General features: G+C 31.1%; 6 protein-coding genes across 17 annotated transcripts; 3 read left to right on the top strand and 3 right to left on the bottom strand.

Moving 5' to 3' along the window:
• Positions 1-50878: 50878 nt before the first annotated feature.
• LOC131841882 (chitin deacetylase 1) lies at positions 50879-77670 on the bottom strand. Its single transcript, XM_059190242.1, has 12 exons — positions 77536-77670; positions 73678-73781; positions 71436-71547; positions 69019-69146; positions 67899-68041; positions 67256-67298; positions 66174-66350; positions 63408-63546; positions 62173-62276; positions 55922-56064; positions 52805-53026; positions 50879-52229 (listed from the first exon to the last, which is right to left on the bottom strand). The coding sequence occupies exons 1-12, from the start codon at positions 77624-77626 to the stop codon at positions 52148-52150; spliced, it is 1488 nt and encodes a 495-aa protein (XP_059046225.1). The 5' UTR covers positions 77627-77670; the 3' UTR covers positions 50879-52147.
• A 3343-nt stretch (positions 77671-81013) lies between these two features.
• LOC131841906 (protein sly1 homolog) lies at positions 81014-87527 on the top strand. The gene is made up of 11 exons (XM_059190279.1): positions 81014-81166; positions 81289-81448; positions 82011-82312; positions 82683-82772; positions 82922-83180; positions 84031-84189; positions 84332-84507; positions 84970-85240; positions 85520-85649; positions 86164-86370; positions 87296-87527. The coding sequence occupies exons 1-11, from the start codon at positions 81139-81141 to the stop codon at positions 87404-87406; spliced, it is 1893 nt and encodes a 630-aa protein (XP_059046262.1). The 5' UTR covers positions 81014-81138; the 3' UTR covers positions 87407-87527.
• Positions 87528-90856: 3329 nt separating this feature from the next.
• Positions 90857-94676, bottom strand: LOC131841909 (calcium/calmodulin-dependent protein kinase type 1-like). The gene is made up of 2 exons (XM_059190282.1): positions 93652-94676; positions 90857-92899 (listed from the first exon to the last, which is right to left on the bottom strand). Exons 1-2 carry the CDS (start codon positions 94521-94523, stop codon positions 92695-92697), a joined length of 1077 nt encoding a protein of 358 aa, XP_059046265.1. The 5' UTR covers positions 94524-94676; the 3' UTR covers positions 90857-92694.
• A 1741-nt stretch (positions 94677-96417) lies between these two features.
• LOC131842107 (disks large 1 tumor suppressor protein) lies at positions 96418-127411 on the top strand. Of its 12 annotated transcripts, none has more exons than XM_059190615.1 (22): positions 96418-96655; positions 98229-98360; positions 107163-107281; positions 108470-108571; positions 109188-109244; positions 112424-112453; positions 113183-113407; positions 114021-114101; positions 114225-114473; positions 115887-116028; positions 116503-116795; positions 117046-117179; positions 117865-117984; positions 118567-118690; positions 119153-119261; positions 119527-119568; positions 121252-121320; positions 122931-123080; positions 123579-123751; positions 124615-124724; positions 124809-124900; positions 125132-127411. In XM_059190615.1, the coding sequence occupies exons 1-22, from the start codon at positions 96637-96639 to the stop codon at positions 125236-125238; spliced, it is 2679 nt and encodes an 892-aa protein (XP_059046598.1). In that variant the 5' UTR covers positions 96418-96636; the 3' UTR covers positions 125239-127411. The 12 variants fall into 12 exon arrangements, with proteins under 12 accessions (XP_059046598.1, XP_059046597.1, XP_059046600.1 ...); XM_059190614.1 differs by having other exon boundaries at positions 113177-113407; XM_059190617.1 differs by lacking the exon at positions 121252-121320 and having other exon boundaries at positions 96419-96655; positions 113177-113407.
• Positions 127412-128371: 960 nt separating this feature from the next.
• Positions 128372-129870, bottom strand: LOC131841936 (large ribosomal subunit protein uL6). Its single transcript, XM_059190335.1, has 3 exons — positions 129801-129870; positions 129358-129606; positions 128372-128727 (listed from the first exon to the last, which is right to left on the bottom strand). The coding sequence occupies exons 2-3, from the start codon at positions 129596-129598 to the stop codon at positions 128396-128398; spliced, it is 573 nt and encodes a 190-aa protein (XP_059046318.1). The 5' UTR covers positions 129599-129606; positions 129801-129870; the 3' UTR covers positions 128372-128395.
• Positions 129871-130907: 1037 nt separating this feature from the next.
• On the top strand, positions 130908-135060 carry LOC131841997 (large ribosomal subunit protein mL46). Its single transcript, XM_059190428.1, has 6 exons — positions 130908-131159; positions 131271-131442; positions 131685-131818; positions 132871-133013; positions 133312-133437; positions 134886-135060. The coding sequence occupies exons 1-6, from the start codon at positions 131099-131101 to the stop codon at positions 135030-135032; spliced, it is 783 nt and encodes a 260-aa protein (XP_059046411.1). The 5' UTR covers positions 130908-131098; the 3' UTR covers positions 135033-135060.
• The last annotated feature ends 9119 nt before the right edge of the window (positions 135061-144179 follow it).

Genomic DNA, 144179 nt, shown 5'->3' with positions numbered 1-144179 from the left:
CTGTGGCTTAACCAATTTCGTAGATGTTAGTTTAAATCAACACATGTCACATTATTAGTATAATTACTAATATTACCATTTAAATCCGTTATACTATTTATAATGGGATCATAAATGTTATACGCTAGTAAACTAGCAATAGTCTTTTGTGTCTCTTTTTCAAACAATTCCCTAACGCTATTACTAGGATCGTGTGAATGTCATATTTTTTATTTACTATATTTTTTATAATCTTATATATACTTGATCCCGGCAAACAATTGTTTATTACTTGTTGCGATAGGCAGTTCGATAATAAACTACCTAAATCCTTGCTAAATTCATCTGAATAAATAATTGTTTTCCTGCTGGTAACATCGACGTGATCAAATGATTATGATGGGACGGTTGGATATAGTTATCAGACTTTGGTGAATTACAGTGACATCTGTCTGTAAGAGAAGCAAACCGCTCCATGTTGTAGTTACCTAATTTTATTAAATTATCTAACTGATCAGAATATTCATGTATTTCGTTCTTAGCCGATTTGTATTTCAAAGATAAATTCTCTAATAGTTTAATTTTTTGTGATAATTCATCTATTTCTAAATCGTTATTTCATAATTTTTCTTTACAATTATTTAATTCTTTTGATAAATCAATTTTTTGTTTCCTAGTGATAATTGATTATAAACATTTTTTATGACTTTTCACAAAATTTTCTGATTTTATAATAAATTTATTTAATTTTACATATTTTTTCAACTTTTTACTACTATTAGTACATACTTTATTAGGACTATAGTTGCTTGGTGTATTTAACATTTCTGTGTACAGACATACAGTGTTTAAAGTGCGCTATTTCCCGTCAATAAATAAATAATTGAATAATAAATAAATTAAAAAAATATTGTTAGTAAACTGTTAAAAAAAACTTTAAATACCAATACTATTTAAAAAAAATGTTTCTTGTATTTAACACTATAGTAAATATGTCTCAATTTGTCATATATGATATTTAGCAATAGATATGGATTACTAATATTGTATTGTTATTTAATAAAATACATAATTTTAGTCACACAGATCTTTCTAATATATTATCAAAATGATAATAAACAAATATTATGAGCTATAATTATCTAGCTAGTTGTAATTAATTATTACAAATATATTTTATATTAGTGGGTAGTTTTTTTTCCTCTCCTCAACAACAACAACCGAACTTCATTATTGCATATTTGCCTTTAATATTATTGTTTATTTGTAAACGTATATAGTAATAGTGAAGTGTAATAACTGTAGTTAATTATTAAAGGAATCAATAGAAATCCAAGACTTCTATTGACTTTGACAGTTCGCGGTCCCACTAATTTTGAAACGTAGATTATTGCCACAAAGAAATCACAGATGTGCACACCAACAATAATCGACGTTAAGTAACGTTGATTATTGTTGGTGACCAAAACTCACTGATTATAAACACTAGTATCATTATTTCACAAATAATAATTTAAAAACAACAAATAAATAAGAGCCAACTGACAAAGACTATTATCGGCAGTTCTGCTAGAGAGAGAAAAAAAAAGAAAAAGAAAAAAAGAGTTAGATTGTATATTGATGGTCCAAGATATACAAAACAGACAACTTTACAGTGCATGCAATAATTATTAAAACTCGTGTTTATACTTATGATATAATATCTCAGGATAATTCACACAGCGCCATCTAGTCCCAAATAAAGCAATGCTTATATGTATTATGTGTCCAAGACATAGACAACTGATATCAATACATACATACATTTTATTGTAAATACTGTGTGTATTAGGTATGTATGTACTTATAAAAAAAATATCTAAGTAATTATATCGGTGGTCTAGTACCATAACACAAACACTTATTATTAGTTATAGATTATTAGTTATTAAAAAAAAATTATAACTATGACTCACACACAGTAATCAATCATGTTTTGGTCAACCTGTAACTATGAATAAAACAGAAATACGTATATAGATAAATGAACCACATTTTCGCTACTTTTTTCTACCATTTTCCTTATTTGACTAAACCGTATATTTTCAACATCAGCGACTGCATATATACTTTTCACGATCGGCATTTGATTCGATATTCGAGCAAATGGAACTGTGCAAGCAGTAAGCTAGCCATAGCACGTTGGCAAAGCAAACTCGCGGTACGTGAGTTACATAAGTTTTAGATCGACGTCACTGTACCTTCCCAGGACATATTGGTCACGTATTTTCACCAACTGCTTTTATTATCTCTCTGTCGCTTTTAATTTTCTGCCAAAGTTAATCGTAGCTGAGGCGATTACCTTACATTTGTTCTTTATTACTTTTTACGCCTATATGGAAGATATCAGCCACATGTATTACATCGTTTTAACGTAGCAATAGTAATATCTATAATTTCTTATTAGGTAAGTCTATTATTTTATTATATCAAGCAGGGATTGCTGTGCTTGACATTCGTTAATTACAAGTCGATATCGTCTATGGCGACCCTTTTACCGATGTTCGTTGTTTTTGGTTTCATATTATTTTCAACCATAATCTAGCATAGTTTACTTAGACGAGTTCCAAACAAAACACAATGCATAATACTTTTTCATATCTTCAACACGTTCTGATTCGTTAAGTGAATACAAAATGAAAATAAGAATACAATAATTAGAAATATAAATAAGCTATTTAGTACCCAGACCTTAAAGTAGAGTACGAGTAAGCTCCTGTAGCAAAAAGATGCAGTTACCGAAAGGCCTAGATAGTCTAAAACAATCGTCGTGACTTATACCTGGTACCTATAAACTGCGTATTTCTTACAGTGAAGAATACAATAATTTTAGGGCTAACTAAGTCGCAGCTAAAAACCAGCAACAAAGTAAGATTCAATTATCACATCACAGCAACAACAAATTTGATTTCTATTTATCCTAATAACATGGAGTATCTAATACATTTTAGCACCCACGACTATCTTCTTTTAGAAATAATCATTTTGTGTGGGCGAAGCTATGGAATTTACTTTCAGTCATATCGAATGTGATACGAAAAAAGGTTTTTATGAGCAGATTCACACACCAAAACGATATTAAAGGAATACTTTTCACTTCCTTTCTTTTTGTCATCGTATAACGTGTAGAAAATATTTCTAAAGATAATTGTATCACAAATCATAAGAATGGGTATTCAAACATTATTTTCCATATTCGAAACCCCGCGTCATATGGTTAGTATTCAAATTTCATATATTCTTTATTATCGAAATGTATTTCTTTCATTTTGTCGTCGTATCATTAATTTACTGTATAAAATCAATGTACACATTGTTATTGCGTAGGAACATTTTAACAACCGTAGAATTGACAGAGAACTTATAAATTATTTTGATAGAACGTAGTCAATTATTCATCTACATTTATCCACCATTTAAAAAACATTAATTCTGGCACAGTAGTAATGAAGTAGCGAGATCTTAAGCTACTTATGTAAGTGAATGATTTTCGTAGTTTAAGACAATTTATAAAACAACATGTAAAGTACAAACTTCATTTATTAAATTATCCTAAACAATAGGTACGAATGTTACTTGGGTTAGCTATAGCTATCAGTTTCCGAAATATTAGTTTACTAACATTTGCATTAAACTTGAAGTATTTGAAATATTGATATTGATTTATGTATAATCTGTAGTATTAATCATATTACCTCACATATTTTTTTTTCTGTCAATGTTTGATTTGTCCTGTCAGACAATTAATGTTGCATTACAATTACCAGTTATTACTAAAAACATTTAAAAGAGAAATATAAAAAACATCAAACACTTATATCCAAATATACGTCAAATAAATTTCCATTTTTAATTACCGTGAAAACATTGTTTAAATTCGCCCCGCGTAATGAATAACGTGGATTAATAATTATTGTGACAGCTCAGTGGCTCGCTGTCACGGGCAGCGCAATACAACTCCTTACTTTTCCACTTGATTACTTTCGCACAATGGGCCGAACAAACAATAATAAAATGTTGGGTAGGTACAACCATTGTTGTAAAGCGAAATGATTCCGGCTACGGTCCTTTCAGCTCCCTCTTGTCCGCATTTGCGCTCGATTTTTCTTTTGAATGCCAAACAACATTTTAAACCGCTCAAACACGAATTAACAAAATTTTATTTGAGTCAGACACGATTCTTATATTCAAGCGCCTGCAAGAAAAAAATATCTGTAGTCCGAACGCAACGAAATTGTGTATTAATTTTCGTATGTTGGCAATGTCACTTTCTCCCTAGTGTAAATTCCTAACTGTATATACATGTTTTCTAATTGGTACTAATAATTAATATAAGTGCTCCGTGATTGTGGTTATTAATCTTTCCTCACCACAATACAATAACTATAAGATCCACACCTCTATCAACCCAGCGTAACTTATTCATAATTCACGTATGTATTCTATGTCATAATTCTCATTATTATTACTAAACAGATGTGCATTACTACTTTTCCCATCGTTACAATTCAATGGAATAAATCCATGGAAAGGACATATTGTATATGTGACATTTATTTTATAACCCAATCAAACCCATAGAAATCAATCTAAAACCGCTCACACCATTAAACCTCCTATAATTTCCTTCACAAATAACTAATAAATTGCTTTAAAGCATGTGCCTCAGCAAGATAAAGCTAAAGGCCCCCGTGACATGCTTCAGGGCTGTAAAGTTGCACCGTAAAATAAGTTTAATATAAATCCAGAGGAGGAGCGACACATAAAATTGGAGTAAATCACTGAAAGTCAGGCGCTGCAGACGTTTACAGCCTCAGAGGCTGTTAGTTCCGGTAGCCCCCGTTCGTGGATACCACTCAAACGACGAATAACGAGATAGGTATACTTAAGAGCAGTTACCGTATCCAACATATCACCACGTCATGTACATCTGGATATATTACACAAGATGTGTATGCAATTACTTCAATACCTTTATTATAAAGTATAAGTAGATAATATTTATAAAAAATATAATAAAAACATTTTTATAATCAAATACAACTTCGGTATCGACGAAGTATTTTCCAAAATCTATATCGTATAACTTAAACTTACAGAAATAATTTTTTTGGTGTTATTGAAATTCTCCATTATGTAAAAAGTGGAGAACGGTATTGTTAGGTGAGAAATGTTTTCTATATAGATTATGACTGTATTACATTATACACATATACATGATTGATTTTATATACTACTGTTGTATAAAGATTCCTTACATGATTTGATAGCCTATTTTGGTATACTTATAACATGTTTCGTCGTTTATTTATTAGCTAAGTTAACACAATTTCTCAATTACGTGTTAAACTCTGAATCTTGAAACACACTATTAATTGTTCCATAATAATTATTGCTTTGAAATAAATTGTCGTAATAGCTATTCTGAGATGTTTCCTATTACAGCGATTCAAGACCAAAATTGCCGTGTTATTATATGGAACGTTTACACCACTAAGCCAGACATATGGGCCATTTGGTGGCAGAATTGCACGAACTCCATGTTATTCATGGGTTGGCCATAAATATTACCTTAGTGTACAATTCTGTGTAAAAATTAACGTACCTACACACAATAGTTTTTAATAGATTTGGTTATAGTATTATAATATACTACATTTATTAAAACAACATTAAATTAAAAATAAAATATATAAATGCAATATTTCGTCATTTCTATTCTTAACTCGTGAGAACTAACTACTGATACAAAATACATCTCACTAATAAAAGCTCTTTTAAAACATTACCTATGCCGAACCGCCTGGCCATAATGGTAATAGTATGCGTTCATCAAAGACATAGAGGGAATTATTGGTAACAGTAGCCTTTTTGTTAGCAATGTATCCCAGCAGGTCGACCTCCACGCGGCCCCTATTCGAAACCGTCTTGGGTAATTAACTAATAATAAATTAGCTTTAGGCATTAAGTTGATGAACGAATGGAGCTCATCTTATCCTCATCTATCATCGTTCATTAAAATACCACTAACGTATACCTTTAGCGAAATATGCCATGCTGGGGGCGAGTTTTATTTATATTGAGGAGGATTATAATATTATTGGTATTATTTTAGCATATCCTACCATTAATTTGCAATCATGTTAGTCGAGTTGAAAATAAATACATAATTTACCTTTTCAAATATCATTTACATATTTGATATGCCAATAACATTACCCAATTTAATTATTTTTGCTTTACCTAACGACATCGAAATATTTACAGTATCTCTTGCATTATAACTACTCACGAGTATTCGGTATTTTTCCATGAAATCAATTTCATTCAAAATAATTTAGAAGAAATAAAAGAACCATCTATATTATGCCGTAACCGTCTATATATATAACAGTAATATGTTAGAATAAATTATTCTTGTTTGGCACACTTGTAATGAGGTTAACATATTTTTGTTAGAATAATACTTTTAAATAATAAGAATATATATGACAAAACACAACAATAACTGTTATTTCGTAAAAGCTGTCGACCTGATGAGGAGCAGTATATGTACAGTATGTATATATGTATAATTTACATCACGGCAATATCAGTATCACAGTTACTTAGTCACATTTTAATAGATAAAAGTTCCTTTTTATTGCTAAAATTGAAATGTGTTGGCAAAAATCTAGATTTCACGATATTTTTATATGATCTTTGTGACTCGCCCAACTATTATACAATGGTCACACTCTATCTACCTTAATTTGTGGATTGCCCCCTGCTATAATGTAACAAACGTTACCTATTGACGTACAGCAAGTGGTCAATATCTCTCGTTTCTGATCTCATTTCTGAGATCTAAGACATGCTTTTGTTCGCTGTTCATTCATGTTCATGCCTTAAGTAAATTACAACACATACCTATATTACTAAGCATAGCGACAAAAATAGATGAGATGGGGGTGACTTTGCCCAAATATGCCTCTGTAGTTTAGATTATTTATAACATAGAAAACTATTTCTAAGTCTCAACTAACAAAAACATCTTTCGCTTGTGAAAAAAACCCATGCTGAGCACTGGAGAGTTTAAATATAAAACTTTCTGCATACCTAATTCAAAATCATCTTCTGAATGTAGGTGTATAAGCGTATCACTTCAAAACGACTTAAAAGGTTTTTTTAAAAACAAATATGTAAAAATCGTATGTGTAAGTGAAATATTTAGATTAGAAACTTCTTCACAAAAAGATATGTAATTGACAGAATTGTCGAGTTTGTGAATTAATTCCATTAAGGAACAAAGTTAACGTTTGGTGTCATTTTCTTTATATTTCATTTCAGTACACCCGAGCGACACCGGGGCGGGTCCCTTGTATATAGTAAAAATATTGTACTGAAGGCAAACCCCTTAAATATTAATGTTTCATTTTCTGTTCTTATTATTCTATACTTGACATTCGGAGAATTATTATGATCAAAGCTTTTGTTTGATGTCTTATTGTTGTGACGTACTTAGTTATGAAATTTATCAGAGTCAAAATCATTTTGATTTTTGCGACAATATATTAATATTCTTGATTGGAAACAGAACCACATTCATTTCAGTTTAAATTAACTACATTATCTATACACACTTATATAACATTATTAAAAATAAAGTTACTTATATATACAGTTTTGTTGTTACGTTTCACTAGCATTATATTAATTGTTGTATTGTAAAACGTATAAACATATAATGTTTCAAGCGAACAAAATAGAAAATAAGACCTCTATGTAACATTCTGTTTTTTTTTTCACACTCCTCACTCTCGGTTTTTGTGCAGAATATCCTCCTTACAGAAGCGGCATTAAGTACTTTTGTTATACGATGCTGTTGCCCACGTAAATATTAATTACATTATAACTACAGCCACCGTAACTAACTTTACCTTAATTATTGTGATTTATATCCTTCGAATCCATGGCTAGAAGAATCAGAATACGCTGATATAACATTGATAATAATTATTACATGGCATCACAACTATGTGTTGTAGATATAGATAGAGTTGCACGTAGTCAATAAGAATCAAAATGCCTAAGCTTAAAAAAACGGACTCATATGAAAATATTTCACATTCGTGTCCACGTTGATTCAGCATTGTTGTTCATTTTCATTCAGTACAGCTCCCAAAGGGCCCAGGCATGACGTGATTCATTTCCAGACTGCATTATAAATTTGTATGGCATTGTTTCTTTTTCAACAGCCAACTGGTTCTGTTAGCTATTGTTGTGACGGACAAAAGCCTGAGATTTGCGATTTTTAAGTGCAGCCCGCTGAGTTTTCTTCTATTTATAAAGGCGTTGAAGATATAGTGTGAAAAGAAATATCACTAGTACATATTTACCTTTCATGTAAATTATTTCAGTAAACTTCTGCACATGAGGATTATCCACATTTTTCCATCTGTTTATTCTATAATATCTCTCCTATTGAAATGGTCACTAAGACTACCTGAAGACTGACTGTCTTCAGATATTGTGTATATCGTGAATAAATGTTGTTTCTAGGGACTAGTCTGCAGTAATCGCCAAGTCTGATTTGTGTAATAATTAAACTCTAACTATATGTTTAAGACTTTAAATATTTATTGTGCTATTTGGTAGTTCATGTAACGTGTAAAAAAAAACCGCTTGTAAAATTCTGTTTATAGGTTACATACTATATTCCGAATTAAAGTAAAGGTTCTTATTAATGACATAATAGTAATATGTTCAGGAGTAATTTGTTCAGGTTAGGTGTTTTAACGCTCGATGCTCTGTTTTTTTCCTACTTTTTTTGCACTTCTCAGTGGTGTTGCTGTATACCAATCGCCATCTTATTACCCGTATCCATTAGCGAGAAAATGACCCGTTTACTTATACTTTAAAAAAATGTCATTATAACACGAATACATTAGAAGTAGTTGTAGCAGTGGCTGCTGTACTTATATGACGATTCTCTTCATATATCTTTTTTTTCTGAACTACCTATTCTAAAATTTAAACCGCTGCTAAATCTGACAAATCTGCAAGTAAATGAATGCATAATAAAGCTGCTATAGTTGAAATAAAATTTAATTCGTGAACAGATTTATCGGGAATGCCAGTTAATTAAGTCTGTTACAAGCAGCATTTATTATCATTGCATTGTCTACGTTGTTTAATTACATAGCAATTGTTGCTCTATGATATCTGATATCGTAGTAATAAATAAACAAACAACTTGAATCACGAAATAGTATTTGATTCAATATTTATGTAGGTATCTACTGGATCCATTGTATCTACTTAATATAGAATGGTTTCCTATTATCAAATGTAGGTATATATACACATATATATTAGTTACTTGCATTAGTCAAAGGAAAAATATAGGATCGCTTGTAGGTACAATATCTTAGCAAGCTTTTCATGGTTTTTTTATGAATAGGTTTATGTGACGCTTTACCAAAGTTTGAGGAGAAACATTGGAATGAGTTTTATCATTATTATTATTACTTTAAGTTTAGATATACATATTTATATATGCTACAGTGAAGCATTTAAGTAAATCAACTATTATTGTAAACAAATTTATATTTATTCGTTACGAATAAGACTATATTAATAACCATTACTCACAGACCTTCATATCTGTTATCTGTCTAATTACACTAGCTTGAAAATATATATGTACAACTTATTTACTGCGCCAACCCACAAAGAAATAATAAAAAAACGTTCATCGTGATATATGATACTGGACATATTTAATAAAAACTGCTGAAACAAATTCAAACAAAATATTTTATGTTTTTTTCGTGCTTGTACAACGTTTATGTGAGTTCAACTCCCAAAATAATTTAGCGCAGCTTATTCAGTTTTCCATTATAACGCGTATACAATAATTTTAATCTAATTCAAAGGTACTTATTACATGTTATTAATATATTCCTTTAAATACTATCAACATGAATATTGTTTTCTCAAAGGATAAATTAATAACTATGTATTAAATATTTTCTATCTAGAAATAAAATATTTATATCATTGTGCATCGGGAGATTATCATATTCTATTCCAATATTATAAAGAAGAAACATTTTATTTTTTGTTTGTGTTTAACGTCTAGTGTGATTTATTTATATTTTTAACCGGGTTTTAACAAGAATAATTTTGTAGTAAATAAAGGTATTTACCTCCCTCGACGTTCCGACTAGATTGCACTAGCCATGATCATGAGTTGACCAAGTAAGATATTATTATAAAAATATATAGAATGTTTTTTTGATTGATTTGTATCAGTACGCACAATATGTGGGCAGTCTGAAAATAAACGCTTAAGCGGAATATAAAATAAATGAAAATATATTACGATGAAGTGAATTAAAATAAATATCGGTAAAATACGGTAAAATTTATAAAGACACAATATAATTATATCGCTTTACAATATTAGCATATAACGGATATAAGCCATCAAGTATTAAGACCTTGTAGATTATGTTGCTTTCATATTATGAAACACAATTAATCTTATGTCCGGATTAATGTTTTTACTCGAGGAAGACCTTGTATATACTCTGCTGCCTGAAAAGGCATTCCTGTCTCATCTATTCTGTGCAGCAGATTTCAACGGCAATATGTGGCAATTAATTTATAGTGTATAGAGGCAAATGAATACCCAGGAATATGGTAGGTCCTAACTACATATGGGAGGTCCCCCGGGCGTCACTATATTGTGATATCTGTTCATTTCTATTGCTGATAGTAACCACTTGCCATCAGATGGGTTCCCAGTATGTTCACTCTAGTTATTTGGAAATATCTACTTTATTCATTCACGTATATTATTATAAAAGTAAAATAACTAAACATAACGTTAGCTGTCTTGAGATTATACGTCGAGCTCCAGTGTCTTCTCACTTGATATCCTCGGCGCATTTTACACCAACCATAGTATATTATACCTATAAATCAGTTTATTACTAAATTTGTGGTTACATTCTAAACTACACCGACCTTCTTCTACAAGATAATAATTTCTGTTATTTTTGCAATATCTAATAAGGGATTTGTTAGTTAGTAATGGGTATAGTATCATCCTGATGCCCTGTCAACATATATATATGTTAGTGCAAGTAAGTGCATTATTTCATTAACGTGCGTTTAAAAATCAAAATATTTGTTTTCTTTTTTATATTGGCTAAGCAACCACAAAGAACACATAGTCAAAGTATAGCTTCGTAGCAAGCATGACCTTATTCTTGAGATAATTGCGTTTTATGCTGCAATTTGCTCGTATAATGTCGTAAAATGTTTATTTTATCGCGCCTACTAACTTAATCTTCGTGGAAGTAAGACCTAAAAGTGACAGTGGAGTATGTACTGTAATAAAATATTAAATATAACAGAAAGTGACACTTTTTAATGTTATAGGGTGTGACAGACTTGCTAAAATCCTGTTTAATAGAAAATGTTAAACATAAAAATGTTTTATGAGGAAATATGAAAATCAATTAATATCATTAATAGAAATAGAAATAGGAAATATCATTAATTAATATTTCATTTCATGATGGATTTTAATTTAAAATTTAATTTAAGGGCAAAAACAATTTTTCTGACCATCATGGTCAGAAAAATTGTTTTTGTTAAATATGCCTAAAATAGATAAAGTTTATTATCATTTTCTGTTTGTTTTTTCAGACCAACTAAATTAACAACGGCGTTTGAAACGTATAATTGAAAATTGACTTCTCATACTCAGCGAAATTAGTCAAGTATCGCCTTCACCACGATTACTGACTACCTCATTTGAGAATACACACATTAAAGTATTTAATAATATATTTTTATAAAAATATTACACACTACGCAATTATAAAAGAGCAAAATATGAGCGGAACATTATAATAATATGAGTAGGTACTCCAAACTACTTATGTAAAGTTTATTTTGATAAAGATTATTTCTGTTTCTATTTGAAATTGAAAATGCAAGACCAATTTCTTTCGTACGAAGGGCGGATATTTGCAAGATGGTGAACAATTTCACACGGGGAGAGAATAAACGTAACATGTTACGTTAGTGAAGCTGTGGCCCGTAAATACTGTGCCTTATATCGTGTAGTGGTGTAGCAACCCTATAAGGGACTGACATTAATATATTTTATTGCTCTAGGTAAGCGTTATTAACTTTTATTTTTGTGTTTATTGTTAGTGGAAGAGTAAATACCTCTACACAATTGGGTGGCAAAGCTTAACTTGAATTATGTTTTTTTTTCTGTAATTGGGATCACAAACAAACTGACCGTCGCCTGATTGTAGGTGGTAACCGTCTTCTATACAAGTAAAGGAACTGCATCATTGATATCGCATAATCAAACGTTCACGCGTTAAGCGTCACTTCTCCGCGGCGTTACCACGTCTACTCCGGAAAACTAATTATACATTAATTAAAGGACATGTATCCATATCCTATAATTTTACTGCCATAGAGAAAATTAAGCAAGCAAGCAATTTACTTTATAGCAATTATTATTATTCAGCAAGCTGTTTAGCATCTTCAATAGGTGAAACAGAAGTTAAAGTTGACGACTTCATACAAAGCTTACTTGGGTCACGTATAATGATTATGTGACGAATATTACAGGGAGACTATTTATTTTTATGGGTGAATATTAAATGTTGCCCTCACCTACGCTATACATGCTAGCAGGGTGCTAGTAGAGGATGATGGGATGCGTATAAACTCAGTTTTGTTTGCCCATAGCGGCGAATTAACTATGAATTTGATATTATGGTGTCCAGGGGGTAGACATGATGTAAGGCGACTACATTAACATTGTAATATAAAAAATATATTTCTCATGTTATTAAATTAGTTAAACATACAACAATATAACAACATAAATCATAATGTAGCATAATAGTAGTTATTAAAATTAGTTTAATGGAAATAGTAAGTATCTTATTTACTTAATATTTTGTATGTTTAAATTTTATTTCTTGTTTTTTATAACTTTTATTACTTACTAGATATATTTTATTCATTCGAATACTTTAACTACGAAACTAAACATATCGGTCCGTTGGTTTGTTACCTTTTCACGGTAAATGACTAAACAAAACTAAACGAAATTTCATGAAATTTGTCGTGAACATATATACTTATTATCAAAATTGAATTAGTATATGTTATACCTCACAAAGTCAGACGAAGTCGCTGGTAACAGCTAGTAAGCAGTGATTTTAATATTATCATTAAAATTTAAAACTATTCACTGCGGCATGCAGTTGCGAAACTGTGTTTGTTGCGTCAAAATATAGTCACAATTTAATGGCAGTTGGCAATATTCGCACGAACGTTCAGCTATAAAATACAATGGGTATTGGTACAAAGGAAATAGTAAAAAAAAGTAATATTTGGCTACTGTCGAATATACAATACTTTACATGTAAACATAACATATCAATATATAATGTCAAAAACGTCATTTTAAAATATTGTACTATAATTAAATAATAGAAAATGAATACAAATAATGAAGTATTTATCACGTCTTTCTATCTAATTATTGAATCAATATTGATACATATATCAATATTGATTCAAGCATATTATATCTGTATTAATAATTTTATTTGTTTATTTTCATTTTTTTAGGTACTATTACTCTCGACTACTAATATCGACTATTCCACTAGATTCAACCACGATTGAGTAAATTAATCAAATTTTAACAAAGAGTTTGAAAGGCGACCTTTCCTCGGTGTTGAATACCGGACTGGATACCAAAAACATTGCTATAAAGTATGTATGTTTATCTGTTTGCAATATTCTTTCTTCTTCTTCTTCTTCAATGCATATAAAGATTGCATAAGTATCTCAAACCCATAGTAGTCGTAAGAGTTTTTCTGTGGTTGGAACTAGATGACTCTGTAAAATACGTCCAATGTATTTATATTCAGTTTACAGTAACAATATATTACATAATATACATATGCTATATCATGTGATATACAGAATATTGATTATTACAAAGAGAAGACAACAATAAATGGTTGTTATTTTATTTATGTATTTACTCATACATCAAACGCTGGGAAGCAAAAAGGCATCATCGAAGCAAACTTCTCAAGTACAGTCGAGTGTGTCAAATAAAGTTTTTTGATTAATTACTTTTTTCTCGAGATAGGGAGAATGTGTAGAAAAGCAGCTTTTATCTTTAACTATTACTGTAACTAAAACTGTCTTAAATCAATTATATATTCTATCTTAATATTTAACGGGAGCAGATGTTGTTACGAGTCGCAACCACTGCATAGATTTGGTAAATTCTTTAAGTATTAGAAAAGTAAATTATTGGAGATTACCTTAGGACACATATTACATAATATATTCATATTATGAGAAGATAGGAAGGAAAACTAGTGTTTAATAAAATAATTTTAGGAAGTCTAGTATATGTCGTTTACAAACAATTAGCATTTTATCGTTTGCCATTTTACTGAAATTTGTACAGCATCACGTAGTCACCCAAAACGCTACTGATATTATTTAATTGAAAATAACTCTTATACCACCAGCAATAGGTACTACTAACATAACGTCAGCACTGATTTTAGTATATCAGTGTGTGAAAGGGGACGAGAGCGGCCGTACAATCGCCCTGTTTATTGCCACCCCTTGCTATATAACACAAAATAACTATGAACAATTTCATACGCCATCTATTAATTCCAGCTATTACCAAATTGTGTTGTAGCATGTTTGTTGCAATCCAAATATATTTGAAGACCTTGGTTGTCTAAACGTTTAACACACCATCTTAATTCCGTTGCCACCAACGTTTCATTGTTCGGGTTCGGTACATCGCACGATACCAACATCTGTGTGTATGAGTATGATTATTTCCTCCAATTCATTCAAGTTATGGATACTAGACAGTTGATAGAAATACTTATATAATATACATAAAAACACCCAGACCAATACAAATAATCTTGTATGAAATTAATTAATACAATGAATGCATGATGCGAGGAACCGATCCTGAGACCATCGCAAATAAGGCGGCGTGCTAAACCGCTAGATCACCAAAGCGGTCAAATTATGCAAGACAAATATTTGTATTGATGTGATCTGGCCATAAATATTGTTACAGTTAAAAATAAACAAAATATTACATTTGAATTTGGAATCTGTCACTCTTTTATAATTGTTTATTCTATTTTCGCTTTTGCGCGCAAATCGGTTATCAAATATTTTTGTAATATTAAAATAGAGTGCGATGATAAAGAGAACCGAATCGTTGTGATTGCATTACACAAAGTAAATAGTTATTGAGCCAAATATCAAGTGGATGGAGAGTTTAAAAAAATATTTAAACTCTCCATCCCCTTGATATTAGTCGAATGTGTGTATACCGAAACCTCCTCTGTTTGAAACTGGAAAACTACTGGCCGTCCATTCAGTGTTCGTACGAAAATGGCAAAATATTCTATCTCACGAGATGAATAGCGCCTTGAACCTGTCGCGTATTTTTAAAGAAGTCTTAGGACTTGCAGCCTAATTAAGGTTTAATAAATAAGGTCATTACTTAACTGATAATTTAAAAAATAATAGGATAGCCAAATCATACAACTACTTTAGCAATACGCAAAGGGAGATTAAAGAGTTTTTTTACGGCGGAAAAAAATATTACAATACAGCGATATTTTACTATAACAAAAAGAATGTTTATGCTCAATGCTCTAAAAAAATCAGTCAATGGAGAACAACGCCGATATTATCGCACTTCAGTGTTAGCTTAGTAGAGTCTCTTTTTTGTGCAATAGGTATTAAAACATTTGTATATCTTGATACAAGTGTATCAAGATACCATTCTTGAATTAACAATACTATGTTTTATAATCGAGGTCCTTTCAACCAGACTCAGCGCCAGGTTATGAAGCTCGATCAAACCATGCTTTGTTGGAACGTTCCAGACATTATCAAAGCCTTTCAATTTTGATGAACTATTTGTTATCTAGTCCTAATCTTAATCTACTGAATTATGATTTACACTTAGTTTTAAACAGTATAGCTTGCTTTATACGCCGTAATAATTTGGACTCCCTAAAGCACTCCATAATATCAGCAGTGTAAAATTTTCCCTTGGAAAAAGTGCGTGATTGTATTGATAACTGGCCTTAATATTTAAAAGACTGTATAACAGACATTTCGAATAAATATTATATATTTTTAATGTTTTTCTAATAATGTTTAAACTAACATTACAGTGATAAATGTTCTATTCAATAAAATTTTCATTCTGAATTAATATTAGAATATACCAAATAACACATTTTTTTATTAAATAGCATAGACTTAATATTTAATTTATTAACTCTAAAAAAATTAAAGTAAAATTTCGAAACTATAGAAATTAAAAGTTAATTGAATTAAGGGTCATACTTGGAATAATATATTTCTTTATTAAGCGAGATTATAAAAAAGTAATTATAATTATAAGTATATCTATATATGTTTAGGAGAGGGGATTTTTATTAACAGGGACTAGTGACAATGTTAACCGGAATCCGTCATTGTTAGTTTCCTGGTTTTTTTTAGATCTCAACTGCTATAATTATCTAATTTCCTTTTTATAAAATTACCACTATACTGTCAGTGATTATTATCATTGATTACGTTTTAAAATAAAGGCAATCTCAAGTTTGTAATAAAATCTGTAGAGTAGATACAAAATCAATCTTGAACTTCTAAATTTATTGTGGCTACAGCGCTAGCGAAAAGTCTTTTTAACACCCTTTTAACATAATTTCTTCCGATTACTCAGATCTGTGGAGTGCTAAAATTTTATAGCTACTGCAAATTTATCGATATCTTTAGTCATTTGTAAGAACTAGGAACTCTTATTATTTTGGCGTGAACACATCTTGACCATTATATTAGATAACCATTAACAATTATAATAAAAGACGAAAATTTATTAAAGTTTAGTTACATAACATGATTTTTATGAATATTGTTTTATTACTTGAATATAATGTCGGTTGTCTCCACAATCGTAAGAAAGTTGGGAGCGCCACTGTATTACACTCCAGAATGAGCAGCTCCAACTTTCCCACACTACCATTCTGAAAAGGTGGTAGGACAATGGCGGTTGGTAAAAAGAAAAGAAAAACTGACCAGACATTCGATACGGAACGCTCATATGATAAACACCCAACAACAATGCCTGTTAACTAAACCTAATGTTGATGGATATACTTTTGTGTAAAAAATATATTAAAAGCATCACATTTAATATTAAATGCCGTTTGTTCCTCAAACTTAACTTGTTGTAACACAGGAAATTAATACCAAAAATATTCAGATAATAATTTTGTGACAAAATAACTTTGTGACTACTGTCCTGATAGTAGACACAACATTATTTTGTTGGTACATTTTCTATAAATCACTATGCTATTTCAACGTCTGATACGTCATTCAGATAAAGAGCGTCAGGAAAACTTCAGATGGCTTGTCGGCTCTGTGTACGGAAACATTTTTTCTCTACTGTAATTGTAATGTTTCTACCTACAACCATGTTCATTAAGTAATCGTTTAATCCATCTTTTGTTTGATCAGCACATTCTAGAATCCTAGATAATGCTCCGTCTATTTCATTATCTACTTAGAGAGATTCTCATTACAATCGTAACAAAATTCCGTACAGTCCCAAAATAAATGCGATTAGCAATCCACTCACTATAATTAAGGCCACAATCCGAGATGAATACCGACAACCTAAACTGATCAAGGCGGGAAATCCAAAACAATTTCACTCGAGTTCTTCAATTTTATTTAATCCCAGGAAAGTCGCCACGACCTGCGGGGCTCAAGTAATTTCCTGAAGGGGCTGGGAGAGGTGAAGGGGTGGCACGGGAGGCGGTTGAAAAACGAGAATTACACCATTCGCTAATTGCAGCAATCAGTTTAATGTAGTCGACGAGACCGACTGAATGGGATCCAACCAATGGCCGCCTTATAAACAACTGGGTGGACTTTTTAAAATAGTGCTTAATATATTTTGCTTTTAGTTTTAAAACATTTGATGAATAGGAGAACGAGAGATGGATACCTGTACATTTCCGAGAACGGGCGCACAGAACATTGATCTCATAAATAAAAGAAGACGAAGTCAATTTTAGAATCAAATCAAATCAGATATAAGAGGAATTAACTAAAACCAAATTAAATATTTGATAAGGTATTTTACTTCTTGAATCTTTAGAATTCTTCTTTTTTATATAAATAGGTAACTGCTAAATTGAAGATAACAGCCTACATACAAGCACTGTGAACATCACGTACGTCGTCAGCTAACTGCGATGGAAGAAAGTGACAAAGATGTACTAGCGCAGACTACTACATATAAAGTCCACAGTGGTGAAATAAATATTAAGATATCATTATTTCATAACTATTATAAAAATCTGCTATAAGTCAGCTTATGCAAACAGATTGTTTGATAATAGGCAATTTGTATTGGTGAAACTATTTTGAAATAGATTGAATAAAGAAATTTAATCGATTTCAATAATAGGCAATCGAAATTTTGGGTATCCGAGAAATTTATTAAGGGTAATTTTAACGTGAAATTATTATCTGAGGTACACCAATGTGATTATAGATTCAAATTATTGGTAGTAAAAGTTCTTCTCATAAGTTGATTTACTTTTTTATAACGATTTATATTTATAATGAGATACATTTGCCTCTTCTATATCAAATAATTTTGGTTATAAATAATATATAATTACTGATATGGAAAGTCCGTATACCAATGTAATAAAAGGTACAATACATAGTATTCTTTTATGAAAACACACAAAGATATAATTTCCTAAAATACTATAACTGTACATATTTTTCTTTTTACTCAATATGATTAGTTTTCGTCGTGGTCTTTATATTTCTTGTGGCGTACCTTTAATATAAAAATTTAGACTGACCTTTGCATTGTTAATCATTAATTGATTCGTAAAATATTTCATTATCAATTACTATTGTTTCATTGCAGGCATCATAATCAAAATAATTCAATCATAGTAGCGGAATCATAAAAATATACAAATTTGTAACGTACTCGTATCTTCCCCAAAGAGAATTCGGGACGTCGCGTCGGAAGGAGTTATTATTAATATTCTGCACTGGATAGCTCGAGAAATGAGAGTTTCACCACTCCCTAATTTCCGTAATATTATTACAGATAAGCAGGAAATATCTATAGATGAAAATTCTTATTAATGAAATATTTATCAGTTTACAAAATACTATTGACTCGTACCTACATAATTACATGCTCGTATTATTATATTATATACATACTTAAAATTGAATATCGTTTTAAGCAAAGTCTAACTGAACACAATTTCAGATCTATGATTAGATTTAATTTTACAATTTGAGTTTAAGAAAATCAAGAATAATATTACAATTATTATTATATGTATAAATAACGAAACAGAATGTAATTTTTAATATTTAAATTTACAACAATAAATTAAGTAATCTAGTGAACACAAATTGTAAAGTCGTATACGTCCAGAGTTTATTAGAAATTTGGCCTTAGTCCATCAACATAGTGAGACAGAAAATTTAAAGCTATGAAGTGCTACAATTGAACCCATTTATTATATAAATGCTAACGTTAATTGCAGAAATTCCCATTTCTGATGTATTGAACAATGAATAAAGTATTATTACCGTCTTTTATGTTATTAAGGAGAAGACTGTAAATTTCAATCAAATTAACAGTGAAGTTTGTAGTACTCTAAAAAGTCCTTATATTTATTACAAGCATTTTTGTGTGGGAGGAGCGAGTAGAGGAAGGGAATATTGGTCCCAATCCTGATAACGTAAGGTTAACCGTCATGCGGACTTTCCTGAAAACCATTGCGATTTACTCCTAACGAATTTGCGTCAATAACCTGACTGTATCATCATCCTACTTGAATTCACCGTCCATTGGTGTCCCGCCCGCGTAAACCATTAGCTAAGACCGCTACACCATTCTACCATCATCCACAAAAATTAATATTTTGTTCACTTATTAATAACAGAGGTGCTGATAGTTTCCGATCTTACGCTTAAATTTATTGTTGTGTCATTTAAATTACTTGTCTATTATCAAATGGCAAACAAGCTGACGGTACCAGATATAGTGTTAGTACCACCTTGCAATCCTTCCAATAATGTCACATGGCACCCTTAAACCACAACAACTTACAAAAACGTTTTTAGATAAAAATATAGAGCTAAGTAACTCAGCAGACTTCCAAGTAAAATTACGATACAAATATATAGTGTACATATAAAAAAATACATTGCACTTATTATGTTCTCTATTATAGATGCTCTTCTTTCTTTCAAAGCACGTAGTTTGTTAATTTTTTACCTACCTAATAACAAACAGAATTCTCAAGTAAAATTTCCTTTTTCTGTTTTATGAACATTCTATTCATTTCCTGCTCTACAAATGAAGAAAGAAATTGTGTAATAAATATAATATAGTTTACAGTACAGTTATATCGAAACGCGGTCCTAATCAATTATGAACCACACCTCTCCGGCAAACAGTAATGTTGCTATACTGATATATGTACTGTTACATCTACCATAACAGGTATACTTATACCTAATACAGTGCATCTTACCATTAATGTCTTTGATATATTTTCCGTAACCATTAACACAGTCAAAGAAAGATAACAAAGTAAAACATAAAACGTCACATTAACCTTCCAAAAAAGTAACGCTCAATCAGGAATTCAAAATCCGTTTTCAAAGAAATAAATACAAACTCATCAAAAGTACACAGAATATTATAAAAAAAATATGAGAGGATATTTATAAAACGAAACGAGGTTACAATTTATTTATTCTTTCCTGACGATTCTCCGATGCTAACGATAATTGTGACCGTTAGGAAATGTGCCTTGAGGAGGCGATAATGATCCGCCGCGAGATCTGTTGCTGCCATTCCAGGCTCGTACTTTGCTATTTTGTATATACTTATATATAAAAAGATGTTTATTTATCTACCTCTTCATTTATTCTTAGTCATAATAAACAGTACATTTATTTATACAAAATTATATTCTATTAAACGTAGTACAAAATATTAATATTCTTTTTAAATGTTTAAGCTATATTTTTATAATAAGCTTTTATGAACAATTAAATCTGAATAATTTATTTGGCCTTCTCCATGCCTTATTTAACTTACAATAGTTATCAATTATTAAAAATACTAAATAAATTAAGCACCGTCATATTGTATTTCTCAATAAAATAATCATTTAAATTGTATAAAAAAACAATATTTGAATGAATAGTTCGTTTGATTTATAATTAATTACTCATTGATATGTGCTAGTCTCAATTAATAACTTTCTTTACTTTATATATAAGGTCTCTATTTCGTCAAGTTCGAAAGATTTGAAACGCTACTAGCGGTTTAGTTTTTCGTGACAATGCTATAAAACCATATTTGCCCGACGTCTAAATGTGACAGTGGGCAAAAATAGAAGTTGGAAATCAAGCCGAAAGCTGCACCTTTCTCTGGCGGCTGTCGCACGCAACGCCAGAGTTTCGACAATTTATTTCACTTTACGTGTCAGTGAGACGCGATCCACACGAATTTATACGTAGGTTACGTACTACCGAGGTACCTACGTCGCAGTGTTTTCAACGTTCGTAAAATCTTACGGAACAAGAAAAAATGAGGTGTTATTTCTCAAATCTTCCTTTTCTTAGATATATAATAATATTCAAATGTTATTTAAACATATTGACATAATTGTAAGAATTATAAAAAAGTGGCGGTACTATTCCTAATATGATATTAATTGTTAATAAGACTTAGCAATGTTAATTCCTGTTCAGAGTTAATGAATATGGACAGAATAAGAATCATTTATAATAGTGAAATAAAAGAACTATTACCTACTATATGCATATTTAATAGTAGTTGTAATCTGCCTTTTGATAATAATTTATTAGTTAACTTTTAACGTACTTAAAATATTTAACCTTTAATGCATATATTAAGTCAAATCAAAGTATCTTTATTTCTATAGGTATATTATGTGTATAGGCTATATGTATATACTTATGATATTTTCAATATACCGTTAGGTCAGAATATAGATTGAGCCAAGAAGAACAGTCAAGGCACTCTGCTCTTACTATTTTCAGGGCCTAATATTAATTTTGTAGCAAGCAAAATTGATGTTTACACGTATAATTAATTTTATAATTATTATAATATATTTATTTATTCGCTCGTACAATGAAAGGTATTATTAATTTATATTTGACAGCTCTTTTACAAAATAATTAAGCTTAAATTTACTACATATCTCAGACAGGTGTTACCAGGTGCTACTGGCGTTTTTCCAATCCTTGCACCTACTGTTAATCTTGGCAATTCTCCTTTTTCCAATCATAGAATATTAACAGTTTCTTCTATTACCTACACAAACCATCTCAATACATATATATATATATATAATACTAAACAATTATGTTGTCCTATCGGATAAGGATAGGAATTTGATTATATTATTTCTTTACTTGTCTGTGAATGGCTAAGGAACTATAAGGCGACGTAATAATAAGTGGAAAACGGTAAATAAATTGTGTACCTACATGGACCCTTGGATGTCATGTGCGTGATACTATATGATGCCCGTGATTGCTGGCATGGTCTGCCATTCCGGTGACCTAAGATATAATGTCTCAGTACACTATAATTTTACAGCCATATGTTCACCCTTCAATAGAAATAAAGCTTACTAAACTACTAAACGGGTTTGGAAGCTGAAGTAGATAAGACAGAGAACTTTTACAAAGTCAACCTCAATAAGAAGATGCAAATGTAATTAAAATACTGGATACGTTTTTTCTCATGGGAGGAAGTTTTGGAATACCAATTATCATATTGGCTACTCGGCTTGGTACATGATTTTATTTCGAAACTTCCGTACCTTGTTCTGCTTTATTACTCTACTCAGCGAGATATCTTGGGAATGAAATGTTGGTACATACTTTGATCTATATGTAATGCAATATTTGTATAACACGAATAAAGTTCAGAATTATTATTGTATATAATTGATTAATTAAGTAAAAGCAATATATGTATTATAACTACAGCCTTCTCTGGTCATTTCAAATTATATAAACACATGACAGATCTAGGCCTGTAATTAAAGATTTACAGATTTTGCTAAATGGAAGAGGAAACGCTACAAATACTATGCATGCCAACTCATGCATAAACTAGATGTCATATTTGGAAAGTACACAAGTACCGTTCAGTATCCTGAGGAGATATGACTAGGAATATCCTTCATATCTTGTGCCTGACGAACCTAGGCTGCGAACTCAAAAGGGCGAGCACAATAGATCTATGCATATCTCAAATTCTCTTTTGCAATGAGAAATAGCCCATATATAAAAAAATATATTGCATATAATACTGTATACTGATAGTGAGAGAAAAAGAAGGTGAGAAGTTATTTTACATGCATTTTGCAAATTTATGCTAAGCTGTTGCTCCGTATAAAATTCATAGTACATGTCCAACCGCATAAATTTGTCGTAGCCATCATAATTTCTAAGTATCACATGACTGACATACACCATCCAATATTAAGAAAATTGGTATAACAATTTTTATAATATTACGAGGTACAAAGATAAAAACATAAAAGTACTTACATAGAAAAATTTAAAGACAAACAAATATTTATCTTTTTTTATTTAAATGTAAAAGTAGGTACTTCGGATAGGTACTTTCGATTCGGATAGGATCGGTAGGTACGTAGGATTGCGGAAATAAACAAGTGGTATTCCTGACTAAAATCTTTCTAATCACTATGACTTATTTTCTCTTATTAATTGTTTAACCAGTTGTCTTGTATTGAATGTTTTTTCTATTTTATTATTTCATTGAATTAGTGCTAATCGGTGGTTTGTATTCACACACTTAAACTTAAATTGTAAATAAGAATAAATTATTTAAAAGAGCAACACACAAGTTTCTTGCTTGTTCTTCTTGTGATGAGACTCGCAATGCAGTCTCATCATAAGAAGAACAAGCGGTAGATTAAAAAAAAATGTTATGACTATTCAAATTGTTTTCATTCATCAATTCAAAAGTGCTTCAATGTAAGTTTATTTGAATAAATGATTTTCTATTCTATTCTATTCTATTCTTTCATATATTTAGTACTAGCCGATCCACGGAACTTCGTCTGCATGACACTTGCTAGACATTTATCATTATATTTCGCGCATAATATCTTTTATATTAATTAATTAATTCTTTACACAATATCTCTTTAAATTATAGCCTACTAGCTACTGTTCGCTCCGGCTTCGCCGGGGTGTACATGTATTATGCATATAAACCTTCCTCTTGAATCAATCTATTTATTAAATAAACCGTTTAAAAATCCGTTGCGTAGTTTTAAAGATGTAAGTACACATACGGACGGACAGACAGCGACAATGACTTTGTTTTATACTATGTACTGATAATGATGTGTTATTTTGATGTATAAACTATATTACTGTAAAATTTCATCAAAATCGTTTAGTACATATTGCGTGAAAGAGTAACAAACATTCTTCTATCATTTTTAATATTAGTACGATAAACCTTATAATATATATTTCTTTTGTTTTCATAATACGAGTAGACATTAAATGTGTTTCTTCGTTCAACAAATTCGATTTCTAATGATTATCTTTTGAAACAACGGGAAAGTTTTGCATCTGAAAACCATTGCGCCATTTGGAGGCAGAGTTCAAGTAGAAATGAGCGGCGGAACAATAAAATGCGGATTTTTAAGGCTGTATGGAACAAATTGCGACTCGGAGCATTCGCAGCCATGAGATGAGCTTGCACCCGTACTACTGGAAACTGATTCGGAATATTTTCATTTCTCCAATTCAACAAGAATTAATAGAATTATGTATTTATATTTATAAAAAATATTTTCTACTGATATAGGACGGTAGATTATATTTTAATATATTATTATTTAATTTATACGTGTTTATTTATATATGATTGTTTTATTTTATGTATATATTTTGTATTATATGTAAGTTTTTATTTTTTGTCCATTGCCTGCTAACTACCACGTGTAGCATCATAGCGGAATGTTAGATGGAAGCGATCTATTTCAAAGATAAGCCCAGAACACGTACAATAATCTAGGAAAGGTCTTTAAGATTATTTAATGTTACTACAGCAACAAAGTATACATATTTCTATTCACTTGAAAATATTTCCATGTTTATGTTAAACTATATAAAAACATCAAGGTGTAAGTATACATTACAAAAAAAATACATAATACAAATAAGCATACTCACACATTATGTTGTCTGTGCTCACACAAAAGACACATATTTACTAAATACAATTTCTCATTTGCCGAAAATACAATGTTCTATAATGTTAAAAACATACTAAACTTATCTAATAATACAGCAACTGTCTGCACTCCTTAGTAGCGGTCAATGGAGTTTCTACCCTCACATACAACTTGTTGTTAAAATGTAATCAAGTAAACCATAAAAATATTAATACTATTTCATCTAAAAACAGTTGACAGAAACGTTGAAATCTCAATGGTAGCGGCCACACAGTTCATCCCCCCGCGAAGATTTGTTGGTGAGATTTAATTTGAGATACGGTCACGACCGCGCTCGGCGTCGCCAACTTTTTACCTCCTATACCCAGAATTAGCTGCCATTGTATTACTTCAATACTGACCCCAGTATTTTAAATCAGGCTACTTCAGCGGTTAAATCAATATTGGAGGATGATCCATGAGTAATTTTAAGCAGATTACTTTTTTTATATTTAAGTATTTCATTTATATTTCAATATTTGTGAAATATATGTCCATAGCCACAGGCACCACTTTTATAAATTTTAGCTTTAAATCAAATTTCAATTAAAACATAGATTGTTATGTACATAAACAGATATATACATAATATAAAAAAGAGACAGTATTATTACAAATAAAGTACATTTTTAATAATACTGTCTCATTTTTATTTTATGAAAAAAAATTAATTCCGAAATCGTCAATTATCTCTCAATATTCTAATGTTCCATAATATTCAATATCTCTGAAATTTACTTAAAGTGAGACTTTTTCTTAATTTTTTTTATTAGGTCTGATAATTAATCTTAAAATTAAATTCTCTAAGGCAACTATTTTTGTCATTTTCAAATGCATAGTCATATCTCTTCTCCATTTTTTTACTGTGAAGTAACTAATCCGCTTTGACCATCATACTTGCCTTATTGTGCTTTATACATGCCTAATATTATTACAAAGCCCATATAAATACATATAAATATATTCCACAAAGAATGCATATCGAAATCTTTTAGATTTTAACTAGCACAAATTCTAGGTTTAACGATGTTAAGTACACCAGTTCTATCGATATCAAAGTCAGTCGAGCACCGTCCCGACTGCTGTGGCATGTATCATTCATAAGAAAATGCGGCTAGAAGCGTACACCGCGAATATTTCACAGTCGGTTTATCGAAAGAGAAGCGCGGTTAAAGCCTCATAGAGTGCGGGCCCAGGTGGTTCCGATATCCACGCCAATAGTATGGAGACGTGATCGGAAAACTGAATTGCAATTGGCAACTCGCGACTTCCTCTTCAAATAATGAAATTTGAAATTTATTGTAGCAATCGAACTCCTTCTCGTTCAAATGTTCCAATAAATTAGGCTGTACGTGTAGGTAGGTAGGTGTGTAGTACTCGTAGTAATTCTCAATTCTTTCATTTCATCTGGCAAACTAACACTCATGTTGAAGATGAATACTGAATTGAATTGTTCGTTAAACTGGCACAGGCTCCTATTTTGTTATTACAGTAATAAGCTTCAACTGCTACGAATATTTTTCATATTAAAAGAAGGAGGAATTGTAAGTTATATTTCGATTATTATTTAAAAAGTATTATTAAGAACTAACTACTACTACTAACATAACAAATTCTACATGCGTGCACATGTACCATACATATTTCATTAAATCTTTTCTTTTCTACCGTCAATAAATGTAATGTATATTGACTTTCAGAATAAGCTCTGAATATTTAATAAGAAATCTTATAAAAATCCAGCACAAAGAAAACTAATAATCATATCGTTTATTAGTAATAATATACAGTTAAAATATATTACAATATAATTTACAAAATTGACAGATTCCATTATTTTTTATTTACCACCAGATTATTTCCGGCCTTTCAATTTACAAATCATTTGATAGGCTTTACAAAATATCATAAATGCCGTCAAAATATCCCTGAAAATTCAAAAAGAAATACTTTTTTTCATAAGCTGTTGTTCTGTTACTATGTAAGTTCTAAGATAGGTATTTAAGAGATTAATATAATTATGTACTGCTGATGCTTTCAGTGAGCTAACAATATTTTCTACTTTTAATGCTCCAAGCAACAGTACATACTCTTTAAAAGTTTTTTACTTCAAATATTTTCATTGTGTTTTCAAATAATTTTAGATTTTGTTATGATATGATTTTATTTTATGATTATGATTAATATGGTAATGTAGTAGGTATATACACATAAAAAATGCAATCTCTTTTCAATTTCTAAATATTTTTTTCTATGTTTATAAAAAACAATAGCAAATATATATGAATTTCTACCATAATGTATAAAATTATACTTAGATCAATTGTGTATTACAAATAAAAGAGTCAATTTCCTATATCCTTGCCTAATATAATACATATTTGTGAATGGAGTTACTTAGTTTGATACAAAATGTATATTTAAAGAACTTAGTTTGATTGTAGCCAAAAGCTTAAGCTTTTAGCTCCTTAACAACTCAATCATCATAAATGTTGGCATATTCGTACTATTAAAATTACTTTGATGTCATACCACAGTCACGTGGATACAGTCTTGTTCTTTTTACCTGTGAGTTCATGTTACCTTGGTATAAATATATTTCTATGTATGTATACGTTGTGAAATTGTTTTAATATTATCATATCATAAACGTAATTAAGTCATTTATAATATTTTCAAATCTGAATACGAAATACATAAAGATGGCTAATCTCAATCACTTCTGGTTAGGTACCCCGATAATTCAGAATAACTAAATTCAGCTCAGAGTTGGACCGCAACTCTCTCGCTAGCAATAAACGCCCCGAGAAATATTTTCACATCGTTGTGGAAGTTAAAATGAAAGTAACTACACCCCGTAGAGCAATAGCGGACCCCTACAACGACGACGGATAATACTGAATATTTCGACGAGTTACATAATTTTATTCATGAGAGCAACATGCGCGATTGCATATCAAACGATTCCATAACAATATTTTGCAAATACGAGAGGCGCGAACTTCACGAATTGCGTATTGCCAACTAATCCTGTTCAAGAGACAAATATGTGCAAATTATAATTGCTATACTATAAATGTGTGATGATGCATCAGTAGTAAGGAATTTCTCTTTGCTTGTATGGAATCTGTTATCCATAATTACCTTAAGAAATAAATCCTTTCATACATTATATAAGGAATCTCTGTACAAAATTCTATCACCCATGTATAACGCCTACGCCCACTGCTTTCCCGCGGGAATTTCCAGGAATCCTTTGTCAGTGGGTACTTCAACAATAATCCAAGGAACGCCGGTGCAAAGTAGCAAACATCTAGTTATGATAGTGATAAGTAGTCATTCCACTTCTAAGATTTTTCATAAATGAAGTAGATGGTTCACGCGACAGAAACTGTAGGTATATCGTAGATTTAAAGACAGAAGCTTGAATAGCCAACATTATTATTAATGATTCTCATCTTAAACTGATTGAATTTTAAATCAAAGTTACAAATATGTAATTTCACCTTTAAGGAAACCCCTATTGCTGTTGTGTTTTGCTCGTCAATTCCAGAGCACGTCCGTTACCATCTCTAAGAATATTGGGATTCTTGGTGTCGACACCTTTAGCACAGTTCCGCAGTCACCTCGAAGAAAAGGTGAAGCTGGCCTTCAGAAAGCTCGGTGTGCTCAATAGAGCCAAGCGGTACTTCACTGCGGACCAGAGACTTCTCTTATATAAGTCACAGGTTCGGCCGCAAGTGGAGTACCAGCTCGGTTCTTTGGCTCAGTTCAGAGACGTGCTATGCGAATTATCGATAATCTCTGGCGGTATGGAACCACTTAGTTTGAGGCGAAACTTAGATTCGCTTTGTGTGTTGTACCGAATATATAACGGACTGTGTTCTGTGGAATTGTTCAAAATGATGCCTACGGCCACCTCTTACCATCGCACTGCTCGCTTTCGACAAGGAATATATCCCCACACGCTAGAAACTAAGTGGTCTCCAACAGTTCAGAGGAGCTTCCTCCCGCGTAAACTTAGATTGTGGACTGAGCTACCTGCCGAGGTTTTCTCACAAGAATACAGCATGGGGGTTTTCAAAAGGTATATCAAATTTTCTTAAGGGTCGGCAATCCGCACGTAACACCCCTGGCGTTTTTGGGGTGCATAGGCCACGGTAACCATTTACCATCAGATGGCCGTATGCTTGTTTGCCACCATAATAGTGTAAAATACACAATTAAAAAAAAAATTAACAGCCTTATTACAATTTATGCATAATCTTTGTTGTATTTTAAATATTAATTAGTAAATATATATCTAACTATTGAAAATTGTAGTAAACAATGAATACGGCGAGACGAGGATAAATTTAATCTGTATTTTATTATTTATTCTATTAGGTACTTGATTTACGTTATTAAATTTAATTCCGGTATAGATATCCGGTATATATAATCCGCGAAATATAAGTAGTCTCACACATACTTATCATAAATATGTGTGAGACTACTTATATTTCGCGCAAATAAGAAATTTTATGCTTCTTATCGTTAAATAAACGCAAATATAATGCATACCTATACAATGAATCATGGTCATCTAATAGAATGTACACACCTAGATCAATAATAACTATTCCTATTGAGTAATAACAGCTAACTATAAAAATATTAACTTTGTTACTTACACCTTAATCATAACAACACACCAATGAATCAAATATTCGATTCGAAATCGGATTTTGATCAAAATAACTTTTCATGTAATGTCACTGGGATTGAAGAAAAGAATAATAAATTTTGATTACTTTCTCACGTCCGCAATCGTGATTCGATTTCACAATTTTTCATCGCTCCCCCTGGGAAAATCATGATTAAAATGGAAAATGTTATATACAATTCTCTTTTGAATCGCACATTTTGGCAAGCGTTTTCTCTCCAACCACAATTTTTCGGGTGGATTGTATTTGTTTGTATAAAAGCAAAAAAAAATATATTGCTCATTATTATTTTTTCGTCGCTTAACGAATACTATGAACGATGTTTGAAATGTTCAATTACGATTTGTTTTTGTTAATTGCATTTACAAATTTATTATTTTTAAGATAATATTAATTTTAATAAGTTTCTTCAATAACCTTATAGTAGTGTATAGCTGTATATTTTAGGTAACTAATTCACCCTCTTAAAGGACAAATTAATTATATTATTTTTTTCATAATAGCCTCTATATTTATTATTTTTTCATTTAATACAATACTTAATTACTTATTGATTATTATTGTATTTATATCTATTGTCATCAGGAAGGTACCCCAACATCACTTACAATCAAACAAAACTACTATCATCCTGCGCTGATACCCCTCCCCCCTTCCCATAAGATTAGCATACCGTTAGCGCAGGCAGTTGCACAATTCCTTCATTTCCTCATTGACATAAACTGTAGGTAAATATATAATAAAAAAATAACTAATATTGCTTCCTCTCACGCTTCTCATTCTATAGTACTGTATTCTGCCAGATCCGCTGTTCCGCAGCCACGTACAAGGAACAAATTTTCCTGCTGCGTTGTTTACTAGTTACTAAGTAATAAAAAAAGTTAGTTTGATAGCAGATTAGAAACTACGAGCGAGGAACGAGTTCGGACGGACTTACGTGACCAAATAAGTCTTACTGTCGACGACGGTCCGACTACTTAGTTTTAAGAACAAATAATTTTCAGTAAGTTACTTGGGGACATGTGACTAAAGTCATTCATTTACCAAAACTTGGTGATGTTTGTAGTTTGTTCTACATGTTTATAAGTATAAGAGTTAAAACAGAAATAGTCAAATATATATATCTTCATAATTATTATCTCAGTAGGGATAGTAGAGGCATTTTTTAACTGTCGACATTATAGTGACATGTCCACATTTCGCCGAGAAGTAGTTCTTAATATTTATCAATCCAAAGTAATATTATACCTACAAATAAATCTGTTGATTTGTTTTAGTAATATTATAAATGCAAAAATAATGCTGTCTGTTGAATTGTTTTATTTTTAAGATTAAACTATGAAATCAGAGAAAACGTTATTTAGAGATAGACTTCGGAAACAGAAGACTACAAGTTATAGGGAAAATAAAATTTGTAGAATCAATAATTTTTAAAGATTCTAAAGATTTTAGGTATATAGAATCAAATTAATATGTGCGCATAATACAAAAATAAATTTTATTTTAAGATATGGGTTAATCAAAATATGTTTATCATGAACAATGTCATATATTGACATACATATGTATATTTGATTGTACTCTTCCGAAAATCAGAAATATATAGAATCAAAATTATTGTAATGCTAAAACGACTCGTATGTTTTTGATTTTATTTATAAATATCTATAAAATTGAAATAATTAAAAAAATAAAAATAAAACCAACACTAACTAAGTACTAAACTTTGTGCGTCACACCAATATAAAATAAAATAAAGAAGAGGTAACCTGAGATAAAGTAATAAAGTAACAAATTACTTATTTCCAAGTATCGCAGTCTCTCATCTAAATCGGTTTCCCCATCTAGAATAATAATATTCAGTGCCTAAGCTACCTATATTTGCCTAAAAAGATATTGCCTTAAGCGATTGCAAAGTCAATATGTTTGTTGAACATGTATTTGAAGTTTGAACAAACATTTGCACTCTGTCGTTTAAAAATGTCTTTAAGCGAACATCAATGCATTCAAAAAACATTATTGTAACTATAGTAAGAACATACACATGATCATTTAAACCAGATGTTCCGAAACTTTTTTGTGTCGTATCACCCCCTTTCCATATTTTTCGGTTTTGGGTAGACCCCTCAATCTTACCTGGTATTGATTTTTTTGTAAATTTCTACTGTAGTAAAGTTTAGTGTTAAAAACATAAAGTAAAAACAACAAGATATATAGACCCCTTGCAGTTTATCACAGACCCCTGGGAATCGATATAGACCACTTTGGGAATCACTAATTTAAACAATGTCTGGCAGGATCACTATTTTTTGCACCAATATGAGTTCAAATGTGTGTGCTTATATTTATACCTATGTTTGACACCCGCATAGAATTCATATTTCTTCCATGAAATACATAATGAATTGTAAATGCAAAAGGAATTCCAGGAATAAAGGTTGCTCTATATATTTGGATGGTTCTTTTCCGGTTTCAAATTACCACATTTAGGAACTAACAAGACCCATATCTGACCCAATCTCGGGCCTGTCAACATCAAACACATCGCAGCTAAGCTGACAGGTGGGCACACAGCCAACCATTTGCCATGCAAGGGTTTCATTACACTTATTTAACTTTTTTGTACATGATTCTTAAGTTATTCTCCTCAGTTCCAATACATAATACCTATACATTTTTTATTTATTTCAGGCAACTGGTCCATATTATAAATACCTTATAGACTGGCATATATATGAATTGATATTATAAAACTAATATATCGATAATGTCTGTGTGGTCACGGCACTGACGACGGCAATCTGCCACGTTAGCATACCAGTGAGTTATTCTAACGTATTTACTATGTTTTACCACAGATAAGATAATTATTTAGTAAGTAATCGATTCGATAGTTGTTCATTACAAAAAGAATCATTAATATTGATACATGTCTGTGTGTCTAGTGTTTATCTGCTACGTAGTAGTAGATGTAGTTGTTTCTTGTACTACTATACTAATAGTCTAGTATTTCTAATATTTACTTTATTACATGTTTTGTTTGTATTTATTAACATTTACTTAGATGTGTAATTAAATAATTAACAACGCAGCGCAATTACTTAGAAGGATTAACCTAGCCATATTAAGGCTGTACTACATATTAATTAAGCGGTCAAATGCGACCATTGTCTCCCTTTAATTGCCTGCTGCTAATAACAGTTATCTGCTCCATGCAGTGTTCTCTACAGAGTAATATAGATATGCAGAAAGAAACCATTGACTATATATATATAATGACGGCCTCGATGATCTAGAAATTTACCAGACCGCTTTATTTTTGATAGTTACAGGTTCGAGTTATCATAGAATACGAACATTTGCAAGAAACATTCATGAGTACATGTTTGTATTGGTCTGGGTATTTTCTATTTATATTATATATTCATTTACAAATAAAAATGTACATCAGTATTTATATCTATTATCTAATACCACTAAATCAAGCTCTGCATAGCTTGGGACTTAATCACGCTGTGATTAACTTTATTGTAATATACATATATTGATAAAATGTGTTCAAATTTTTGTTACAAGTGACCAGCCAATATTGCACCTATTAAATCTGTTCAAGTCATTATTGACAAAAAATATAATGTTCGCGACTCACCTGTAAGTGATTACTGGATAATATATGTATAATTGTATTGAAATTTTGTTCTCTGTATGTATGTAATATATATTGTACTATATATAAAGACGTCTAAAATAAAAATATTAAATGTTATATCTTTTTACTCATTGGTGAGTCTGAGAAGGTTAACATTTTAAATTTTCCTGTTAAGTTACAAGATAATCTACTTAAACAGTAAAAGTTATAATACTGTGACTCACTGATAGACAAATATACAAACATGAAGAAAATATATGAACTTTTCACGCAAAATTCATATATTTTCAGAACCAAAAATTAGAAGAATTATACGTACAATTTCAGCACACAATTTACTAATAATTATTATATATGTATATATATGAATGGTGTTCACCGGACAAGTATTGCTATTATTATTCAATAAAGACAGTCCGATTCCTAGTATTTTATTGTTTATTTAAAAAAGATTTATCAACATCTACGATAATTAATTAATATCACATACAATCATAACTTATTAAGCAATCAGAAATCACATAGCGAAAACCATTTGATTTTCATTTTTTTTTCGAAATGTTCTAATGCTGTTTTCCGTAAACTTAACAGCTTAACTGGACGAGAGACTTGGTGATAACACTTCGTGTATTACAATATTTTGATTCTTTACATTCATTCATCATCATGAATTGTTTTCATTCATCTTAGCCTAGAAGGCTAGGATGAATCAATGTAAAGAATGTCTTAATAGGTACAAATGCCTATATAGAAGGCTATGTGTCGACGAACGTCAATGCTTTTATTCTTTTCTGTAGAAGACAATTATTTGACTTGTTTTTAATGTTATAAACAAAAGTTTGTGAGTATAGATGGATGGAAGGATGTTTGTTACTATTTAAAAAACAACTAAACGGATTTTTATCAAATTTTACAGTAATATAGTTTATACATCAGAAACTTATATAAGTTTCTCAGTAGCATTAACAAAATGAAACAACATATTTTGTCATGCGCGCAAAAAAGTGTAAGAAAGTTTAGAGGAGCACGTGTACGTCAAAAGTACATGTCAAATTGCTAAAAGTATGCTGTTTGAAATATAATAAAACTAGCAACCCGCCCCGGCTTCGCACGGGTGTAGGTACATGTGTTATAAACCTACCTCTTGAATCACACTATTAAAAAAAACCGCATCAAAATCCATTGCGTACTTTTAAAGATTTAAGCATACATAGGGACAGACAGCGATAGCAACTTTGTTTTATACCATATAATGATTATAGTTAACATGAAGTTTTTTCAAAATTATCAAATTTATATATTTAAAATTATATATAAAGGTGGTTTCATATGAATATAAGCAGTGCGTAAAAGATCTGACGTTTGTTATTCAAACGATCTTTTAAGTACCTCACCGTCCCCTTCATGCCACCATTAATGAGTTCCTTGTACACTGTTGGGAATTGTCTCAATGTATTGTCTCGCGTCCCGACGAGAGAACTTAGACAATTTTTTTGTAGAAGATGCACTGTTCGCCATCCGCAAGATTAGATTCAAGAGGATAAATCTCTCTTCCCCCCACTCGTGTCGCCCGTTTTGTGTGAAGGCTTTATTCCGGATTATTTATACAGAACATTTCGCTTCGGTTTGACATACTGAATAACGCCATCCTTTATTCTTTCAGCGCATAATAGTGAGTAGTCACCTTCTACCCAGATACCGTATTCATTTGGTTGTAGCAAAATAAATACAAAACGGAAGAGGCTTTCAGAGCTTGTCAAAGGCATTTTCGGAAAAAGTGTGGTCGACATTCATTAGGAAAATTATTCGGTACGGCTACAACGATGGAGTAGATGAAAATGCCTTTATCGATTGTAGATTACTAAGGAGCATACAGATAAAACCAAAATAATATTTAGAGCAGCACAGCGCACGTTAGGATCGAGCAATTCCTTATGTACCATGAAGTTAGATTGGAAAACTTCTCTTGATGCAACGTGCTATTGCTCTGTGACTGTACCAGGACACTTATATTGCACTAACAAATAAACAAGATATTGCATTTATTACGCGACTTGAATATAATTTATATACAACTGTTCTAACGGAGCCATACCACTGCTTCAATGAAGATAAATGTACATTATTTTGCATATATCATTTCATTTTGTATAATGCTCGTAACCAAGCGGTTTGGTAACTACTTGATTGTTACTTATGACATGACACCTAACACCTGGATAATATTACTCGATAATTAATGATTAGTATACCTAATCACTGGTTATTTATTACTTATGTAAAACTGTATCAAAACAAACTTTAATATGAAATAAATGAAACCGAATAATGTCTACCAATAACTTTTTGTTTCTTTTAACCTAATTTTAATTAAACTCTGTTTTTGTGTTATTATAGAAGCTTTCACTTCCTATGTAATGGATATCGGTCCTGTTATTATTTAACTAGCCAAGTAGATAATTGTAGTTTTTAATGAGTTTTTCTTGTCTTGCCTCTTTACCAACGTATGATCAGCTTAGTTATTTTAATAAAGCATTAAGTCAAAATTATAAAAGTAAAAACGGTAGTGCATCATAATTGTACTAATGTCGAAACAACGTACATAAATACAGTAAAGTCCACATATGAATAAATAAAGAAGTATTGGTATATCTATTTTTATAACCACCTACATCGTCATTAAGTGATATTAGTTACCTACTGTTTCTTTGTTAATTTATATGTAATGTAACATATCCAATCGAGGAAAGAGCAAGAATAGAAATTTCTATATGAAGTTATAGATCGTGTAAGCGTGTAAATAGACGTTTTCAAGTGAATATGCCGTGTACTTCGTATATTGTTTTCAGATTGCTTTCTATTTTTTCCGTAGGTGGCATTTTCTCTAGAGGTTTGTCGTAAACAAGCGCTTTGTTGCAGCAATTTCAACGATACCACATTTCTGCGAGATTAAATTCGTAATACGACTTCCGTTTGACTCCCGTATTCACTGCGCCTACTATAGGAATTTGCGAACATCAAATGTGGACTCACTTCGCTTAACACGTATGGAATCGATTTCTCGGAATCTAACCATGATATTGTCATATTATATTTTTCTGTGCTAATTTTTTATTTCGATTTTCTTGTGCCACGGACTACCAATTGTTACATTTCCGATACACAAAATTATAATTCCAATTTCAAATGAGCTTGTATAGACTAAATTGTTACCCATATATAATATTGTGTACTAAACATTGTTAAATTAAATTGTAATTTATTTACTTTAAATACGTGATATATTATCAGATAGATGTTTAATATTACTAATATTATTATGCGAAAATTTGTGTAGGATATTCATAGTAACATAGTTTTTGTTTTTTCCTGTATAATTCGTTTTGGGACAGGACATACATAAAGATAAGAGTAAAATGTCTACATTCTAGCGTGTAATATATAACAAAATTATTATGTCACTGTCACGACCCCGGGGCACGAAAAATGCCTACAGCCTTTTCAACCAATATCAGAAATGAGAAGATTATCAAATTAGGTGGATTTCCTTTTTTTTTCTTTTGTAAATATCCCACACAGTATAGTTGCCACTTATTAAATGTTAACTGGAGATATCATTGTCATATAAGTACCAGATACAACTGAATTGGTTTTCTATGGAATTCATTTATTTTATTTATTTATAAAATTACATGCTCTCGGTGAGTATTACAGTACAATACCAATGCACTCACCAAGGAATAAACGTATGCAATACATACATTAATAATAATAATCATAATAACATTACGGTCAAAAAAAAAACAAAACCAAGAAATGAAATAAAAAGAATAGAGAAAGAAGAAAGAAAAGAAAATTAATGAAGAATTACTTCTCGTTCCTTAATTATTTGAATATGTATTCGATTAGGTAAATTCTCGAAAAAGAAGTTAATCAAAGAGCCTTGATGGTCTAGTAATACATTCGACTAGAAACCAAACATTTTAATCGTAGATCCCTTAGTAAATTATAGGCAGAATGTCTAAGAACAGATTTGATATTCTCTCGGAAACAGAAACAGACTGGTTAACGTGAGCAAAGACGCAAACGCTAGCTAGCGTACTTATGTAAACGTGACCGGATTATTTGAGATGGTAATTATATTATCTAAGGGCATGCCAAAACGCATAAAGATAATATATCTACATTTTCTCGAAGCGTTTCATAGTATTTTCAAATCTCTGAACTTAATCTTACTAATATTATAAACGAGAAAGTTTGTGAGTATTGATGGATAGATGGGCGGATTTTTGTTAATATTTCATGCAAAAACTACTGAACGGATTTTGATGACACTTTGTAGTAATGTAGCTTCTTCATCAGAATAACACATAGGTTACAATTTAAAAATATATTACTTAAATTGGGCGAAAAACAATGATAAACGTCTAGTAAGTCTGATGCAGACGACGATGCGCGGGTCAGTTAATAATACATAAATACATAAGATAGACTACTTGGGCAATTTAGTACTATTAAGCTAATTATAACAAAAATGTCTATTATACTTTTTTTTAATTTCGTCATTGATTCGTTATCTCATCTAAATCATTTAGGTACTTCCTGATACATTATAAAAATAAGTTCTGTTTGATATGAAGTCCTCATATAGAAAATCAAACACAAATAAATTAAAATCTCAAATAAAACACAAAAAAAAATTACAAAACCTAACGTCTTTTTGTCATATATTCTGTAATATTTTCCAACTTATTAATATAATATATCTATCATTTTCCGTCTGGATCCGTAACGAAATAAACGAAAAGAATGAAGTACCAATGGTTTCTATCCTTATCATACATAATAAATGAATAGAAGATTTTTTTTTCATATTAATTTCTGTAACAGTCGTAGTAGGGGTTTAGGGAAACAGGTTCTTTTTCAGAATGGCTTATTTGTCAATGTCAGAGGCGCAGTGACGTTTGCGTCTGTTTCTGATAGCCCCGCTGTTCTCGTTTTATTGGTTACGCACATTTTCCTTATGCAATGTATGGGGACGTAATTATGAATGTAATCGGATATTCTCCTTTTTAATAGTAATGCGTAATTACTTATTGGGTATTAGCAGAAAATGAAATAGGTGTTTCTTTACACTTATACTGAACATGATAAAGAAAGAAACAAAAAATGCAGACTTGAAAACATCCGTAGCATTAAGATGTAGTTTAGACATAATATGACGAATGGAGATGTAATTCGATAATTTCAAATAATACCTAATTATTTGTAACTATTACAAGTAATTTTAATGTCTCTTTTCTGCTACTAGCAGTATTCTATAGTCGTGACTTTAAGTTTCTCTTGATTTCCAAATTTTACTTACTACGGATGCACTAGATTCCAAAAAAATAAATAGAAAGTAAATACTTATTATCGTAGCATTATAAAATTTGATAAAAACAACTAAATAAAAACTAAATTTAGTCGTAATGTTAATTATGTGTATAGGTTTATATACAGGTTTAGGTTTATAAAAAGGATATTTTGAAAATGTCCCGATTTCATAAAAAGATATAATAGATTTTTTTACAAAGATAAAGATATGTTGCTTATGTGTAATGAACATATATATATAAAAAATATACTTTGTACCATATACATATTTGTTTAAAAGAACAGTTAAAATACGCCGCCTAATAAAACTATTCCACTCAAGCAGAAATGTCCAAGACCGAGTTTTAACGCCCCCTGGAGCTTTAATAAGTATGTCTGTAGCCCTGCGAGCAGTAAATTCGTCACACGTCCCCCCCGTGTGTCCAGCAGTGGGCCGTCAGCTATTTGTCATTTTATTAGTCGCGCGACCCGCAATATTCTGCGAAATAACTCGGTAGCTGGTGCGGCGAGATTGCTTCTCAGTTTACTACCTCTAACAGAGGCCCGGAGCTGGGAAAAAGTTGTAAATTTGCCGCCAAATCGCGCGTTTATACAACCCTAGTGACCTCAAGCGCCTTAACCGCTGTCCGTAATCCGACCCTGCAGAAATTGAACTCACCTGGCGTTACGCCTACTCTTTTAATAAAGTTACCTATCACGTGACCTACATGTAAGCCTCCTTAACTTGCCAATATAACTTGGTGTCCAATAAATAAAGTAGGTTATGAGACTTCTAAAATATGTTTTATAGCGTAACAGATAGTAAATATGTTATGCCTTGGCTTAGTACAGTAAATAAAGCTGTCCTAGTTAATTAACTATTACAGATTTATTTACTATGAAACCACATTCCACATATTAGTTTTCTTTACATACTTTGTAAATATAATAAAAGTTATACACATACACACGTTTTAGTCTTAGTTCTGCCGCTTAAGCGGTAAGAAGAATTAGACAATTAACAGACGTGGCAACGGCTAAACTTGTCTATTTTAGCTATTTCCAGCATTATGTCGTATGGTATTTTGTTATGGGGCAAAGCAGCTGATATAAATACAATATTTACTTTACAAAAGAGGGCAATTCGCTCCATTTATGGTATGGGTTCCATGGAGTCAATGCGAGAGTGTTTTAAGGAATTAAATATCCTCACCGTTGCTTCTCAATACATTTATGAAAATATCATCTATGCCAGAAGGAATATAGACAGTTTCAAAAGAGTTAGTGATTGCACTAATAAAAGCTTACGTAACAATAACAAACTGATTTTACCTAAATGTCGTTTGGCTAAAGTTAATAATTCGTTTTATGGCAATCGCGTAAGGTTTTACAATAAAATACCAGAGTCTGTTATAAATCTGCCAGAAAAAAGATTTAAATGTCAAATAAAACAGTTCCTTTGCAAAAAAGCTTACTATAAAATTGAAGAATTCGTTAACGATAATAATGTTTTTATAGAAAAACTCTAAATCTATAGCACTGACAATATTATCTGATTACATTAATAATGAGTGCGTAGCGACTTCTATGTTGATTATCGCATGCCTCTTACTTGTTATACTGTAATTATTTATATAAAAAAAAACATCTATTAAAAAGAGCAACACACAAGTTTCTTGCTCATTCTTCTTGTGATGAATCTGCATTCCGAATGAGTGGTAGAATCAAAATATGACTATTCAAAAGTGCTTGTAATGAGTTTATTTGAATAAAGATTATTTCTATTTCTATTTCTATTTCTTTTATTATAATACATGCTTGTTTTTGCTCCAAGATCATATCAAATTTCTAAAAATTTTATTACTTGACATTTAAAAATTAACGGTTAAATAGTGATTTTTAAATCCTAAGAAACATTAATTATGTAAAATTTCTGATCTAAAACTTTTCCTCGCAATCGTCCATCTTTGTGACCGGCTCATTTCAAGTAGGTACAAATTATTGGTCCTTTCATTTATATTAATCACTTCATTTCATATGTGAAAATTTCTCATAAGACATTACTTAAAAAATAGTAAAGTTAATAATTAAATATACGCATGTTTATTATTACTTGAAATTGATACAAGAATACAATTTTCTCTCACACAAACTTTGAAGAATGTTAATGTTGAGTCAATCGTAAATGAAAATTTCAATTCGCATTAATATCTTTCTATTGTAATAAAAACCGCGTAACAAATTATTATCCGTGCCGTGCCCATTAGCAAATTGTGTAATTTTCCTTTTTCAAGTTTCAGTTGGCCCCCAACGAAATTGCTCCACCCTCGCAACCCGCCATTTAATGGCAGAAATAATGAAAATTGACTTTAATAATTGTATAAATCAAGTTATTCCCAAGACTGTACATAAACACCAAAGGTTCGGAGCCTATCTCGATATAATTTGTCAAGGGCGAACATTGAACGAAAGGATTAGTCTTAATTTAATACTAATGTTTTCGATACTACTAAATTCTAATTTCGTAAATTTATTAGGGTTTAAATTATTAAGATATTAATTTAGCTAATAATTATGTATAATTATTTACAGAAAAGGGATGCTAATCCAGATGGATGTGTAATACACTAAGTATATAATATAAAGTGTGCACCTTTAAAATTTATAAATTTATGCTTACGTTTAGACGATTTTATTTATGAAATTGGAATAATTTAATCTGCCCCTCTAATTTATGGGCATCACGTTACCATGTGATAGTCCGATATTATGCCTTTTATCCTGTAATTTCACTCCCTTACTCTTAAACCGAACCACAGTTTGGCGGCTGAAATCTAGGTAGACAGAGCTCACGCAGAAGACTTTACAAAATCTACTAAGGTAATTTATTGCATTATTATCTTTATAACAATAGTGGATAAAAGTTACTAATCACTTAAGCATATTCAAACTATAAAAATGTCTACAATAAAATTTGACTCGGGACATTAAACTGGTACCGAACAATATTAAGGATTTTTTTCAATTACGCACAATTTCTATCAACTATGACTAATTGCTTGGTTCATTTGATTTATTTACAAACCATATTCTAATAACGATACAACACGGATTAATGTACATTATACAACCAAAGAAAGGGATTGTCAGTAATGGGAATTGAATAGCAATATACAATACCCAACGACTCTCCTAGACAAATGGTATCTAGGAGAGACCGTTTGGTATTGTATTTAGCGATTAATTTTTGATTAAATCTCCCAGATGGACTAATTGACCTGACTTTTTTGCTCATACTACCGTCCTTCGCTGGTACCCTGCCAGCGTATACCGTTAGTACAATGCAACTAGCACTGTTCCATAATCACTTTTGGAAAAATCTGTAAAAGGTTTTCATTTCATATATAGTTTACTGTATCGTGAGAAAAAAAGTACAGATATTGAATAAAACAGTGACTAGATATTTATATATATTTAATTTGTAAATATCGACATAACTAATTCATTATTTCATAAAAGCTTGCATTAAAAAAGTGTATTTGAATAAAATTGAACAAACGCGTGTTGAACACGCATTAGGCCGTTATGTCAATCAACGGTTCCATAACCATTTCAAAACTAGTAATTTAAGGTTGTAATAATTTCATCAATAGCTAAACCAAATTACTATTGAAAGTTTTATGTGCCTATATTGTAGACTACAAAAATTCTTGAAAAAATAATTACCTACGTTGTGAGTTTTTGCTTTCAAATAAGCTAGCGTTCTACACAGTTACAGTTATTTGTATTTCAAAGAAATTATTATTTTTATATACGAGAATGTACATCACTGTTGATCAATATAGAAACCCATTTTTAATAATATGTAGATAGATTGATTTGATTAGTGAAAACACCAATAATAGATTAAGAATCATACATAAACACAATTATTGAACCACAGACATTGTAAATATTCGTAATCATTACGACTATTTATAAATCTGGAGCCTTTGCGTTTAAAACTGACCAATACCGACTTTTGTAATTCGAAACGACCATAAAATGATAAGAGCAGTTAGGTACTTTGGATGTGGCATGTACTATTTGATTATATGTAGGTATATATTATATATATATGTATAGGACACATTTATTTTTTAATGCACAGAGTCACCCATACCCCTAAATATTTTTATATTTATTTACAATTTTTTATTACAATAATTTTTTAAATGAGGATGTGAAAATTAATTGAGAATTCGTATAACATTATATATTTTTGTAAATGCAATGGAAATAATTTGACGATTCACCTGGTGGTAAGTGGTAATCGTCGCCTATAACATCACAGACATCACTTCATCATGTGACATTCGTAACACCCCTCATAGCTGATCCAGAAGACTAAGATGTTATGCCTCCATGCCCTGTATTCCTTCAAGTAAATCCAAACTCCTAGCAGAGATTAGAACGTATCTGAATTGCTTTATCAATTCTTGATTGGTAATGGAATAGTATTCAGGCCTACAATATAGACTACATAGGACACAATGTGGTTTCCAAAAGCCTTATTCGAAAGCGAGCAAAAGCAGTTTGACAATAGGACTAAAGGAATTCATATTTGCTACTGTTCTCTCACGGGTACGGAATTTAAATGAACTTTGGCCAACAACAATGACACCAGAGACTTTTGTTCCATGAACAATACATTTTACCGGTAGAATTAAAAACTGCGAACAAAAGGGTACAAATTCATAATGCTGCAGCGGTATGCAGCGGGCCCGCTACGATTATACGGCGAAACCGCTTATTTCAGCGCTAACATCGTATAATAGTTTTTCTACATACATGAAAATGTCTGTCTATTTCTATATTACAAACACAAATTTGTATATATTTTGAAAATGCTTAACATAAAGTTTTCGTATAATCGATCAATCATAAGAACATAATAATGCGATGTTGTCTTGTGTTTTTTTTTGGTATTGTATACAAAATCAAGTACTAGTTAAAACCAGGAAATTATGATGAAATTGCAAATATCAATACTTTAATTTAGAAACATCTATTACCACTTGTAAATAGATAATCCCTTTTATGAAATGAATGGTGAATGAATGGTATCCAAATACATCCATAATATGTATGTATATATTATATCGATATATTGTATGTATAATCTGTCTTTCAGAAAAAATACTTAAATCTTAATCTATCCTTTTGTGGAAAACTTTTTCATTCTACCTTAATAGTTTAATACGTAACATCCAGAACTATAAAGCCTTCCAACTACACATTCCTTCTTCCAGTGACGAAATTTCTATGGGAACGACAGGAATCTGATGCCGCGGGGTTTGCTAATAGTAGTTATGTTAGATAAGCATTATAAACTTTTTTTGTGATAGAATTATGAAGGACAATTTCATGTGTCTTTAATATAATATTTTAATATCTAATCCCATAGTAAAAAAGAACTCATGCTATTATTTTTATTGTGGCTGTTTCTTATCATTTACGGACAAACTCATTTATGGACATTCAAAACAAATAATCAAACAGTCTCCTACAAAAATAAGATGGCAATAAGAGGGAATGTCCGCAGAACGATCGGTTGTGTAGACAGACGAGCCGACGACAGCCCCTATCTGATGGAACATGTTATTTGTCTCGAGGAAAATACAAAAGTCAGCCAAATTCCTTGGCTTGGACAGCTCAAAGCTACAACCGTTTAGGAATACGATATGTCTCTTCGTATACATACAACAATAACGCTTGCCGAAGAATATGTAAACAAGTTGGAAATACAGAAGCGGTATTTTATTAGTTTTAAATTATGGAACACTTTTTTGTCGTATACTAAGTTAATGAACATCTATCGAATAAATACTATTTCACTTCATTTCATAATGGTTAATATAATGCGTTTTCACATAATTACAAAATTTTATATTACTACTGCTGTTTTAGTAATTAATATTATTTTTAGATTTCAAATTCAATGTCAATCATTAATACAGGAGATTTTTTTGAGCCATGAAATATGTTTACTTATGAAGCAAACTAAGAAATTATCATCGTTTAAATTAGTAAAAATCTATATATATACCTACTCATAATAGTAAAGAAACAACTGAAATAAGGCTACACTAATTAATTGTCCAAACAAGAGCGATCTTGGAAGTAGAAACATTTTTATATCATATAATATTAAACTAATTACTTCATTAATAGATTTAACTAGACATAATAATACTAATGTGACTTTAAACAAAAAAAAATAGGTAGGTATTCTAATTTCTGATAAATGAAATTTAAACATGTTTCCTCTATTTTTCCTTCTCTTGGGCGGACGTAATGTGAGCGCCTTTGAAGTCGCTCACTTGACGACTCTAGATCCCTGTATACTCGAAACTTGTTCCATTCATAAGACGTTGCTCATTTTACTTATTCTCTCACGCTAACGAAGAAAATCTACTTGATGTTTTGGAAAAAATACACAGCAACTACATGAAATTACGTAAATAATAGTCACCAACCGTCATGCAAGTGAATGAGCTGACCCAAAGCCGGTATTAATTATATTAACAACCAATAAATCGTCTGTACTACGCTTAATTATCATTAGAGTTTCAATTATTACGTGTTCTAGTTAAGACAAATATGTGTGTATTACGTTAGAACTATTCCTAAAAAAATGTCTACTTTGGTTTTAATTATTATGTTTTATATCTAAATTTGACAATGTATCTCACTCTCTCTGAACTACAGACCCGTAATGAATCTTCCTTTGATGTTTAATATAATTGACAGACCACAGAGTTATACCATAAGTAGTGTATGCTAAGCAGGTGGAGGCATTATCCTCATTTCGCAGTCCCGTAACTTCGCAAAGAGAACAGTCTCTTATCTCAGAGACTACAGCTTGTTTATCGTCCAACTCCCATTTATGACTTCGTTATTTCCCTATTCTGACGACATAAAAATGTCGTCCATAAGAATAACTTGGTACTTTTATCTCAGTATGTACGTTGATAAGAGAAAATAATGAGCGAGCTTATTCGGATCGATTGTGATTAAGTTGTTATTGTGGCCGAGTTAATAAAGTAAGATGTAATGATACCGCAGTAGAGATAGGTTATTGAATTATGTATGTTATTTAAGAGGGTCCTTCATAACTCATATAATATTACAGTTGTGTCTTCATTTATTGGATATTCTTAAGACAATATTTGTTACACTTTGACTTATTGTATATACAAATGTTAACTCAATATTGTGGAAGCCCTCGTCCAATTTATTTCCTAATAGACAACGCAGTGAATAGATGATGATATAATGTAGAGGCGTTCTTGATGTCGCAGGTGTAAATAAATAGGAACCATCAGCTGCCAACGACTTTGTTTGCGTATGTATATTAATTGATCGTAATCGAGTACATAATCTTGAAAGAATTAGTTATACGAGTATATTTTAGCACTTATTTCTTCCAATCACGTGATACCTCACAAAATGGACACTGCCCACGTTCAGAACGGCGTGTTTAATCTCATCGTCGTAACTTTCAAACTATTTGTACAAATTACGTCGCGTAAAGAACAAATTTTATCTACTTTATTACAAAAACTAATAAAAGTACTTATATTGATATGAATTAAGGTAAAATTGTAAATTAATACAGTATTCAAATTAAATATATTTATAGTTTACTATTTTGGCTATAACGGTATTCACGTAATAAATAGAGTAGTTATGCTACATCGGATTTTTTGTATTCATAAATATATAATATTAATGTAACAGTAAAGCTTCATCAAAATCCGCTTACTGGTTATTGCCTGAAAGAGCAACAAACATCCATCCAAACCAACTTTTATTTTATAATTAGTAGGAAGTATCATATAATTTAACTTTATAGCGAATGTTGAATAATAAAATATTATTTTAAAAGACTATTAAAAATTATTACTTATAGAAGTGTCGAATGAATAACAAGAAATAAGAATATAACATTAAACATTCAAATCATATCATGTTGCACGGTGACTTCAAATAAAATTCATTTCTTTTTTATTTAGGTACTATAATTTCAACCCTTTAAACTCGTGACTTAGATACATAATATCGTACTTCCCTCTGTTTAGTCACTCGACTGCCTCAAGATCCAATTAAATTCTGAACCAATTCAATTAGAGCATTTAACTTCTTTTCACTGACAAAAGCGGCAGGTAGTTTGTGTTTGACCTGTTTTTATGTTGGGGACAATAGTCTTATTATATTTTATGAAACACTTATGCAAGCTTGAGGGGAATCTCTTGAGTGGTAATGTGCACCACTCGATGGAAATGTCTCTGGACCTTATTACATCGCTTTATATGTCTGCCTATTTAGCTTTCTATTATAAAACTAGGTTGATATTCATGCTATGGTTCACCTATGAACATCAACCTAGTCTATATAAAGTTCTTTGTAGACTTTATAAATAGTAGGTTACGTATTCGCAATAAACAGAAGGTTGAGATGTTTATTAACCGAAAGGAAAAAAATGAAGTATCACTTTATATAATTATAACCATAATTTTTCATGTTATTTCAGATTCTGTAGTATCATTTGTGGGTTTTAAATATAGTATTATAGTTATAATTATATTTAAAATGAAACCGCTCTAATGGGGTTCTTCTATAATAGAGAAGAGTTTTTCATGAAACCAATCAAATATCAATAAACTTAGAAAACAAATACGACTGTTGATAAATAGGTAACTCACATATATTTCTTCAAAGTTTCAAATCGTGATAGAAAACGTGCTGATAATTTGCATGTGTTAAAGACCGACTTGTCAAGAAAAATCTCCCCTACGGAAAATGGTGTGCTTAGGGAAATACAGATAAAGTAATGGCATTTCTTGAAGTATTTTCATAGTTATCTAATACAGAATATAATCTGTAGATACTAAACACTATAGAATTATTATGTTAAATGTAAACAAAGTAATTACGTAAATTTAGTTTAAGTATCGAACTTTAATAAAAAAAATACCTTACTACAGAGAAAGCAGTTAAAAATGTAGATACATAATGTTTCTGGGACTACTTGATAATTTTCAGACTTCAGTAAATGTAGATACTAATCCTCATTCAATCATTATTCGTCGTCTCAAATGTGATTCAAATCTGATGGCTTAATTTATGTACATAATATTATATTTAATTATTTTTGTGAATAGATTTGTATTGATTATTCAATGCATAAAAGATACTTGTAGCGAGGTGGAAGTTATTCGGAACATGTAGATATCACAAAAACTCTCAGTAATAGCTGCTAATGCATGTGAATATGGAGAAAGTTTCGCGGCAGCCATTCCAGCACAATCTCAAATTAAATCTCTGCTGACTCGACTTCGAGAAGACGGGCTCGATAAAAAGTGTGTATAAAATAGTCGTACCTATTGAACAATAGAAATAAAATTTTATATTTCTATTCCTTAAACCAATTTCACGGAAATAAATATTTATGATTTTTTGTTTGAGATTACTGAATTTTCTATTGGCTAATTGCAATTTCGGAAATAGGTAACGTAAGGTTTTACCGAGGTAATTTATAGAAAATCATCTGCATGGGTATTATTATATTATTCATTTCAACCACCAAACAGCAAGCTTTAAGTGAGTTATTTGGTTTTTTCTTTATAAAATATATAGATTTAGAATAATATGCAAATAGCTGAATGCTGAACAAACAGAATTTATTTATTTACTCTAACCTCATTGGTATCAATAATATTTAAGTACCTATATTTTGTTCTTTTATCTCAGAAACTAATTTAACATTACGTATATTGCCAGCTTTTTGCAATTCTTAAATGTATTCTAGCAGTATCTCAAAACATTATTAGTAATAGATTTTTATAGATTACTCAGAAATATTATGTTAAACACACATTATTTTGGCTAAAACGCATTAACACAAAATTAATAAAGTATAGGTAATATTAATAAATATAGGGTTTCTGTATCAAAATTATTTTCTTAATTGACATATATTTCATTGGAACAAAGTCATTTAAAAAAAAAACATAATACAATATTTAATATATTATATGGTTAAAAATAGTTGCTTTGTAGCTTAATACCGTAAAATTACTGTATGGACGGAAATCATTAAAATAAATTTCGTGTTGTTTAAACATAGACAGTAATGGAAATAGGTACTAATGCACTTTAAAATTAATCGTCTAAAATGAAAATTTACGATTCTACAAATCCGTATCGCAGGTACAGCACTAAACTACTACATCTGGTAGCTTTATTTGAACATTTGTCATTTAAAACTGCCAATTTAGTGCCCCGAAATAAAAAATCAGACTATAGGAAATGACGGTAATTGAATTGTTTGCATTTACTTAATATTATCATTATGGAAGGCAGTACTGTTTTAAACAGTTTTATACAGATGGATATAGGCAGACAATAACATTTCGTAATGATACTTATCTACAATTTTTTATAATATTTGACCGAATACAATAATAAGTGTTTACATTTTACAGGGGTTGCTCTATTGTACGCTATCGAGCAAGAAATTGTCGATAACGACCTCCTTTTAGGAATGAAAAAAGAGGTCCCGTAATGAAAAGGTGTTTCGCTTCACTTTTTAATATACAGTGCCATATTTCAACCGCCTTATCAATATAAATGGGTTATGAGATTACAAAATTAATGAATCTGGGTACTTCGAATGTAAATATCGTAAATAGGTAGTTAAATACCTAACTAATTATCCGCTGAATACAATTTTAAACACATGTCTACAGGCAGATGCCTAAATGATCCTATGTTATGTTCCTAGTTAAAACCTGCAGGGTTGCATTTTTCTAATGATAAAATATAATCATTTAATAAATACATTATTAATGCTATCATATACTTATATGTACGTAATCCTTAAAAGCATAACCTGTCTAACTTAGCATGTTTTATTTCTATAAATGTTATAATTTTTATAGTAATAGTTATTTTACATAGTATAAAATAAAGTCGCTGTCGCTGCCTGTCCGTCACTATGTGTGCTTAAATATTTGAAACTACGCAACGGATTTTGAAGCAGTTTTTTTAATAGATAGAGTGATTCTAGAGTATGGTTTAGATTTATAATACTTGTACACCCGGGCGAAGCCGGGGCGAGTAGCTAGTAACTAATAAATATGAAAATATATCTACAAGAAGTACATATACCTGTAGTGACATTATTACTTTATTATTTAATAGTATATTGTCAGGTATGTACCAATTTGAATGTAGGCATCATTGGCATTCAACTGGCGAGGAATCTAGATGTAAGTGGGCTGAGCACCGAGGCCTATAGCATTGATATTACTATATGTCGTAGGTACATCTATTTCGTTGGTATTGACATAGATTCTTACGTTAAATAATGAAGAAAACCTGTAGAATATAGAAAACAATTCATATTTTAAGTTATAAATACTATTTAATCTAATATATAATAATCTCATTTAGCAGTATTTATTATTGAACCCCTTTGAAATGGTATGACATTTTTAGGACATATTTGGTTAGTATTTGATAAATCTAAGAATTGGTCGTATGCTATTTTATATACTCCTAAGTGTGTAACGCCTAACAAGAATGGCCCTATCTAGAAATAAAAGTAAAATAAAAGTATGAGCGAATAGAATAAAATAGTATAATTTATGAAAACATATTAACAATTACAGAAAATGACTTAAATTTCACACTTGCAACTAGTTTAATTTTAAACAGTGTATGAGTATAGGGCAATGTTTCACTGAAGGTTCTTGAGTTCCTGTAAATCAAACACTACAGTGTATGGCTCGCCTGTCGCACACAGAACAACGGAAGCACCAAGGCTCGAAATCAACATTACGAGCATTCCCTTACGTACGCCACAGTATACTAAGGCACAATATACATACATAAAGTACTCAGTCCTCAAGTTATATTTTTTCTTCTAGTGGATACAATGACTACATTACCGCTAAACAAATTAGAACATTTAGATTAAACTAAACGTTTATTTTATCTAAAACTAAAAGTTTATTTTATCTATGATACAATTACAATATTTTGGAAAATATTAGGAAGAAATAGAAATTTTTGTCCTGTGTATGCTAATAAGAAAAATATTTTTTATGTAAACTTTTTTTATGTAAAGAATTGTCAATAATAAATGGTCATCATTTGTAAATTGCAAAAAAAGTCTTCAAAAATAATAATTATAAAAAACATTTTAATAATAAATAAGACATGAATGGTTGCTATAAAATAAAAAATAGCAACACCTATAGTTTATAAGAGATACCTACTCTCTTGGCAGTTTTTGGGTATTACTCTCCTAGTAGTTTATAGCAAATACTCATAAGGCATATTTTTTTAAAATAATGTGATTCATGCCTTATATAATCGATCCTAGAGAAAAGAATGTGAATGTATAGTAAAGTATAATGAAAATCCTAGCTAATAAACGAGTTGCGACGACTAGTCACTGTGCTCTTAAAAATAAGCACTTAATCAACAATGGAGTATATACAAAATTATTTTTGCTACAATCTACATTGGACTTGAAAAATAATGCATGGATACAAATTTATTTCCTCAGATGAAATAAGTAAAAAATACATATATTTTAGTGTGTTATATTACACTTACTTTTATAACATTAAACAATGTTAAGAGCTTTTAAGATGGTAATATTCCATATCAATAACTTTTACTATTTCGCTGATTAGTTTTTGTTCAATTTTTAAAAACAGGAAGTTTTATACTTATTGCTTTTATTTCTATTTAAATGTCTATTTATATATATGCAAATTCATAAATGACCAGATATTTGGGCCCAATGTCTTATGAACCCATCATATAATACATCCAATATAGATTATAGTATACACAACCTAAGAAATACTAAAATTAATTAATAACTATTTTCTTTTCAGATTGTCTGGTATGTAATTGTCTTTGCCTGGAATACCCGTCCCACCCGAATCACCCAACCACGGGTACCTGAAAGTAAAATAATTAATAATATGAATAATATTAACTGTCAGTAAAATAAATGCTATCAATTAAGGAATAACAGTATATAAATGTTCATGAACATACATAAACGTTGTGAATTTTACGTGTGAACTGAATCGTGTTGTATTAAATTGCAGGTAATTTTATTATTTTAAATCTTTCATGTGAATTTATTTATGAAGAATCAATGATATTATTTCACTCCAATATTGCTTTATTTGCGATAATGATCCCTTCATTCGGTACATATAGCAATAATACCTAATTATATCACAGAAGAACTCACACAGCATCATCTAGTATCATCTCTCTTTATTCTTTTGTAAATACATACATAACATACATAAAAACCACCAGAGTGATACGAATAATCATACTCTTGAAAACAAATATTTCAAGAAGAGGAATCGAACCCACAATCATCGGAAGGCGGTGTGCTAAGCCGCTAGAACACAGAGACGTCAATATGTATAAAATATATATATAAAATTATATCTGTACGAATATTTATATCGTATTCTAATTATAATTATGTTAAAATCAAGAATATTTCTACTTACTGATTGGGGCAATCGCTACAGGTTTCCATGTATCTCGTATCAGTGAAGTTGGTGTCGGGGTGTTTGAAGGATAGCGCACATTTATTCGGCAAATTGCACGGCGCCTCCGGCAGATCCTTCTTGTCACACCGCCACGGTTCATAGTTATTCAGTGACTTTACTGGCCGAGGATCCGTTATCCAGGTTAGACCTTGAGTTACTGTCACGAACCATACGTCTTCTCTGTAAGCAAAAAAATAATATGTGATCATAAATCACAAGGAAACACTGCAGAACCTGAAACATATCATGATTAATAGATGTTAGAAACAAACAATATTTTACTTTATATAAATGCCGATAATATCCAATATCTAGTAACGAAATGAGAAATGTCAATATTAACTATGTATACACATTACATATATCCATTTAAAGAAAGGCATAATCAGGATACAGTATGTAGTTACCTAAAATTAGAAATAGAAATATGTAGGACGATCTCAAAAGAATCTTATTTTGTGTTATAAGCAACTGAACGTCATAACGACTGTAAGGATTTCAATTTATTTAAAATTATTATTGATTAAAGACAAATATACAAAGAACTTTTTAGCAATAAACCTTTCTCTAGTCTTCATTAAATAACAGGTCAAAGTATCATCAAAATCGGAAGAATGGTTTCGAAACATATAGAGGATAGTCATATTTATTATAAATTAACGAAAATATTATACTAAATTTATTCACAAGACTTAATTTGTGAATAAATTTACAAATTACGTCATACCACTTTGTATGTCAGTATGAGCGTAGAACAGTCCACAGTCCGAGCACAATAGTAGATTAATTAATTATTAGCTTTTTTTTATTTGTCATCACATTTCATTAGATATTTGTAGTTGACAAAACATGTATTTATAAATTACTTTTAAAAACTTGGCTTAAATGACAATAAATAGTAAAAACATAGAATATTTACTATTCATTGTCATTTAAGCCTAAATCATACAAATAATAAATGTATTTAATTATATTAGAAGTATGTAGGTATTGTTTCACCTTGAGTTTTTTTGTCCTGAGATATTTATACAACGTGAACGAATTCGCTTTGCTCTAATTGTATCGAATAAACCTTGTACTGTAGGTATAAGTACAAACTAGAATTTATCTTTCTAGAGTTCTAATTACGATGTAAGGGTAGAACTTTCTTCGTCCACGACATCACGACTAGATGTTCCAACTTAGCTTAACTACTTCACAACATTGAATCAACTAGGTGTACGCTTTGTTGCTGTGTACTATATACTACACAAATATATTTCCATTGTTCTGTTACATTGTTTAAGCTAGTCTTTGTTAGTGGTATGAGTAAATAGTAAAACTGGTATTGTCAACTGAAATATGAACAAATAAAGTTAGTAGAAGCAAAGTGGAATACAAACGGACCATAGCTACTATTTCGGGTGCATGTTAAATTTAATTATATGTTACTTTGAGTGAATATATACGTCATATGTTACAACAAACAAGGGCTTTGTTTTCTTCTTGTACAGAGAAAAATGCAAATACAAATACCTACAATGCATTTGGTCAGCACAATACTTTCAGTGTAAAATATACCTACATGTTACACAGTAATTATTCAACGTTATGTAGTTGTTTTTTATTACACAATCTAATATCCTAAACCAAGAAGACAGCCACATAATACTTCACAAAGCCCTCAAAAGTTGCGGAATTATTATAATTCTATAAAATTTTCTAATTTTCGATTTAAACTGTAAATTGCTATACTGATAACAGATAATATACAATCTATCTATTGACAAAAAGATATATATTAGGTTTTTCCATATTGCACGTAATACTCTATTGTCTTTTTCTTCATCGATACGTTTCCGACGGAATGGTTGTCACTGCTTTAATTTCGTAAATGGAGTATGGTCCTATTCATTTGTAAAATTTTCTTTGTTTTACGACAAAATAAAACAAGAACATCTGTCTCCTTACCTACAATACCCATGGGTATTTCATGTCAGCATAATTGTTACAAATAGCGACATATATGTATTACAACAAAACGAAGCTGATATCACAATTAGAGTGGACCCGAATACAGAAGACAAAACATAAAAAATATTTCATTTTATCTGCTGTAATAAATATTGTCCTACAAATAATTTTACTGTATCTGTATTGCTAAACAAAAAACCTTTCAAAGCTTATCTGTGATGAATTCGATATTTGTAAAAAACGCGTGTAATGAGTTGATGTTTGTCTTATATTACAATATTTATATCTATTGTAAGGGATTTAATTTAATTTAACGATGCTCATTAGAAAATTTATTTTGAATTTATAAAATTAAACGCACAAATATCATTATCAATAACACCATAATGACGTAGAAAATCACGTGCATGTAATTAAAATAATCTATGCACTGTGCAGGTATTTACCCGCAGGCAGATCTGATTATGTTACAGTTTATTGAATAACCAGATCTAGTAATATTTTATGTCCATTAAATGTAAATACGGACACGTAAAACCACTGACCATTTGCGAATTACATTCAAATTTTACACAAAGTAGTAAAATTATCCAATACTCATTTATTACTCAGTCGTCTGCGTGGGTACCTCAGTCTCGCCTATTTCAGCTGCCAAGCAGATTGTGTTGTAAAATGTGTTTCAATTGAAAGATAAGATAAGGCAGAGAAATTATAGAACAAGACATGACATCTCAAACCTCAGGAATAGCATAAGTGATATCAAATATCTGTATTCTTAAATACCCATTCATACATAATATTAAATGCGAAAGTGTACCTACGTGTCTCTCTGTTTATCTGTCGCCTCTACATGGTTAAAACGCTGAACGGAACTTAGTAAACTAGTGTATATTAATTTTAATTAATTATATAAATTGATTTACCATAAAAAAATATTCTGCTGTACAACAGCGGCTACTGAATATGGCTACATATTACAAATCTTAATGAAAATTTACATAAAAAGTTCCTATGACAAAGGCGGATATAGGCTACCTTTACTCTCTAAAATCTAAATAGTAAATGAAGTGGCGGGTAACAGGTAGAGATCCATAAAATAAATATTTCCAAGACAATACTCACAAACCAGATACCCATTGTAGGAACTTGTGTAGCCCCCTCTCGAGTGCTTTTATCTGGAACCAGTTGGTATGGAACGGCATCATATACGGCGCTCGATTCTGTTCATAGTACCGGTTGAAATCCTCCTGCAGCCATTCTAATACCTGCATGATATATTATTAATATTATTACCAATTGTATATTAAATGAATATTTTAGTACAACAGTACACTTTTTGAAAAGGTATCTAATGGAAAGGTATCGATGCTCCGAAAGGTGGATGCGATTTGAAGGGTGAAATATAGCCCTGATTTTTTTTATTCCTAGATGCCGTAATGTAAATTTATAGAATGCCGTCTAGTCCCAAGCTAAGTAGAGGTCGTGTTATAGGTAGGTACTGGACATCTGTTATATGTACTTAAATACATTTCTTTGAAAATACATACGTAACATAGAAAACACCCAGGTCAAACAAACAATCAATCTGAACTAGACGGTAAAAAAATATCAAATCCGCACTAGCAGGAAACAAAAAAAATATTATTTTTATAAACGACGACTTGTTTATACAACAAATATAAATAGGTATTCGAAAGCAAATTTTCGATATTCGTTTGTGAGTATATACGATTGTAACGTTCCCCCCTTTCCTAATAAAACAACTCTACGATACCCTCTCTAAATATGCGAGGATCAGCTAAATATAATAGATCATATACGCAATGGAACACTTAATCTTTAATCATTTGGCCATATAATTAAATTATTGTGATCGTATAGTATCGGTGGACCCGTTGTGTATATGTAGTAACTATAGATTCTTTTATTGGTATATGATGGAGTAATAACTGCGAGATAAATACATATCTCAATAATACAAATTATGATACAGAGTATGTGTTATGAATATTAATTATAAGGTATATATTTGAATCATTGAACCATTATGGTTTTAATAAATAAGGTGGGATATGCAAGGTAGGGTTGCAATACGCACCATTTGAAAGTGAAATGGGATGAGTATTCTCAGCACCAAAACAAAATTAATTTATATTATTAATTCAACATTACAAGTGGTTTCACCAAGCTTGCGATGCTTAAAGCAGGTAGATAAAATATAGTTGCCATAGGCAGATCGAAACTGAATTCAGGATCACTCACGACACAGAAGCTTACTTATGGATATTGACTCCTTCGGTTCTATGTGGCGATAGAGAGACTGTCAAAGAGACTGCCCGATCTCGAAACTAAATCCCAGCATCACTCGGTCACGTAGCTTACTTAATGGGGAATACCCTTCGGCTATATATAATGTGACATTGGAGATCAGACTGAAGATACAGTACGAGTCGTAACAGAAACTAGGAGGTCAATCAAATACCAGAACTTACTAATGGATAATCCTTTCGGCCCTATAATGTGACATTGGAGATCACCAGTAATTGCAGTACGATAAATAATAATAATAGAGTAGTGTGATAGCTCAATGCCATCAACACCACAATATTGGTCAATCCAATATATAATGTTGATAATTGCTATATTACAAACATAGCATATAAAGTTTATAAATTTACTTAATACCAAGAATACTCAAGGAATTAAGAATTAGATATTTGTGAATAAGAGCTGGGCTCTAATATGATTGATTATATGTAAATTAGAATTACTTGCATGGCGAAGTAATCTTTATATTGATGAGATATTATAAGCGAGAACTATAAGTTCCATATCTGAAAATAAATGTCTGGATGCTCCACATAAAGAATCAACCAGAAGGTAATGTTTAGTTTGTAGAAGGACTGCATGTCCTGATATAGTAATCAGTAGAATTTGATTAATCACATAGTGAAATAATCATAATAATATAAATAATAGTGACAGAGGTCTGTGACCTGGATGATTGTTATGTATAGACAACCACTAGGTGGATAGTCGATATGATAGAGGACCGGAGTCCTGGATATAAAAGCCAAGGCTTGGTAATTGATAAACTGTTTAGCCATAAAATGGATAGTCATAAAATATATTTTCATTGAGGACCGAAGCCCATAGATGTGATTATGTGTATGTATTTATATTTATATATGTATGTATTTATATTTATATATGTATGTATATATACACATATAATATGTATATATAAATTAAAGGACTAAGAGTCCTAATATTATTACACTGAATATTTACGCTCAAGTAATTAGTATTTATTATTAAGGCCAAAGACCTTAAAATAAACCTTTATTTTATTGAATTGACTGGAACAAGAAGAATAATATTAAATATATTAATTAATAAAGAACCGAAGTTCCTTAGAATTGATTGTAGAATAAAATGTAATATTATTATTACCGATATCTATATGTATATGGTTGGTCTTGTATTTCAATATATTCAAAATTATATAATAATTTTGATAATGCATCGCCCACATGAATCCGATTGCCCAATGGGTGATTGATAGGAATGACTGGAGATGTTAAGATCCCATGTCTTATTTATAGTTAGTTTATATATTATTACATTGTAGTTTTATTAAATAAGAAACAATATAGTCTTATTATAATACTGGCTTAATTAGCAATTATACTTTATATGTACATGTTTATTAAACCCACTAGTTATGATGACGATTAGCCTTCATACCGGCCACTGATGATTCAGGGAGAGAACCACAAGTGGTGCCCGAGACTTGTGACTCGGGTGTAGGTTTAAGAGCTCTTTTAGAATGCATTAACACTCACCTTCACCACTTCTGGAAACCTCCCAGAATTCATCTAATAAACCTCCCAATGCCTACAATATTCACAGTTACATATATATTAATGTAATCTCTTACAACCCTAATTATTAATTTATGCTATTCATATAAAATATATTCAACATAAAGGTTGTTACAAAATTAAGTGCATATACACTTAATATTACTAATCTCAATGTGGTGATCTAATAAATGCATTCTTATACTTCAATATAATAATTCTATATTATAATTTAGCAATTCCTTTATTTATGAAATGCAAGATATATCTATAAGGAAGTCATAGTGAACCGCATTGCTATTGCTTCTGCTGGTTAATATAATTATATTCAATGGTTAATTCGTCTATTAATTACTTATTTAATTTGTGCAGTGTATAATAAGTTGTAATATAATAAATATAATGCGTCCTAAACTTTACTCACACAATGCTGCATATCCAGAGTAGCAATATATCTCTATATTGATACACCAGCCATACAACATGCATACGATAAAACTTAGGGTGTGTCCTAGATAACCACTCAGTTATCAACTAAACAGAAATCCCTATTGGTTGTAGAAATCTCCACAGGGATCGTGGTCTAAAACCTTCATTACGAGCTTTGACCCATCTCTCCTCAAATGATGGAACATGTGACTTCATCATAAATTCATCGATCTGAGCCTCTCTCTCCTCCTGATGAAAAACTTCCACAACCTATTTATTATAACTTCATTTACTTGCTAAAGTCTCCATAGAGATTTACGGTTCACATTTGATCATCATAAATTATTGGAAAATGTTACTTCAATAGTTTATTCATCGATACAAACATTTGCCTCCTTCTAATAAAGCCTTCAGCAAAAATATATATAAGACTCAAGGATCTTCCTCTCACTACATCTTCCGTTACAATACCCATGGTAATGTAATACATATTCGAAATAGTAAACGTAATTTACTATCCCAAACAAGGAACACCACACAGCAAGACATTTAGTGTGAATAATGAAATATTTGAAATAAGTAATAAATAGTTGAAATAAGTGAATGAAATATTTATTTTTGATAAGTAACTGAACTATTATTAGCCATCATTATAAGTATAATAGGGTTTTACTATAACTTCCTTAATTTACTTTTAGTTTAGTCGTAGTAAATTTATTATTAATATAATTCTCATATAAAATATCAGAGTTATCAACAACTGTTAAAAAACAGAATTACATTCATTAGCATCTAACGAGTAAATATACACATTTAATATTAAACTCCTAACCTTTTAACCTAACTAAAGAAAATAAATCAATATAACTCAGATTTAGGTACAAATTGAGACTATTATCGTAATATAAGAAAGACACAAATAAACCATGCTCGTTAAATTTTATATTATAAGTAATTAAACTAAATCAATGTATTCGTCAACATATTAATTCCACGCAAATCATAAAATAAATAAACACATGTACATTTCCTAATTAACTTGGCAGTTTATCTAACATATCCCAATAATACAGTCAAATGATAACAGACATACAGTATATTATGAGCACAATAAATAAAGTGAAAGAATTAAAATGACTTACCAATATGTTGACAAGAACGGATATTAAAGTATTAAAATCACTTACTAAAATCTCCTTATTTACGAATAGTAAAAGAGTTAAATATACACTTGTTACTCCTACGGAAGCTCGCCGACGACTAAACTTTCTTTTGATCCTTCCTCACAATTCTACCAATTTTGGTCTTGCCAAATATATATATATATATCTAAACATAACTCAACGTGAGAACTTCGTTCTTATGCAGTTCACACTAATTATACAGGATGATTTTTAAATTTATTTTGTAACACTTTTATTTATCCTAAATTTTATTTTGTTTTTCAAATATTTTTCCTATATAAATTATAAATAACCATTTACCGAGTTTACATAATATATTTACTTGTTTATTCATTTAATGTTGATATAACTTTATAATAAATTGCAAACACATATATAATATGTAATTAATATTAAAGTCTGCAATAAAAATAAAAATGTAATTTATAATTTACTTAATAAATCATTATAATTAGATAAACGTTAGTATTCATATATAAACGCTCATTCTGTTGATACTATTATTTTACATACTGTGTTTTTATGAAATTCTAATAAATTCCTTTCTATTATCAAAACCTGAACTAATGTTTCAATACAATTAATTCCTTAAAAGTCGTTTTCTATTTATCTATTTAAATCATGATCTCTTACAACGTAGTAAATTGGAACATCCTATGTATGCATGTCGGCTTTCTTTTGTTAAACACAAAGGATGCCGTTCTATTGTCCTATTTGCTAGTAAATATGTTTACAGAAAAATATTTAACAGTTCTTAATAGTTTTGTTTTTAACACACGTGTAATATCTGTAGATAGTGTGTTTGTCGGCCTTCTTTTTGACGAACACAAAAGGATGCCGCCCTATTGTCTTTTCTGCTAGTAACCATGTTTACATATATGCATTTAACAATTTTTAATGGCTTTATTTTGATACACATGTTATACCTATAGATAGTTATAGCGAACTATCCTTTTTCTGGTGTTGAAAGCTAAATACACAATATTGATTTTATTTAATATTTTGTACTATTTTACATATAACTTATTTTATGTATTTTATTTATCAAATAAGACGATGCTTCTACTACAATTATTTTGTCAATTAAATAACGGAATATATGCTAATTTATTCTATGTTTAGTTATCAAATACAATTTTTGAAGTGAATATTTTTAATATGTACATTTTTATTGTTATTTCCTTTTATCGCCCATTTTATGCAAAATATGACGTAAAACTAAAATGAGTACTAGGCGAACCGTCACAGTCGACCCCCTAATTATCATGGAGTTTATCAGAATGATAATTACATTAAAATTATCTACTAATAACTATTTCTTTCTTTCGTTTTGTTTGTTTTAAACAATTATTATTATTATTTTCTTTTATCATAATTTTATAAAATATATGGTGTTAACTAAAATGAATACCAGGCGAACCGTCACACGATGTAATATCATCAAATTAATATACAATGTGACCATTAAGGAAATTTGTCATGGCAAAACATCCCATTATGAAATCAAAAAGTTGAACAAACGCTAACGAGAGTAACCAAGAGAGTGCCAGAAGTGCACAAAACACGCTTCGATTTTTTTTAATGGGCTTCTATCGCTTTCATTATTTTGCTTATTATACATAATCTAGCCATGAATGTATATTATAATCAATTTTAAAAATATAAAAGTATGTATTTAAAACTTAGTTTTTCTATAATATTGATAGTGAATATATAAAAACAATTTTGAATATTATTCAAAATTCTTGTTATTTTAGAATTAAACTATTATATATATTTAAAAATTTTACTATATTGGTATTTTTTAAACATAAGCAAAATTATGTGAATATTACAAAATGTGTGAAATAAGTAAGAACTTTACTTACTCCCATATATCTACTTTTAAATGACTTACCTCATCAGAATCGTGATTGTGAAGAACACATTGATCCAAATAGGGACAATGGCCACCTTCAAAAGACTCCACGTAATGAGCATTGAAAGGCACCTCCCACAGTCCTTAAACAAACCAGATTTTTTTAAGTTTATTACAGTGTCATCTACTTCATAAACTCCTATACTTTGCACGGGTAACCCAAACTCTCAACAGACACTTTGCTTCGCTAGAAGCATTCCTACTCTATGGATGAAACTGAGTTAAACTTTGTACGAAGTCTTTTGCGAGGATATCTTTGTCGCACCTATTTCAGCAGACAAGCAGCTCCCTTTGAAGCTGTGTTTCTATTAAGGGATAAAAATATGGCAGTCAAATTACTGAATCCGGGGTCTTAACAATTTGTCCTCAAGAATAGTAAAGCATGACCATAGTTACCACAGATAAGGTATATTACCATTTACCACTTACCATCAGGTCAGCTTTATTAACATTCCAGTCATAAAAACACCACCACTAATACTGTAACTTTTAATAAAGATAATGAAATTTATTTTTATTTCCCAGGCCAGGTTTTACGGCAATGCCTGTAGTTTCTAATTACATTACACAGAAGGTTTTTTGAATAATAAAGCTCTGTTTAAGAATACCTTAAAAATGTCGTCCTGGAACTTCATAATTTTATTATGAAGTTGTACAAACGAGCAATTATGGAGTTCCCTTCTTTCTTGTTTAATCAAGTTTCAGTTTAATTATTTTATATAATAAAAACTTTTTTTAAATTAGTTTTGTGATACCAATTTTCAGGTTAGGAAAGTCAATTTGCAATGGGTAAATCAAACACCATATAACATTTTTTATATTAAGTTTCCTTCATACAAACTCTATCTGTTTAGAATACTAAAATATTATGTATACTATAATAATATATATATACAAAATATACATCGATTATGATATGTGACAAAACATAAAACAAAGTTATCTCCATACATTTAATATATTTTCTCAGAATCAATTAATATAAAAAGTACTTGAACAAAAATAATATTTAAATCTAATTTTATTACACTATACATTGATATGTATCTATGCTGAAAGCATAGCAAATTTAAAGTAAGTCCCTAAGCATAAAATGATATAGAGCACAATATACATAGAGCTTTAATAGTATCTATATCGAACCAGCTAAGTGAACCGTTCATCGAAGTGAAACGCGTAAATCTTAAGGGAAGCCTGATTTTACTTTTACTCACCGGGAAAAGATTTGGTAGGGCATGTTCCCGACTTGCACTCGTGAGCGATCTTGTAGTCGAGCGTGTACGGCCAGACAGGGATCGGCAGGGGAGGCACGCCCACCGAACTGTCGTATATGTAACCGAAATCTTCTAAAACCTGTGAAATTGAAAAATGTTACAAAAGGATAGAAATAATTATACATATGTATATATATGTTTATAAAGGGTATACAGTAAAACTTATATATAATAAAGAAGAATTCTTTTATTACTACTAATTTAATTTAATCTGCTAATATGCGTAGCTTCGTTTGCATGATATAAGAGAAAGAAAGCTCTCTTAACGAATTATTTTTTCCTTATTTTTGCAAAATTTTTCATTCGTACTCCGTGCCTTTTAATCCTACTATAAATGGGTTATTTAACTATATACTATTTTTTTTTTAATTCTAGTTAATACTTTTTTTTAATATTTATTGTATTTTGAACTAGGATTAACGAAACATTTATTTAAAACTTGCTCGTTTAGTATACATTGTTGTAATAATAAATAGTTAATCGGGTTTTAACACGAATAATCTTATAGTAAATAATAGTATTTACCTCTCTCGACATTTTGACTAGATTGCACTAGCCGTGGTCACGAGTTACTGGAGTAATAAAATTATTCGTATTGAAACCCGTTTGTCTATATTATTAATAGGATTAGCACGTTCAAGTAAACAAATGAACTCTTCAGCATATTAGTAGATATACATTTATAATGAATCAATTCAACAGAAACTTAGCTTATTTTATATGTTACCTATATCTCGTTTTGTTAACACATAGTCTCTTTTTTATTTAAGAAGAATTCAATATCCCTATAATATACCCGCGCTGAGTTAATCTGGATGTATAGTGTTTCTGTATATATAACCTTGAACATACAGTTCTAAATTATTATAAGTAAGATAGTGTAGAATATTTAGTAATACATATATTAGACCTATTATTAATATCCTTGGGGCCAATTTTAACAAGACCCAAAACTAATACCTGTATGCTCAGTTAATAACATGTTGTGAATATTTTCTTAGAATTATTCTACTATTCGATCTGTATCTACCTAAATTATTACAATGTTTTAATGAAGTAGTTGTACGTTATTATTATTACAAGGTTTCGTCTGTTACCTAGTAATTAATCATGTTAATATATAATAATATAATAGTGAGTATTTATACTTTTAATTTACTGAAACAAATTTTATAGTTTTTATTATTAATTTATCCATATAATTTTCAAAAATCACGATAACATTGTTTAATAATTTTCCAAATATGAGGAGATGAACATAACTATGCTTTTAGTAAGTATTTTTTTACACACAATTTTTTAAATTTAGAAACTCCGAACCTATACCATCAACCTATACATATAAACAGAAAACTTTATTTAGTCATATTTTTTTACAGTCGACCAAATTTAGCTATAAAAATGCTGATAGTCGTTGCTTCATCCAGTTGGGCTGGCTAGCTGCCAATCTCAAGGGATGAATCAACCACGGGTATCGTGTAGCCCGCAAAGGGGTACATATTATGATTATAAACACAGTCTATATTTTACTGGAGTCGAACAAAATTGTATTCAATATATAATAACGAAAGACACTAAAGAGTTATAATTATGTAACTCTGACGAAAAAAGTCTATTTCACGCTAGAAGTTATCACAAAATGGGTAAAACTACTGCAGTAACGCATGTTGGAATCGCGTGTGTTCACGCAGATTCGAGATACATTACGGTGCGGCTGGACCAGACAGTTTAAACAAAATGATTGCAAATTACGATTGTAACAGAAAAGACAAAATCTGTTAACTTATATTTTAAAATAATAGATTTATCAACATGTACTTTGTAAAAAATATATAGTTAATGTTATGTCCTCCATTCCAGACGACCCGATTTCATAGAATGAGATACGCGTGAGGTTGAACATACTCACCTATACCTTTTGATAAGACGCACCTACACATCACATTACTCTCCACACAAACGAATGGACATCCACATATAGATCAAACAAGGTGCGAATGTATATTATTAATACTATAAACTTTTGGTAACTATGTCCCGGTAAATAAACTTAGCATTACTAAAACAGGTGTAATAAACGTGAGCAGACCAATCCCCTGCGCCGTACCTACATGACCCTACGCGGAGTTTAAATTAACGTTGATTGCTTAATTTATCACCCACGCGGGTAAACGAGCTAGCACAGAGAAACTAATCGATAGACGTAAATTTGAACGAGAATAGGCCCAGTTGGTTCCCATACGCAGCTGCATCCGTCATTCATTCGACGAGTTTGCCAGCGGTAAGATAAATTTGAATTTTACTACTAAATTGACTCCAACAGTGTCCAATATTATTTCCATTTCAAAGCAGCTGCGTCAATCTACGGACCTAGTACCTGCATATAGATTATGGTTGTATTTCAGTATATTATCTCACAATATTATATATTAGTGATATATCTTTTCAATATTGTAACCACTGATAATCGTTTTTAATTCAAGAAAAGACAGACAATGAACAGACAGACTACCACACTTTCGAATTTGTAATATTAGAATATTACGATTTGTAGGACTAAGAGTGAACTGAGAGTAGTTAATATCTTAATCGCATTACATTTTTAGATTATATATATGAAGAAATCGGTGAAAATACAAAAAAATACTCAGAAATATAATAATTACATTACTAGTTTTACCGACTATTATGACATAATAACTGTACCTTGAATTGTGTATTCCGTCCAGGCTTTAAGAAAGGTGCACGGGCACCCACCACATCTGTGCGGGAGACGTTAGCGAACCGGCGCAGTATCTCCCGCATACCTATCATCTCGCCGGCCCATTCCTCATAGCCTTTATCTTGGAGCCCTTGTTGTTGCGACACGGTGCCAGTTGCAATCTGAAAACAACTTGAAATATAAATACCGTAATGGAAATCTTCTTTGTCCGTATTGAATTTAATTTTCTTCTTATATACACAATTGTTTTTGTGTACTTCATCTCTCTCCATGAAATATGCATAGTCTACTGTGAACCAATGTAACCAGGATTAGTTAATAATTATATTTAAAGATTTTCCTATTTGCAGTACTATATTATACTATCTTAATTTTTTTCCTTACTCTTCTTATAAAAAGCAATTTACACACGATATTAGTCCACTAGGACGCGGACGCTCCACTATTTTTATTTTCATCAGATCTATTATAATCATATTCGTATACTTAATATGAACCACCTCTGCATTTTAGAATACAAAAAGTCTAAGAAAATTAATGTTTCTTTTTTTGTAATTTCATATTAATAAACTTCGTGCTTTTATCATTTAGCTTGCGCTGGGTATAATTATTTTATTCTTTTATATACATATTTCAATCAATACAATTATATCCTTGAATACATTATTAAACGCATGGTGAATTTTTAATACTATGAAATATATTATTTTCATAATTTTACAATCCCAAGAGAGAGTAACTTAAGATGGAGTCATTAAGTATTATCAAAATATTGTCAAGACCGCTTTCTATTTGCAATAATATAACACTTTTGTGAATATAGACTATAGATAACAGACTTATAATAATGAGGGTACAAGATGCAGGTGCTCGATAGATTACCGCCTGCGTCTAGACTAATCAGCTTATTGCCGTCTCCTCATCCCACTCACATTTTATTTGCTTTAATATATTTATAATGTTATGTATAAATAAAATTTGAATAGAAAGAATAACAGAATTAGCCACGTAACCGCTTACGTTCGTTAATCACCTAGCTATGTAAAAATAAATTACAGTCACTTACCTCATGACCATCGTGAGCGAGTGCTTGAACCATGGCATAATTGCTAAAATTAAAACATTTTTTTAATACTTAAAAGTGAATAACAATATTTACATGTACTGTTTAATTGCCTATATTTCAAATAATAATATGTAGTTAATACAACGATATAAAAAGTTAATATGATTAAGTCTTTATCCCAGAAAAATAATCTTCAATATTAAAAAGTGTACAACCAGCTATAGAAAAACTCTGCAGGTAGCGAGAATTTTATTCCATCCCAATAAATGCGATAAATATATAAAACGAGATAGAGTATATAAAAAGTCAATTGGGTTTATTTATACTAGGATGGTGGTGGCTATCAAGCATACGGCCCATCTGATGGTAAATAGTTACCGTAGCCTATGAACGCCTGCAGCCACCAAGCAGCTTATTTTATAAGCTGTGTTACGGTTGTAGGGCTACACAGTGAAATTACAGAATAAAAGGCTTGCCATATGCCTTGGTCTTCTGGAGTGGCAACGGTGGAGTTGAATCACGGGTGCCACATAACATGATGTTCATAGTAAGCTAAATACCGTAATATAATCTTTTTTAAATAAATAATAGGTAGATAGATTTCTTTATTTATCTAAAGCTGATGTACAAAATACTTAATTACCTGTACTCGTGCGACAAGAAGAAAGTCCCTCTGATAGGGCAACCATTTGGATTCTTTATCTTTCCATTAAAAACTTTCTTGTATAATTCAAAATTATTCAAGTTGACGGCACCATCAAATGTCAACATAATTAGTTGAGGCGTCTGTGAATAGGAATAAGAATGTTTAATACTGGGTGTGCGATTGTAGTCCGCGGGACCGCGACATATTAATAGAAATACTATGTACTTGTATGGCAAACGAAATTACAGATTATATGGTAACGATAGATAATAAACAAATAAATAATATTTAAATAAACAAACCAAGTTTATAATATTTTTATAATCACTCGCATACTTTATTTTAATGTCCTAATAAATATATATAATAAAAAAATCAATTCTAAAATAAAAATCAGTGTGAAAAATCTAACAATTTACTCTTAAATGGAATAACCAATTAAAAAATATGTAAAATATATAATAAAGAAATTTGAAGCCTGAAAGCACTTTTCACGTCCTATTACATCAAGAAAAGTTCAAATAAATATTTAACTAGCAGTTAACTATATTTACATTAGTAAACTAGATATATATATTTAGGGATAGATAATATTCATACAAAGTAACACATATAATAAAAATATTAGGGATGGACAACCCTTGTCACTATATGAAAAATCGATAGTAGCCAATTCTCAGACCTACTAAATACGCATATAAAATTTCATAAAATCGGTCCAGTCATTTCGGAGGATTATGATATATACATATATGTATATAACTAACATTGTGACACGAGAATTTTATACAAAAGATTTTTATAAGTAGGTATATATACACATTGTTAACGCAGTTTTATAATATATTTATTTGAAAATAGTGGCATCAGAGCAGTTTTGTAACAATTAATAGATAGGTACTATTAAATATTAACATAAATATGCACACCGTTATATTACGTATATTACCATATTTGTAATCAAGTTCGTAGGTAGCTATAAATGAATTTGTTATCTAACAGTGGGCAGGGAATCCGCCTTAAAAGCACCTTCAAATTGACTATTAAAAGGGAACTCGGGATAAAACCACGGTTGAGTGGACAGCCGTTAAACTAGTTAATAATGGATACTACTTACCTCCTCTGGATCGAGACCGCCAGGGATGAGAGTGCCATCTTTGGAGCAAAAGCAATATGGGAGTTGACATGCAGCAGGGTCGCATTTGGTTGCTAAGTCTAGGGGTGCCTCTGTGATAGGAGCTGGGGCTGAAATAATTTCATTTTTTTTTTATATATACATAATGTACATAGAAGATACCCAGATCACACACAAACAGTCATATCATTAATACAAATGTTTGTATCGTGTAAGGAATCCAACCTTCCATCATCAGAACTAAGGCGGTGTACTAAACCATTAGACTGCACACGTCGTCAAATAGAGAGTAACTTTTAATACGATTTGAAGGTAACATACACAGATATAAAAATATTTTATTTTGTATAATTGAGAAATAAAATGATACAATAAAGACTGGCTTATCGAATGATATTGTAATTACTTCAGGAAGTAATAAATTCTAAGAAATGAGCACCACAACTGAATGTAATCGTATTGGTAGTGGCACAACTAAACCTATTTCAAACAATCTTCCAGTAAAGAAAATAAGCTATTTTTGAACAAGACAGACAGTAAGTATCTGTTTGTTCATAACAGAATATCAAGCACAATAATCACAAGCATAGCTGTGGTGACAGCTAGATTAGGCCAAAATAATTGTTACTTCTACAATCTTCTTATCGGCTTAAATGTTTTCAAATAAACTGCTTTGGAATTCAATACCTCGTACTTATCCCTTTCTCAATATAAATTCTTTCCCACTTTGCATTATGTAATACCTACTAACCCTTTTGGTTTTACTATAAACTGGAAATTGGATATTATTGGGGTTAGCAATACATAAATTATTCATGTTTTTCATACCACCTGTGAGTATGGATAAAAGGAATCCACTATTTCAACTACATACAGAAAGGACTAAATTCATTAGAGGGTGGTGTCTGCACAAATAAAGATTTCAATCTATTCAGAAAATAGTTCGAATCATTATAATTTTAGAGACTTCGAAGTTTATAACTATTCCGTCGCACTCAACGCAGTATAAATAAAGCAATGAGAAAAGTCTATTATTGTATCTATTAACACAGGTCGAAGGATAAGAAATAGATTATAGACTATTCGTGATTCATAAATAATGTAGGTAAGTTCTATCTCTTCTCTATTCCAGCTTTTATTGTTCCTCTGCTGGACGTATACCTCTTGCATAATTTTCCCCTTTGTTCGATCTGTAGCGCATCATTTCCAGGTCGGCCATGCCGCCTTTTGATCTGACCATCTGGCAGTTGGTCTGCATCGTAAGTCATCACATGAAAGACACACACATCGTAGAAATTTGTGACATACTAATCTCTAATGTGATGACCATCTGTCTCTGATTCGACATATGACGGGCCCAACGCAACTTTAGTTGGTCAGATGTCGGTAACTAATATAAATTAATTTGTAATTATTTTTCCCTTTATTTCATCCACGTTTCTAAGATGAGTTCTGCAATATGTCGATTGACTAGTATTAACAATGTCGTTTTCGGAATTTAAGACTACAAACATCTTCTATGAATGGTTATCACATTATTTATTGTGTATATTATTGTTGGCATACTATTACATATAGTCCTGTAAAATCATTTAGTACCCGTTTAACACTCTACCGCGTTTGGCTCACCAATAACACAGTACCAATCAGCCTCAATATTGTATACAAGTATGTAATATTATATTATCTGTGATACAAATATTTCTTAGTACTTTTCTATGCTATGACATCATGTATTCTGTATAAAATTGTAGTCATACTATAACATACATTCCTGGAAAATTATTTACTATCCGTGAAACAGTTTACCGCGTTTGGCTTACGATTAACACAGTACCAATCAGCCTCAATAAGGTATACAAGTATTTCTTAGTAACAATCTACCGGTATTGTTTGTTACTACGAAGAAGTGATGATGCTATTTACTAATTACTGTTGATTATATTGTAGGGTTACTTATTTTTTCTTTCTGCGACGTAACATATATATTTTTATTGTCTCATATCAACTTGTAGTTACAACAATGACAATTCTCTAATACCACAACAACTCAGCTCACTTCTCACCTTTATTAGGTGTCGTATCGTTTACCTACTTTGTGAACTGTGTTACGGTTAAGATATGATAGTTAAATTATAGGGTATATGACGGTACATGAATACGGTACAACAGTACGGAAACATGACAACTGAATCTTCCAAAGTGGCATTGCGTGAGGGGTACCACAAATATTACCTGATTCATGTATACCTATTTGCTACTTATCATCAGGTAGTCCATCGGCTTCTTTGCCATTCCTGTTACAAAAAAAATTAACACTACTCTCTCATATGGGATTACAGTGACAATTGTTATATGTTTAAAGACATAAATTGAATATAAAATGTATTAATGCTTACTTGTCGCAATAGGGCCACATCTGGCTTCGGCTTTAAATGTACAGTACTTGCTAATATCGTCGAAATAGAGTCCGGAGGGACATCTATTCAAATAAGGATACCCGTCGACACACTGAAACGATAGTTAAATGAATAATTAGACATGTTTAGATGGTATCCAATATATTCAAGGGTTACTTATAAATATTGATTTAGAGAACAAACGAAACCAATATCTAACCACACTGGAAATTAATCAAGAGTACATACGTTTTAGTCGAACGAATTACACCTACTTGTAGGACGTTATTAAATATAAATTAGTAACTTATCAAAACAATATTATCGGGGTTTTAATTATATTGATCTTATTCAGTATCTTTAGTTGTAATTTTTAAAAAGTGTTAAAAAAACAAGTGCATTTAATCGACTAAATTCTTTGTAGGTATAGAAGGCAATCAAGAAGCGTATAAAATATATAAATCCTACTATATATAAATATATTCTTTAATATAAAATTAAGCTTTTCATTTCGTTTTAGAACATTTGTTGAAAAACATCATTAGATATAAATGAAGAGATAATACAAGATTTTATCGTTAATGGAATAGGAAAGAAAAGAACAAATATTTTTAATCGGTACACAACTTTTTACATATTTATAATCAATATATACGTTTATATAAGAACTACAACCACATATAACTACAAAATAAAACAGGTCGATGTATAAGTTATACGCTGCTCGCGTCTACTACAAGTAATACTAATACTACTAATTTTGTAATAAAGTAATGGTGTCTTTTGTAGCAAAATAAGTAAAAATAGTTCTATCATGTTTCAAAATATTTGCCAATTATTGCTATCATTAATTATTATCAATTTGTTAAACTATATACATTAATAAATAGGTAGATACTTAAAAATGAACAATAAAAGAACTTGTTGAAATATCAACTTATATTTATATAGGTACATAATTATAATAATTGCAAATTGTTATAAGAATTTCTGGAATGTTCTGTCATCAACCGTAATTTGTAGTTTAAACACGTTTGTGTGAGTAAATGACCTTGCTATAACTTTTAACTTGCTGTATGTCTCGTATAAGGTCTCTAAGGGAATATTACACTACCACGTTTATGTCATTATACACGTAAATTGATATATAAGGTAGAAATTAGTTGTAGTCTTCAGCGGGACCTTATAGACCGCTGGGTATGCCTCATGCATATACTCCTTACCTGGATATACTGCTAGGGTGAACCACCCCAGCGTCGTTCTTTTACACCTTGTGGTGAAACCGGCTACAGTTACGTAGCCGGCTGAGAAGGTAGAAACAGAATGTGATCTCACAACCTTATTTACGCTATACCTATCTACAAGAAACACCTAGAAAATTGATTCATCACCTAATGAATAATTGTACTCTGAAACCTACATATAATATCAACAATATTAACATATAAAATCTGGTTACACCGGTTGTTCTAACCCAACAGGTTTAAAAAACGGAATAAGTAAACTTTACATCTACAATAGGTACCAAATTATAATTAGCATGCGTGTATATGACATTCACTTTTTTTACTGAGTCTAATGTAAAAATGTTTGAATAACTATTCCTAGACCATAAATGACACGGAATTACAACTTAGACAAAACTTCTTATAAATACAATAAATTTAGTCGTAAAGTCCCCGTAGAGTATACTGTTTTTTATAAGTTATATGACGGATTTAAATTTTATGTAGTATGTGTTTCCTTTAATACGAACAACAAGCCTATAGATAGTAATAGCTAATACCTACAATGTAAATATTACACGAATAGAGAATTAAGTTTTTTGGTATCTACATATTGATTACGTAATAGTTATAAAAATAGTAGATGCATAATAAAATATATTTTCTAGAACAGTTTTCGTATCAATGTGAATATATTAAAATCATTAAGTTAAAAACTATTATGCGTTGTTAAATGATGAACTTAGATAATAATAATGTAAACATTTATCATAATACTTTCATATGAGGATCCCACTACGAATTAAAGTAGAAACACCAAAACGGAACAGTCTCATGTAAACAGCTTTTTAACAAACTATGTTATCTTTAATTTGACATGTATGTATGTCATTATTCCTTTGACACATCACACATTATAAATATAAAAATATCATAACATGTGTTTTCTTGCTTGTGTGTGAGTTTAGTTAAATAAAAATAACCTAAATTATAGATTATAAATAGGTATACTTTACTTGATAAAATCTGCGACAAGTCGCAGGATCGGCAAAATTGCCATTGCCCTGTGTTCCTTCTGGACAAACAAACTCTTCAGCTTCTTTATCCTTTTGGCAGTTCGCTGTAAATAAATTAATAGCATTTGTTACTTGAGCAATTCGAAAACATCTATATGAAATAACGACGCGTAACAGACTTCCTATACTTATCTACAATATCTATTACTTATTGTTATACTTAGATATACGTAAATAAGTATTTTGCATTGATTAACATTAACGAACTTAATTCATAAATAAAGCATACGTCGTTTAAAATATGTAATTAATAAAACTTTTCGTTTAATATCAAAATTAACATGAACACGTACATATCATTTGGTCGTTATTTTGGTGTGTCCAAAACGACGCGACGTGTCTAGTATTTTAATTACAAGTAATTCATTTTCTAATCCATTTATAGCCCTACCATAAGTACCTACTCTATAATATTCAGTCTATCACTGCCAGTAACATGTTAACGAATTCGTTAGCGTAATATAAGTAACTATTATGTATCTAGTATTGTTTTAGACTGAAAGAGAAAGTTAGTTATGCAAAAATATTTAGTATAAAATCTCGGTTAAATATAATATACTTAACAAAGAAATTTGTTTCGCTTTTCTCAGTTAGCTACAGATAAGTCATGATATTAGAATAAATATTGTTATCCTTAGATAATAGTTAAAAAGCATCTAATCTGATAAAATAATTATTAAAGCAACTATTTAATTGTTATATTTCTGGCCTCATTTGAATAATTCTTATTTTTTCGAAGATGGACCCGATTTACCAGTTGTAGTTTACGCCCAGTACCGGTAACTTATGTAATACAAAATATGATCAATGATAGCATCTTTCGTCGGTCTCATTTTATTTCTATTAAAAAATGTGACTACTATTAATTAATTTTAGTTATGTAGGTCATCTGTGAAATTAACTGCCTTCTCTACACCATATTACTAATCAGATACGAATCGACATAGTTGATATTAGATAACTTTATTTCAGCAATACCCAAGTATACGAGTAGGTACATAGTATTCATTTATTATCCATTAATCAAGGATTACTTAGTATTTAATACCTATAAAATAATCATAATATCTGGTTACAAGAATCGAAATAATCTTTATTCAACGGAACTACTTCTTAATAGGCTGCTGCTACATTCGAATTATAGTTTCAATCAGAAATGCAAAAGAAACATGGCTGTTGCTCGTAGAAGTATATATCATAAAACTTCACATGTTTCTTTATGTGAATATAAACAAACAGCAGCTTATGATTTCAATATAATTATGACGCAACAGAATATCTATGTACATACCTATATATCTAGGTATATGCATTTTAATATCTAAACAGATTAGATGTACAGCCCAATATCTCGTCGCACATTTACAACAAACGCACGGGCGCTTTCAAATTTAACACTCCAATGCAAAAAGGAAAACAAAAACTTGTGAATTAAAGGAAGGTGTTTCTTACACCGCTTAAAATCTATACGAATTCTTACTGCTAGATAACTTTTTTATTACAATTAGACTCCATGTTTATTTATTTACTGTTATCAATATTAATTATATAGTGTAATGTATCTGTTACTATTACCCTATTGCTATTTATATTGCAATTATCCTTTGCCAATTTTAAATCTTTGTCTATATGTGTAATATTACCTTATCTGTAGTACGACTATGACTAAATAATAAATATAACGTTACGTCTCCTATGCCCAATAAGGTAGTCAGATATAGCGCACAAAAGATAAGAAATAAGATGTAATAAAACATTAGAAAATATCAAGTATTCTACTTTAATATCGTATTGTTAACTATTTTGTTATATTGTATATTTATTATAGTTGAGTAACATACATAGCCTACAATGTATCTGGATACATTGTAGGCTAGGTATGTTATATGTACTTATAACTTAGGATATTCCAATCATTTTCTAATGAAAATGGTTGGAATCAGAAATGTACACTCAGAAATAGGTCTGAGATCAAATCCAATACTTTGCTTGCACAAAGCTATTTGTATTTCTACTATTACGAAGGTCACAAGTTTAATGATTTGATCTCTTTTGTACAGTTTCATACAGTAAAAATGTAGGGCTTTATTTGATTCAGTTACTAGAAACCTATAGAAAATAGGATAATTCTGTCAGATAGAAATCTGACAGAATTAACTATTAATTAATTTAGTTTTTATGTTGTTTAAAAATATATTGTATAAAAACTCATATTCTGATTAAGTATTTATATATCAAGTATTTTATATAACTTTAGAAAATATTTAACATTGTTTGGACTGATGTAGGTATGTAGAATTAAATCTAATCGTTCGTTAATTAAATTCGTAGTCATTTCAATTCAACATTCAACTCAGACCCAGATCTTTATTGAAGACTACAAATGTTTGGGTCAATACACAATAAAACCTAAAATAATCGAATGCATTGTGTTTTTTTATGATAGAAAGTGGTCGCTTTATCATAAGAAACAAAAACAACCATGGTTCTTGTCATATCTTTATAGACATTAGCCTGACTAAACATGATATGTCTCATTGCTTGCTCCAACTGACAAATAAGATAATAATCCTTTTCGTTTTAAAAATTATACTTCCATACTCGTATTTAATCCAAAACTTCTCTTAAATTTCACCATTCAAATAAAAATAAACATAAACACCAGTAATACTAGGCCAGCTAAAATGCACGGAATCAATTAGCTCTAACCTCTTTGTGATTTTACTTGAGAGAGTTATATATTTTTTGTATAGTGAAAAGTAAATTAATTTAAAACTTTCTAAATTATAGAAATATTTTGTGTTGTAGAGCGCATTGTAGTAGAATTTTAATTTAATTTTATATTTTTTTACAACTGATTAGGTATGTTAATTTGAAATAATTTGTAAGTAATTAATATTGAAAGTCAAATATTCTGAATTTAAATATCAGCCTACTTATAATATTTGTAGCCACAAGTATACCTATGTATGTCTTAATAGAAATTTCAAAATATATTTGCGACGTAATGTGCGATGTATTAAAATTTGAAGTTTTTACTTCACAATTGAATGTTTAAAGTATCTATATAGATGTGCTTGTGTCTATTTTAAAACTAAAACCTGTACTACTACCGATAACATACTAACTTTGTAGCTGTTTGTAATTTGCTACATTTTTTGCACACACTGCATGAAACCCGTTTGAAATGAGCGACCCTGTGACAGGTACCAGGGTGGCAATCACTAACAGGTACTGGAAATCTATCTTGCCTTAATATAGCTAATTATTGTATAAAAGTAAGTACTAAAAGCTCCTAATGTTAATTAAAAAAGTAATGCCGATTTACGAGGCCACAACGCGGCGTAACTTTTTCGCCGCAAAGATATTAATAAATTAGCCAGGTAGAGAAGTGTCAACATCCTCGACCACAACCGGTTGTATACCTTCAATGTCAAATAAAAGAAAGGACGTGCACAGCGAATCTTAATTAGATACCTACATACTTTTATGTTTACCTGTGAGAATTGTCACACGTACTTTCTACTCAACGAGCGACGCGCTTTAAGTAAAAGCTGGAAAATTGTAACAATACTAACGTCTGGCTTCAAATTTTGTAGTATTATGTTTATTGTATGAAGATTATCATTTGCAGATAGCTTTCACTGTATCATTTAGTTGTAACAGTTACGTTAACATGTTAACGGGTTATTCGTATTGCTTGCATAAGATTACGCTTGATCACACATTCTATACCAAATCAGAATCAATGAGAACGTGAGTATGTTACGCATAAATAAATAAAAAATGTAAACTAACCGTTTCCGAGAATGGCACAAATAATTAAAATTGACGCAAATGGTAGAGCTGCCATGGCGCCTCGCGCACAGTTCAATCGAAACAGCGACATGAAGCCTTTCACCGTCGCACGCGCACTGCGGCGAACCTGGGACAGCGCACCGCACCAAGCATCGTCGCCATCGCCTGCCGACCTCGCAGACGGCTTTCTCCTCAAACCCTCTGACCGTCCAAAACTACCTTGTATGGATCATTATTTTTAAATACATAGCAGCTATTATAAAATCTGTAAGTACCCGGAAATTGATAGCAGCTAGACCTTGATTACTCATCTAAACACGTAACTAAACATTACCCAATTTAATGGGTCTAACCTAGAAATGTAACCCTTACAGCTCTGAACAACGTATACATGTGAAGGTTTTATGTCTAAAGTGTTCTAAATTACTCGTAGTTTATTACAACCCTATAGTACCTATTGTAGTAGAACGAAATAAAATACTACTCGTATTTTAGGTACCTAAAACTATTCAAACTTTGATTGTATATATTTAATATTATATTGTATAAATACGACTTAATATTAGAAAACTGTATATAATATTGTATTTTAATATAATGCTAAAATATTTCTCCTTCTTCTTTTTCAGTTTCTAGGACTAAAGTTTTTATTTGAATATAACAAATCTAGTTCAAAATTATTCTTTCTATTGCAGAAAACTAAAGAGAAAACTTTATAGTTTTCTCTTTAGTTTTCTGCCACGGAGACATTACGGTAAAATATAAAAAGTAAACAGATGAATGGATTATTTCCTCTTTGTGTCTTTCTCTATTTGAAGTAAAAATAACTACAGCCAATGCACCCAAATAAAACATCAATAACAAATGCCAGAATATTATTTCCTTTCTAGAGAAATATTCTATTTATATATTTTTTTGTATGATATATTAAGAGCGTATGGTATATTACCCCAACCTATACCAGAGTCTCAAAAGTCGTGAGTTCAAAACTGGCCGATACAAAAAAACCTTTTTCAATTTATGTTTCTGACTGACTTTCCAGTAAGCGAAACATTAACAACAATGTCAATGTCGATATATTCACCCGTGCCTGTGAATTCAACAGAATAGAATAGAATAGAAAATCATTTATTCATATAACTTACATTGAACATTACATTTTTTTATCTACCGCTCATTCGGAAAGCTGCCACATCACAAGTTTAATCAAGAAACTTGCGTATTGCTCTTTTAAATAATTTTGTTATTAGGTACTTTTTACATTTTTAAGTTGAAGTGTGTGAATACAAACTACCAATTAGCATTAATTCAATTAAATACTCAAATAGAAAAAAAATTACGTGTACAAACTGGTTGAGTAACTAAATAAGAGTAAATTAGTCGTAGTGATTAGACCAGAACCCCAGACAAGCAGCACTCGTTCACGAGTATGACGGATGAGCCAGCCATCACTGGACACTGGACGCGACAATGGACATGCCCACATTTTGTTCATATATTTAAATCGAAAGTTATATCTCGTATTGGATTCCACGTGAAATCAACCATATATAAATATAAATTACTAGCACATTTTTTTTCTGTACAGCAAATTTGAACTCGCAAACCTTGTAATACCTATAAGTCGAAATAGTAACCACTAGGCCACTACTTTTATATTTTATTATCTACTTGCAATAATTCATCAACATTCTATACGATGATTGTGCGGAATGGCTGCGGTGAGAAGTGTTTGGCACGTTTATAATCTGCATGTCTAGCATAAGTTTCATTAAACGTTTACTTTTCCTTTTAGATAACTCTCACTTAATATAACTCTGAACTTTTACTGTCCTTCTGGCAAGTATCTATATGGTTTACATAAATTACGAATGAAGAAGTAGACAGGAAATTAGGCAATTAATGTCTATCTTAACGCCAAGTATAGTTAACCAATAATAAATTATGTACTACAACTCTTGTAGGTCATACACATAGCTAGCAATCTATTTGCTACTTGCCTAATTGTACACAAAAAAGGCATCGGCCATTGTCACCGCTCTATTTTGTCAATTATACGAGATCTCGCACAATCTATGCGTTAATATTTAGCATACATCACGTAAAATAGCTTCAAATCTCGCAAGATCTGGATAAAAGTTGTATTTCCAATAGGAAATACAACTTCTATCGATGAAATATCATCGTTGATTATGAAATGAAGAATATGAAGTCGTGAAAATCTGTTATTTCAAATGGGAAAGATTTAACAAGAGGTAGCCAAATAGTCATTATTTTTCATATCTTTCTCGCACTATTGTGAGGTGTAGATAACTAACTGATCTAAGTAGGTACCTAGTTATTAAACAACATTGAGAATTTCAACAATGGCATTGGCAAGTGGCGATAAAATCTACGTCGTAAACACTGGGTATTTCTGTCCCATCCATTATGGGCATTAAACATTAGAAGGTTATATGCACTTATTAAATCATAAAATAATGGTTAAATACGAGAAGATTAGACCGCATTAAATAAATAATAGGGCGGAGAGGATCGGTGGTACCTAATGCTTTTATTATTGTCAGTGACGTATCTCGTCAGATCGATCTTCACACGGTCCTCTATGGAAACCATGGTGATTAATTCCCGATGAATTGGTCAAGTTGCGGTATTTGACTGGACTTACTCCTCTTGTCTTCTACTGTGTACACCCAACAGAAAATATTTTTAATGTATAATGATGATACTTAATAGGTACTCCCGCTTGCACTAACGATATACGCTGTCATAAGACCTGTGGACCATGACAGTATGATAATGAAATTAGTTTCCCCTAGTATACCTACTGAGAGACCCTCTCAAAGTTAAGTCAACCTGATATGGTATATTACTAGCTATGGGGACCTATTACTAACAATCCCCTATCTTTCCCCAGAAATATGTTCTCATAGGGTTTTCGTTTTAAAGGGTGAATATTAGTATCAGCACCTCAGGATCACGTATGATTAAGCTCTCTTGTGCAAGCGTTTGTAAGCTGGCGTGGTTCTTATACAGTTGAATCTATTGTAATTTAAAGATTAGTTTCTATTCTGAACAAAAGAAAGGTAGAATTCAGAACTAATCTTCTCCACGAAATTAACTTTCTTTGTATTACTATTTAGCCAGTACAGTTATTGTAATTTGTATTATAGTTCACATAATAATTTCCCCACCGTTCGCCAGTATTACCAGTCTAAAAATTAAATTACCATATTAAAAAATAATGCAATGCTTTGAGAATTATCTTAGTCAGTAAAATGTTACAAAACAATTTTATTGCACTTATCCTTTAACAAACAGTTTTTTATACATTTATTTAGGAGAAGTAACTCTTGTGTCTGCGTTTTAAAAAGGATATAATAATATGTTGTATACTAACAAATCTTAGCGTTGATTAACGAACGAGGAGACGACGTGTCGCTGTCAAAGTCACGTCACAGTGACATTTCTTGTCACGTATGTATAGTTCTTAAAGTCAATGAATAGCTCTTTGAAATATCATAATATTAAATTTTAATCAAATTATTGTTTTTTTTTAACTAATTTTTAAGATTTTGATGGCATATTATTTATTAATATACAATGACAACTTTACGTGAACGGCAGCTCAGTAAGTAAATTAATAAATAAATAAATTCTAGTGAAAGCATTACATGTAACTATTTGGTATTAATCAATCTCTTCCATTTTAATTCCCAATTAACTTCATAACTTGATGTTTTTTGTTCAAAGATGCGCTGAAACAAATGTTAAACTTAAACCAACCTCTCACGAAAAATGTAGCAACAGAACCAGTATGGAAAGTGTTAATTTACGATAGAATAGGTCAAGACATAATTTCTCCACTTATATCAGTAAAAGATCTTCGAGAACTAGGCGTAACCCTTCACGTGTGAGTACGCCATCCAAATAATATGATATTATTTAATCTTTACAAAAAAAACAGCATTTTTTTCTTGATCTATTTACTTTCTGTATACTTTAATTTAGAGGCAGGTAAGTCTGTTTAATAAAATGTTTTCACAATTATAATTATTGCTATTTTTTTAAAGAATTCGTAAATGATAATATTTAAACATTATCTATTAAATATTACACTATTATTGATTTAATGATAAATAAGTATTATATTCAACTTAATTCATTATTGAAGTGTCAGTATTTATTATTATGTCTAGTTCTCATGGCAATTGAACCTATGTTGTATGCCTACATATAACTTCATAATACTAGACTCACCACTTTATACCATGTTTTACTATGTAATGTCTATTCTATGATTATTTTATTTGAGGTCTCTTTGGTGTTATTCATATAAAAATTGTCTTGTTTACATTTACTATGGCATATTCAACTCTATTTTCTGCATTGATTCTCCCATTGGGCTATTGTACATGGTCTTGATTATTAATTAATGTAAAAGCCCCTATTAAATAGAAAACAATCTGTTGCAGGCAATTGCATTCTGACCGAGACCCAATACCAGAAGTACCAGCAGTTTACTTTTGTTCACCTTCTGAAGAAAACCTTGGGCGAATTTGCCAAGATTTGGACAATGGATTATATGACCAGTATCATTTAAACTTTATATCGCCTATCTCAAGGCAAAAATTAGAAGATCTGGCAGCATCAGCTATCCAGTCGAACTCTGCAGTAAATATACATAAAGTATATGACCAATACTTGAATTTTATATGCTTGGAGGATGATTTATTCATTATGAAACATCAGCAGTCAGATTCTTTATCATATTATGGTAATGGATTGTTTTCTTCTAATTTATTCACAAATTTTATTATGTTATGTTATTTTATTACATATAAAATAAATAGATCTTGTACTTGTAAAATGTTAAACATCTTTTCTACTGTATCATCAACTTTGAATTGTATCGCTAGTCGTCAATATGTTGTCATATTTCAGTTCTTTAACTACATAACATGCCATCATTGGCTACATATTATAATATTCATGATACATTTAAAAAAAATTAACAATATTCAAAATGCATAGTACTATATCCTTTATTTAACATAATTAAATGTGACAAAAGTTTAGACTATAGTTTCAGCAGTTTTTGGTGAATATAACAAGTTTTGTCTATCATGATTTTATTGTATGTACAGCGATAAACAAAGGTGATACAAAAGATACTGAAATGGAATCAATCATGGATAACATAGTTGAGAGTCTGTTTTCTGTTTTTGTGACACTTGGTAAGTTAATGTTCTATTAACATTAAATTATATATTTAGAAGTTTAAAATATTACATACATGTAATGAAAAGTTGCCGATACAGAACCAAATGCTAACTTAACATCATTGTTTTATATATATATATATAAATAAATATATTTCTCTCAGGTAATGTTCCTATTATAAGAAGTAATAAAGGAAATGCAGCAGAAATGGTTGCAAAGAAATTAGATAAAAAGTTACGGGAAAACTTATGGGATGCCAGAAACAATCTATTTCATGGCAACACTGGGCAAGTGGGATCTTTCAGTTTTACTAGACCAATGCTTATATTGTTGGACAGAAACATTGATATGGCAACACCATTGCATCATACTTGGACATACCAGGCACTTGCTCATGATGTTCTGGATTTATCACTGAATAGGTTAGTGAATATATAATACATTTTATTTTTAATACAATCATTTAAATTCTACTTATTTTTCAAATCATATAATTACATTTTATAGGCTCTTCTGAACATAATAATACCAGTAAGCAGAAATAAAAATAATCTTTATCAAATAAACTCCAAATAATCACTTGAATAATTTTATAATATTATTTGGAAAGCAGTGCATTGCAAGAAAAAGAAAAAAATACTTGTGTGTTGCTCTTTTAAATGTTTAGCATTACACAGTTAATATTTTCTGTGGATACAAACCACCAACAATATAGAGAAAACTATTATATGTATGTTTTATTTAGTAGCTATAATAAATATTATGGATACTAAATAAATCAGTCATTGTTGTCAGAACAAACCACACCCTACAAGTAGCACCCATTCAAGAGTATAATGGGCCAGCCAAAACTGCACTCAACCATATTATAGGGAGCCCAATGACCTATCCCACCACCGCCACCACCAGTCTGGACATTTAAGTGAGCATGACTAACTCATGACACTTGACCACGTCACAACTAATATTGCTATACCATGAGAAAGTTGTAACATTCACACAATACACATTAACATGAGAGATGAGATGGCATATGATAATTAATATAGAGACTAATTCGCATTTATAATTTATGTCATCAATTAAATTTTATTGGCATAGTGCCAATAAAACTTCTTAAAGTTAAATTGTTTTTTTTTCTATTAAAGCATAATTATAATTCATAAAACCTAAATTCAAATTTGTAATTATCTTCTTTTGTATGAATGACAAAATAAAGATAATATAGCATACTATTATAATGGGTAAGCTATAATTGACATACTTTTTCAGAGCAGTGGTTCCTGAAAATACATCTAATGCAGTTCCAGGTCAGAAAACTAAAACCCGATTATGTGACTTAGATTCTAAAGATCCTCTATGGCAAGAACACAAAGGTAGCCCCTTCCCCACGGTTGCTGAAGCTATACAAGAAGATTTAGACAAATATAGGTAATTAAGTTATAAATAATCTCTAGTCTAGTTAAATAGCCTATTCAATTATATGTCAATACTTATTATATTTTCAATTTCAAACTATAATAAAAAAGAAAACGAATTTACTATTTAAACATTCCACACACTATAATTTCAGGAGTTCAGAGGCAGAAGTAAAGAAGCTAAAAAGTTCCATGGGCTTAGATGCCGACAGTGACTTAGCACTTAGTTTGGTCAGTGACAACACCCATAGACTGACGAGCGCCGTGAATTCATTGCCACAGCTTATGGAGAAAAAACGACTTATTGACATGCACACAACCATTGCTACAGGTAATGCATTTTGAAATGGATATTTCCTTCTTTTAGGTTGATTTTATAGGTATTGTTTATTTTCTTTATATAGGTTATAATCGGACATAAATGTAAATTAATTCCATATGTGACTGTGGATACCATGAGTACGCAGCTAATTGTGCTCTACATAATCAAGTTGATTTTTTATATAGAATAGTAAAAAAAGACAGTTAAGATATTAAGGAACTACTATTATAATATTACTGTACTACATTACAGTATGTATAGTGAGGTCCTGCCGACACAGTTCACATTAATATCACTTCTGAGGAGTATTTTATTTTCAACAAGTTGCTTGGATGTTTATCATTAAAATCAATATATAACAACTCCTAATTGACTAGTACTGTTATATATATAGTGTAATTACCTATAGGGACAGTTACCACTCAAATATCAGTTACATAAAACATTATGTATGATTACGTTTTGTTCCAGCTATTTTAAATGCGATAAAATCTCGCCGATTGGATTCATTTTTTGAACTGGAAGAAAAGATAATGAGCAAAAGCAGCAGCGTGGAAAGCAAAGCTGTGATGGATCTGCTAGCCGATCCAAGTGCTGGTACTCCTGAAGACAAAATGCGATTATTTATTATTTACTACCTGTGCACTTCTCAAATTCCCGATGAGGAATATAAAAAGTTTGAAACTGCGCTGTCAACGGCCAACTGCGATATAAAAGCCATGACATTTATGCGTCGGCTGAAGTAAGTTACCTATGCATTAATTTTATTACATTTTTTGTTGTCTATAAAATAGTCCTATGCAGCTTAATCATGTTTTGTCGATTTTATCAATTGAAAATGAAATAAATTATACCCGTAATCAAATTTGTCTTACTAACTAAAAATAATTATACATATATCCAATACGTCGTATATATACAACGATTATAGTTTTGTTTGGCATCCCCGTCTGGAATAACAGTTGTGACTGTATATTTGTATTTAATTGTTCCCCTAATTTCTTAACTACTTCGTTCACAGAGGTTTCACTAAAATGTCAAGTCAATACGAAGGAGGCGGAACGAAAACAGTATCCATGTTCTCAAAATTGGTTTCACAGGGATCTTCATTTGTAATGGAAGGAGTAAAAAATTTAGTAGTCAAGAAACATGTGAGTTTTGCAAGTCATTTTGTAATCTTTAAATTTAAACCTTTAAATAATTTTATGCATTGTTTTAGTCAACGCATGATGTAGTAAGTTGTCTACTACGTCAACAAAATTCATCTACCTGAGTAGATATTTATTTAGAGGGAAAAATAGTTTAGAATTAAAGTTAGTTATTTATACTTATCCATTGTTATGAAGATTCTTTTGGCAGTATGTGGAAATCATATAATACAGACAAAATAATATGTATTTCATAGGTTTAAACCAATTTTTGGAGATATTTCAGCACACTTGTAGAAGCAGATACATTCGAAAGTGTAAACATACTCGGAATTACCACTCATAGTACAACTACCACTCGTAATTATAGCACAAATCGAACACACAGGCTCAAAATTAACAGTCAAACTTTAGCTCATACATTAGGGAAGAATAACAAGTGATAATGAAATACATACTCAAAGCTTAAATACCAGTTTAGCATTTTTTAAATTTAAATCGTCTATCACTATTATAGAAGCTGCCCGTGAGCAGGGCGGTGGAGACGGCGCTGAACGGCGGCAGCGGTGATTCTGAGCTGGGCTGGCTGGACCCGCGCGCCGCCCGCACTGATGCCGCTGCCCGCAGCCGCGCCGCGAAACACCCGCCGCCCACTGATGCCGTGGTCTTCCTCGTCGGCGGCGGAAACTACATCGAGTATCATAACCTCATAGATTTTGCTAAGGTAAATTTAATACCTTTGCTGTTTTTATCTTAGTAGAATAGAGTAGAAAATTATTTATTAGATATAAAACTTCTATTAAATCATATTTATTGAGCAAACCCTATTTAACTCACTTAGATGAGAAACGCGCATGGCAATATTTATTCACGCACGGCATTTTCATTTAATCTTAAACTTAGCTATATGAGTATACATTGTATATATACTAGTTTAAAAAAAACTGTTGAGTTTCATGCCAGTTCTTCTAAATTGATTTAGTATACGGAACTGATTATTAATATAAGAATGTTAATGTTGTCGCGGACTATTTTTAGAACTTTTAAAAAAAGAATAATTCAGTCTTACATAGTTTTTGCGTAAACGAAGAATAATTCCGTCACACATAGTTTATGCGTAACTTTAACAGTTTACGCAGCGGAAGTACTCAAAATAAATATTTTTACTCACACTCAAAATAAATATTTTTTTATTGGTGCTCCGCCCCTATTGGTCGACGCGTGAAGTTCTAGAGCCTATAGCACTCGGAGATAATTAACATTGAAATAATGATTGAAATCGGATCATCAGAACCGGATTATTCGAACCCCGACCAAACAAAAATACATACTATAATTTAATATATACATATAATTTAGTTACTCTTTGTATATTAGTATAAACATTAGTTTCCACCACATAATCATAATTATGTCTTTATGTGTAATAATAATGTCTCGTTTAAGTCTGTATGTATCCAGTTTATAAACTAAATGCCATGGATTTGTAAAACTAACCTAGTGACCCTGCTACGGTCACTAAGTTAATTTTATTTAGAGTTACGATATAATAGGATTAAATATCTGTTGTGAAATTAAGAGCATTTCTTAAACAAAGATAAGCGGAAGGGAATAAGTGTGCTCAATTATAAGGTTATATTTTTTTCCAGCAACAAGCTTCTAACGGTACACCGAGAAAAATTATTTATGGCACTACAACATTGCCGAATGCATCACAATTTCTGACACAACTATCCCTGTTGGGTGAAGAAATTCAATGAACATTCCAGCCCTACAATTGGTACATGTAATAATGTAATATATACATATATATATATAACAGTTAATTATATTATTTTACTCTATGGTTACTCTTATGTTGTGGATTTATTAAATATTAATGAATGAAACAAATTGAGTTTTCAACAAGTTGGCATTTTATTTACAATGACACTGAAAATATAGCTAACATCTAATATTCTACTAATAAATTTTAATTGTTTTGAACAAGAAGTATAAAATCTAAATCACAAGATTAGTATTTCAACAGTAAACAGATCTTGATAACCAGTCATGCATTTTTTCACAAACCAATTTTATCAAGTAAGAATGTCCAAATGCAAAATAATGTCACAACCAAATTTCATTTGAAGCAAAATAAATTTAATTTAGATACATTTAAAATCAAACTTGTCAAATTTGTAGGCCCTTACACACTATTGTGCCTAATTAAAAATTAAAATCTGGCATTATAACATATACTTAATAACCCTCGAAAAATAGCAAATATGTGGTACATTATACTTATAATTATAACATGCATTACTGACAGAAAATTAGTATTTAGATTTTAGATTTCAGTGATAAGGAACTTGAACATCTTACTTAGCACTGTATACACCCCTGTTGTCTAAATATTGTGGTGAAACGCAATATTTAAAAAAAACTATCTCAAATATACAAACATCCATCACTGCTTGTAATATGAATTTGGCACAGTGAAGAAACTCAACTAGAGTAACCAACGACAGAAGGGATAATTTGCAATAAAATTTTTACATCTGTCATCTACATACGAGTTAACTACTCGTATGTAGATGACAGATGTAAAAATCGTATTTAGACGACATTTGTACATAACCTAAAACATAATTGTATTTCATTCGACATTTTCATCATTAACATGAACATTTAACTTCTGTCATTGGCGCTTAACATCAACAAGAAGAGAGAGCGAGTTTAATATATTTAAAAGAAAATACGCTTAAAAGGACAAATACGGCAAGATCACAATAACATATTTATATATTTAAAAATATTTTATACATTTTCGAAAGATATGTTTGTGCAAAAACCGAAATAGTACCAACTAAATAATTAAAGAGCAGAATAAAACTTACATGTAAATAAGTGGCACTATTACACTAATATAAAATATTGTGCGTAATTTAACCGCTAATTAACCAATTAATTTACTCTACACAAATTGGAGAGCATACAAATATAATGTCAAAAACTTATTTTATAGTTTACATAAATTCATAAAGAAATATTTTTTATATCAATAAAAGAAAGCATGGCACTTAATTAAGATCTCTAACGGAAACATGAATAGAATAATTTCTAAGTGATACAATATTTATTAGAAACTAGTTGTTGGTATAACAGAGTGATCTTATAACTAAAGTAACATTACAAGGACCACACGAAACCTATTAAGTTACACAGATTATTAAGGCGCATTTAGAAGATTATTTAGTGAACATTACTACACTTAAATTATATCAGAGTCAAGCAATGCATTGCTTTATAACAATCAAGCACTATTTATTACAAATACGCAATTCAAAAGCTTTATATGCATATTATTCATGTATTTAACTTTTTTAATTTCAACTTTGAAGTGATATATCTTATCATTATATAGTAATAAAATCTTATACTACAAGGATATTCACCAGTATTTCAATTTTATGTAATTATAAATATGTCAGTATGTTTTATACTCAAAAAGTCTGTAAATATATATTGAATAAAATAGAGAGACATTGAAAATATTATACATTAATCAAGGATAAAAAATAAAACCAAAAACTGAACTTTTTTCGTTGATTTATATTATTAAAGTAATAATTCTTTGCTACTTTTAAAAAGTAATTTTTGTTAATTGTTTATAATAATTATAAACATCAAAAACAAATGAACAGGGGAAGACTTATGCATATTAAGTGCAACAGAGTGACCATATATTGATTGATTATTAATCTCATTTAAAGCACTCAAGAAAGTATTAAGATATTTAAATTTATTTTATACACGCAAAATATATTTCATAACCAAGTTAAGTGAAGCTTTAATTATCCATAAAATGCTAATTTCGACTATTCTTGGACGGCAGATACATCTATTATTCAAATAAATATGTATCTTTTCCAAATCACATAGTACTGTTTACTTTAGTATATATTGTTAGCTGTAAATATAACTGCAGCAATATACTGAATATTAAAAATCTCCGTGAACTGATGTCATTGTGGAATGTTACAACTAATACAAGAAAAAGCATTCTTATTCAATATGAATACGATAGGACTATTTATTCAATTATTATAACTGTACGTAGAAGTATCCATATTGTCAATGTCCTGACAGAGGTGACATCCGCCGACATGCGAATTATTCCTACTCTACCGAATTTGATACCTTTGACGAATCCAAGTACAGAGTATAATAACTGAAATACGACATAAAATAGATGCATATTAATGTAACATGATTTATCAATATATTATTTATTGATATTACATCACATTTAAGATTAATATAGTGTAACCACAAATTTTTATTTCAAGAAAATTCTAAAAACTTGCCTCTGATGCGCTTTTTATATGTCTCCTACTGCACATCCCTGCTAATATTCATATTATCTTAAAAAATCAAGTTTTCTTTTTTTATTTAGCAAAAATGATATAAATATACGAAAAGTATACAAATTATATTATCAATGGTTAAATAGGAAATCATTATAAGAATAAAATTGGCTTATCATCAGCCTACTTTCTCTTTTAACGTGCATAATATCTATCTGTATAATGCTCGGTGTGCTATATTATGGCACAAGATATACAGAAATATAATTTTAATTCCTAGATGACAAATATTTAAATTAATATTGAACATTGGCTTGTTCATGTAAAGGAATAATGGAACCTTGAAAGAGAAATTACATATTTGAAAACAATACTGAAATTGGAATGTTTAATAACAACAAAGAAGGCCTTTGCTACAAGACTAAGCCAATACATTGTAAAAAGGAATGTTGTTTTTGATATGATTTTATTTCACCATTCATTAATATGAAATATAGAATTTATAAAGAATAGTATTCCTTATCATAGTTTGTTACATTATAATTTTTATATTAAAATTTAAAAATTGTTAAAATTGTAAGTCTTAAAAAAAATCTGATGATATGAGATTCATCTATTCTTGAGATGAGACTATTTTTTTAACATGTTAAAACTTGGACAACTGTCACAATACGTCAGTCTTGCAGGTAGATAGTATAATCATAAAGTACTATTAGTACTTATCTATTATTCTTACCATTGTGACTAAAACACCTGCAATTTATACTTATAATTTTCTGGCACGTAGACACAACATCGGCAACTATTAGGCCAATAAGAAAAACAGAAATTTTAAATGCTTTACATTAAATATTTTGATCATTTTAATTGCAATTACTACAGTATGACATGATTACATTGAAATTCAACAGTGCATTATACATATTATCTCTAATGATTACTTATAGTTCGGTATATTGTATAATCAAATAGGAAGGATTTAGAATCATAAAACTTACACTAGGAATATAATTTTATATGTTTAGTTATCAATCATAATTTAAAAATCTACCAGGCATGTGAAGGTTTAGAAATTTTATAATGTGTAAAGATCATATCAATTATTTCACGACCAGAATCACATTAGAAATGTTTAAATATTATACTGTAATAGGTAAATAGTTAACACTTTTAAAACATGCAATGCAATATATTGTTATTGTTAATTATTATTTTATCATATCTAACCATGATTTCTTTTAATAATCATCAACTCGCAATTTACCTCTAATGAAATTTGTCAACAGATCTTAACATTAAAATATTATTATGATTATCACCATACCTAAGAATTAGTCAGTTATCTTTAAAAGAGAAGATTTTTTTTACCTACCTAATATATTTTATCATTCAAAAGTGATTAGTATGTAAAGATTTTAGTCAGTTATATAACAAAATGTATGAAAACAACAACAGATTGTTTGTAAAATCTATCACAGACGATAGACAAAAATCAGTCTAGAATCATGCATCAAAATCAAAGTATCTATTATAAGAAATAAAAGAGGGGCAGAAAAACTATTTATAAATGCCCATGGGCAGTTTATGAAGTGAGAATAGAAAATGTGTCTTCAATCATTTCTATTCCCAAGAAATTATAATAGGAGACTAGGAGAACATTACATTGGTTTAAACTTCCTGCTTGGCAATAGTATACTAGGTCCCCATTATCGCCATAATTAGAGACTTATGCCCAGCAGTGGAGTAATAATAGATTGACATGAGTTAACAATGACCTATGGACAAATCACAGAGCATCATCTAATCTCCAAGTAAAATTGTCATAGTTACTGGTTAGCAGATACTATATGATAGATAGACATACAAAATCATCAACAATAAATAACTGACAAGGGTTAACACACGCAGTGCTAACACATACTTGTTGAAGTACATTTGAGACCAATTTCACTTTAACAATAAATTCAGGATAAATATTATTACATACTCATGGATAGTAAAGTAGTTAGTGATAAATTCTGTTGTTTTCTTTAACAATAAAGTAAAAATTTGTACTGTAATATAAATATGTAGATATAATATAATGTTGCAATAATAAAATAAATTCTATTTAAAAAATAGATAAAACTATATTTTATTGTAAATTAATAAAAAAAAAATATATTTATTCAGATGTCAAGTATGAGATTCAAGACAGTAATAGAGACAAATGTTCAATTAAATAACATAGTGTCAGAAATGCATTCTGGAATGCAATACATAGATACATTACTTTGTCATGGAATTATAGTTTTTTTTACAAAGTTCATTTGAAAATTCAGAAGTTGAAATGACATATAATGACTAGACATGTCTTATAACATTTCGTTGATTTTGAATTTATACATGCTTATAAATATATAGCTTATATGCACTGTCTCTGTATAAGTTTTCAAAGCAATATTAGCATATTAACATTTGCAGCAGTATATATGTAGAGATGACACAAATCTCAAATGTCTGCTAGCAACTGTTTAAACAATGAATTTCAATTACTGTGACACCAACTATCAATTTAGTAGGTGTCACAAATATTGTATCAATAACAAACTGGCATGAACCAGTTCTTGCATAATTTAAGTGTGAAATACAATAATATTAAGTACCTTATTAAGCAGGCGTAACAAGATGGATGGCAACGGCATTCATTGGGGAAACAGCTATTGTTTGGTCTGATTGGCATTACGACTTGAGCTGCTGCTATTTAATGCCATCTTCTGCATTTGACGGATAACTGTTGTAGCATGGTAAGCCTGTTTCCAGCGTGACTTAGCAAAATTTTTCTTCAGCTGCTCAGATACAGTACCATGAATATTCTTGTTGCTGGCAGCATTGCCTGAAATCCACGGGTGGGCCAAGGCTTGCCTGCAAAAACATTCAAATATAAAATTTTCTATTTTATAAAAATAAATTTGATGTGATGAGCACAGCAATCCAAATGAGTGGTCGAATAAAAGGATAACTATGACTATTCCAAAGTGCTCAAATTAGGATTACTTGTTTATAGGATTTTCTATTCTATTTCATATCCAACTACAGGAAAAAGCTAGAAGTGTGATGTGATATGAAGTGCTTTAAGTATACAAGAAAATCTTTATAAAATAGATAATTGTTGACTTCTGTCTTTGGGTTTATAGCCACATAATTAAAAAGTTAATTAACATCTATTCAGGCATTTTCTACTGGTGATACTATTTTTAAAAGGCTTCACTTAATTTTGGGATTGTTAGTCTTCATCTCAGTCAGTGTTAAATTAGATTGTTTTCTCTCAAGAAGCTGACCCTTCTACTGATGATATAACATGGATAAAGACAACCATATCTTCAAAAATGTTTGATTTGTAATCCAATGTTGGATTACTTAAAATGTATGGATACATTTACAAAAAAAAATATTTATGTTCACATACTTTTGGAGCATTGTCATTTTTAATTTGATTGTTACACAAACAAGACACAGTCTATGAATTTAATTAATTCTAAAGCCATAATATTTCATAATTATAGAACTAGTTCAAACCTAATGAAAATTGTTTATTAAAAATGAGTATTTTACATGTATATCAAAAAAGGGATAGGTCTTATAGTTGATAGATATTTCATTATTTAAATACTTACTTGCAAGTATACCTCTTGTCCACATCTACACACATTAAATGTCTTATGAAATCTTTGGCAGAATCACTAATATCATCCCAATAAGGCGAGTCAAACTCAAAATCACCCTTCAATATTTGGGCAAACAAATTGGCATCATTTTCGTCATAAAATGGTGGATATCCACAGAGTAAAATATAAGATATAACCCCTATACTCCACACATCTACAGCTTTGCCATATGGCTTCTGTGCCAGCACTTCAGGGGCAACATAACCTGGTGTCCCACAAGCAGTGGCCATAATTCCTGAATCCTCTATTTTTGACAAACCAAAATCACTGATCATTATTTTACTGTCCTCATCTGCACTGTAATACAAAAGATTTTCAGGTTTCAAGTCCCTGTGTACTACACCTTGTGAGTGCATGTAATCCACTGCTTCCAGCACTTGTCTTATAAGATTTGAAGCATCCTTTTCAGTATAAGAGCCCTTTTCTACGATGCGATCGAATAACTCCCCTCCAGTCACTAGTTCCATTACAAGATAGACCTTATTCTTATCCTCATATGTCTCCAATAGCTGAACAATGTTGGGATGGGAAAACATTTTCTTCTCACCTCCTTCAACTTTCGCTTGTTCACTGAACCTTTTCAGCACTCTTATCTCGTTCTCTAGGGAATCTTCTTTCCCTTTGAGAGCTTTTTTGTCGATAATCTTACACGCAAACAGTTGTCCGTTCTCTTTGCTCTCTATCAAACGCACTTCGGAAAAAGCACCAGTGCCTAATAGATCTTTCACAGTATACTTGTCCTCGATTGATGGTTGCTTCTCCGAATCTCGACCATCTTTTTTGGATTTTCTACCAAAATCCTTTTTACCAAATAGAGGCATCTTCGCGCCTCACGTTTATGGATTTGATCTACAAACTACTTATCTAAAAAAATTCTACGCACATATGGCAGATATTTGATGTTCTGCCTGGACAGAGAACAATAATCTTGCACGGCTGGCTTCACAGCTAAACGGAATGTTGCGCAGGGCGCTCAAGGTCAGGCCATTTGTCAAAAACTCGTTACGTTTCGTTTAACGTTAGTTTCGTACACGACTAGTAAGAACATACGAAGTAACAAAAGTAAATTAAGTGTTTTTAACAACAAAAAATTGTTGTACTGTAAACAACAAATTTAAATAAATAACACTAGTTTATCTTTTAGTAGGTTCTAAGATACTAACATAGTGCAGGTACAGATTAATTAATAATAAAGTAGAGTCTTTGAATACATTTAAAAATAAAAAAAATAATAAGCTCTAGATTAACCTTCCAAGAATAGTTACACTTAGTTTAGTTTCAAACAATTGATCACTCTCATAAAATATTAGATAAACTCCGCGCGCGGCTAGGTGACAGTTGTCATTTTTACACAACACTGTAAAATTGTACTATTTAATAATTAACGATACTGGGTAAGTTAAAGCGATAGTTATAAATAAATACGAATAGAATCAGTTTTCCACTATTAATTGTTATTGTGAGTTCAATAGCGATGTACTCTATAAGTACCTATCTACCATTTTCCAGCTGTGGAGACCGTACATTACGTAAAGTGTAGGTAGTTAGATATGGTTGAACTATAGTCGCTTTAATAATCTGTAGAAGCGTAAACAAGATTATAGGCCAATAATAACAATTATATCTGGTTAACATGCAGACTCTCTTTACAAACTTTCCTTATGTTTACGACATCGAAATGAAAGTTCACTTCAAAAAGATTTAGAAAAAATCTGTGTAACGATCTTTATGTTGCATTCTCATTTTGTTTCTAATGGTTTGATTTATTTTACTAAGCACAAATTAGCACGAACCTAGTTCAATAGTGCCTGTATGATACATTTTAAATGAAAAATACTTATGCTTATTTATACACTCGCCGTGTAACTGATAGAGCATCCATAATAACCTATGTTACCTGGCACTGGGGAACAAAGAACTAAAAACAATTAGATCAAAGCAGCGATGTGAGTGTAACAGAAAGGAAGCCCGAAATAAATTTCTATAGGTACCAAGATACTTGATCAATGTAAGTAGTAAAAGCAAACTAAAATTCTATAATAATAATATTGATATCTGATACAGGCATAATAACATTAATAGAAGATAAGCTTATTTATTCATAGTCATATTAAATTACTAGCTACTCGCCCCGGTTTCGTACGACTGTACATGTATTATATGTGTATATAAACCTTCCTGTTGTATCACTCTATCTATTTAAAAAAATCACTTCAAAATTCGTTACGTAGTTTTAAAGATTCAGATAAGCATAGGTACATAGGGACGGACAGACTGCAACAGCGACTTTGTTTTTTACTATGTAATAATAATATCAATATCAAGTATCATACTAACTATCGTTCTATCTACTAACTGGGAATAAAATTTAAAACATTTGAAAACAATTACAAAAGAAGTGACAAAAAAAACGGGCATACAGGCGCACTTATAAGGGGTGAAACCGTGTAGTATCTACATTAATATGACAGGCAATAAAATGTCCATAGAAAATTTCGATCCATAAAAAAATTGTATATAAATATATAATAGGTGTTCATTACTGTAAATGTAAAATGAAGTATAAAATACATTTATGGTTGCACATAAAGCAGCAATTTTTTTTTCACCCCAACCTACTTGAGTCTACAATTTCCATTATCTATGCTTCCACCCCCTGACGTCACAGTGAAAATCGACCAATCCCATTGGGTACAGACAGTACCCGATGGCCCTCGCAAGCGGAGTCACTACCGCGTATTACCTTTTACTTTATCACATAAATGTTTTCATAGTGGGATATATTACATGCAATTCAAAATGCAGTTCGTTGTGGTGAAACTTGTTTAAAAAATTATATCCGATGTCTACCTTGTGTTGTGAAAGACAATAGATATTTTATTTTTATCAAAATTAATATAGGTTTCTACAATTTTATTAGGGGGTGGTGCCGTGATGCCAGTTCGTAAGCAAGGTGAATTCTCGTTACAATAATATATTTTGAAATAAATTGTTATTAGCAAGAAGCGAGATCGTAGTGTGTTATAACATTATTGACGTATTGTTCATTTGTAGGGGGTTGCACAAAAGCACCCTTCTGTTGATTCGTATCGATAGCCGTAGTGTTGCCAGGCATTCATTGTAGTACAATCGTTGTGCTATAATCTCTACTGTAACTCCACGTGTCCTACATTATTTACATTCATTATTTTCGTTATTAGGTAGTGAGTTACGTAGGTACCTAAACTATCGATATACTTTGATATCTCACATTGATACGTAGTAGTCTGCTAGACAGGTACCTATATTGTTTCGATTTTCTTTATGTACAGCTATATATACTTACCTTTAGGTATCGATTCTAGTATATTATATAGGACATATATGTACATTATAGGTAGATATAAAGAGCACGTTTTACGTCGCAAAAAATGAAACAATTAGAATTCAATTTCGAGAAATAATAACAAAATATTGGAATAATAGTAAGTTGTATCCTCATAACTTTGTGAGTTTTGCTTAAATTAACATGTACGACGATGTACCTTTCTAACGGTGATGGGTAGAATTTCTCACATCGGTACAATAGTTCCGGAGTTTACTTACTTCATAAAAAATCATTATATAGCTGTCAGTCTTTATAATATTAGGGTATAGAATGTAGTTTTTTATATTGCATTTTTCTATAAAATGCAGTTTTCACGTATGTAGTATGGAATCAACAGAGAAGTAAATAAACTCTGTCAATAAAAAAAACATCAAAATAGAGTCAAGTTGACAAAAACTACATCATAGAAACAAAAAACATATTAAATAATAATTAATTAATTGCACAACATACACAACATGCTTTTCTAAGTTCATTAATAATGTTTACAACATTAGGTAGGTACTAATGAACTTAAAAAGAAGAAAAATCTCAACATTACAGATAGTATGCATTTGAGATATATGTACATACTAGCTGTTCCCGCGACTTCGTCCGCGTGGTATAATGACATTGACCATATAAATAAAATATATTTAGTTGGATTATAATCCAAAAAAATTTCACATAAAATATTACGATACTTTTTTAAGTGAAACATTTTTCGTACTAAAAAGTATAGCCTATGTCCTTTATCAGGGTCTTGACTATCAAGGTTATAGTGAGTCAATCTTAAAAGATAGACATATACTGTCGTGGATTTTTTTTAGATCATTTAAAGAAGAATAATTCTTCCATACATATTTTTGGGGTAACTTGAAACGTTTACAGCGCACGCAACGGAAGTCCTAAAATATGAATAATTTCCCCCGTTTTTGCAACATTTGTCACTGCTGCTCCGCTCCTATTTATCGTAGCCTAATGTTACATAGTCTAAAGCCTTCCTCGATAAGTGTACTATCTAATACAAAAATAATTTTTAATTTCGAACCAGCAGTTCCTGAGATTAGCGCTTTCAAACAAACTGTTTAGCTTTATGGTATAATAATAATATTAGTATGTATATTATATATAGATTTGAGATTCCATACTATTTAATATTTTGCTGGTTGCTCTCCAGAGGCCCATCGAGCATTAGAATTGCTGGAAGATTACCACAGCAAACTCGTGAAACCCCAGGATCGGCAACTACGGCTCGCCATCGAGAGGGTCATCAGGATATTCAAATCCCGATTATTTCAAGCTCTCCTTGGTAAGTCTTTATTATTATTTCATTAACTTTTTGCTACAGCTTAGAATGCATAGTATCATTTTATAATATATTTAATCAAGTAAAACGATATTTGGAGAATACTAAACAATAAACTTAACTTTTTCTCGACGGTTGAAACCTCATAGTCCTGAACATGGCAAACATCGTAACATTTTGTTTAGTGTATGTTCGATTTTATTTCTTTGCTTCGTATTCCAAAGAATTAAATTGTGTCACTTGGTCGACCAATGCTAATAAAACTACACACAATTTTTCACTGAAGTCCAATCAGAGATGTTCAAACAAATTGATTTCTATAGTTGTAAAATTGAAAATGCTTTGGTTCGTCACCAAAGCATTTTCATGATTATTGTAGGACTACAAATACTTTATTACTATACATATAATATAAATTTATAGGAGTAAAAAAATTGTTAGCATTAGGGAAGGACACAAACATTTCAGAGTTGTAAATAATGCCACTGTGACAAAGTTCTAAAGTATTTTTCTATATATATATAAAGAATAATTTTGTTATCTACCTACATAGTTCTGCTGGTCAAATTGTGAAAATATATATTTTATATAGACATTCTTTTAAATCTCACCTTACAAACATTTCTTGTACTTTCTTAGCTAAACAAATATATTGGTGTCATATATGTCATATATATCCTAGACGGGCTCGGTGGTCTAGCGGTTTAGCAGACCGGTTTACTTCCGATTATCGCGGGTTTGATTCCTAGCACGGTGTAAACATTTGTATTAATATGAGTATATCACTGTTTGTATCTATCTGGGTGTTTGATGTTTATATTATATGTATATATTTACAAAAAAAGAAAAGTAAATCACTTGTGTAGTACTCATAACACAAGCTCTACTTGCAGTGGGACTAGGTAGCGGTGTGTTAATGGTTCAGGGATATTTATTTATTTACTACTATTTATAAACTATGCACCTTAATAGCTTTCAATGTATAATAATAAACATTACCCAAGTTTACTTAGACTCTACTTAATTATTTCACACCAAATACAAAATATTATTAGATAGATATTTACTTATTGAGCAAGGAGCAAAAATATTTACCCATCATGTGTGTAAATCTTTGTTATTGATCTAAAACCGATATCGGTGCGCTAAACAAAATATAACACATAATCTACGAGTATCTATGCGAATACGTACAAGTGCATCCAGTACATCTATAATATACTAGTTGTTAGCGCCATTGGTCTGGTTTTTCAATAAATTTTAATTATTTTCTAACAAAGATAGGTGGTCGTCGTCGTGATGATATCTATAAGTATTTAGTATTTACGTTCGGAGTTTAGTTGCTAAAAGTAGACACAGTTTCACATATTAATATATATTCGGATAAGTATGGATGCTCCAACCACAGCTTCGCATGAGTATTTCAATTAATTTATGAGAAATCATAGCATATTACACAACTACACTTTCTTCATCAATCATTCTGATTAATTTCATATTTCATAATGGATGAAAACCGTAGAAGAATTCATTTAGTAGTATTTGAGATTCTCGCAAGTACACAGATAGACGTGTGTATGCATATAATATGTATCTGATGACGAGGATGATGAGTATATTATATGACAGAATATAAAACAGAGGATAATGCATAATTATTACCTTACACCAACAATTATTGCAAAGATCTCTATATATTTTTAAATATAATATCGAAGCTATATATTATTTACCGATAATGAAACATTCTACGTGAAAGAATTTTAAAATCTGTTTAGAATTTTTGAGCTTATCCATTATAAACAAAAAATAAAATATTTCTTCGTTATAATATTAGTTTAGACTATTATTTTACTGAAATTTAATACCAACCGATAGCATCGTGTTAAAAGATTGTGTTTATTTAGATTACCTATCAACCTAGAGAATGTATTGTAGGTGCACGACAGGCAATAATAAACATTTACTTTAACCTATTCTTTTAATTTTAATATTGTAACATACTCCAGATCTATTTCACATGTACCTAGTAGCGGAAGAGTGAAAATAATTCATTTATGAAAAATCGTAATACCGATATAAGAATTCACTTACATAGGTGTTCTTTTCTTTTTAAGAAAGACATGTGCAACAACAGAAGTACTTGAGTTTTACAGTCAATTGTTTATTCCTTCAATACAAAACTATTCTATAATATATCTATTGAACCAATCTAGACTTTGAACAAGTGGGCGACTCCGTCTCTACTATTTCAACCACAAAGCAACTTGCTGTGTATTCCGGTTGAAGAGAGAGTTTAGATATGACATTAAAATTACGGTGTATATAAAGGAGTCATTACAGTTCTTTATTTTATTTATTTATTTATTTAATTCAGGCTACATGGCCCATATTATAAATACCTTATAGACTAACATACATAAGAAATAACAATAAAATATGAAAAATAAAATTGTCTCTATGGTCACGGCACTGACGACGGCAATCTGCCACGGTAGCGCCGATAGACCACCTCCCTATTACAAGATCAAGCCAATTGAAGAGATTGATCATCTCGTAAAATTCATACTAATTTGCTGCAACTAGAAGAACCTCTACTGAGTCACTCAGTGGACTATTAAATGTAGCTGTCTCATCCACTAGCTGCCGTATTTCTCTTTGTTAAAATAACCAACTATAGATATTTTGAAATAAATTAATATGGCGCTTTGTACCCTTTGTACATCTGCACTAACGGTATACACTAATGGGGCACCAATGGAGTATAATAGAAAAAACATAAAATCAGTTGGCCTATTATGGCGAATTGATCATATCACAATGTTTGTTTTATAGATGATAATGGAATGTACACCCGTCTGCGCTAAGGTTTTACGCTGGCGGGGCACCAGTAGAATTTGTCATGGTGGTTTCTAGAGGAAACCACGTGGAGGTCAACCTGACATGGTACATATAGTACAAAAGGGTTATCAGTCCACATTACTAAGAATCCCCTTCATCCAAACACAATGGTTGATCCAGGAAGATTGCATGAAGTTCGATCGGGGACCAGCTATATGTAGGTGGGGTTGGTATAAATATATGTGTGCAATATATATCATATATAACTAACCTATATCTGAAAATATAGGTAGTATAGATTACACCACTTACTCACATGACATAGCAATATGACCACTAAAGGTCACCAATTCACACACACACGCAACCCGCAATGTACTGTAGCTAGTTTTGGAAAATCTCGTCAGTGACCACATATGTACATATATATACATCTTTCATGAGGCATAAGTACCAATGATCTCTACATACTTGGGCATAATTTACAATATGCATTTGGAATTGATATTTGCTAAGTACGGGAAGTAGTAATTAATAGCTAATTGCGATAGTTTAGTTGTTGAAGGGATCAACCTCTATCGGCATATCTTGCTATAAATAGATATCTACACTAGAAAATGCGCGTGAACGCACCGCGCGTCACAAATGTTCTTGAATCTTCCTTGACCACGACACTGCTATTGTCCGCATCCGAGCCGCATTATATTTAGCCAATAATGAATATTGTGTATTACTCGTATCAACAGCATTAGAAATTAATCAATTCAATTTGATAGCCTAAGAAAAATCGTCGCAGCGTTGTGATCGATTACTACCCGACTTTCCCTACACGACACTACGTTGGATTTAAATATAACGAGTAATATCAATTATTACGTTCACCATGACTTCGATTGTTGATAATGCCTCTGACTACCCTTTATGTGATAACAGTCGTGACAGAAAAAAACATTTGTATTTAATCGGAAATTTAAAAATCGGCAATTTCCGAACATCCCTCTTATGCGTACTGAATATTCATTTCTCAATCTCAATCCTTGAGTCGTGACGTGTTCAAATTTACAATATGTGAATAAACTACCATTTTTATCATCGTCATATCACATCAATGTCTACTTACCATAAATTTAATAAATAAAATTAGCCTAGTACAATCTATATTTGTAAAAACCTAATTGAGATGAAACTCATATTGACGACAGCCCTATCGATCTATCTAGGCCTAGCAGCTGCCCTGATTTCCAGAGAAGCGCACTAGGTATTAACCATTGAACTAAATACTATGACATACTTTATGGTATACCGTACTACTTATCGTTTATCTACGAACTACCGCAACGATTAGTTGTGCAAGATAAATATAATATTAAGTTTCATTTAATTCAACAAAACAAACAATACTAGTATTGTTTGTTTTGTACAATAATAAGTAATAACATTTCCTACTAATGTTATGCAATTTTTAAACGACAATGCCGAATATAGGTTGACAAGCGAGGAGTTAGTGTATACAGAAAATATATAAACGATAGACCACTGTATTTTTTTTTAACCGGAGATAGAGAAGGCATATAAAATTGTTATGACAATTAATTAAAATTTTCTCTATTCATTCCAATTATGTATCCGAGGCAAACCCAGTGGCAACAGTCTCTATGCTCATTTATATCATTTCTACCTACTCCAGCTTTTTCTGTAATATCACAATTTAAATGTTTTACTGAGATATACATCTCTATATCTTAACTGCGTTAATGATAAAAAGAGAATAAAATATTTTCCAATGATTAATCTGGGAAACCAATTACCTATTTTTTGCCAATATTGTTCGAAGAATTTGTTGGTAGAGTTTAAGGTATTTTATTGTGATAATTACGATATTATGCTATTTTATTATAGTAGTAAGATTCAAAATTTTGTAATATAAATATCTCTCAAAATCTATAAACCACTGCCTTACTTTTCACCAAATTTATTGAAAGTCGATAGAATCATATAAGAGTTCGTGACATTTTATTGCGGTAATTATACTCCAACTGTTTCAAATTCGTTACATCATCAACAGGAAAATGTCAAGCAGACATAGTATCTATAACTAATGCTATATTATTATAAATTTTATTAATTACTTTACTTCGTATAATATGTGTTACAGTTCGCAGTTCGATTAATTTATATTTGGCATTCGAACTGCCTAAAGATCTCGTACGTATCTATTCTGCTAGGTCAGATGGCAATGTTATACTATGGTAACATTGACCTGATCTGATAATAGAGCTAAGGGTAGGCAAAGTAACTTCATCTATTGTACTAAGATTATTAAATTACGCAAAAGAGTATGTTGTTAAAAAACTGTTTTACAGTCCAAAGACAATAAATTGTACTTCGAATCGCAATTATTCTGTAAGGTAGTAAACCTTACAAGTACAATCAGGTGGATTGATGTGTTACCGTATATATACATACTAAATAGTATGCATATTGTAAGGTGCAGTTTTCATTACGAGGGCATAGATAGTTACATTGGATTAACCTTGCCCTGTTAGTTTGTACTTGATTGCAGCTGAGCGTAAACATGCGTCATCGGCTTCACACCACACACGAGCTGGTCAACGTTATATGTAGATATGTATCAAATTACATGCAATCTGTTTATTTGTTGAAATTATAGCCACTTATCAAGTAATGTAAAAACAACTCGATTGAGTTGATAACCTCTAAGTAGAATTATGATTTTTATGATATCGATGTAAATTGCTGATGTGTAATGCCACTCATTAGACATATTACTGTTTGAACACGTTATTATTTTACTAAACATGTAAATTATACGTTTGAACAACATAATCTATGCAGTTTCTTGAGACTTTTATCTTTGTGGGCCAATCAATATAAGTATTAATTGTTTATTGTAATATATTTTTTATAAAATAATACACCACCACAATGTGTTTTAATAACCTCATTCTTCTTCATTATTTATTAATACATATTTAATTAGCTTAAATTACAAGTTACATTAATTAATTATTTAATCTTAATGAAGTGGTTCTTCACAATATAAACGATCTGACGTATTATTATAAAGTCTAGAGAAAAATTATAAAGATGGTATCTAGCCGACATTACAAAAGAAGAAGTTATGTACCTTATGTCTTATTGAATTTTTATGTCAAATAGGATAAAGGAACATACTCGTTCCTACCTATATTCGTTTGTAAACTAACTCTTACAGTTTCATTAAACTTATTACCTACTCACTAAATAAATTAGTAATGCTTTAAAACTTTTCCAAGCATGTTGCTGTATTGACGTTGGCATGTAGAACTGATTACTTATCGCGGAGTTCATCAGAATGTAACTCTTTCCAACCAAGTCATTATTGTGTACAAAATAAGTAGGTCATGTTATCGCTTATTTTTAACTACTTGTTCTTTAAAAAGAATTTGGCCTATATCTAGTAAACATAATTATACAAAAGTTGTTGTGTAGCTATTTTAAATTTAGTATTAGTAACTAGAAAAAATAGGTTTATTATTTCTCTCATTTTTAAAAAACTATGATATTAATAAATTTTTATAAAATCCTCGATGTCAATTTAATACTTAGATACAATTAGTGCAAATTTTGTTCGGTATACGAGTATAATAGTCGCCAAGTTATGGTGGTAGTTTCAGAAACCATATAATTACATATACTTACTATAAATGTATTGTTTTATGTATCACACGGAAGAATGTATGTAGGTACGTGTACATACTTTTGGCGATAAAATGATCGAGGATTGACAGAGGGTTATGTACCTGGTTGGTGCGCTTTTGTAAACTACGGTATTCTGTGCGATGGTCCGTTTGACCCAGATCTCTAGATACGGGTCACTGGATAGGTATACCGGAGTCTGTAGCTTTCTGCACAGCTCACTCTTGGCCCTTTTATAATATATGTTTACCTTTACTCCTAATTTAATAAAAATATATTTGATAAACATCCTAAATGCACAATTTATTAATATTTTATCCAGTAAGTAATAACTCAATAAACAAAAAGATTATTATACCAATTTATACCTAGTGTACTAAAATCCATCAGCTTTTTAAGAAAAGAGAAACCTATAACATACTCGAGGTATAATAGTTAGTAATTTTATGTTATTATGCGATAATATTAATAATAAAGACATGTATTTGTTTGTACTATATATTACTTCAAAATGAAAACCTACTGGCAACTGCGAAAGTGAATCCCACTCAGCATTTATACTGTAACATAACCAAGTTGCCATAGCGTTGATTTTCAGTGCGGCTACCAGACACGACACAGCGTACGTACAGATAGCTAATGAAATAAAAAATACGACTAAGAGTATTTTATAAATAGATACGACAATAAATCTATAAATTAATGCAATTTTCATAGATGGATCTTGAAGTGAAAATGCTTATGTACTGTTTTTTTAATATGTATATACATAAAGAATTTCTATCGTATATTTATATCAAAGTTCAAAGACAATCTGTGGCTCTATATAGTCGTAGTATGGACGAACGACCCCTTAAAAAAGGTTTTTGTAGTTTAACCAAGCTAAACTCCGTAGGCAATGAGCAATCGCTTTCTGAAATTCTCACTCAATTCTACCTATCTATTTTCACTAAGAGAAAACTGTCTGCCAAATTTCTATAACCATACATACAAGTCTTCATAAAGGTTTAGACATATAGAACGAAAGCGATAGTGTATACATAGAAATAACAGGTGAAAATACCAGTAGTACTACTACTATGTAATATTATATTATCTGTAGTACGACTACTACTATTAGCAGTATAGTAAATGTTCACTAATGAGTACAATTTCAAATAACGGATAATAGTCGTAGTGACCCAATGAACGCCTATTTAGCCCACTCAAGTCTAATGTATCAAGTGATACCTGATGGACGGGTAAATTTTACTTATCTTTATACGAGATAATAAAACAGGAATTTAATGAAGGTCTTTGTTCGTTACATATCATAGCAATAATTTCATCGTACATTAACCACGGCGGGGTCGCCGCCCATTCAATATCGATCTTCGACACAACAGAACTCACGCGATACCTACCTAGTTTGCATTGCACTACTCGTGGAGACCTATCTACAGTACATACAGCACGATTAATACAATCTCAGAAAATCTTCTTCAGACTCTTGCATTTTACTAATTATAGTTATTTTTAACCTCATAGTAAATAAAATTTATGAAATTTTTCTATTCTATAGTACAATGCAGTGACTTTTTAAATTTGTTCGTTACTACATTTAACATTCATGATAATCCATAGTTTGATATACTTAGATACCATATTTAAAATACATTTGATACAAAATTACAATTAGAAGATGATGAGAGAAGTATAAATAAGACAAAATCTGAACTATTTTTTTACAAATGTTATCTATATTGAACTATTTTTTCATTACGGTTTACTTGTTTACTTTATTACTTTCCTGCACCAGTACAATATTTTTATATTGGAAATAAATAGTTACTAGAAAAGGTCGTCCTTTTTTATATTAGGATTTCTTCCATACATACTCGCGATAGTAAAAAGTAATTACGGAAAGAAAGGTTTCTATAGGAACCAGCGTTAATTTGAGGCAAATTAATACAGCCCCCTAGAGACGTTTTAGTTAATTGGCTTTATTCTTATTGATGACAGTGAGAAACATTTTTAAGTAGACATACTAACCTACGACTTTGTCTACAAGTGTCTAGGACAAATTTAATAAACAGTATATAAAAGTACATTATTACCACAGATCATACAAGTATGCACGGTTGTTCGGTGTTCGTTACTCAAACGTAACGAACAATCTTTCACAATATTAATATCGTGTTTTCTTTACATCTTTTTTTATTTATTGAAATATTTTTTAAATATTTTGATTTTATGAAAACTCATATTGCTTGTCGTTGATTTCAGATATCCAAGAGTTCTACGAACTCACTCTTCTCGATGACACTAAATCGGTACAGCAGAAAACTGCTGAAACCATTCGCATTGCCAACAAATGGGAGGCGGATGGTACACGCAACCGCGAGGTAATCCAAAGTTTTAATCTGGTATCAAAAACCGTAGTGGAACATTAGCATTGACTTCACTGATTTTCATCTTCTTAACTCAAATAAGTAGATTAAAAAGAGATATACTCTACGCTATGATCCAATGTAATGGAAAGAGAACGCATTTATAGGAATAAAATATCTTATGCTATGCTTAAGTCTGTATATTATAATAAATGTGCAGAGAAACGTAAAAAAAACAAAAAGCATTCTTCATTCAATTTTTAATTTTTAAACACCTACTTTATTATATGGGTACTATAAATATGTTGTTGGTTTGTTACCTAATGATGCTTATATAACTTAGTTAATTTAACCAACAATGCGAATTTAATATCTACCATAGACACCTAACTAATACTTGGGATGAAAAAAATCAATAGAGTCTTTTCATGTAAGTCAATTCTTAGTCAGGCGAAAAATTCGCGTGACAAAACAAACCTTATGTAGAAGTGCTGCTGCTGCTTTATAATTACTCCGTGATGCCTCAATGCCCAAACAATTTATCAACGAATTGTTAAAAATCGAATCAATACTGCAAGCGATGCAATTAACGCATAACGAACTGTTAAACGTTTGAAACTTTAACCTTTTATTGAACTTGTTAGCATATTTTAAACCGATACAGAGTTGTAAAACAGCAACAGCGGGCATTATGCTATCGTTAACAATTTGCAAATATTGAACAGATTTAAAAAACGCTTGAATACTATTCGTAGCATGACAATAAATGACGTAGGTACCTACTTGTATTAGTACTATGTGAAAATCAGTGTTTACCTACACAATGTTTACTCATCGTGCATGGACTTGTGGTTTGTTACTCGTTTGTTACAGTCAAACCTAGGCGACATTCAATTAAAAACTTTGTGTTTCTATTCAAATTTATGACTTGACAGTTGGTGAAAAACACAAAAATAATTAGAAAGCAGCTGGTATATACTTACACGTACACACTGTCATATAGGAGTAATATATGGCTCCGCAGAATGTACCTAGCTAACTATCGCTCTAGAGTTAAGGTGAATGCAGAACATTCACCTTAACTCTAGAGCGATAGTTAACAAAAGCGCTGACTACCCCTTCGATTAAATTGCTGATATATTTATTTACTTATTATTAAAGCATAACATTTATTTATCGCTTAACGTATTGTATATTACCCAGATACCATCGGAGGAGAGTGATTATAGATCAGTATCAAATGCTTTTCTTCAAGACAACAACAGGAAAACAGAATCACGAAATGAATCTCCAGAATCGGCTAAGGTTTGTGTTTATTATGTTTTTATTATAAATGTTCATGTATTTACTTATTTCAGACTACTAATGGCCCATAATATAAAAAGTTTATGAACACCTTATGAACATACAAAAGAATATAAATATAAAAATTGTGTTTATGAACACGTATACCTATATACAGTTTATATCGTCATGACAAATGACGAACAGTTTTTCCGTATGTTTAAACTCTTAGGTACTTCTGGTTCAAGTAAAGCGATTATCTCTCCTTCTTCTCCATAAAACATTTCTTATACAGTATATATGTAGGTATATTTTAAAACAACACCATAAACTTTACCGAGGTAGATCACAGAACAGAAAAGTGTTCTATTATTATCTACATGAATACATATCTTTTTGTTCTATTATATTTAGTTTAAAAAGTCAGTTAAGATAGTGAAACTACCGGAAATGAAGTCATGACAGCTTAGCTCTCCGGAATGGCAACCCAGGAGTGGTGCTGTGGGCGACACAATATAATGTCATATTCGTTATACTCTTAATGAGTGTGTGTATATACAAAGACAATTACCTACCTCTTAGCATAAGGTGGGTAACTTCTTTTATCTATCCAATTATATAAAAATAACTGTTATAGATGGCAGCCAGTATACACCAGCTCGTCATGGCTCGTAGTGAGGCCGAGGAAAAAAAGGTATGCATTTTGAGTAGATACCTAAAATCTTAGGAATAATATGGTAATAACGTTCTTCCTGATTATAATTTGATGAGTTTTTTCACTCCGTCCTTACCTTCTGTAATATTTCCTGTCTAGAAACTAATTCAAGTCCAAGTCAAGTCCACGAGGCATCTACTGTTAGTTAAGGAGTTCGAAAGTTTTATATATTTATTTCTATAGGGAAGGCATAAATATTTACAATTTTATTTAAAAAAAATATGTATAGGATATATTAAATTCGGTAAGTAGAAACAAACCCCTATGAAATCGAATACCTACATATGACAACTGTTTTATGTAGTTTAAACTGTGCTTTCTTGACGTAAACAAAGTAAACAATGGTGAAATTTTATTGATATTTAATGTATATCATACCTATATAATACGATATACAGTTTTTAGAACCTAACATAAGTATTTTATACAAGAGTACTTTGTCATAATAAAACATTAGAGGGTTATTGTGACAGGGTACAAAAATTGTTTGTACCTTAATATTATTCCTCGTGCACACAATTTGAAGTGCAAATTTTGTCTGCAATTTAGGAATTTTGAACTACAAATTTGAACAGAAGAAGATAATTCAAACAAAAATAAAGTCGACAGAATGTTCACGTATTATGTTTAGAGAATTTTTTTGCTATGGAATACTTTTTTACAAATAATGCTATAATCTGACACAACGCATGTATGTATGTGGAAGTGCCTACGTTATGTTTTATTAAATAAAATAATCAGCCATGAGAAATCGCTGAAACCAAATCGAAAGCAAAGTTGTAGTTTGATAACAAAGTCGCTAAAGCATTTAACATTATACTGACTTAGTAGGCAGATATGTACGTTAATCATTGATTATCGAATACAAACTAGGTACCTAGTTAAATACAGTCACATAAACTAATGATTATTATTGTATAAGTGTAAATAATTTAGTACTTTGTCATAGTATCATGTGTATAGGACCTACTTATATAGTTATATCATTATGTTTATGATCCCAGACGAGGTAGCCAGAGGCATTGTCAATTGTAGACGTCGCGTTGTAGTCAATGTAGCACTTGTCATGTCCAAATTTGTTGTGTTGAATTTGGTTTGTTATAAGTATTTCCATCACAGAAGAGTCAGTCAGAAATACAAATTGACACACAGAGTTTATTTGGTGCCAGTCAGTATTGAAAGCTGCTGTTACGACAGATACAGAATAAGTATGTACCTAAGTTATAATTTATTACATACGAAACGTTTTCAGACTTAAAAAAATATAAACAATAATAAAACACTGACTTATTCTTTATGGTCTGTTAGGAGTTCGTATTGTGCTATTGTAGTGCATGACGTAATAGCCAGTTGGATGACAATAATAGTTACTTTTTTATATCAAGAAAATGTGATAATACTCTAGTATTGATTAACATACTTAGAAATGTATATAAATGTAATTATTTAATCACGATTGTCTGTTTCTAAATCGTATATATTTCCTCTGATATTATAACTTTTATTTTTAATGCCCTCTGGCGGTTAAACAAGTTAACTAACACATCTATGTATAATTCCTTCTATTATAAACGGATTCAGTAAATTATTTCTTTACTGAATCCGTTATGAGATATTAATAAAAAAAAAAATACATATTTTTTTAAATATGTAATAGTTAAATGGTATTATAATATTTATACAGTTCATACTTTGTTTATTCTGAACAGTGCCATCTAACGGTACACCAAGATATCACCATCAATAAATCGAATCCGAAAGAACATACGTACATGACGTGCTTGAGTTTTTTTCTTTACTTTGATGACGTGACATCTGTGAAGGTGGATTCGTGATTTCGTGAACGCTACATACAACAAGTGGTCGCTAATGGCGGATAGTTGGTGTTTCGCGTCTCGTAGTACTATTTATAACCTAAAATATAGTACAAGTTTTCGGCGATATGTACGCTAACGTTTCTTCGTTGTGTGGATTGGTGCCGTTATATATTACAATTGTGCCAATGACGTACGAACACTACATCGGCTGAGAGTATACTCGCAGATGATAATCAGTGAAATGATATTGCACACAAAATTTTGACATTCACACTGCTGATAATTCGTATTCGTCGCAAGTAAGGCCATTTAATAAACACTAATCTATTTTTAAACCTTTAGTAATTTCTTTACACTTTGGGAACGATACTGAATCTTGGTGAGACTAATGCGACTTCTCGAGTTAGTTTTGCTTGTCAAACAATCTGCTGTGTTACTAGCTGATGATTATACTTACCTATTTAATGCCCATTGAATTTATTGCACACTAATAACGTAACACGGACATTTTAATTAAAGTTCATCGCTTTGACATTCATACCATCCTATCATCGTACACAAGTTGGTAACATGCCTAATAATTACCTAGCCATACATGTATCTACTAAAACTCGCTATCAGAAAAGGGCTCGGCTCCAATTGTTACATTCATTAGATAAGGATTGCTGTAATTTTTAATTAACCTAACATGATTAATAGGCTTAGTTTGTGGGAACATTTTGTAACACGAAAAGAATATCAGTACGTGCATACACCTAAAAGAGGTCACCTAAGTTGAATTGTTTTGGTGCAAGTTAGAAATGGGTTCTAGGTAGAGAATGGTGCATGCAGAACATCGTCAAGGTGCTGACAATGGACACCAGTGTGTAACTAACAATGCATGAAGTGTACATAGTATAATAAGGACACCAGCATAAGTACCTGAAGGCTATGCACTCTGACTCTCCAAAATGACGGAAAGGCGAAAGAAAAAAACTCACAATGGATTCCTGCGCAAAGTGTCCTCCCTATTTAATCTTGAAACGGTAAGTCAGTACATTCCCGTAAATAAATATGGGTCATGTAATAAAATATCAGGTGGAATTTCACCATTGTTACTCAAATGTAAATAAGGAAATTTAATATTAGTTATCAAGCTTCACTGTACTTGTTAGATGTAGGTATTACATGCTATGTGAGATTCTACCATGCCAGTGATGGACTATAATGATATAGTGAAAGTTTAAAAGTGATTTAAATCTACTTAGTTAAAAATGTGGACTCTTAATGAATGTGTAGATAAAGTTGTGTTATTCCATTTACCTACTTAAATTTGGGTAACTTGGTTCTTGTTTCTTTCAGGCTCACATTACCTCACCTGAAATGAAGCAGGTATGTCTATGTACATTTTTCTTTATTCATATTATATTGATATATATTATTACCCATAATTGCAGTTAATCAACACATGACTAATCTTGTATTTATAACTATGATAAGGGCTATTTGAGTAAGTACACAATCTATATTAAATTAAAACATGACTTGACTTGTGAATCATGGAAATTTTAATTACTACTATTGTATATATATATATATAGATATTATTTTGATTACCTGTATCATCATATAAATAAGAACTTATTGCTAGTAATTTCAATGGTTTATTTATTTTTCGTATTATGCTTGTATTCTTTGATTTGTCACTTAAAATAGAGTTAATTAGTAATTGTTCCTGCCATCTTATTGTTGAGTGTTAAGATTAAAATTATATAGTACTCCAAATTTTATATTACTATCTAATTCTAAAAGATAGTAAATATAATGCTGATATAAATATCCAGTTGTATATTCTTTTTAATGTATGTCATACCTTATATAAATAGAAAATACTCAGACAAAGAATAACAAATTTTTATATCCTGTAAATATTTAAACGAAATAATTGTAAATATTTAATTAAATTTATTCAGTAAGCCAGTGTACTAAACCAAAATTAGTTGCGTAGTATTTAAATCTTCTCTAGTATCATTATTACATCTTCCTTCATTATGAAAGAATATAATAAAACTTATGTCTTGTAATAGTGATGATCTAATTGCACCTATATGAAAGTTACAGGTAAATGGCATTGAAGGGGGCGGCACAGAGCGTACACAAGAGGAGGGCTATTCATATATGAATGTGGTGCTATCGCGGACGGGCGGCGCCGGCCTCGGGTTCAGCATTGCTGGTGGGTCGGACAACCCACACGTGGCTGACGACCCCCACATCTACGTCACTAAACTTATTCCAGGCGGGGCGGCCGCCGCTAGTCAGCTGCAAATTAATGACGCCATATTACAGGTGTGTTTACATTATTCTTATCCATATATAGATCATGGTATATTATTCCACTATTGCTGAAAAGCATAATTACTTATGAATCTGGTATAAATTTATGCTCTTCTTAAATAGTGACAATGAAATTGTGTAAAATGACAATCAAAGTTGTAAAGAAACTTTGCATGCATTGTTCATTCATTATTCCTAAGTTATTATTTATGGTTTAATGTTATTCATATTCAGTCATAGTTATTACTATATACATACATACATATTTCAAAATGTAAATGATTAATCAGGAAAGATACTCCATGATATTTGGAAGCTTATAATTATGTAAGAGAACATGTACATCAGGCATCTGAGCGCAGCAGATGGCGACAGCTGGTCGACAAGATAGTATAGAGTCACGATCCTCAGTAGTGAGGGAATGATTAAGAAGAAAGAGAATATTTCTATATTTATAAGAAATCACAATTTGTAATAATAAAAATACTGAAACCGAAATTCTTTTAGCAATGTAATATGCTTTTATATATTGTAAAGAAATGAAAAAATTTAAGACTGAAAGCACTTTGTAATCCTACTCTTTATTGGTCAAGGTCATTGAAGTCATAATATTTGTTTGCATCAGGTTAATGACACTAATGTAGAACAAGTTACGCACGCCGAAGCAGTTGATGCATTAAAGAAAGCAGGAAATACAGTAAGACTGGTATGTATAATTTTATTTGGAAATGGTACTGTATTTAATTAAAATAAAATATTTCAAAATCTAATTTAGCAGACTTGCGGACCTAAATGTCTCTGATACTATTTATTTTGTTTTCGTTTACAGAAAGTGAGACGTCGTATTACAGAAGACACATTAAATGTATCGCAAATCACAAACAAAGAAGAGGCAGTAGAGATAGAACTTGTTAAAGGTGGCTCAGGGCTTGGATTTAGTATAGCAGGTGGTCTCGGTAACCAGCACATTCCTGGAGACAATGGTATCTATGTTACAAAAATAATGGCTGGTGGTGCTGCACATAGAGATGGCCGTTTGAGAGTTGGAGACAAATTGTTAATGGTCAAAAATACCTCTGTAAGTTTATTTCAATAATACAATAGTAGTAGTGAATAAGCTTAATAAATGTAGTATTTTGTTGTACAAACCGAGCATCTAGCTATCAGCACTTTAATGTATTAGAATAATATGTATAATAAAAATAACAGAAATATAAATAAAAAAACTGAGTAGAGCCTATGTTATGGATACTAGACAACTGATATAAATATTTAAATTCATTTATTTGTATATATATAGAAAACACAAACCAAATTATACTCATAAATACTAATGTTTCCACTGTGCAAGGAATCGAACCCAGAACCTTCGAACCAAGTAAACCAGTGTGCTAACCTGCTAGACCACCAAGGCCGTCGTACAAAAGAGCCAATTACGTACGACCTTGAACTAATTATTGCAAGTTCACTGACTAAATCTTTGGACTGATCACACATGCTCCCACCAAAATGTGTGTTGTTTATATTTACGAAATGAATCATACCATGATTATAAGTATAAATACTACTATGCAAGCAAAAAAATGTGTGGGATATGTATTTGATTATTATCAAATAGTTTGTGGGCTATCTAAAGAGTTGAATAATATTCAGTACAGTAATGAAGTTGAGGATACTCAACAGACTAAATATCCTCTATACAGAATAAGGAACCTAATAAATCTATATAAACAACTTATTTGATACAAACACATATTTTAGCAATATGTAATTGTGCAACAACACATATAGTATGAATAGTACTATTGATTTAAGTACTTTAAATTATCTTCACAATATTGCTCATATTTTTATTTTCTACTTTGGTAGTGTTGTCTGCATGGGTACCTCTTTTCCCCCTGCTTTTGTCACAATGCAGCTTGCTTTGTATGCAATGTTTCTATTAAAGGGTGACATATAGCAGTGAAATAACAGGATACGGCGGCATGGCATATTAGTTCTCCAAAATGACAATGCATCAATGCATTACTATAAGCATTACATAAACATGTAGAATTTAATATCTATGGTGCTGTTTTTATATATATGCAATGGTTATTTACTGTCATTTGTTTATCCATTCTACTTATAAAAAATCTACTAGTTCTTTCTACATTAGTTTTCCCAACTAAAAGTATATGAAATTTATAAGAAATGTAAATTAAAATTTTTCTTCATATGTTTGAAAATATATTTACTGTTTCATTAACTTCACTACGAAGTTAATTCTTTAATTTAATAATTTCTTACTTTAGGAAGAACCTATTACCTATTATTTAAATGTCATAAGTGAACAATTAATTTTTTTTGTGTTATAAATTATGTAGGTATATTACTTGTGGCCTAAGTATTTTAAAAGGTTACATTACGTTACATTGACGCAGTACTGTAGCTATACACTGTTTTATTTAGTGGGTCCTTTGTGATTCTACTAAATACGTTCGGTTTGCAGCGCGGCGACGTGGATCTCGACAACGTGACGCACGAAGATGCTGTGAGCGCGCTGAAGGCGGCTGGCGAGCGCGTGCTTTTGAAACTCATCCCGGGTCCACGGCACGCGCAGCCGTCGCCGCGCACCTCACGCGCTAACACACGTCAGTATCTAACATTTGCTTAGACTGCTATTTAATTAATGTATTTTTTACATGTATATAGTCGTGTACATGAAGGACTTAATGGCCTAATTGTTGCATAAAATAAATAAAAATGTACCGTAATAACTATGTTCCATGCAATACGATACACACTCTTAATATATTTGAATTAAATTGTGCAACTATTACTGAGGCGAGACTATCGCCTTCTCTCGATTATTTGTTTTGCTATTAGTGATCTCTTCACTGAGGAGGGATATAAGATAAATTTAGAAAGATTTTTTGTATACCTTTGAATTCCCGATCTTTTCGTAGTATGATACCTAACGACACACGTCGTTTTAAAATCGACAACTACCAGTTTTTCATGTACAATACCCTGACAATATTAGCGAGGTGCCAAAATTGACACAATATTAGTATTTTGTGGTATAAATAATCAATTATAACTTGAGCTATTACTTATCGATACAGCGTCGAGTACGGCAAACTCGCTACGGCGCGAGGAAGGATCCGAGAGGGCGGAACGCGCGGAGAGCGCCGACAGTGCTGAAGAACCTCGCGTGGTTGAATTGGAGAAAGGCGGCGCCGGGCTAGGGTTCAACATAGTGGGCGGGGAGGACGGCCACGGGATCTACGTGTCGTTCCTGCTTGCCGGCGGACCAGCAGAACGCTCTGGCGAACTTCGCCGTGGGGACCGACTGCTGGCCGTTAACGATGTCGACATCACGCACGCCACACACGAACTGGCCGCCAAGGCGCTCAAGGTAATCCAACTTACAGATCACACGACACAAATATATAATCCTGGACAATTAACTCAGCGCCAACTAGTGCCACAGTAAGCAAAACTTTTGTTATGGGTACTTTTTTTTGTAAATACATGTAGAATATACATAGAAAACACGCAGACAAATACAAACAATTGTACTCATGAATATAAATGTTTGAACCCTGCATTCAGTAAAGTTACAGCTTGATTTTTTTTATTTCTAATTTTATAATATTCTATTCCAGGGTACCGGACAGCAAGTGAAATTGACAGTTGTATACAGGCCTCAAGAATACAACAAATTCGAAGCTCGTATTAATGAACTGAAACAGCACCACACTCTGTTAAGGACGTCACAAAAACGGTCTTTATATGTAAGGTATGTAACATAATGTAATGTGACATTTTTTATAGATAACTAACCTTTTATTATTTTTCATTTATGTAATTGAAATGGCAAACAATCTGAGAGCTCACTTGAGTAAGTGATAATTGTAGCCTATATACTTGACAGCACTACACAGCTTACAAAGCAAGCTGCTTGACGACCAAAATAATAATAATAAATTTTATTAAACCACAATTATGTACAGATATTATTTAATTTTTATAAAAAAAAATGCTGTGATTGTATGATCCTGGTTACTGAAATAAGCAAAACTAAGGTACTTTGCAAAGTCTACCTCTGTGTAAAATAATGTTAAACGTAACAATTTGTATTCTACATTTAGAGGGGAGTATTGATATATTAAATTATTTATATTTTATAATAACTTGCAAATTAAGGTATTTTTAAATCGGAAGAAATGGTTATTAGGTACTTAGATTAAGATTAGTATCTATGATTAGATTATGATTACTATTTTCGATAATTACACTAAAATTATAATATAAAATACACTATAAAGTATGAATTTGTATTTTAGATATTGTATGTAACCTTTTTTTACAATTATGTTTGACAACTAATATCAGTGGCTGATCCAATTCTTTGTATATTAACTTTTTATTTGATTTGACTGATTGTTTTATATAAAACTTAGAAATAATTATTATATTCACAGAGCCCTGTTCGACTACGACCCTGTGAAGGATGATGGACTTCCCTCCCGAGGGCTACCATTCCGCTACGGTGATATTCTTCATGTCACCAATGCATCTGATGACGAGTGGTGGCAAGCAAGGTAATGTAAATTAATAATACTTTTTGAACAATTTTAGTCAGCGTAAATATAAGCACTAACAATTTAATGACAGTATTGTTAAATATTCTGGAATATATATCTAAGGACCTATTTAATGCCATGTGGCCATATTTACTTATTACATTACATAGTACTTCATACATTTTCTAAAGCTTGGCAGAAAGACAATACGGTTTTGTTTCATGTAAACTGACATGATTTAAATATTTTTGGGACAAATTGGGAAATTGATAAAGGTCTATTCAGATTTATAAAGGCTTGACTCAATTTGTAGTTATCGAATGGATTTCGACAAATTGTCAATGTACATATACATATTTCTTAATGGCAACCATAGCCTGTAAACCTCGTAGCCTATCGACCTTATATCCTACTAACTTGCCATAATAGTACATGTGTGCTAGAAAATATTTTCGTACGATAAACAAAACACAGCTCTATCCTCTTAAGGAATAAACGTGATATAATTTACATAATGCAACGATAATTGTCTTTGTTATATATGTAAATTCGAGATAAAGAATTTTAATATAGTGAACGTGTTTTGCATTTAAATTACAGACGACTAGACAATACGGAGTCGGATGCAATCGGCATAATTCCATCAAAACGTCGTTGGGAACGAAAGCAGCGCGCACGTGACCGTCAGGTCAAATTCCAAGGACAAGGCACGCCCATTTCCACGGTAAAAAATAAACATTGATTTGAACTAGGGAGTATATATGAATAATTTTTAATATAATAAAAATTATTCATATATACTCCCCATACGCCATAAACTGCAGGGATCGGGGAGTCTAAGATTCAGCCTCATAAATTGAAAGAAAAACATACAATTTAAGAAAAAGAGCCATCATATTGGACTATTGTATAAAAAAACTGATTGCCAATTAGCTTTATTTAGAAAGAAAAAATATTTACTCCATATTTTACCGGAGAACTAAGTAACTTGTCTCCATGTGCTTTGATTTCACTACCTTACATATACTTCCTCGAATTACGTCTTACAAAGCCAACTGCATGATGTCTGAAAAAGATGATAAACCGATGTACCCATACTTTGTTCAAACTTACTTGTTTTATGTAATTAATTTGTATTTTGTATACCGTATAATGACATTGAATATCCCGTAATTTTTAATTGCAGAGTCAATCAACGTTAGAAAGGAAAAAGAAGACCCTATCTTTCAGCAGAAAGTTCCCATTTATGAAAAGTCGAGAAGATGGCAAATCAGAGGATGGTTCAGATCAAGAACGTAAGTTATTAATGAGACAGACATACGCTTTACAACTTATTACAGCAACTGTGACTCAATCTACACATTATAATTATATGAATTGTGACTAAAACACTAATTGACATAGAATTCTTATATAATTATCCTCTAATGTTATTAATTATATATTACAATTATAAACTATTAATACTAATAATATGGATCTAAAATAAATCCACAACTTTGCTTTACCACTGCCAACAGCGTCGCGTGAAACAGATTTATACAGTTAATTTTGTTACAGCTTTCATGCTTTGCTACACTCAGGAGGATGCTAACGCGGATGGTAAGTGCACAATATATCTATATACGTACTTATTACATTCGCTATTTTGCTGTTCGTATGTAGGTCATTACATTACGCAGTTTTTTTTCATGCGGCTGCCAATAACCACTGTATCCAGAGTTAGGTTCTATATATGGAGCTATTTGCTTGTTCTAACCACAATACTGTTTTAAATCATTTTAAAAGCAAAGGAGAGAATAACTTCTGTGTATTGATTATAATGTTCCTGTTGTATTCATAACTAAGAAATATAACCCTTAGTTCAATTTAATGTGATGAGTATGAAATGAAATTTATATTCTATAAACTATTAAAAAAATACCTGATCTTAATAGTGTGCCGTCTTTATTATTATTTATATATATTTATATATATTCTTGGCGGTATTGTACCTATTAGAAATACTGCTCAATACCACCGTACTAAACCAACAGGATACCAAATTCCAATAAATAAGAAAAACAAAGTAGGGGATTGTGTTTATATATTTTTACACATTATTCTTTACTATTATATTGTTATTCAAATACCGGATTTGTGTGAGTAAATTATCGCTTGTAGTGTTTATGGAGACGCATGGTGATGCCTATATAATAGGTTTAGCAATAATTTACAGTATCGGCATAAGTTATATATAATTATTGTCGCTTGTCGAATATGATGTTGTAGGCGACTCGATGACAAGCTATGTACTCATTACCTTTTGTGTGTTAGATAGCTCTAATTTTTATTGACAGCTAATGTACTACAAAACTGTGTTTTTTTGTCCAACGTAATTATCGAGACAATTTCAACGTCGTGAGCTGTCATTTATTCAGATTTTTTATTGTCGTTTTTTTTGTACATGTTCCAGCAATTTATATATTTGAAGTAGTCTAGGGAAATTACGCTGTTATATATCCTATATATCTGACAATGTATTATATGATCGTTGCGTTGCTAGCTTTCAAAGATCCTAGAAAAGTAGTACACTGTCAAATATACTGGATCGTACCGCTAGATGCATTTTCTCTTTTATAAAAGTATAAAAAAATAGAAACAGTATTTGACAGGAAACACGACATTGCGATTGTTTAAAAGTAGGTTATTTTACACCTGGATAATTATAATTTAATTGACATTGTGTAACAGTGAGTAACAACAAACATATCTGAATTTAATTACACAATATACAGATTAATAAAAACACATATTACGTTACATGTGTTACTTTACGTTCAATTTAAAAATTATTGTAAAAAAAGTATTTACATATTGTCTTAACACAGTTGTGTAGTAAAGTGATGGCTTAGACGATACAATTCGGTGTTCCACATGTAGTCTATGTTGAAATTAAGAATGGGTCGCAGCGAGCACACGGATTGGTTTGAGACACGTTCGGCCGCCGTCCCGTGCTTCTAGTTGCCTAACCGGAGCCAACATACATGTTAACATTCATGATAACGTATTTTTATTTGCTCTTTATGTTCCTAAACGCTACCTACTCATGAAGCTGCTAATTACAAACATTCTACATGTGACTACGTAATTACTGCCGGCAGTGTTGTAATCCCTATTAGTTTTGATACTGGCTTCTATCAAATTAGCGGTTCACCCATTCCAGTCCCGTGTCCATGGTGCGGACATTATTCATATTGCACACCTTGTGATAAACTTGTGTAACGTTAATTTTTCTACGTGTAGGGGAAATCTTGTACCGAGTGGAACTTCCCATGATGGAGGAGATAACGCTCATTTATCTCGAGGACGAGAGTAAGTTTTGGGAGTGAGGCGTAGCTTGCGAGTGCCGTAGCCGATACCTTACCTCCCGCATTCTGGTTATGATCATCAATTAGAAATGTAGTTTTCATTTCAATAACACTCCAGTTTTTTTATTATTTGTCATACTTTCTTTATGTTCAGTTGTTTTAATTCATACAACGCGATGATTCTAATAGCCTCTCCGCACTCGAATATAATCATCCGAGATCACGATAATGTTTGGATCATGTTTCAAAATTGTACTGTCACTCCGCGCTCATCGGCCCATGGTCTAAAGACCGCGGTCCACGCACCGTTAGCGTCGCGACGGCTCCGCGGGGTTTGTTGGGCTGCGTGGGGGCGGGGGCGGGGGAGGGGGGCACCGCGGGGCCACTGGAAGCACACGAGGACACGAGAGCCACCTCCGCTCTCTCACACAACTCGTAGCTGACGCTTCGGGCGCCGCGCATGTCGCAACTTCGCACGCGTACGCGCGCTTTGCCTTTAGTTACACACTACGTCACTAGTCACTAGCATGTTCAGATGTAAAATTCGACCTCACGACATACATCATTTGAGCTTGATTTAAGTTTTCAGAATTACGCTGTGATGGTTTATTTTAAAATTACTTTTGCTTCAGATGTTAGGGACGCTGTATTTTTTAATAGCCTTGCAGTCGTTGACATATTGGTATCATAATGTGTATATTCGCTTATTAGTATACTTTTGTTAAAGGCATCATTCATGGCAATTTATAAGCCAGAATTAAAGATTTCAAATGTTTTAAAGTTCACTGACTTTTCATATTAAAATTGTAATAAAATAATAAGTATATATTATGTAAATAATATAATACACTATTTAATTCTGGCTATATTTTTTTCTATTGACGTTTTATACATATCTAGCGTAATATGTACAAAAGCATGTAATTTATTTACCTAATGTTTCAATAGGTGTTTAATTAAATTTTGTTTACTTGTTCTTATAGTTTATAATAGTAGTAAACAACAATTGTGTAAATAATGAAACTCAGAGGAAGACCGTGTAGTATAAAGTATTTCAATACTAAAACTATTAGATGTTAATTTGCTCTTACATAACATTTTCAATCTTTAATTGTTTAATAATATTAAACAAGTATAATTGTAGATTATTTCTCATAGAAGATATTGCATTCTATACAATCATCATTTGATGGAAGAAGTAAGTTATATTACGATGATGATATCACCAAAGGTATAATGTCACATGCTATAGGTATTGCACGCAGAAAATAGAAAGCACGCATTGCACAATTTATAATTAAAATGGTATATTGGACATTGGAGTGGTGTATTTTTTTTATATTTTCCACTGAATTGTGTAAATTATAAAAATTATAATCAGTGTTTCAAATTCATAAATAATTTAATAAATTATTACGATAAATAATAAACACGATCATTTAATATATGTAATCAAATTGTACTGTGTAGAGGAACTAAAAATAAAATTTGTTTTTACTCTGCACAAGAAATGCTAAATGTTTCAAAGGTTTCTTTTCAAATTGAATATTTAGACTTGACAAAAAATATTTTCTGGGCAGGAATGATGTGTATGTAAATATTATACATTTACAGGCCAAGATGAGACGGTGCTGTCGTATGAAACAGTGCAACAGTTGACTATTAGTTACACACGGCCCGTGATTATACTAGGACCACTGAAGGACAGGATAAACGACGATCTGATATCTGAGTTCCCTGACAAGTTTGGAAGCTGCGTGCCTCGTAAGTTAACCCGTTGTAATTAACATTATGTCCCAACCTCTGCATTGAATTTCTTACCATAGTCTATTTTTTAAATCTCAATCGTTCTCAGTTTTAGTATCAGTCTATTTTTTAAATGTAGTCTACATTGACTATTGTAAATAAACCTAACACTAAGACCTAACTTTTTATTACTAAAATAAAAAGTTAGGAATGGGTACCATATGACAGACTAATCGTTTAAAGTTTCTATATAATTTCCACAACCAATTTATAAAATTCACGTACTTACTCTAATAGTTCCTTTACTGTTATTGAATTCAACAACACAATAATTCATTTTTGTTGTACCCGTACATATGTAAAGAAATATTTAAACTACTAATCTACAATCCAACTATTTATTTCTTTCAAACAGCTAAAGATTAAATAAGAATGATATTGCATAAAATAACCTCGGCCTATCTTGGATCTAGATGACGCTGTGTAATCATTATTATATTAAATGTTGTACCATAGACACGACACGACCCCGCCGCGACTACGAAGTGGACGGGCGCGACTATCACTTTGTGGCGAGCCGCGAACAGATGGAGCGCGATATACAGAACCATCTGTTCATCGAGGCCGGCCAGTACAACGACAACCTGTACGGCACCTCCGTTGCCTCCGTGCGGGAGGTCGCCGAGAAGGTATAATTTCTTCATTCTTCGATATATATTTATATGTATATAATAGAGCAAAAATGAACGACACTGGGTTGGTTCAAGTATGCAGTACGCCCAGATAAAGAGCATAAGCTTGATACTGACCTGTCAGGAATAAAGAATTCTTTTGAGCTTCACAAGAGTACCCTGTAAACAGTTATTACTGCCTATAGATAACACAACAGAGGGTCGGAATACGAATGCGCTCACACTGCGGTCGATTGGAGATTTACAAAACGCTTAATACAATCGACATTCGAAGACCCATTTTCATTATTTGATAGGAAGCAAATTCAAACTGATAAATTTCTGTAACATATGCTATGTGTAACATGTTGTCCATTAGTTGAATTTTTCTGTTTATTTGTTTGCATGGGTAAACTTAAAAAGTACTTTTATTTTAAAGAATATTTCATCCATAGAAAGGTACATATCAGCGATTAAAATATAGCCTACTATTCCAGGCGCATAAAGCCGCGAGATATAAGTAGTCTCATAAAATAAAACTGAATGTATTATGAAACAGGCTATGAATATATTATATATTCTTTGTATTGATCGAGTCCCCGACCAATGATGAATTGCACTTTACTAATTTAGGTCATGGGAGAAATAATTATTTGTCATACTTCTGTATACGTATGTATGCCACAACCCAGAGTCAGACAATTAAGCCAATATTGTATGCTATATTGCCAAAGGATTTCCGAGTAGTATAATATTATGTTTCCTTAATTGATATTTTATAGGGTTTTAGTAAGATTTTTAAAAGTATATAAAAATACCAGCATATCAAGTCTTTTTGTTTTGGCGAATTAATTGTTATTATTATAATTTGTATTTTTTAGGGCAAACATTGCATTTTGGACGTGAGCGGTAATGCTATAAAAAGATTACAGGTGGCGCAACTTTACCCGATTGCCATATTTATTAAACCAAAGAGTGTAGAATCTATAATGTAAGTATTTTTCTGTTCATTTATATTTTATTCTACGTTTTATTATTATTATTATATACCATGAATCACTTTCTTGCTATACAGGGAAATGAATAAGAGAATGACTGAAGAACAAGCCAAGAAAACGTACGAACGCGCATTAAAAATGGAACAGGAGTTCGCTGAATATTTCACTGGTTAGTATAAATGTATATAATTAACATTGTCTTACGCTGGCTAGACACCAATATGAGAGGATGAGCATGAAGTTAAGGTAGTTAACCCATCATGGGGAATTTCCTAGAACTTAACCACGAGGTTACATGGATATTGAATGTAGCATACATTGTTAGCAATTGAGCCAATAGTTCCCATTACGAACTATCCACCTCTCCCGCTGATTATAATAAATGTTTATTATCTTATAGCGGTGGTGACGGGCGATACCCCAGAAGAAATCTACGCGAAGGTGAAGGCGGTGATCACGGCGGAGAGCGGGCCCAACGTGTGGGTCCCACGTCGCGAACCTCTCTGAACATCCCTACCCCGCCCAGTCCCGTCCCACCCCCGCACAGTCCCTCCGCCCTACACTCGCGTACTTACCTAGTACCTACACAGTGCCTCGAGTAGACTCACGATTGTTTTACCTATGGAGTCGATTTCCTATTGGTTGATCGTCGACGTTACTCCTCGGTGTCTCCGTACACGAGTTCTACGATAGTGGAACAAGGTCGGAATCTCCCGTGTGTTTCGGTCACAAATGTTAGAGTAGACGGAAATGCGGGCCGCGTTAGCATCTTCTCGATACGGCATAGCAATAAACGTAGCAGCGACACGTAGCCCGTTACCGTATAAGCAATATAGTCCGCCGCAACCGGCGTCGCCGGCGGACACGCTGCGCTTTAGATAATCGTCTCGTTTTGACACTCCCTATTTCGATAGTTTGGCCATCGGATTTGTATTGCTGCTTATCTGATTTTGTTTAGCGTAACAAATTGTTTAATATTTTTAAATAAATGTAAATTTTCACTCGTGCATAAAGTTGTTTGTTGACCAGGATAATATTGTTAGATAGCTTTCACCGTAGAACACTATACGCTTATGTTATCGTGCAAGTATAATAACTAGCGGCAATGTTTCGTCGAATGCAATGTATTATAATCAAAACATTAATTATTTTACTAAATCCAATAATTATGCTTCAATTAACTGTATATTTATTGTATATTGAATAAATTTTTAAGTGGTATTATTCATGTTACTTTACTCAGGTTGCTAGATACATTTTGAATATTCGTCATCGTTAAGAATTTACTATACTATAATAGAATATGCAAATAGTGAAGTAATTGTACGAGACGAATCACGGTGCACCGGTGATGTTTAAAGCTATATATACCCACTAGTTGTATAGTTACTTATACTATGACGCTGTGTAGTCGATCCCACCTCACGCATGGCTAGGCTAAGACGTACATAATCAGAATTATTTGCTCAAGCGGCAATCTATATTGTAAACATTGAATCTCATGAAATTTTGCACACCCATGTCCCCTTGACACATTAGGTCAGGTGCAAGTTGTTTGTTGATCATTTTTATAGTAAGCAATTGTGTTATATAGTGTGAAATGTCTCACCAATTTAATAGTGTTTGACATTTATTTATTGAGAATTTTATTTTCTTACGGAATAATAAAATGCCCATCTGCAAATATGGCGATAATCATGGATATCTAATGTTTTTAGATTGCCTGTTAATTGACATGTTACTTACTCTTTTTTTTATCGTTAAAGCATGTTTTATATTGTGAAAAGTGCTGTTTGGTATCTTTTTATAGCGTTAGAAATAGAAAGTTGGGTAGAGCACTAGAAGCAGTCAATTCGATATTTCGTGCTGTTTTTCTGATTTAACTGAATGAACAACATCACATAATTCCTTTCAGTAATATTACATGTCTCAAACTTCAGAGACTTTACTTTATATTTAAAATATTATATTACTTTAGCCTCCTTTCTATTTCTATCTATATTTGCAGTCTACTTATTGTTCAGTATTTTAATATTATTCTAAATATCAAACTTATTAATGCAGAAATAATGTGTAAAGGTTTTTTTTACATACTATTATATCAATAAAAATTATACATTATTCACATGTACTTAATTTTATACAAAAAAGTGAATATTTTTACTTATTTTATTATGACAAATACAGGTTTACTGTAGGCAATTTGGATAATCAAGGAATCATGACTGTCTTCATTGGATTTGTTCTGTTATATTTGTCTGTGAGTCATTAATAAGACAATGTACCAAAGAGCTGTTCGACGGCACTAAAATTACCATTTCTTTTTATTGATTTGGTTTATTGGATTTCAGAGTGAGGCTCGTTGTGATTCCTTCAAAAGCGTTATTATGTAAATAATAATAGAAAATAAATTTTATTTTAATTTATTCTAAGTTTCTACTGATGTATTAACAATAATATGAGAATGTTTATTTTAATAGCTATTTATTTTATTGTTTAAGTAGGTATTCTATTTAATTAATGGAGCGTGTTAATCTGTGTAAAGTAATTTAGTGTAATTAATGTCTTTTTAACCCCCTTAGTTAACTTTTATTACAATTTTAACTTTATCCATATTTGCAGATGTACAATGTTTATGAGTTAGTGATGTTCAATAGAATAGTTTGAATAAAATTATTTACGTTGAAAATTCTATTATTGTTTCTTTTATGGCTATCACCCATAAGCTGTATATTATTTAGAGTAGCATTCAATTCGTGGACGAGATTTACAGAATTTTCTGTCAGTGTAATTGCATTTTTAACCCTATTGCTTGGAAAACCCTGTGCGTTGATAAATTGGTTCAATTATTGTTTTAATTAGAATGTATGGGCTGTCATTATTACTAATTTTCCGAGTGGTTTAAAAATAATAAATGAACATTGAATGACCCACCATATATACTTTTATATATATATATATACCATGATATTGAACGCATATGTAACTAAGAGTAAAGATTAATATTAAACCACATCGTGACTTTCGGTTCTCATAATCCTGATAACGTGGTTGTCGTAATTAGCAGATTTAACTAATTAAACTATAAATTTATTGCAATACACATCCAAATAGTATAATAAAACTATGAATCTATGAATGCGATGACTCCAACTGTCATGTTGACATTTTATATAACATCTATAGATAAGTGACATCAATCATATACCTGCCAAGTCACATACAAAGTATGAAATATAATTATGTATCGACCGGTCCCGTTAATCTTTGAATTTCTCGCCTTCTTCTGTACTATAAAATTCATATATAAAATATAAACATTCCCCTTGTATTAATCGAACTATTACTGACAACTTCATTAAAAGGGGTTGCATAATTGAAAAGATATAAGGCGAACAGACAGCGATGACATTCTTACATGATAACAAAACCTTAAGGCATTGCCATTCTAGAGGATTAAACTGTCAGGCTACAGATACAGAAATCTTGCAATTTCACTGCCACTAACAGATTTCAGCTTTTAACTAAACAAATTAACAAGCTGCGGTGGCTAAATAGGAGACATAACTACTCATGCAGACAACTATATAAAGCCCACCTTTGTAAAAACTCAGATTAATGAAAAGAATAAAACAAAATGTTCAGGCTTTGTTATTTAATGCTCTTATATCTCATCCAGTACAACAGTTGTCTTCTCAGATACATATAAACCATCTAAGAATTTTCTGATATCCTTATTTTTGACTGTTGTGGACTGTTGAATCAGTGCTGCAGAGCTAGAGACATCCTCCAAGGAGTTTCCTTCAATGATCAACTCATCCTTCTGCTTCGGTGAGTTCACTACAGTCACACCAGGTGCCATTTTAACTCTCCTGATGAATTTCTCACCAAGGAAGTTACGGATTTCAATAACACTGTTGCCTTCGGTGGTAACACAGTTGATGGGGAAGTGAGCATATACAGCACGCATTTTGTATTGGAATCCCTTTGTCACACCTGAAATTATAAACAGTTATAGAAATTTAAACCAAAATTACATTCTAGAACCAAAATAAAAGTTAAATAGGTTTAGTTCAGTCAAGAACAAGATATTATTTTGTCTTTGTAAAGTTACAGTTGTTAATTTACAAAAACGAAATATCAAAGATAAAAGATTTTATTCAAATTAGCACTTACTATGCATTGAAAATTTATATTTTATAATTGCTTACAGTAAATAATCCCTCTAAATAAAAATAGTAGTAGTTGGCTTTTTTTATGATCATTTACAAATTTCTTAATAATTTACTATAACTGCTCTTGTATTAAACTATAACATACATCACTTAGTATATTAATGATATGTTATTAAATTTGATAGTTTTTGAAAACAAAGCCAAATAGTAGGACAAGTAAAATGAACTGATGATAGCAAATTCACAAGGAATTGACTAAAATGTTTTGGGAAGGTAGTATGTAATATTGTGTATCTAATGAAACTACCAATGTCTATTACTAATTAACGATCCCAAACTACTCCACTTTTTCAATTTAACATTTGTATTATATATTTTTAAAACGGTAATGCTACATTAGTTTAAAATATTTTTATTACTGAAAGCATAAATAAATGACAATTAGAAATACCTTTGATCATATTTTCAACATGGGAGCAGACCGTTCTGACGGCAGCAAGCTCTTTTTTTGAGCCAAACCATTTCTCTACCTTAAGTGTACGAGAGTTCACCATGCGAATGTCCACAGCTAAATGTTTGAAGTTTCTCTTCAAAACTCCTCGAGGACCTTTCACAGTCACCAAACGCGATTTCACATGTACTGTGAGTCCTTCAGGGACCTTCACTTTCTGATTTGCCACAATTTGTTTCATTGTGAGGCCTAAAACAATATATAATATGAGATATAACCTATAAGTAATTGACAAGTTGTTATTATTCTGTTTGATTACAAAATAAATTGAAATATCATAAAACAAATGTGTTTATTAACTTCCGCCGGTGGAAAAAATAAAAAATACATGTATTTGTAAAAGATTAAAACTGATTTAATACGATTATTCCAAAATAAATCACCTAGTTTCTTTGACAGAAAGAGCCCAAAAATTGAAAAGATATAAAACAAAATTGTTGGCAAGAACGAACAGGGTTGCCAACCTAAAATATAATAAAATTCTCCAAACTTACAACAACAACTTACAACAGTACTTTATAATATTTTTTTATAAAATTTTGAGGTATTTGCTAGTAAAAATATCGGATGCAGTATAAAATTCATAAATAAATTTCCATAGATATAAATATCGAACCAATTGTACGATGATTGATTATCTTCTCGAATCTGACACTGGAAACGTAGTCATCACTAGTGATTGTTTATATATTTGCTAATATGCAAATGGTAATCATCATTAACAACTAGGCATCAAAACCAGTCTCTCTAAGCTGAGCTTCGACCTTTTTGTATTGCTACAGATCACACATATTAACACAATTTTATAAAGCTTATGTTGTATTATGTATTGTCTATTCTTATGAACATGGTGTGTGTGATTAGTAACAAATAAATAAACGATATATATCTATATCTATCTAATGTGTGCTTCCAGTCTGCTAGCTTTGTTGAGTCACGGTTGAAAAAATATATAATAGTAGGCCACGTGGACAGAAGGAACGGCAGGAGTAGGGCCTGCGCTATAGACCGATTCTGTTCGAGTTACCGTCAAGCGAAAAATACAATCGGCGATCCACTTGGTACAGGGTAAATATGCCATCCAATCAATATTCTCCAGGCTGGACAATATTGGTTGGAAGATTTTTTGGATTCCTAGTGGTCACGACGCGACCCTCAGCCTTGAGAACACTCAACACAAGACAGAAGATAATGGTAGGTAATGAAGGTATAAAATTTTGCTCGGAAGTCGATGTGGTTACGATTGAAACCCACGGAGAAATTATATAAATTTCCTTAGCAAAATTATTATAAGTAATTAAACGACGCTAAATCTGTATTAATAAAAAGGTGTCATTAAAGTAGATTTTTCTCACATTTTGCTTTTAAGCTTGTGAGTTCCAGTATAGTGGTTACTTGCTCAGTGATCAGTCAGATTGACGCCGATTGATATTGTTGTCAGTAATATAAACAATTCCTTCATTTCGGTAAAATAATAACTTTTGTTATGAATTGGTTAGACAATATATAGTTTAATTTTTAGAATTTTGTTTTTTGGTTAATCAGGTTTTCGCTTAATAATTTATCTATAGCTAACAGTAACTAACAGATTTTGTATTTAATTATTTTTTATTAATTACTGAAAAATTACAAAATACTATTTGTCTGATTTGTGATAGGGTTTCGAATCCATTGGTCTGGAATGATGTTCAGCTCGGTAGTTCGTAGGGATATAAAATTATGTATGAAGTTGTTTCCTAAAGGTACTAATTGAAGTTATACCAATATTCTTTTCAGCGCAAAAAAGAATTTGTGTCCAAATTCATTTTTGTGTTATTGTATTATTATGTATTATGTTATAAAATATATTTTAGGTTTCAGCACTAAGGTGTCTTGGGATATAGCTACAAGTGTGTGCATTGAAAGGGTGCCAGTAGTATCACCGCCACTCAGCGATATTCAAAAAAGATATAATGATATGTTATATACTTTGGAAATTGAGAAAAGTTTGAAGTCAGACCATGAGCTTAGGCATGAAAATGACAAGTAAGCATGTTTAAATGATTTCTTATTGAAATATATCAAGACCTACTTATTGCATTACTTACAAATTTACAATCGAACAATCTTAATATGACTGTACTACTTTTCATTTGGAAATATACATTTTACTGTGTAAATTCATTAGTTTGTTCTGTTCATTCATTACCTTTTTATCAAAAACCTATCAAATAGATAATTTTATTTATCCGAAAATATTTGATACATATTCTCTTTTAATATTCTAGAATTCAAGCAGAACTTCTCAAGAATGACGCTGCTGATGTTGACATGGATGCTATCAGCAAAATTACTGCACAGGACTTTGAAGATGCAGCTAATGAAGAATTAGCCAAATTCAAATTTGCTGCTGTTGAAACAGGTATGTTCTGTACTAAGTATAGATGTATAGATATTAAATAAATCAAATAAAAACTAATTTTGACTGACCATTAATTTTGCTCTTTGAACATAATACCTAATTATGGACATTATGGAAATGTTTTTAATGAATGAAACTTTTAATATTTTGATGAACATTTCCATTTGTCTCATTGGGTCAGATTTTACATGCTTCATTCAACTTCATTCAACCTGTGTTGACATTCTTAGAGATGTTTGTTATGAATTTTAGTTTTACGGGTAATCCGTTTTTAACATGTACATAATAAATAAAATATATTTGCTATTGGCTGTTCCTGTGACTTCTTCCACATGGAATTTAACTTTATTTTTCTAAAATAAAAGTAGCCTGAGTTACTCCTTATTACATCAGCTGCCTGCCAAAAAAAGTCCAGTCATAATCGATCTGGCCATTTCAGAGATTAGCCAGAATAAACAGACCAACAGACAGCAGACTTTTTTATTTGTATATATATATATATATTCATATGCATGTAGTAAAAAACGGTTATTTCAATATTACAAACAGACACTCCAATTTTATTTATATGTATAGATTTATAAAGGTTTTTCTTTTTTCTGTGAAACACATTATCTTTACATATTACTTTCAGACTTTATGTCTGTGTCTGTCTAGACAGACAGTGTATTTGTGTATTTTTTGTTCCTCTTTAAAACTTCATAGTGATATAAGTTTATATATTATCTTTACGATATTAAGACCTATCAGTGGTTCTCCGTTTATTGCTATTAGTAATGTAGGCTGTGACATAATCAACAATAATGACTAGGTGCCGCATTTGTATATTTTCCAATAGCTTTGCTTGGTTTGCTTTGCTTGCTTTTATGATTTTCATTAGAATTCTTTTTAAATTTTTTGTTTAACAACAACATACTATGAGGTTGAATTACTAAGAATGTTTACTTTTTGTATTATGCGGTAATGTTCCCAGAATATGAGATATCTTCTGAACTATTCCTATTCTAGTTATTTGAAGTATCATGTTAAAGCTGAATATTACTACATTACAGAAGCTGACAAAAAAGGAGACAAATGTACCCCACATAGGTGTTTACAGAGACATTTAGTACTGGTCACAGATGTACAGCTGGGCCAAGATAAGAAAAAGTTGCTGCCACAGGGCTTATGGAAAGAAGGTGAAACACTACGACAGGTGAGTTTTAATAAGTATATACTTATTTATTTACATCATACTATGCTTTACAGTTTCCTAATATGCTTAAGGAAGATTATATGTCAGGAACATATAATAATTAAAAGAAAAAAAAATCTATTTTTATTTCAGCTTCATTGTAAGATCTGTTGTTGCTGGACGATAGTAAGACAGTGTACTTATAGGTCAGCATTTCATCGTAATGAGGGTCATATTATAGCGTGATGCCACGCCTTCAGGCGGGACATTAGCTTGTTTACTTTGGTTACGTCATAATATTTTTCGTAATTGGTTACAGACAGCTGAAAGGATATTATTAGAACAATGTGGACCAGAATTGAAAGTAAAATTCTTATCTAATGCACCATGCGGATTTTATAAATATAAGTACCCATCAGAAATTAATGGAAAAGTTGGTAGTAAGGTAAGCATATGTTTATTATGTATTTAGGTTTTAGTTGACTTAATATTTTAAGTAAATTCATTAACATTGTAGGGATAAATAGTTCTTAATTAATATATCATACTTAGTACGTTATATTATACGTACTAAAACTACTATGCCTATGCATTACGTCAATTAGGAAAAAATACAAATAAAATGTGTGCATCGGAATCGTACTTTGCGGTAACTCATCAGATCTCAAAACCTATTATGATTGTTTAGAAGCGTTACCTTAGAATAAGACCACTCACAGTAACATGTCTATACATATTGAGTTTTCACGGGTTGTAAAAAAACATCCGCATTAAATAAATATAAATAAATATAGAATATAGTTTTAAAAAAAGAGTTAATGCTTACCTTTTAAATAGTCTATCATAGAACTGCAAAATGATCATCATCATTATTATCTTATTTATATGTGTAGTATGTTTATAATATATATAAATATGTATGTATGTATGCTCATAATTCGTTTGTATGTAGTATATTATCATGTATATGTATGATCTTATATCTATTTAATATAATTACATTTAATTTCTTAAAACGAAACCGCCTTCGAGTATCTCTGCACTCCCTAAGGTTGGCTGGTAGAGAATGCTATTAGCATTAAGCCCGCCTATTGTACAAATCAATAAAGTTTAAAATAATAAATAAATAATAAATAATAAATATGTTTTCAATTGTAACAATTTAATCTTACTCTGTATGCATGTTCTTTATGTTTTATGACACCGCAATAAATAAATATATGTGAAAAAAAAAATCTTTACATAAAATAAAATAAAATAGTGATGAGGTGAAAATTATTTGTCTTTTACACGAAGTCGAGGACACTTTTAGTATATTAATGAAAATTATATAATTTATTTAATAATTATTATATTATATATAAAATTTATTTAAGTATAATTAAGAATTACTGTGATTAAAAAATATTGTTCATTTCTTAATGGTCAAAGTAATTATTATTTGATTGCATATCAGTTGTATTGATAACTAGCTGTGCCCGCAGTTTAGAATATATTTATAGCCTATGTATTATTCTGATGTATATAACTATACTATTGCAAAGTTTTATTAAAATCCTTTCAGTAGTTTTTGTGTGAAAAAGTAACAAACATCCATCCATCCGTAGGTTACTCACAAAACTTCCGCTTTTATATATAAGTAAAAAACTTATAGTACGACTTTTCAACACTATGTTCTCACTAATGCCTCATGTCATAATGGCGTACTTTTTATTATTCAATATAGACGTCGTCTCAAAGCCCTGGTATCGAATCCTATATTCAAAAGCATGGTCAGAACGTTCTCTTGATCAGCTTTTTAAAACTACAATAGAAACAAAACCAGTTTCTATTGTGGTTATATAACCTATTTTCGGTCAAACTATTGGTATTATTTCATGAATGATTTTGCAGGTGTTCTTCTACTATGCCAGTTATAAGAGCGGAAACGTTACAAGCAATGTGAAAGCAAATTGGTTGACCAGAAATGAATTGACAGAAGTATTGCCGGTCAGATACAATAAGTCTGTACATGAATTTTTAATTGATGAAACGTTTTAGTTATTTATCTCTGAATAAAAAAATAGTTACATAGTTACATTGTAGTTTTTATATATATATATTTTTATATAAATAATTATAAATAAATATACTTGGACAATTAACACAGCGCCATCTAGTTTCAGGGTAAGCAGAACTTGTGTTATTGGGTATTAGGCAAGTGAAATATTTTTCTTCTCAATATATATATGTATATCTATATAGGAAACACCCAGACGTATACAAAGATGAAATGATACTCATGAATACAAATGTTTGCACCATGCGAGGAATCGAAGCCGCGACTATCAGAATTAAAGCGGTGTATTAAACCGCCAGATCACCGATTTATAATGGGAATGGCGAATAAGCTGAAGAGCCTCCTGGTGGTAAGTGGTAATCGACGCTTATATACATGAGCGATACCACTTCATTAAGGGAAGTCCAATCGAGAGATATTAGTATAGTAGTAGTAGTAACATAGTTTGTAAAGAAGCTGCTTTGCGGCTGGTTGAAACAGGTTTTTTTTCATGTTTGATAATGGAATGGTGCACCCGCTTGCGCTAACGGTTTACGCTGGCGAGGCACCAGTGTATATCCATCTGCTTATGAGTTTTCAAGTACTGAATAATTAGAAATATCATTTGAGGGTATTCTATTTCTTCTTTCTATTTATGTTTTATTTTATCAGTTACATCAATATAATAATAACCAGGTACAATCTGTACAATCAATGACGACCTCGCTAGTCTAGCGGTCTAGCACACTGCTTTACATCCGATGGTCGCGGGTTCGATTCCTCGCACGGCACAAACATTTGTATTCATGAGTATGATTGTTTGTGTCGGTCTGGGTGTTTTCTATGTATATTATGTATGTATTTACGAAAAAAAAAATTATCTATGTATTTGCATTAGTTATCTAGTACCCATAACACAAGCTTTAGCTAGCTTAACTTGGGTCTAGATGGCGCTGTGTGAATTGTCCCGAGATTATTATTATTAATCTACATAGCAGCATCTGGTGTTAAGCTAAGCAGAGTTTGTGTTATGGATACTAAACAGATTATGTAAATACTTATATATATTTTTATAAATACATACATAATACAATGAAATAACACGCAGCCAAACATAAACAATCATGTTACAAATGTTTGTACTGTACTGTATGGAAACGAATCTGCGACAATTGTAATAGGGCTTTGTGCTAAGCTGCCAGACCACCGATATCGTCAAACTGATTTATCCGTAAAGCGTACAAACATCCTTATGATTTTTATGCTACAACTTCAGAAGGCTTACTAATCATGTAATATTATCTGTGTCAAGACTACAAACAAGAGAATATATTTGTATTTTTATCTAAAAGAATAATATGTCAGGTTGACCTCCACGCGGTTCCTTCTGGAAAGCAACATGACAAATTTGTGTTGAATTTGTCACAAACTTACCTGACCTCAAGGTTATTATATTATCCTTCACTGGCGCTCCGCAAGCGTAAACCAGTCCACTATCATCCATTAAAAAAAGGATATAGTAAAACAAAGCCCATCCCGAAAATAGTGCTGCTATGTTTTATTCGTTAAAGAATAAAACTTGGCAGTGATAACAAATTAATTAAAGCCTGTCGATGAATTGATGCTAATAATGACATATTTAATGCTAATGGATACTTTTAAAACCATGAAGTTTTTTAACCGATTTTGTCTTAGGAAGGTAAGATGACCAGTGACCGGCAAACACCCCAATTATAATGCAATTTTTAAGATTGCTTGAATTATTAACCGTTGTGATGCCAAGATTTAAACCTGAAATTTAATTTTGAAAGAAGTAATATTAAGTGGGTACTGGTGATGCCATACAACTTGAGAGCATGTTTAATTTCTGTTGAATTTGATCGCTAAGTGACATTCACAAAAAAAACTAAAATTAATTGAATTAAGTAGTAATTACATAGGTCTATGACATTATAACAATATATGACACATATACCCATGACACACATCGGTACTTTAGTCCTTGCCAAAGTTTTTAAGGAGGAACCATTCTTGAGGAGGAACCACGAGTAAAATATCTCTGTGTTTTATATGTAAATATATAATATATACATAATATATTTCCATATAAAACACAGATCAATGAGATCAGATCAGTAGGTACACATAATCTTACAGATAAATATTAATGTTTGTATCCTGTGGAAACCGAAACCCGAACCATCGGCAGTAAGAGCGTGTGTTAAACTGCTAAACAACGACGGCCGTCGAACTATGAGTACTAAACAGTTTCCAATATGTATACAGAAATTAGCCAGACCAATAGTATATAATAAAAAGAAAGAAATGATTAGTAATAGCTAGATTTATGGATAAGTACTATTGTTTGTATTGTCCTAGGATTTAACCTGCTCAGAAAGTTAAGACAATGCTGTAAAAACCATATCTCCTAGTTCGTTTGATTCCTTAGTTGATATTATATAGGTACTCACTTACATATAGTGGTAGTATTAATATGTCTCGACCCTGATAAGGAAAACTAGCAAAATAATAAAGGTATAAAGTTTACATATCTGGTTAAAATATACTTACCTACATAAATTATGTCGATAGGTGTGGTTGAGTAGCCATTAAATGTTATTATTGAAAGCTCTTAAAGTGCGCAGTTAGCTTTCGTTTCCTCCATTTACCAAGAAACATTGTTTAGCGCGAATCTCGTGCCACAAGCACAGTTGAGTTCACAGTAATGCATCGAAATAGAAGTTTACTCAAACAATGAGCGTGATTTACTGGTAAACAGATTTCGGGCTCGAAGTTTCCAGATCTCTGACTATCTTCATTGGATCTTATGTGTTATTATTTAGAGTTGGTATTACGGCAGCATATTGTATTTTAAATGAGGATTTCAGATATGTTTCATTAATTTGATCTCTGAGGGCCTGCATTCAAAGTTTAAAACTGTACGGTTTTGGTTACTGCGGGATGGAACATGTTAGCTGCACTTGCCAAGGTTCCCGGTCTTTTCAGGTGGTTTACAAACACTACCGCGTGCTGTTTTTCGTTCGTAAGATATAACATTAAATAATTTCTTGTGAAAAGCAAGTAAATACAGACTTGTTGTTTCGTTTTCATTGAATTAGTCAGCACATAAATGTTTTGTTGTGTAATCTTCATATACAATGTCGAGGTTGATGGTTCAATAGTACCTAGGTGACTAGTTCTAATACCTGGATATCTCGATAGGTCGATCGGTACCCTCTACACGATATTTGCCGCCTTTATTTATGCTGTATTTCATAAAAAATATTCAGTTATGTACTTGTATTTAACAACTATGTATATGTCATTTATAGTAGTTGTCGTAATACTTCTTTACAGACGTAAAAATGAGCTTACCTACGCGTTCATTGTAAGTAGAACTGCACTTTATAAGCTACCAAAATTAGGCGCTATTTGTCAATCATTAGGCATGTACCTACAATATTTACATTTTATATAAATTATTGCATTAATTTTCTTTCGACAGGTTCTTTGACAAGCACCCGCGATAACACATGATAATGTGATGTTATCACTAGGTGGTGGTTATCACTTACCATCGCATGGACAGCCACCTTGTTGCCTTTGCAATTATATAAAAAAATATTTATAAGGTCGAGCGGTTTTTCATACACTCATGTTGTGTTTATTTAAATTAAATCTCGATATTGCGCCTTGCAAATGTATTACATAATAACATCTGGTATTTTTCAGTTTAACACACAAACGTTTGATTTCTGAACTGAAAGACGTAATTTGATTTTTTTATTATTTTTAACCAAAGATTACAGAGTTTTGTTTGAAAGTTGTTTGTTATTTAGGCCATCAAACAGCGAGTTGTTTATGCATAGGTTATCTACTAAACAGCTGGGGAAGTTGTTAATGTTCATGTTGGGGATTAGAGGTCCCTTTGCTACCTGTAGTTAGGTTCTAGTATTTACTAAAAACAGCGGGGAAGGAAATGTTAGTGTTGAGCATAAGAGGTCCTTTTGCTAGCAATATGCCATGACTGTTCGACCTTCACTAGTACTCAGACAGCGTATAACTAACTCTTGGCGCTGGATGGTGTACCATTCCGTCGTTATCTATCCAAACATTTACAACAATCTCTTGATTAATATATAGTCCGTAATGATAGAGACGTTACGTTATAGGTAGATATTTGATACTGAACAGTTTAGGCAATAGGTATAGATAATATCAAAATACCCAACAGTCCAGAGCGATTTAAAATATCTGCCATTCCATTTGAAGTTTATAAATGTTAAATATATTAAGAAAATAGTAATATTGAAGGTTCTTCCATTTTTGGATTTGATTACAAAGGTATACCTACTTATTTTAATTGTTATTTATTAGATGTAACTGTTATACTTTTTACAAATCTTACCATAAAGATAGAAAGGGCTCGTCAGATGAATATAATCTGGTAATTATACATTCTAAAACGACAGAGCTGTTAGTTCGTCATTGAGGCTTCTCTCCCTTACATAATACTCTTCGGAATTTGGAATCAAGAACACACGCGAAGCGAGCCTAGTTAGAATGTTTTCTACGACAGACACTGTGTGATTTGATTTTGATAAAGATTTAGAAAATATGGAATGTACTTTTTTTTAAATAGATATATCTATTTACAAAAATATTTAATCAACTTGTCATGAAAAAGACAACATTTTGTAAATGGAACATAGAACTAATAGGTATATTAAGTAAGTAGGTACTTAGGTATATATCTTATAGCTTTTATCAAATGCATCATGTATAGGTATATATAGTAGGTATGTATACCATGCTGTGTTCTGAAGTCAATAGAATTACTTATAGTAGCAGGAGGAATTTTTGTGTACATTGATGTTCTTTGATCATACATGAACTTCTTAGTTTCGATAAAATCCGATTGATGTTATAATAAAAGATGACACTTTAATTTAATTTTCTATAGGTATACCTATGTAGGTATACCCACATAAGATAAATACTAGTGCAACAGTGAGATTTCTAACTTACAACTATTTCCTGTTAAACTCGTAAAAAGATAACAAATTTGTGAATATTATGACATTAAACAGTAGTAGGCGTATTTAAAGATACAATTGAAAAGTAATAATTAGTTTAAACAAATAAGTAAGAGATTATAAGAAAAGCCTTCTCTATATTGCCTAAAACTATTTTAACCTACGAGCTCGGCAGGGGGCGCCGCCCGCCGTTCTAAAGTATCTATAATTGATAAAATTCTCAACACACTAAACAATTCTTGCCGACATTCCATAATACGGAGATATGAGTTCTTTTTCTCTACACAATTTTCTTTAATGTTGTAATAGTTTTATTAACTATTTTAATATTGTTGGATTATGTTTAATGTGTGAATACTTTTTGTTATATGATGTTCATAAATTAAAGCTTTCTACGTAATCCAGGCAGATGTCATGTTTAGAAAGGTTTAGTTTACATCTTAGAAAGGTGCCTAAATAAATATGTATTACCGTACGGTAATACTTATTTATTTAGGTACCCTTCTTATATACGAACAACATCTATTTTTTTAAAATAAGTAACCACCGTTGTCAATCAACTTCATCAACAAAAAAGTACCTATACCTATCTGAAATACTGCAGTTTCAGAACATTTTTAAATAGAACCATTAAATGTATGGCAGGGCCGGTATTTCAAAAGTATTGCCTTTATCTTACGTTGACTCCTTTTATTAGGCTTCAAAAAACTACCGACAGAATTCACGTAATCTGCGTCAAAGTTAGATAAAACGGGTAATAGAAACAGAGTGGACCATTGTTCCAAACTTTAATGGACCACCGGCTAATACATGCCGGCATCCTTGCAAAAACCTCACGGAATATCGAGATCAAAAAAAGAACAAGAAAAACCATTCTGCCATTGACGCAGACAGCCGAAGAATTTCGTCAAAGTATCCACTTTATCTCTGGCTTTCACAGTTCGATGGCGGTCACAGTGTTACATTTTGCTGGGACTAAGTTATCTATGTTTTTAATGTGAGATTCTTCCAAATAGTATGCCTATACACAAGTAAGATTGGTTGCGATAAGCATTACTTTGTAAGTTAACTGTTTCACGGCTATTCAAGGGCATGTAATACCATTTATTTCTTCCAGTAATTTTTAAAATTGCATTTCATAAAGAAACTACCGTATCTCTTTAGACCTACATAACTTTAGTAAAGAGGGGTACACCACTAGAAAATTACACAAAACGATAAGAAAGAAAGAAGTACAATTTACTGCTAGTGATCGCAAATCTTGGAAATGGATTTAAGTAGCAGCATAAAAGGAATTGTTGCGATAAAGCGGCGGTAAATTGTTAAAGTTGAAGCTTACCCTAACAATTACCTTAACGGTAGATTATGAGATAAGCATCTGTAAACAATATTTAAGTATGAAAGGGTAATGTATGCAAAACATAATAAGACTTATATTGTTGCATTTATTGCTGTGAGAATATAGTAGCCACAGAGAAGGCTTTTCAAAAAATCTGTTTTGATACTTTTGTATCATCAAAGCCACTTGTGAGACAATGCAATAATTGTTGAAGATCCTGCTTTAATATTTCAAGTGCCGATAGGATCTAGGTACCTAGATCCTATTTAATAATGGTAGGTTTCCCCCCCTGTCGTATACTATATTGACGACTACCTGTTACTCACGACTTCGTCTGCTTTTCATTCGAGTTAAAAGATATCTATATCCGTCCCCGTGATAAGATCCGTTCAACAGTTTAATCATGAAAAGGTAATAAAAGACAGATAAACAAACAATTCCTTAACAATATTAGTATAGATTGTAAATTTGTAACATGATAAGCGCATTAACTTGTCACTACTTGGTGCAGTTCAAATACCTATTTGTTACAATATAATAAAGTTGGTAGTCTAGCGGTTTAGTATACCGTCTTACTTCGATTTCTTACCGGTTCCATTCCCCGTACTGTACAAACATTTCTATTGTATCGGTCTATGTGTTTGCCATGTATAATAAGTATGTATTTACAAAATATATATATTTATGTATATATAATATATCTATGTATTTATACCAGTTGTTTATTAACCATAACACAAGCTTTCCTTATTGGGTGCTGTGTGAAATGTTCTCGGATTTTATTAATTACGTATTACCTATACGATACGTATACGTACAAAATACTTAGTTGATTTAAAAATTAGCCTAGGCTGTTGCTTCTAGACGATATATATTATTATTTACTTATAATATTTTTTTACCATTATAAAAATGTTTCTAACGACTGAGGTTTACATTAAGCATTGATATATCTCAATCCGTCAGTAACAGAGTTGTCTATTATAAAGAACTGGGTCATTGGTATAGTTGGCTGTTACAGTTAATTAATAAGAAAAATCGTATGAGGTAAGAGTTGCGAATAAATATTATTTTGAACAGATTTAACTATTAGTGCTCTATGGTCATGCGTAATTTTTCGAATTGTATTCATAAGTTTGTTTTTTTTTGTATTAATCTGACTGTAATACTATTGTATTATGTTTATTTTTATAAAAAAACTAATTCTATCATCTAGTAGTTTACTATCCATTATACAACAACTGCTTATTATACACAAAATAATCACCAAATAAGTGATCTTTCCTAAACTTACTATAGTTTAGGTCAGAAGAAATAATGCAATCACAATGTAGACCACTTATATTCTTAAAACGTACTTCCAAACATAATGACAATTCAATACCACTCATAATAATTAAAAACGAACATCGATATTTATGGTATTTGTAATCATATGTTATGTGTGGGCACTCACACATGCGTGCAGCGGAGGGCGCTGAGTGGAGGGACCTCTCGCTGCCAGGTGGGCTCCCATTAGCAGCGGCCAGGTTCGAGCGGCCGCTCTTCATCTTTATGATAATTATTTTCTGTTTGTTTTCGTCGAAGAATCGACCCGCCTCGCCGGCGAACGCTTCTCAGAACCAACTTCCATTGTGGTAAATTAAAGCCGCCCGGACCCCTGCCACGATGAGAGATAATTCGACAGGATGCCGCATATTATTAATTGCACTATGACTTGTGGAAACCGAGTTTCGAGCTTAGTGAGTCATTCATTCTAGAGGAGCGAACACTACCCGCCCTCGTGGGAACATATACTCTACATGATTTACACTCACTTCCACTTAAAATGTTTTTCAATTTGATTTAATGACTTAGGTATGTGCACCTACAGATGTCGGTAGTTTTATTACAAGTTAATGTGATGCAGAACTTATGCAGTCCAGTTTACCACTTAAAAATCACTTACAAGTCGATTCAATTAAGCTCTGTAGAAGTAAAGCGATAAATTTCCAATTAACTACATCGCAAGCATCGAACTGGTACTGAAGGATCACTTCGTTAACTATAGTTTAACAAGGCAATAAATAGACATCAGTGACCAATAATAAAAAGAGGTCCGTAAATAAGCCGAATACCGACAATAAAAAAGGGGAACCTCATAATGTTTACAATCTTGTGGCTTTATTCACTTTGTGTTCCAATTTCATGCTAAATCGAGCGGATAAAATCCTCTTTTATCAGGCAGACTCACCGTCTCGCCGGAGTCCGTTCCTCTTAGGCATCTTCGCCGCCTCAACGCCTCACCGTCTCGCGCCCTTCGCCTCTCCTCGCCTTTATCGTCGCGGTACCGCAGTCGGCTCGTCTGTGTGAGCGCATCCGCAACCGTCTTAAGCCGTTATTAAATATAAATCTAACATCATCTTTGAATGGAGCATAACACGTTGAAAGGATCAATTTTATGATAATTCAATTTGTGGGAGTTGAAGTGGAACGTTTTATGTTTCCTATAAAATCTATAAAACCTTTTAACGTTATTGTGGAGAATATAAAAAGCTTTTACGATATTATACAAAATCTACCCAATAAAGATATATTTGATTATGTAAGTAATATAGTACAGACGGTGACCAAAATTAACGTAACGTAAACAAAGTTCTGTACTGTGCCTTTACATTTTTTTTAATACCAAATCTAATTGTTAAAGATGTATTATTGTCACAATATGTCTTTTTACCAAATCATTTAGTTTACGATGGTCGCAGATTTGATCTCAACATAATATAAACATCTGT

The sequence above is a fragment of the Achroia grisella genome, unplaced genomic scaffold (assembly GCF_030625045.1).
Source record: "Achroia grisella isolate CSIRO2021 unplaced genomic scaffold, CSIRO_AGI_Agris_v1 utg204, whole genome shotgun sequence".
Taxonomy (NCBI): Eukaryota; Metazoa; Arthropoda; class Insecta; order Lepidoptera; family Pyralidae; genus Achroia; species Achroia grisella.
The sequence above is the reverse complement of the archived record's forward strand: the minus strand, read 5'-3'. Positions and strand labels throughout refer to the sequence as shown.

Excerpts from the sequence above, each read along its gene's own strand:
- LOC131841936 (XM_059190335.1), bottom strand. The coding sequence starts at position 129,598 with ATGAAACAAATTGTGGCAAATCAGAAAGTGAAGGTCCCTGAAGGACTC. Across the intron at positions 128,728-129,357 it reads TGTTGAAAATATGATCAAAG|GTGTGACAAAGGGATTCCAA; the intron begins GTATTTCTAATT and ends TTATAATTTCAG.
- LOC131841882 (XM_059190242.1), bottom strand. The coding sequence starts at position 77,626 with ATGTCGCTGTTTCGATTGAACTGTGCGCGAGGCGCCATGGCAGCTCTA. Across the intron at positions 69,147-71,435 it reads ATGTGGCCCTATTGCGACAA|CCCCAGCTCCTATCACAGAG; the intron begins GTAAGCATTAAT and ends AAATTATTTCAG. Across the intron at positions 63,547-66,173 it reads GACGGAATACACAATTCAAG|GTTTTAGAAGATTTCGGTTA; the intron begins GTACAGTTATTA and ends TCAATTTCACAG.
- LOC131842107 (XM_059190614.1), top strand. Across the intron at positions 108,572-109,187 it reads AATCTCCAGAATCGGCTAAG|ATGGCAGCCAGTATACACCA; the intron begins GTTTGTGTTTAT and ends TAACTGTTATAG. Across the intron at positions 112,454-113,176 it reads CCTCACCTGAAATGAAGCAG|TTACAGGTAAATGGCATTGA; the intron begins GTATGTCTATGT and ends CCTATATGAAAG.
- LOC131841997 (XM_059190428.1), top strand. The coding sequence starts at position 131,099 with ATGATGTTCAGCTCGGTAGTTCGTAGGGATATAAAATTATGTATGAAG. Across the intron at positions 133,014-133,311 it reads AAGGTGAAACACTACGACAG|ACAGCTGAAAGGATATTATT; the intron begins GTGAGTTTTAAT and ends AATTGGTTACAG. Across the intron at positions 133,438-134,885 it reads ATGGAAAAGTTGGTAGTAAG|GTGTTCTTCTACTATGCCAG; the intron begins GTAAGCATATGT and ends ATGATTTTGCAG.
- LOC131841906 (XM_059190279.1), top strand. The coding sequence starts at position 81,139 with ATGACAACTTTACGTGAACGGCAGCTCA. Across the intron at positions 81,167-81,288 it reads TTTACGTGAACGGCAGCTCA|ATGCGCTGAAACAAATGTTA; the intron begins GTAAGTAAATTA and ends TTTTGTTCAAAG. Across the intron at positions 86,371-87,295 it reads ACCTCATAGATTTTGCTAAG|CAACAAGCTTCTAACGGTAC; the intron begins GTAAATTTAATA and ends ATTTTTTTCCAG.
- LOC131841909 (XM_059190282.1), bottom strand. The coding sequence starts at position 94,523 with ATGCCTCTATTTGGTAAAAAGGATTTTGGTAGAAAATCCAAAAAAGAT. Across the intron at positions 92,900-93,651 it reads GACAAGAGGTATACTTGCAA|GCAAGCCTTGGCCCACCCGT; the intron begins GTAAGTATTTAA and ends ATGTTTTTGCAG.